Raw genomic sequence first — 109632 nt, 5'->3', positions numbered from 1 at the left:
AATATGTCGCCACTAAAAGTGATTTAGTGGCAATAGAAGCCGCCGCTAAAGCGTAAATATGTCGCCGCTAAAAGTTTGCTTTAGTGGCAACAAAAGTCGCCGCAAAAGCCTAATAATGTCGCCACTAAAAGTTTGCTTTAGTGGCAACAAAAGTCGCCGCTAAAGCCTAAATATGTCGCCAATAAATGTTTGCTTTAGTGGCAATAGAAGTCGCCGCTAAAGCCTAAATATGTTGCCACTAAAAGTTCGCTTTAGTGACAACAAAAGTCGCCACTAAAAGTCTGCTTTACTGGCAACAGAAGTCGCCGCTAAAGCCTAAATATGTCGCCAATAAATGTTTGCTTTAGTGGCAACAGAAGTCGCCGCTAAAGCCTAAAATGTCGCCACTAAAAGTTTGCTTTAGTGGCAACGAAAGTCGCCGCTAAAGCCAAATATGTCGCTACTAAAAGTTTGTTTAGTGGCAACAATAGTCGCCGCAAAAGCCTAAAATGTCGCCCTAAAAGTTTGCTTTAGTGGCAACGAAAGTCGCTGCTAAAGGCCAAATATGTTGCCACTAAAAGTTTGGTTTAGTGGCAACAAAAGTCACCGCAAAAGCCTAAAAATGTCGCCACTAACGGTTTGCTGGCAACAAAAGTCGCCGCAAAAGCCTAAAAATGTCACCACTAAAAGTTTGTTTTAGTGGCAACGAAAGTCGCACTAAAAGTATTTTAGTGGCAACTACAGTGGCCTCTAAAGCTAATAAATGTCGCCACTAAAAGTTTTTTAGTGGCAACTTTTGTCGCCGCTAAAGCTTATAAATGTCGCCACTAAAGGTTAGTGGCAATTACAGTCGCCGCTAAAGCCTAAAAATGTCGCCTTTAAAAGTGTGTTTTATTGGCAACAGAAGTCGCCACTAAACCTATAAATGTCGCCACTAAAGGTGTGTTTTTAGTGTCAACTACAATCGCTGCTAAACCTTATAAATGTCGCCACTAAAAGCATGTTTTAGTTGCAACATAATCACCGCTAAAGCCTATAAATGTTGCCACTAAAGAGTGATTCTGTGGCAATTACTTTCGCCGCGAAAGCCTATATATGTCGCCACTAAAAGATTTTTTAGTGGCAACAATAGTCACCGCTAAATTTAGCCTATGAATAGCGCGTCTCTGTCGCCGCTAAAACCTATAAAAGTCGCAATTAAAAGTATGTTTTTGTGGCAATGTCTGTCGCCGCTAAAGCCTATAAAAGTCGCCATTAAAAACATGTTTTAGTGGCAACAACTATAGTAACTATATAAGACGAAAATATTTGTATTTGTATTTGTATATACAATTTTCTCTCACTTTATACAAACACAATCACAGTTGTATAATTATAAGTGTATAGGGCGAAATATATGTATATGTATTTTTACCCCTCGAGACCAACTTACGCCATTAATAAGGTTGTAACGTACGTCTATGAAAATTGTTGGCCAAAAATAACTTAGGATTACGTATCGCCAAAAATCAATGAATTGCAGCACACTAAAATTGGTAAATTTGATTTTTCCTACATTAGGGGCTAGTTTGAACTTGAAAGTGCGTTTGTTTGCCCCTTGAAACCAATTCACACCACTAATAAGATCGTAACGGGCGTCCATGAAAAAATTACAAAAAATAAGTCAAGACCATGTATCAATAAAAATTCATGGACAATAGCATATGAAAATTGGTAAATTTTGATTTTTTCCACATTGGACATCATTTGAACTTGGAAACGTGTCTATTTTCCTTGGTATCGACTCACGTCATTAATAAGGATGTAACGATCGTTCATGAGAAATTTCGGCCAAAAACAAGTCGGAATCACGTATCACCAAAAATTCTTGAATATAGCCACGAAAATCGCTAAATTTGGTGTTTCCCATATTGGGGCTCTGAGTCTCTTTGCCCCTCGGGACCAACTCACGCCATTAATAAGGTCGTAACAGATGTCGATGAAAAATTTCAGCCAAAAACAAGTAAAGATCACGTACCACCAAAAATTCATAGACTATAACATATCAAAATTGGTAAAATTAGTTTTTCCCGCATTTGGGCTCATTTGAACTTGAAAATGTATATGTTTTTCCTGTGGAACCAACTCACGCCATTAATATAGTTCCACCATTTTTGATTTATTTTCACATTTACGAGGCAACTTTTAGGAAATAGGTGACATTCACGGTTTATTGTGTTTGGCGCCTTGTAGCATTCAAATTTTTTTGAAAAACTCTATGAGGACCCCCGTAATAAGTTGGAAGAGCATTGCATCTATAGTTCCACCATTTGAATGGCTAATATTTACATTTACGAGTCAATTTTTAGAAATTACGTAACTTTCTTGATTTTTCGTGTATATTATTAGCCCATTGATCTGTGCATTGGAAAACTAAAGGCATCAACAGGTTCCAACCTTAAAAATAAAAATACACATAATGTTAAAATGATATTTATTGGCCATTCTTTTACTTTTTTAATTGAAAAATAACTAGTCTTAAATTTTTAAACTACACATGGTGATCCATTTGAGTTTGGATTAAATTTTGAGTACGGTATCATTTAGTCTGATCAAATATAGATATTGAACATCGAATAAAAATAATAATTAAACACCATAAAGCCTTTACTCAAGGTTGTTTTCCAATCTATCCTAATTTGTGATGGTCACCCATATTAACAAGTGAAGAAGCAAAGGAAATTAAATTATTTTTCTTCTCATGATTTATGTGTCATGGTGTTACATCACATTTATTTCATATTTGTGCAAATTAAATTAGACTCTTTGTTTACAAACATGTATCACTAATTTTACTAATTATAAACAAAAAAATATTTATAACTATTTTTTAAGTAACTTGATAATGTAAAAACTATTATTAGAATGTTTATATATATAATTCAAATTTAGAGTTATTATTTTCCTTTTGACTAGAAGTATAACATGACAATTTATCATGTCATGATGACACTTAACGTCATTTAAAACTATTTTTTGTTGATAAAAAAAACTAATGTGAAATTTTTATATAAAAATATAGGAATTTCTCTTGAAAGATTTAAAACTCTATGAATTTGTTAGGAAGGTTTTCAAAACGTTTTAGTTTTATAGATCTTTTAAATATAAGAGATTTGTATAATAATTATTATTTGTATAATAAATAGGAAGACGTTCATTTATAAATACATAATATATTTATTTTTGAGAAATTCATTTTTATTTTTTATATAAAAGCTTTCAATTATAAGCACTTTTCACATAATAAAAAGTTTTACTAAACATATTATAAATACCAAATTCTAACTAGAAGCACATTATTGACTTTTGATTCTATCATAGTGATTTCAACATATATTTTTTTTATTACAATTTAATGCAATAATTGGTCAATTCTTGATTAATTAAAAAAAATAAAAGTTAGTCATACATTTGTTTCTCTTCAATTGGCTTGTTTTTCAGTTTATTATTATTTAAAAGAAGCAATTAAACTTTATCTTGGATTTTCTAAATCTTTTTTTCCCTCTCAAATTATTAAGGGAATCTTTTTCAGAAAACATGATATGTTTTAAAATACAATATATTAATAAAATTACCATGTGACAAAACAACATTTTGTTTCCCTTTTTCTTCCAAATTAAATTCCTCTACTCAATATAATTTTATATGTTCGTATATAAAAAATAGTGAAATATATATAATTTTTATTTTTATTTTTATAAATAATAATTTTTATATTTTCAATAGATCCTCGGATACGTATCTCAAAAGCATCAAGTTCGGAGGCACCACCTGTAGCGAATCCAAACATACCCAACGCCCCCTCATCTGCCGCTGAAACCCCCCACTCTGATGCTTCCGACTCCCGAGGCAAATCAGCCCTGGACGAAAGAAAGGAGAAACTTATTCTTTCAAATATAAAATGATCTCGGAATCGAGGTAACGTATAAATAAATAAATAAATTGTAATGATATTATTGGTTTTTCTGTCTCTTGGTGAACCAAAGAATCAGAAACATCCAAACCTACTTTTTCTGTTTTGATATGATTTTTTAATAAATATGAGAAAACATTCTTCTTTTTATCATTGGATCTTGGAGATGACATAAAGAAGAAGAAAAAAAGTGCATCAAAATAATTAATCATCCAATAATTCATAATAATAACAACAATAATAAATGTATGCCATACCTTGAGGATCCCACACTTGGCTTTTTTTTCTTAAAATTATTATGCTCATCATCACCAAACTTGTAAAATAATATCAATAATAGTGATATAATACATATATAGTGTACTAAGCTGTACACAAACGTGCAATTTTATCTTGAATCTTTTGTTTTTTTAAACTCTTAAACATTTCATAAGATTCTTTTTTCTAATTACTATACTTAAAGGAAAATTTCACATTGGCAAAATACAATAGTCTAATAAAATGAAAGATGAAAATCTAAAATCTAGAGATTTTTATTTGGTTTAACCATTTGGAATTCCGAACATGCGATTAGAACGAGTAATGACTATTTAAGTACGAGCAAAAACAGTTTTATTGTGGATTTCTTTTTTTGTTGTGGACAAACTCGAAACCTTTATTAGTTAAGGATTCGCATTCATCCCATCACATTTTAAAAGTGAAATTTCAAACATTTGAATTTATTCCGAAAAGGTATTATTTTTGTTTTAATCAATTTAAAAGGGCAAAATATTGAACATATATAGTTGTATTCATTAGATCATTAGTTTGTCCTCCTCCTTGATCCCAACTCTTATGACTAAACGATTAATTATACGAATCGTGGTTATTAAAGATTTGTTTCCGCTACGAAAAAACCCATAAATCTCCTAAATTAGATATTATGATTTATAATACAATACAAACAAATGAAAAGATTCATTATATTCTCAAAATCCTATATAATATAAATTATAAACCAAAAAAGAATATAGGTAACGTGTTTTAAATAATTAGGGTTCATAAGTTTCCAAATTACTACCTCAATTAGAACGACAGCAGCAGAGAGAAATATAATCATGACTCTAATAATTTAATTTTAAAATGAAATTACTCGTATAAACTAATATGACATAATAAATCGTAACAGACTGAATATATAGTATACGTACATATTTTTTTCACCTATAAAAAATATGTTGAAATTTTAGTGCATACTCACACACGTATTAGTTTGTATGTTTACTTCTTCAAATTTTAAATCTTTTTATTAAAACTTTTAACTCCGCCACTAATTACGAGTTAGGGTGCATATAATAACTAAAACTATAGTGGGGAAGAATTTGCATGGGGGAGGTTTTAATCATAAAATTCATTTTATTGTGCATATTATCCTGTCCTCTTGGAAACCCCATGTGGAGATGCACCAATTTATTTTCAAATAATTGAACATTAGAGGTATATTTTGGTACATACATATCTCAATTTTAATGGAAAACAAAATGTGTTTAATATTGTTTGGCATAAAGTAATATCATTTTATGTGATTAAAGAGTAACGTATATATATCAAAATTGACGTTTTTACTAAATTCTATTACTAGAGAATTAAGAAAATTATCGATTTTAGATGTTCTATTATATCATGTGACAACCATGACACAAGACGGACTAAGCTGGTTATAATGAAAATGACTGACAAACTTCTAAAGAAGGTGTACATATGATATTTTAGACAAATTTTATATTGAAATATATTGGAGAAATTTTTTTGATAAAATTAGCTTGTTGCGAATATATTAACAGACGTTCCTTTAATAACGAACCAATTTTTCATAGAATGTTTATCGAAAATTCGCGTAGTGATGAGGTTTAACACAAACCCCATTTTCGTGACTAATTCTTTATTCCATTTATTTTCCTCAACATACACTATGTAATTTAGCTACACTTAAACTAACGTCTCCAATAATATAAGTTGAAGTGAACCACGTTTCATTAAATCAAATATATATATTTTATAAGTTTTCAAAATCGATAAATCAAATAACTTTTTTTTATTGATAATGAGTAATTATTTTTTTTAACGACTTTGATTTTTTTGTTATCAGGTTATCGGTTCTCAACTGTTTGAGAGTTTTTTTCTTAACAGGTCAACTGATAACCCCATAGTAATTAAACAAATTATATTTATACCATTTGGTATATAAAGTCCTTGATTTAGAGTTTAGTTACATATTTTTATTTATGTCGATCTCCAAACTTTTGATTATTCTACAATGTGACGGTTTTTTCTTTTGAGCAAGATGCAATATGTAAACTCATGTGCATGGTTCATTTGGTTTATCACCTTGTTTATAAATGATTTTCAATTATTATTTTTGTGTCAAATCTTAATAGTTAAATCGATAACCAAACCAATAATGATCAATAACTAATAAGTCAATATCTTAACAATTATTTTATATCGTTTAACATGTCTACAAATCGATAACTGATCAGTTCAACTGATCAACTTCAAAACCAAATAGAATAGAATATGCTAGAAATTGTTATAAATTTGCTAATTTCCTCCATCATGGATATCACAAAAACTTTTTTTGAGGTTTTTAATAATTCCTTAAAATATTTGTTTAATTTAGTTTTTTTCTCACAATTAATGACAAGCGTTGAATATCACTTTGAATTGGTTGATATCAATGGGACACCAACTAGACCAAATGTGACTAATACAACAAACTTTATTCCCATAACAGTAGTAATTAATTATTAACAAATAGATTAAGACCTATTAACAATTTATTCCTTTTTTTAATAATTAAAATTAGACTAAACCTAGATGATCAGAAGCAACCTGTCTACATAGGACACTTAATTAATCATGTAAATGAATTTGGTCATAAATTTTGTCCCACATGAATTTATGATACATTTGATACCACCTAATAAAAAAAATATCAGCATCATAAAAATAATATATCAATTTTAAAAGAAATTGAATAAGATTAGCAGTCCTCTATTGTCTTTTTTTTTCATATAAAATGTGGTATAAAGTTATTATCGTTTAAATAATCTTAAAATTATTAATTTCATAATAAAAAAATCGAATCAACTATAAGATAAGTTAATTATGTATCTTATATACAAGAATCATAAATTCAAATTTTAAGTGTGATACTTTGTTAAGTTTTTGACAAAACAAATACTTTATTTGATAAATCATAAGGAAAAAGAAATAATTATTTTAACTCAAACTTAAACTTGTACCATTATAATTAGTAGTACTAGATTTTTTCAAGTATAATTAATGAAAAATATCAATACTAAAATAGGGTTGACTTAAGTAGTAATAAACTCTATTTAAGATTTTAGTGGATGCCCTATAATGTCATTTAGGGTCACTTATTAGAAGAAAGATTAAAAAAAGAGAGTCAAATATAATGACAACTTTTTCTTCTAGATTATTAATTTCAAAATTGCACATTTATTATTATTTTTTATTAATATAATTGACAAATTTTGTCTCTTGTGAATTATATTCTAAGTGAAGTTAGGTTAATATATGCCACAATATTGATTATTTATTTAACTTATTATATATGTGTTAAAATAAAATTAGACTACTAGACCATTAAAAAAGTTCTCAAGTTTTTTTAAAAAAAAAAAGAGAAGAAGAAGTTGGATTTTGATAGTTGAAATTAATTACTCCTTTTTGTCAATTTTAACAACTTTTAGTATTCACAATTTTATTTTTTAAGTGTTACATATGTTATGGTCGGTTTTGATGATGAAAACAATTTTAACCTTTTAGAAGTGATTATTTTAGAATTTTAAACGATAGTAACTTTATTGATAAATTAATTAATTGATAGTTCCAAATTTTATCTTCTCATATTGATATGGTCAAAAATAAAAGAATCCACAACTCCTTGAGTGCTTACCTAATAAATTTCTCAATCTCAAGTAAGTCTAAGAAACAATATGAATTTGTAGTGTTTATCTCTTAATTTTACTTTACATATGTTATTTAAGATCTAACTAATTTACAAAATATTATAAATTTTATCCCGAAGAAAATAAACTTCAAATAAAACTTTGCTTTAAAATATAATGAAAAAAATAATTATTTTCCTTCTCTTTCACTTTTACTATATACGAATCAAATTCAATATAGAAAGTCTGAAGTCAGGATTAACAAGTTCCAACTCGAAGGATTAAGATTCGATAATTCGAACTTTATTCATAAGGTTTGATAAAAATGGCTAAAGTTTAAATGTGTTGTTAATTTTTGCTATATTTTAAATAGATGTCCTTCACTTGGCTATCTATGAAACTAGCATATAATCTTTGACAAGATAAAAATTTTGACATATCATTTCTTTACGAGTATTATAATTATTTAATTCGATTAATTTAAATTTGTGATATATATATTATTTTATTATTATTCAATTAAGTAGTTAAGTTGGACAAGAAAGAAAAAAAAAAGAAAAACTTTATATTTATTGGTGGGATCAATTAGTTGAAAATTATTTTAGAGAAAAATATAATTCTACTTGTAAAATGGTGCCAAAATTGTCTATTTTGGCCGCCAAATATGAAGCATGATGTTTCATGAATGACCTCATATTTAATTTCTACTACTTTCTTGGCCTTTTCCTTTAATTTAAATCATGTCCAAAATCATAGTATTTGATATGAATTTGCAGAAAACTACAACTTCTAGGCAATTTCTGCTATTTTCATCACATGGAAAAATAATATGTTTATTAAAAAAAAATTATTGTCCAACAATATCAAGTGTTAGAAAAACTTATCTTGGGAAATTAGATTATTTTCTAAATAGATTGATATATTTAAATATAATTAGTATAATTAGATACAACATGATGAATCTTCAGCTTATCGAGAATATGAATATAGATAAAATAGTATATATAGGCTGAGAATTAAGATAAACGGTGAATTGGTAATCGTCAAGCATTTAATTACTGTGCATACTAATGATTTTACGATTTTGTTATTTTTACTATTTTATTAGTATTTTCCTTTTCGATGAAAAGTGTTCAACTAATATTATTCTGTCTGGATGGTGAAATAAACAGAGTCCATCCACTCTTAATTGGGAGATTTTGAGGGTTCAAACTTCAAGAAATGGATGATATTTCAGTACTTTTAATAGATTTAATGTATAAATTTAAATTTATCGAGATTCCTAAGCGATTATGAAGCTTCGAGAGGAAAATTGAATATTTAAAAATAAATGTATTTTCTGAAAATTATATATTTATTTTTGCTGAGAAAAATGCCAGTAGTTATTTATATTTTAAAACTAATAAAGGTGCAGTGGATCTCTCATATGCTTTGGATATTCTGCTCTATGATTTGTTATACCTTTTTTTAAGGACTATATGGTAATATATCAGATTAAAACATAAAGGTTTCTAATATTAATAATAAAGAATTTTAATTAAAGGAATAATTGCACTTTTAATTCCTCAAGTCATTAATATTTTATTGTTTTTAATCCTTGTAATAAAAAAAAATTAAATATATTGATAATTGAATAACTTGATGATTGATATTTCGTTAAATTTGTGAAGGCCATATAGTAATTATATCTCATCATGAGAAATAATTATTTTTGTAAATTAGATATTTTCTCAATTAAATAAATTAACACAAGTATGACTATGATTAGGACCATTTATAAGGTAAACAATTAAATAGTTAGGTGAGATGGTGATTTGTTTACCATATATATATATTCAAACATGTTACATTTATGTGTATATTTTATAATTTAATTATATTATAATATGATAAAAATAGTTAAAATATAACTTCTTTTTCAATTGGAAATTTATAATTAAATAGTTGCGAAAGGACATGTTTTCATTTCTTAGTTTGATAAAAGAAAAAGAAAAGTTTGATAAAAGAAAGACGAATTTCTTTATTTGACAAGTATTTATTAATAACACTATCAATGTTTTACTTATTAAACAAAAACTCTACGAAAATATTTTCGTCATTACTTTCTTAAATTTCATGCTCGATAATTCCGTTAATGGGACCCACCGGCTGAGAGAATCCACGTCAGCTTACCATCTCGTTGTCAGTCAGAATCTGTGGCTAGTATCAAAATTTTCATATATTGAAATTTGCCACCAATAATATAAAAGTACTTCAACTTTTGTCTACAAGTTTTGAAAAATTATTTTTTTTGGAAAAAAAATGAATTGCTCTTTTATACAAGATATATTTTGATAAAATATCATAAATTAAAAAGTTTTTACTGTTATTTTCTAATTATATTTGAAAGGTAGGCTAAATTATGATTACCGGCTCAAAAATTGATCAAAAGTACCCGATTTTATGTATTTGACTAAATACAAAAAAAAATTATTAATTGAGTATATGATCTTTAAAATGTTATATTTTTTTATAACTAAACTAAAAACTCATATTAAGTATAAAATGAATTATACAAATTTCCAATGGTATCAATCTTTTTGCTTACAAAGGTATGACTTTCATACTATCATATTTAGTATAATTTACGAATAAAATTTAATAATAATAATATATAGATAGATAGTATTTCTGTCTTTATGGGATAGAAAAATTATTTTTACTAAACCCCTTGATTCAAATAAAAGAAAAGGCAAGTATATTTGTAAGAAAAAATGTGAATATACACTAGCAAGATACAAAACAATCAGCATGAACGTAATTGATTTGTCTTTTAATATTTTTACGATTTCTTTCATTTTTAATTTATAAGTGAGATTCAGAAAAAAATAACGCGTACGAAATCTTATTTCTATTACAAAGAAAGACGGTTTATAAACAAACCTCTAATTCAAAGGAAAGTATTTATTGAACATACCATATAAATAAAATCAATGTTTTTGGGTATAATTTAAAGTAGATACTTGTTAATTGGATTGAATTAATATAACTTTTTGTAGAATTTCATTTACTAACATTCTAAGATGAAATTAGGCCACTAACCATATTTTGAGTGAAATATAATTTTACAACTCTACCCTTTGAATCTAAATCTCAATAATTCACTCTACATTTAGGTAAGTAATCAAAACTATTCCAAATGCGGCCCACAAAGGGTAAAACAGTCATAAAAATTAACCAAATTTTGAAGTTACCAAATTCTTCACGTCAAACCTACTAAAATCCTAGCTGTTCCTACACGTGTCACTGTTTAATTGACTAAAATATCCTAAAAGATTCCCTCTAATCCATTATGATCTCTCCACGTGTCAAAACAACAAAACCATGGTCGTTAGAGACTGTTTCACCCTTAACTACATATTCGAGCTCGAGCATAGAGAAAATCACCCCAAATAGACTTTGTAGCGATGAATTTAAATTTAATCGAGACTCGGAACATCCAAAGAATAACAAATAAAATCTAAAAAATGACCATTTTACCCTTGAACCCACTATAAATTCATGCTAATAGCCTCCATTCAGAAAGATTAGTGAAAAAAACTCATTGGTACTCTGTTTTTTTTTCTTTCAGTAAGCAAAAAAAATTCTCCATTTTTTTTTTCTTTCCAATTTTTGGAGAGAAAATCCAGCTAGGGAATGCAGAGAGATGAGAGGCTCTCGATTTTCTAACCCCCTTTTTTACTCCGGAAAAATCCAAAAATCAGTCGCCGGCGGCAGGAATTGCCACCGGAAACACGTAGAAGACGGGTGAATCACTCACCCGTTTTCGTCTTCCCCGGTTCACCAAATCCCTTTTTAATAACAGATTCAAACACCCTTTTCAATCTTTAGTCTCTTTTTTTTCAATCAATTTGGAACCAAACAAAAAAAAAAATGGCCCCTGAAGAGAAATGTGGAGCTTTGAACGGAAAATATGAACTCGGTCGACTTTTAGGCCATGGAACATTCGCGAAAGTTTATCACGCTCGAAACGTGAAGAATGGTAAAAATGTTGCCATGAAAGTAGTGGGGAAAGAAAAAGTTATTAAAGTAGGTATGATGGATCAGATCAAGCGAGAAATCTCGGTTATGAAAATGGTGAAAAACCCAAACATAGTCGAGCTCCACGAAGTCATGGCGAGTAAAACAAAGATTTACTTCGCCATGGAGTTCGTTAAAGGAGGTGAGCTTTTCGCGAAGATCGCGAAAGGCAAGGTGAGAGAGGATGTTGCTAGAGGTTACTTCCAGCAACTGATCTCAGCTATCGACTTCTGTCATAGCAGAGGAGTATTTCATCGCGATTTGAAACCTGAAAACTTATTGTTGGATGAAGAAGGAAATCTCAAAATTACTGATTTTGGGCTAAGTGCATTTACAGAACATCAAAGACAAGACGGATTGCTTCATACAACTTGTGGAACTCCGGCTTATGTTGCCCCTGAAATTATTGGTAAAAAAGGCTACGATGGTTCAAAAGCCGATATATGGTCATGTGGAGTGATTCTCTATGTTTTACTAGCTGGTTTTTTACCATTTCAAGACGAAAACATCATGGCGATGTATAAGAAGATTTACCGTGGTGATTTCAAATGCCCACCTTGGTTTTCATCTGAAGCTAGGAGATTGATCACGAAGATGTTGGATCCGAATCCTCATTCAAGAATCACTACCTCAAAGATCATGGATTCGTCATGGTTCAAGAAATCGATCCCAAAGACGTTAAGGAACAAAGATGAGGAAGAATTTGCATTTGCATTTGCATCAGATAAGTCTAGTAAACAAGTTGAGACAATGAACGCGTTTCATATCATTTCTTTATCTGAAGGATTTGATTTGTCACCGTTGTTCGAAGAGAACAAAAGGAATGAGAAAGAACAGATGAGATTCGCGACTACAATGTCAGCAAGTAGTGTGATATCTAAGCTTGAGGAGGTAGCGAAGACAACGAATTTCATCGTAAAAAAGAGTAATTCATGTGTAAAACTACAAGGACAAGTGGTAGGGAGAAAAGGGAAATTAGGAATTGCTGCTGATATATTTGCTGTGACAAATTCATTTCTAGTTGTGGAAGTGAATAAAGCAAGTGGTGATACATTGGAGTATAATCAATTCTGCAGCAAAGAGCTAAGACCAGCACTTAAGGATATTGTTTGGACATCAGCAACATAGATTACTTTGAATCATATAATAAAAATAAGGTGTAGATTTTGGGAAGTTTTCATTTTGTTGTGTTTTGTTTTCATGTTGTTAATTTACATTTTTATTAATTTAGAGGCTCAAGAAAGTTTCTTGAATGGAATGTCTTTTTGTGTTTGTTTTGCAAGTTTGCATCTACTTTTACTACTTGTTCTAAAATTATGTGTTGTGCTTTAATAATTTGTGTTGGTTGTTAAATTGTGATGTTTCGTTTGAGTCAAATTTGAGGGTTAGAATCAACTTATCTATATCTTGATGCAACTTGCAAGTAAAGATAAAGAACCACAATATATTCAGTGTAATTTTGATAAATGATGTTTGAGCTTGTTTGATTTTAAAAGGGTGGTGTGTGAGTATGTTTACTCCTATCTTCAAAAAAAAAATAGAGAGATTGTTTTCGATAAATGCTCACCTCAAAATTGAGAAATTGTTTCTGACAGACCATTAATCTGAAGATGTCCAAAAATATATACACAAATTAAATTTTAAATCTAATTATGAACACATAATATTGTTATTGTAAAATTTAGAACTCATAAATATAAATCTAAAAACTTTTGAAGAAAGTGTTTTGTTAGTTCTCATGTTTCTTTTGATTCAATTTTTGAGTGGTAGAATAAATTTTTCCATATCTTGATGCAACTTGCAAGTAGGGCTAGAGCTAGAAGGAGACGCGGATATAAAAATGATATATTTAATGTAATTTCATAAATGATGTTTAAGCTTGTTTCATCTTAAAAAGAATGGTGCGTATGCATCATTATTTTTATCTTTAAAAAATAGAGAGTTTATTATTGATAGACGCTTACTTCAAGGTTGAGATATTGTTTCTCATAGACTATCACCTTTTTTTTATGTGGTGTCTTGCTCATCGTTTGATATCTATTCTTTTTTAATATTTATTTTGAAATTTTAATAAAATTCGATCAGGTGATATAAAGATCATTTAAAAAAAAAGAGTAAAATTTAAACTATTCTTGTTAAAGAGGCGTCCATTGACATTTCTTTGTTGGTAAATAACAATATAGGGTCTGTGTGTGTTGATTGGAAACTCCAAAGTTTTTGTTTTTTAAGAAAATTATATGTTGTTATTTTAATTCATGCATTATAAATATGTTATTTTTATTTTGTGTATACATATATATTTGCAATGCTAGTCGATAAATGTTTTCATACAATTAATCAATTATTGTACGTATAACTTGCGTAAAATTTCATATTGAGATTTTCTTTTAAACCAAAACAATCGATAAAAATTAAAGTGTGAAAAACTAACTATGTTATTCGATTTTATCAACAAAAATAATTAAAATATAATACTGTATTTTTAAAAAATCCGAGCAAATATTGAAACTAGAATTGACCATCAACTTGGGTCAACGAAGACATATAAAATGTAGATTTAGATCTGCATGGAGATTAAAATTGCATAACATAATCAAGTTTAATATTAATACATTAAACATCATGTGCATGAAAAAAAATATTTCGAGACTAATAATACTTTTAATTATATATTGAACAATTTTAATCTCAAATTTTATCATGTAATAACCTCCCTAGTCCCTACAAAACTGTCTCCTAAGCCAAGAGTATGACCCAATTTTATTTTTTATTTTTTTAAAAAAAAGAGAAGAATAAAATATTCTTAAAATTATTACCATGTCCATGTTCTTATATACATGTCATTTTCTTTTTTTCATAAGCGATGTTCAATATTATTTGAAAGATTAATTAAGTTAAATTCACACGTTGGAAAACTTTATTTTCAAGAATAAAAAAATGACTATATGTTCAAGGTTGAAATGTAAAAGTTCTGATTAAAAATAAAAATATAATTATCACTTTATCGCAGCGTCATTGCTTGGATTTCTGAAATCACATATACTTTTAAAAAATTTGACTTCAAATACTTGTCTATGTGGGCTCTCAGGAGTCATTTCTTTTGTCCTTCTACTATGAAGTGCCAATTTGTTTTTTTTACTTCATTAGCTGTTTTTCTTTGGAGTGACTTGTGTGTTCTCAAGGAAAAAGATAAATATTTTACTGTTTTTTGCTTTCCCTATACATAAAATATAAATAAGTATATAAGAAAATGGTAACTACGAAAAAGCCAATTTCAAAATTATTGTCTTCCAAGAAGATGAAATGAAAATATCTCCATGTTATTTTATGAAGCATTTTGAGTGTTTAATTAATGTCTTTAATTAATTATGTCATTAGGAGGTCATATATTCGATTATAGAGATAATCTTTTGGAGATATACAACAATACTCAGTACTTAATCTTTTGGAGAAAGATCACAATTTTGATATTAATTTTATACTATATTCATTGGCTAACATATACGGAAAATTGAGAAAATCGTCTTATTCCTGTAAATTGGCTGCCAATTACCTAAAAATCACTCAAGAATTGTGAGACTAGACATATATACTACTCCCCTAACTCGCTAGGGAGTGTTCCATAAAGATATCGTAAAAATTTTATTTGGAAGTCGTACCACCAAAATATTCATGGGTTAACATACACAAAAAAAAAAATGGAAGAAATTGTTTAATTCTTGTAAATTGGTTTCTAAAATGCCCAAAAATCACTCTTAAAATGCTTAGATTGTACGTACTACGCCCAAACTACCTACAGAGGGTTCCATGAAGGTTTCGCAAAAAAGTCTTCTAAAAGTCGTATCATCAAAATATTCATAGACTAACACACACAAAAAATTGAGAAAATCATTTAATTTCTGTAAATTGGACCATAAATGCCAAAAAAATACTCTAAATAAATAGTACGACGGAACGTACTCCTCCCCCAACTCTCTATGGAGGGTTTCATAAAAATTTCACAAAAATTTTACTTGGAAGCCATCTCATTAAAACATTTATGGGCTAACACACATGAAAAACTGAGAAACTCGCTTAATTCATGTTAGTTGGCCCATAAAAGCCCAAAAATTATTCTAAACATGGTGAGATTGTACATATGTACTACTCACTCAACTCTCTACAATGAGTTCCAATAAAAGGTTCCACAAATAATTCATTCAAAAATCATATCACCAAAATATTCATGGGCTTACACACATGAAAAACTAAGAAAATCATATTATTCTTGTAATTGACCCTAAATGCCCAAAAATCGCTCTAAAAATTTTGAGACTGTGCATTGTTCTCCTAACTCGCTACAGAGGGTTCCATAAAGGGTTCAAAAAATAATTCATCTGAAATAAGCCATATCAACAATAATTAATGGACTAACATACAAAAAAAATTTGAGAAAATCGGCTATATAAATTAGCCCCTAAAACATCACTCTAAAAATGTGAGACTGTACGCACTACTACCCCAACTCCCTACTTAGGGCTCCATATAGGTCTTGCAAAAAAAATTATACGAAAGCAATGCATCAAAATATTCATGCGCTAACATACACGAAAAATTGAGTTAATTGCCTAATTGTTTTAAATTGCCCCAAATGACTAAAAATCACGCTAAAATGGTAAGACGGTACATATTTCTCCCCAACTCTTTACGGAGGATTTCATACAGGTTCTGTAAAAATTTATCTCGGAAACCATACATCATCATATTCATGGGCTAATACATTGAAAAAATTAAAAAAACTCACTTAATTCCTAGAAATTGACTCCTAAATAATCAAAAATCACTCTGAAAAATAGTGAGACTCTACGTATTGAGAAAATATCCCTCCTTCAGATTCTTCAAAAAAGGTATGACCAAATAAAACTCGAATCCAACTTTAAAATTCTAAATAAAGTGAATAATTTTAATTTGATGGATTTCGAGTCGGATTTAATTGACAATTCATTTAAAATAAATAAATATACTAAATTGATTTTGAGAATTTTCATTCAAGTATAATAACATCTACTAGGAATAAACTTAGTAATTAAAAAAAATGAAGAAATATATTTGACACAATAAAATTTTGCAATTCTCTTTTCTTCATCTCCTCATACGGGCGGCTAGGTATGTCTTGTTTTCATCAATTTTTTTCCATTTCTATGCCTTTTTTTGTTCGATCTATCGTTTAATCTAATCTGAGCTTTTGTGTAAAATTGTGTTTAGTGATTTGATAATTGTAATTTTCTAACCCAATAATTGTGAATTGTGATAGAGAGTTGTTTGTTGTTAAATTGACTCACTGTTTGTTTGTTAGGTGACTCAACAATTTGGCACTTCCAATCGAATTTCTGTTTTCATGGATTCACAGTCTGATTCGTAAGTTACTTTGATCTTTATTTGGTTAGTTTATATGCAATTGGATAAATAGGCTACTATAGTGTATTTCTTTAACTATATTGCTCCGACTCTCCAAAAATGCTATTGCACCCGTATCGGAGACCTCGAATACTACATCCGACACACCCAACAACAACATAAGTGAAATCTCATAGAGTGGTAGAATGTACGCAGTCCTTAGTCGTTACAACTACCTTGAATAGGTTATTTTTGATAGACCTCGCCTTAAGAAAATTAAATTAGTAATAAAACGAAACGAAGGTAGTGGGGGAGAAACATGACAACGAATAGCAAAGTAGTAACAACTACAATAAGGTGGGATCACCTAAACTATAGATGAAGAGTTTGAGCAAGATAGTTGTTTTATAAACTTTGTATCTCTTGTGGTTTCTTTGTGAGTTGAATTTTGAGTTTCTTTTTGTTGAAGGCAAGTTATAAGGAGGAGAAAAGGACCAGCGTTTGAATATTTGGTTCCGCTTATTTATGCACCGGCTCTTCCTCTCAGTAAGTTTTGATCCTATCCAATTCTTGCTTATTGAATTCATTATGTATCATTATTTTATAGGTTATCTTTTGTTTGTGAAATTTTAGATGGCTATGCTATTTATGTTTTATACGTTTGATGTTTTTGGGTTTTCAGTTAGGATAGCACTGAGGCACAAGCCAGTTCTTAGGGATCGTTTGTTCTATGGTGTCTTGGCTGGTGCATTTGCTCATGGAACTTATTTACTGTATCCTTTATCTCATCCATTAAACTATTGCTTATTCTTACCTGCACCCCCCCAAAATTTTGTGTAAGTTTATGTTTCAATAGAAGCCTAAGGTACATAAAATGAGTTCAAAGGTATCTGCTGCCGTTTGTGCTGTCTAACTTTCCTCTTCCCAAAGTATATTGTCAATGTCTAAACTATGTTTTTTTACCTCCGACACTGCCATGTAGATATCAATCTTAGTGTCAATAGGAACCATTTCAACCTACCAAAATCAAAGTGAAACACAAAACAGACCTTTGTTTTAAGATTATAGCTTCAAGTGTGATGAAAAACATCTCATAGGTTGGTGGTATATGATATTTACATGTAAATCTAAGCAAATTTTAGTAGAGAAAGTAATATGGGGAAGTATATAATCCTAAAAGAACTTCGCTTCCTCCTTTGAAGCAAATACTTCTAGTGAGCAAATCTTTCCATCAAGCTATGCCAACCAAACACCACAAAATGATTAGATGAAGGAGCAACTCTATAATACCAAATAGAACCTTTCACATATTTATATTTGAGAACAAAGCATCTAATAACCCCTTATACGATTATTCTAATTCCTTCGTATTTCTGTTATGGTAGTTATTACTAGAATTAGAGGAGGTGAAGGAGGATAAATAACTAAGAACAGTGGAAGGTCTGTTTCACTATGTCCTGTCATGAAGTTGATTTTCAACTTTGGAAGTTATTGAAAAAAAACATTTGTAAACAATGAAAAAAATGCTTTGTGCTTAGTATCTAAGATGTTTATTCTGATTTCGTGTTGTCCATCAATTGCAAGTATGCCTAGCACAACGAGTTCATTGCTGTTGTTGCATTGATCTGAATGCTGACACCTAAAAACTTTCTTCTGGCATATCTGGATACTTATATCTAATACTATTGCATGCTTCTGACTGTAAAATTTGTCATTAACCATGATTTGATCAGTTTAATGAACATACTGGAGAATGCTGTGAATTTGTGTATTTTAAAGCAATGGTTGCTCTAGTCTGTCTGAGAAGCAAAACAAGGTGCACAAGGATTGAGGATAATGATGTTCTCAAATTTCATTTCTCTCATTTTTTAGGATAACGAAGTTGTATTAGAGGAAGTAGAACTTTTGGTCCTTCCTTTTATTGATAGATATCTTCGAGGAAGTAGAACTCCTAGCAAACACTTGTGTAAACTCAGAGCTGTTTACTGTATGTAGCTGCTGCACTTTTGCTTACCAGAACATGCAAGTCATATCTACACAGTGAACTAAGCTTTTCATACTCCGCTATAAAGATAGTGTGGAGATCTTTTTGTTTTGTAAAGGATCGAAAGATATAATTTTGCCTGCAGATTGAGCTTTATGCATAAGTTTGCTGTGGGACTCCTGAAACTACAGCTATTTGGGATTTATTTGGCTGTTATTAGGTATTCTTTTATCAACTCTTACCACAGATAATGAGAAGTACACTTTTTTTATGCTTAGAATGCAGAGTTTTGAGAAGGTAGGCCTTTCATTTGATTATCATGTTTGTATGCTTGCTGACTGCAGCAAACAATAATCAGATTATTATTCTTTGTTTATCTAGAACTGTCGTCTCAAATAGATAGAAATGGAAAATTCCTAGAAATAGTTTGGAGTAATTCTAACATTAAAGTAGATGCATATAAAAATATTATGCATTTCTTAGTCACCCTTTTACCTAGAGGCAGAGCTAGTAAGACTAGTAAGAGGGAGGAAAGGGTCCCTCCCCTCGTAGGAAAATTATATTATGCACATAGGTTAGCGTTTGACTTGTCCACTAAATTAAGTTTTGTTAACATGAAAATAAACACCGGCTGGGTTTATCATGAGATGTACTTGTGTATTGGAACTGTATCTTGTGTTCTGTCACGACCCAAATCGGATCGCGACTGGCACCCACACTTACCCTCCTATGTGAGCGAACCAATCCATCTAAACCTTAACATTTCAATATAATATCAACAGAAAGTAATGCGGAAGACTTAACTCATTAATAAAAACCAATTCAATAACTTCTAAAATCCAACATCTATTATTCCCCAAAATCTGGAAGTCATCACCACAAAAACATCTATAAATCAAATGACTAAACTAAGAGTATTCTAAAAGCTAAAACAAGTAAAAGCTAGTCCATGCCGGAACATCAAGGCATCAAGACGTGAAGAGGAAGATCCAGTCCAAGCTAGAAGCATTAGCTCACCCTGATATCTGGAGTAATGAAGACTGGCTAGAGTTACTGTTGAGTCGAAGATGACGGCACGTTTGCTGCATTCCACAAATAAACAAGAAGAAAACGTAAAAGTAGGGGTCAGTACAAAACACGGGTACTGAGTAGATATCATCGGCCAACTCAAAATAGAAATCAATATATACCAAGTAATATCATAAATCAACTATGATACTCAACATGTAGCAACAGCAAGTACTATATCATTAACAATTACCGTCAAGTTCACACATGAGGACTCAAGCCTCAATACCATACTCATATTGGGAATTAGATTCATTAAATTGAACATATTAACATCTTTTCAGATTCATTATCTTTATTCCTCTTGTGTCGGTACGTGACACTCCGCTCCCTTACTACTATGTGTCGGAACGTGACACTCCGATCCCCTGATTCTACGTGTCGGTTCGTGACACCCGATCCCCTAAATCTACGTGTCGGTTCGTGACACCCGATCCCCTAAATCTACGTGTCGGTTCGTGACACCCGATCCCCTAAATCTACGTGTCGGTTCGTGACACCCGATCCCCTAAATCTACGTGTCGGTTCGTGACACCCGATCTCCTAAATCTACGTGTCGGTTCGTGACACCCGATCCCCTAAATCTACGTGTCGGTTCGTGACACCCGATTCCCTAAATCTACGTGTCGGTTCGTGACACCCGATCCCCTAAATCTACGTGTCGGTTCGTGACACCCGATCCCCCTAATCTCATTCTATCAATTCATCAAGCCTTCTCTTATACCAAGGCATCATCAATCTCATTACTTTAGTTCATCAAGCCTTCTTTCATACCAAGACATCATCATTAACAAGAGATTAGGTTTTTATCAAGATTTGGGATTCAATAGCTTCATCATGCTTAATTCATCACCATCATATAATCACATTCATGCATGCATACAATTAAGCACATAGAAGGGTTTACAATACTACCCAATACATATCATTCTCTATTGAGAGTTTACTATGAAAGCATAAAACCATAACCTACCTCCACCGAAGATTAGTGATCAAGCAAGAAAATTCCAAAGCTTTGTTCTTCTTTTCTCCCTGTTCGTTCGTTTTCTCCCTCTCTTGTGTTTTTCAAATTTTCTTATTCCAACCCTCTTTCTTTTACCCTAATTAGTATATAATTAAGAATAAAAGATGGCAATAATAACCCACTAATTAACTTAAGGTTACCTCTTTTAACCCCCAAGTAATTAGACTTATTAACATTAACCCTCTAACTTTATAATTAAAGCAGGAATAGTCAAAAACGTCCCTTAAAACGTATAAAGAAATCCGACCCGGACTGGGATTGCGCAGCCTGCGACGGCCCGTCGCGCCTGCGACGGTCCGTCCTGCTGCCCCGTCACAGACTTCAGAGACTCAATTTCTCTGAAGGGTCTGTGACGGTCCGTCACACCTGTGACGGTCCGTCCTGCCATTCCGTTACGAAGTTCAGAGAGTCGATTCGGTACCCAATTTGCAGATTTTCTAAGTGTTTTGAAACGAGACCCTGCGACGGTCCGTCGTGGGGCCCGTTGTCTTTGCCAGTTTTTCCAGAATCGAAGTCTGCTGCTCAAAACGACTAAACAGGTCGTTACATGTTCTTTTTCTTTGCTCTTTGGTGTGTGCTTGTGTTTTATATGGTCTGTTATTAGGCAACACAATTATATTAACGATCTACCATATGTCATATATATGCATTTTCTTTGTTCTTTCTTGAGCTGAAGGTCTACCGAAAACAACCAAGTAGGGGGTAAGGTCTGCATGCATTCGACCCTCCATAGACCTCACTCTATGGGAGTACATTGGGCATGTTGTTCTTTTTTCTTTGTTCAGGAGCTGCGATCGTTTGTTTTCCTTAACTGGCTGTTCAGTACAGATCTATATGATGCTGAGAGCAAGTGATGGATATTCTGACCTGGAGATACCTCTACTACAGCAATTTTCCCTGTGCTCAAACAAGATGCAACTTGATATTCTGATGACATTTCTTATACTACTATATTTTCATGCGATCGTGCTTCTATCCTTTGGTGAGGGGTAGACTAAATACACATTTAAACATTTTGCTCTTTTGAATCAGTACTTTGTTTGAGAATGTTTCTGAAACATATGTAGCTGTTGTAACCAAGGAATCCCCGTAGTTGCTCAAGTTTTCATCGATAGGTTCCCTTAAATTCGAATGATCTACCATATCTGTAATGCATTTCTTATTTTTTTTAAGTTTGGGTGCACATGACACACCTTAGACTTGACAAGACTCCTAGACTGGCTCGTTTGTAAAGGAGTGTACATGACATCTTAGATGAATATCACGTTGAAATGTTTGAGGAAAGTGAAGAGCTTTATAAGATATAGAATTTGATGATGGTGTAACTAGAAGACAAATATGTAAGGTCTGTTGGGCTAAAGCGGACGATATATGTCATCGGTTTGGTCAGTGATCCATGTGACTCAATATTATTGATTACTATATGCACAAAATTACTACCACAAGTTAAAAAGGAACAGGATGTGACTCATCTGTAAGTTGTGAGGCCCAAAAGTTAAGAACAGACATGAAAGGGGTCTATCACCAGCCAATAGTTATGTCAAAAGTAGTGTCATATTCACAAATCAGACCATATCAATGCTAACAGGTGGCATTTGCATTCATCACTAGCAACGAGAACGGGAATTGAACTCTATCAGATCGGTAGCTCAATAATAGAATTACTAATATTTTGTTGAAACTTTGGACTTGTTCAGTTCGATTCAAACAGGCTCTAAGTTACCCTTTCAACACAAAAATTCATTAATATTAGCTAGAAGCCTAGAATCTTGAAAATGACAACCTAATTAAGGAGACAAATAATCTCCATTATTATACTTATTACTCAATAAAACAATGATACCATGTACTTTGAAAACAAAACATGATGTTTACATTTAATCATTTTCTTAAGACTTCTAAAAATATAGAAATATTCACGAATTAAATTAATAGAGAAAGTGTATAGGTGTAAGACCAAGTGGTCAATAATAAAATTTGGTGAGATATTTAGATCAGATGTGACCATTTTTATTGGTAAAATAAATATATTATGAGCTTAAGTTTAGTATGAACAGCCCATTATTTATATTAATTAATGTTTTCTACTTTGGAGGTTTTTTAAATGAACGGTGCAGGTTCAATTCAAAGCTAATCAGAATTTTAATAACTAAGAAAGAAAATGATTGAATTATAGAATTAAGTTTGGCAATCTTCTTAAACTACTATCAATTATTATGGAACTAAACCAAGTTAGTGTTCTATTTAATTATAGAAATCTGTTTTGTTTTTTTTTAAACAGAGTTACTCGATATTTATGTTAATGAGAGGTGATAAATACCCTAAAAATTGGTCGAATTCTACTCAAATTTACAAAAATACCATGATTATATATTTTTTTAAAAATAAAAATATGCTCCAAGCTAGTATACCAAGAAGATAGAGTAGTATGAAATTTCGCTAAAATAACACTTATTTTAAGACTGAGACAGTACTTTTTTGTGTTCAAATGTTGGTAAACATTAACTTCACATATCTTTGTCATTTGACCTAATCTTCTAAGCCAAAACAAGTGTGGTTTGCTTTAGCGGTTGAGCAGCTTCACCGTCAATCGATAGATTGAGAATTCAGGTCATTGTTGAAGGATAAGTGAAATACTATTGCTTGGGTGGAGCGGGAAAAAAAATAAAAATCTTTCATACCAAAGATTCCACACCGAAAAAGTTAGCTCAACACAATCTTAAACAGAAAAAGGGATTTGTTTGAGAAAAAACTTCACCGTCAATCGATAGATTGAGAATTCAGGTCATTGTTGAAGGATAAGTGAAATACTATTGCTTGGGTGGAGCGGGAAAAAAAATAAAAATCTTTCATACCAAAGATTCCACACCGAAAAAGTTAGCTCAACACAATCTTAAACAGAAAAAGGGATTTGTTTGAGAAAAAAATTTGGACCATTTCTCGATTTGTGCGTGTCATCCTTGCGCAGGGGCCATGCTAATCTTCTCTGTATCGTTCCAATTTTATCGGATGTCCCCGAAGGGACAAACACACATGCTAATATTCAGCTATACTAAGAGAATAAAGCTTCTTTGTGCAGCCGATGAGGGAGAAATAGCTTGTTTGTTGGGCTCATGGGCCTGGACTCCTTTTATTCCATCTTAATCGAAGCCCATTTTGTTATGGGCCGGCTACTGGGGAGGATTTAGGGGGTGCTAGGGCGTTTACTCGAATTTATCCGACAATTTTGTTTTACTATATATAAGGTAAAAAGAAATCATCTTTTGTATACATTTAGAGAGATTTTGAATTTCTTAAACACAAGAATTCCTTGAGGTTTTACATTCAAGTTCCACGTATTACATTTTCATTTTTCGAACCCTATTAGTGAAAATTTTAAATCTGTTACTTCTTCTCATAAGTATTTATTGGGAATATTTTGATCTCCTTCCACATCAAGAGATATGCTTCTATTTGTTTGTTTGCTTCTTCTTTTCTTTTTCTTTTTTTGAGAAAGAGAAAAAAAATAAGTTTGCTTTATATTTTGTTTTGTTAATGCATTGAAATATATTTAATAATGTGCTTTGACACTAGATGAAATATGATGTACAAATGTGTTAATGAAATGAATTGAGAATCAAAAGATCTTAGGTTTAAACTCCAATAAAAACGGCAACATTATTAGATGACTAATTTTCATTTGTTCAACCCTTGATGAATAGAATTATCCGATACTGATGTTGGAGGAAGATAACTAATGACTCAAAGGTGCATGCAAGCGGAATCAGACACAAATATATACTTTTCTTTTTTTGGTAAATTTTGGTGTTTTAGACACAAACATATAAAATGCGAATGTTGACATTATCATATTTAATGATAAAATATGTTTCATAGGGGAAAATTTGTAAAACAAACTATATAGTACACAACGAGGCGTTTGTAGTCCAACGGTTAGGATAATTGCCTTCCAAGCAATAGACCCGGGTTCGACTCCCGGCAGACGCAACTTTATTTTTTAATTATTTATTTTTCGCACCTCTTATGTTAAGGTCTTATAACATATTTGATTGGAATTAAAAACCTATTCGAGGTCAAGGTCGATATTTAGAGGGTCATGTGTGACCTTGATCCAAAAGAAGATTGGTTGCAATGGAGAGTTTGGATCCTCGAGATTGCATACTCTACAAGCGAGCATTTCTAGGAGAAACTTCATGCATTTCAGAACTAATCTCAAAAGAAGAAATTCTTGATTTAGCTGATTATTTTGCTCGATTAGTAGAACAATGCATACATATACGAGAGTGGTTTTCTTTAGCAATTGAGTACCTGTAACTATCAACCTATAAGTTGAGGGTTTGAATCACGTTGAAGTTTAAGTAAGAACACAACTGATCGAGTGAAGTAGGAAAAAGAACATTTTTAGAGCTTGAGATTGCACACCAAAAAAAATTAGCTCATTTGAAAAGAAAAAAATTTGGACCATTTCTCGATTTGTGCGTGTCATCCTTGCGCAGGGGCCATGCTAATCTTCTCTGTATCGTTCCAATTTTATCGGATGTCCCCGAAGGGACGAACATGTGTGTTAATGTTCAGCAATATTAATAAAACAAAGATTCTTTATATAGACGATGAGGGAGAAATAGCTTATTCTGTTTCTTTTGGCATGGGCCTGGGCTGCTGTTTTCTCTTTTGGTTCCATCTGAGCAAAGCCCATCTGCTTATGGACTTCACCTAAATGGGCCGGCCTTCTTATTTCACTTAACAGAACAAACTATTATAGAATAATCGTCCATCGAAATAATAATCTTTATAGATTAGTTAGTAGTAAAATTATTTTTGGCCATGGGTCAAATTTATGAGGAATATGGTATTTAAATTGTCCTTGCTTTTGATATTTGTGTAAGAATAATTTTTTGAGTCTAGTGAAGAATATTTGTTCAATTGTTTATCGAATTTAGCAAAATTCACATAACTTTGTATTATCTAAATTCAACCTACTTTGCAATTAAAATTTAAAAATCCTACAAAATAAACATGATAATCTATGTTGTTCATCAGGTGTATTCGGTTTTTCGGTTTGGGTTTTCAATTTTTGATTTTGAAGAAGTGTAACCCAATCCAAACCAAAATAAATTTGGTTTAGTTTGGTTTGGTTTTTCTCTTTTTGGTTTGGATTTTTTCGGTTTGGTTAATCGGTTATGTCAATATTTAGAAACATATATATATATATATATATATATATATATATATATATATATATATATATATATATATATATATAAAATTTGGTTTTTTGATTTTTCGAATTTTTATTATTCTAAATCCGAAATCAAACCAAAAAACCAAACAAAGTAAATCATAAATCCAAAACCAAACCAAGAATCCAAAAAACCAATCCTTATTAGAATTTGGTATGATTTGGTTTGGTTTATTCGATTTAATTCAAATAGTGCTCACCCTTAGTTCAACAAGATGTTTTCGAAATTCTAATTTCTATTGTTCAACGTTGAGGGAGAATTCGATTTTTTTTTGTTCGTCTTGAGTATGCTTGCCTCTTTAGTTTACCTTAATCTAATTTGCAATAGACCACAACACCAATTTTCACATTTAAAAACCTACTATTCTTTTTATTTATCTTATTATACATATACTAACTTTGATACAAAGTTATCGAGTTTGACCAAACTCGTAGATTCTATTGGGCATCCGTTGTCATCTGCTTCTATTTGAATATGGTCAATAAAGAGAATATAGGTCTAGCAAGATCACAAATGGCACTCATGTATAAAAATGCAACCATTACTAGGTATCATCCAAATATGTAATTTTTCAACCCCTTACATACGTTGAAAGGCGATTGTTGCGTCCGTGCAACATTTCCACGATATCGTTATGATAAATTAATGGAACTTGGCCCAAAAGTAATGTTCTTGCCTTCTATCGTTATAAAGTTCAGGTGTTATTGTCACCTTAGCAATTCGTGTGAGGATTGGTCATTAGGGATCTCTTGAAAACCTTTTTAATGACCTAAAGAAAGACGTTATCAAAATCGAACCAATGACCATCGCATTACAAATATAATGTTCAAAGTTAAGGTTGTTAAAAAAAAAATTCTAAGAGTTCCAAGCAATGGAAGTTGGTTCAATCAACTACCACCATTACAACAACAACAATAACAATAACATAGCACTCTCATCTTTAACCAGAAGTCTCGGTAGGGTTCAAATTAGGGGAATGGAGAAAATCTTCTTTGGAGCACCACTCCAAATGAGCCCTGCAATGAGTGATCCAAATTTAGTCAGGGACTCCAATGCGGTCTCCGAGCACCAGGTGGGAATGGGGTCTCTGGAAGGTAGAGTACTACATCAAAGCTCATCCCTACTTTTCAAAGGTAGAAAGAAGAAAGACAGTTTCCGAAAGACCCCAGTCCAATCCATAATAAGGATTAACGGTTGAATATTAACCTTGTCATATTTGAATCAACGCGCAAGGAAATATATCCTTTTACTTCACCATTTGATCATCCCAAGCAAGCCATGCTAAAAACTGGATGTGGATTTGCACTCAAATTCACATTGAGATTCTGCAATGTACAAGCAAGAGAAGAGAACAACAACGTCTATGCATCAGTCTCAAACAAGTCAATTGAGGTCCCAAACAATAATAGGAGAGAAATTATATCATAACCATAAACACATAAAGTTATATTATGTACTCAAGGATAACATTAACATTATTCAGACATACAACAAATATTACTACTTCTCCATCTTCAACAACAATAATTGAACTTCAGTACCAAACAAATTGAAGTCGGCTATACATACGATCCATCAAGTTGCTATGCTAAATACACTAAGTCCTCACAAAAATGTACTCCTATAGTCCTATAGATCTAACATGTTCTCCAATAGATTGGTAGTGAATAAAAAATTTACTATCATAAGCTATAGTAACAACATTTTGCTACTGTTCGTTCTCTTTTCAATTATTTTCAGCATGACTTCTTCAGTACTACTAATATATTTCATATTCATACTTGATTTTAATATGTTTTACTTCAGTCAAGGATCTAACAAAAACAGTATCTCTACTTTCACAAGCTAGGGGTAACTGATGATTAAAAAAACTATACCACAACATCAACAATGTCTCGATCCATGCCTACATAAATTAGGATCGATTATATGAATTAGGTAATGGCTTTGTTTAAGTTAATCTTAGTCCAACATTATATAAAAAAAAAAAAAAACAAGAAGTTAATATATTTTCTACCATCATACAAATCTCTTACAAGACTAAAAGACTTCAATAAAATTAATTCCCAAACCTAATATTAACATTCTAATAGCATAACTAAAACTCAAACCATCAAGACAACTAACAAAAATGGAAAAAAAAAAATCAAAATACCTGCTGAGAAAATTAGGGATTCCTTCATACATTCATCACTCAGCACGTCGCGACATGATCCATGTGTTTGATACTGGATGCGTGGACCTGACTCTGACACCATGTTAAATAAACTAGTCCATTCATCAAAGAACAAGCTTAAGGAAAGGATTGCCCGAAAACATATAAAGAAACTAATGAATCAACTACCTATGTGGGATTCCTAGAATCAAAATAAATCAAGAAATTTTAAGAACAAAATCAAGACATAGATCAATAAAGTTAATTGTGCATGATGAAAAAGCTGTTAATTAGATATCTAGAATAGTGATTGATTTCTAGATTTTTGCAAAAAATTTACCAGATTTGTACAAAAAAGGACAGAACAGGAAGAGATGTACCTCCCAAATCTACAATTGTCCTCTAATAAGTACATGAAAAGACATGCTTAGTACAATATTTAATTACATAATTATGAGATTTATTTATTTATTTATTATCTATAAAATAAAAAAAGAAGAGTAAAACTCTTTACCTCATCTGATGATAAACTTCTTCTTCTTTTCTGTCTAATAACCAAAACCACCACCAACAACAAATATAGAATTTCATGTACAAGTTCACGTGAATTCATTAAATCTTTTGTATATATTAAGAAGTTTATTAAATATTTAATTTTGAATGTGATTTTTTTTTTTTTATAGCAATAGCTTAAGATTATTATAGAAATCTGTAAATTTCAAATTGTGAATTCCGCTTTTGAAAGTAAAAAAAAAATATCTATTATCTTTATCTATTTTGTGGGTGTGTGTGCTGAAATGTCATGTCCATCGGTCTATCTATAGATTAGATATACTAAAATAAAAACATAAATTTTAAAGATAAAATCACAAATGTCCTTACATTTATGCTGCTTCGACAAGTGTCATGATATGAAAAAAATCAACATTTGTTATATCTCAAATAGGTGGTAAAAGCGAAAAAAGAAGGAGAAGAAGAAACTTAGATTCTGACAGAATGAGAAGTGAGCACACGCAAATGACAATTGTATATATATTTATACAATTCGACATCGTGTGCTCACTCTCTTCTGTCATGATTCTCTGTGTTCCCCCTCCTCCTTCCTTTCTCTTCACTTCACACACACCAACAAGAAATTAATCAGATCTGAAATCAAAGACATAACTCTTTTTATAGAAAAGAATAAAAACACAAACCCTAGAACATCTTCCAAGAAATCAACTATAGAGTGACATAAGCATCAACTTTACGAATTCGATAAAATTCAATATTTTATCTAAATATCTTTACTTTTTTGATGATTAAAAACTCAAAAAAAATTATATTCTGATATCTATAAATTATGATGACTAATTGCCTTCAGTTTTTTCATTTTTACAAAAACAAAGGTAATGATGAAAGACGAATTTAATGCATTAATGAACTTTGACCTACATCATTTTCATATATTTTTTTCATTATATTAATATGAAAAAAATTAAATTATAGTACTTTTTATTAAAATATATTTTAAATTTAATTTTAAAAATTAATTAAATTAACTATTAATAAATAAAATATTGTAATTACTTTAGAATAAAAAGTATGATATAATAATTAATTATATAATTATATAAAAGTTATTAAATTTACGTAAATTTTCAGCTTTCATACTACATCTGCCCTGGCTAGAGCTAATGCCTGGAGAACATTTTTTGCGTAGTGGCTTTGTGGGGTAAATTGGTTGGTTGGGTTGTCCTTTTCTAATAATTGGGCTACGTGGACTAATAGTACTAAGCTTTTGTGGTTCACATAAATAATTATATTTGATTTAGGATTTTAAGAAGATAATGTATGAGTATTTAAAATTAAAATTTATAAGTACGAAATTTTTAAATTTATGTCCAAACTTAATTTAAGTATACAAATTTTACTGCACAAATTAAAATGGGAAGATAATTGTATTCATCTTTCAACTTTTTGATTGAAATGATATTTGCTCCATCTCATTTTTCATATAGATATAAAATATTTAAAGAATTTATACACAAATTTGTAATTAAAATTGAGTATTTAATGTGATTCTCGTGCTCCAAAATTCAATAACATAAATTGTAACGTAGAGAGTTAATATTTATTTATAATTTAATATGAGTATAATCTAATAATATTATATAAAACATTTTATCAACTATTATTTATTTTTCGATGCAACCAACTAAATAATTTTTTCTGATTTTTCAATATCCAATATTATATTATAATTTGATTGATTTGAATATGACCAACCAGACATACATTAGTTTTATTATTAACAATGAGTAAGTACATTCCAACCACAAAACTAGTTATTTAGATATTTTCATTTATTTTATTATTGATTTTTTAAAATTTCTTGATCCAAACAAAACCTAATCTATATAAATTGACTTGGTATTCGTTAGTTTGATTTGACTGTTGTGGATGAATCCTGACCGTTAGATCAGAAGTGGGACCACCCACATGGAAATTGTCAATGTGATTTGGACCACACCAATAGGGCTGCGTGATTCAATGGGAGACACCGTAAATATATCGCGTTTGTTAAATTGTCTAAGTGTTATCTTTTTGGTTATCGACTCAATTTTGTTATTCGTTTAAAATTTTTGACTAATTTTCCTAGTTCTTTTTGGCTCATTACTCATAAATATATCATGCTAGTCTATTATCGAGTTTAACTAATTTAAATTCACAGATTAGTTAAAGATTATTTTATCTTTTCTTTAGATTATCTGAATTAAACTTTATTGCTACCCTCTAGGTTCGATCCTCGAAGGGTTTGTTGAATATTTCTTGATTACAATTATAAATTGATATTTTCATCACGTATCGCCATATCATTAGTGTATCTACACAAGACTTATTTTATCTCATACATCTTTGATATACTATATTTTTGCACGGAGTGAACTAAAATTTCTAACTTTATGAGTTTTGAACTTTAGAATAACGACTTCAAATGTTTATAATTAAATTTCTAAAATTTACTAATGTTTTGTACTAATATGAAAATGGAGGGGGCATGCGTTTGCCTTTTCTGAATTAAAAATTGTTAAAAGTGAAAATTAACAAAACTTAATCCAAGGAAAGAGTGATTAGTGATTAATATAGGCTCCTTGAAACCAGGCTAGTGCAGTAATCAAGAGATTAGTAATTTGCTCCACCCTCGAGGAATTTTTTAAAATAAAATATTATAAGTATTTTCACACTTTTTTATTGGTAAATTGAAAGATTTGTTTAATTGTTTTTTTCTTCTAAATCTCTCGGATTGAGGTAATAATTTATATAAATAGTATACCATTATTTTGTAAATCTCCTAAACTAATTTATTCATATGAATGTATGTTTATGCGTGTATATGTATCAATGGACTATTTACATGATATATTTTAAAATTGAATCAAATATAAAAACTTTATAATTCTCTTTTAAAGAAAGTTTTTTCTTATTTTAAAAAAATTATCGTTGTCATGAGATAATTGTCAAATAATGGCCAAACAAACAAGAATTGTCTTCAAATTAGACATCATCATTCAGCAATACATTGTGGAATGAGCTTTTAGAATGTGTCAAATGCCAAATCATATCAACATTGAAAAAATTAATCAATAACCAAAAAATAAAACAAAATAAAATTGGATATGAAAGTCTATGAAGTAAAAGGTCAATGAAAACATAATTATGAAATAAAAATAATGGCTGATGTGGAGTTGTGATTTAACTTGATGACTATAGGGGAGATGTTACGAAAGATTGTGAACATTTTAAGCAAGACTTTTTGGCCAAAAAAATTATTTACGGAATTAGAATTTTCACGAAAATTTTAAAATATAAAAGGCGTGTATAAGAAAGAAAAGAAAAGGTAATTCAAGTTAGTAATGTTTTGAAGTGCATTTTTCTCGAGTTCACTAATAAAAAAATCGTTTGTAAATGATTTTAAAATAGAATACAGTATTATAAATGATAGGTCACCTTGTTATCACGATTTATTGACATTCAACATTTTACCTCTTTAAATTCTAATAATCAAAATGAAATCAATTATAGCACTCATAAAGAGTTTTGTTATCAAATAAACGTGCTTTATTATGTTTGTATATACCATTAAATTTTTTTTATAACAAACAATCTCTTTAAAATATTTTATTATAGTGATGAAATATCTCTTACTTATTTAAATTCATATGCTTCTTAAAATTAAAACGGATAATATTAAACAAAAAACTCACAAGACAAAAGAATTGTCACGACCTATTGACACATAAAAAAAACTCAACTATAGTACTAGCACCCATGAAAAGTATTATTATCAAGTCTATTACAACAAAGTGAACAAATTTTAGTGTATTTTATTATGATGATATATATACTTCCACACTGTTTTACAACAGACATTTTAAAAAATAACATTTTATAATGATAGTAATAATAATCAAATTTCTCTTACTTAAACTTTGTGTTTAAGAAATTAAAGCAATTAAAATGGATAATATTCAACCAAAGACTTAAAAGTCAAATGAACCAATGGTAACACCCACAAATCCAATCAAATGAACAAAATGTGCTTACAATTGTACGATTTTCACCAACATATTATATGGAATGAAACTTATATTAGTGAGTATATATTTAGCAGCCCATGAAAAGGATGTATGTTTTTGTCCATTTTTGGAAATGAAATAAATAAATAGATTGTCATGAAGTACTAGTGTACAACTACATATCTTTGGACTTTATTTATTTGAACTTAACCAAGATTAGAAAATTAATGATTTAAATTTTAGTTTATTAAATGTATTTATTTATATTATGTGGATAATTTTCACTATTATTATGTCCAATTATCACCATGAATTATATCTCGCAGCACAACTATCATCATTGTTGCCAACCACCAATCACCACTGTTGCTACTGTCAATCGCTACCGCATTTATCACCTCCATCATTATTACTATGTCCACCATCATCATTACTAGCCAATACAACAGTTGAAACTAATCCTTACTATCAATCATATCTACCATCATATCGAGTTCTGCCCCCAACTACCACCAACTGCATCATCAATCAATACACATTCTTCAGCCACACACTCAACTATTAACATCAATCAATTCTATCACCACGACTTGTCACGATCAGGTCAGTCAGTACCACACCATTCACTATCATTATATCGCAGTTATCACTACCGCTATTATTATCCACTAACATCAACCATCACTGCTACAATTCATCTCTTCTATCACTACTAAACATAATTTTTGTTTTCAATCAAACGTCATTTCATTTTATTAAAATTATGTATTTTGTAATATTTAATTACTTTTTTATTTGAACTATATATTTATTATGTTTAACAATAAATAACCTATACACATTTATGTTGATAAATAAGTTATCTTTATCATTTAACGTTTAAATCTGGAGACAACATCTTAACTAGTTTGCAAAAATATTCTTGATGCAAACAAATGCAAATACTAGTTTGTCTTCAATTATATGTTTGGGTCAAAGAGTTTCAACCAATTACAGCCCACCTACATAGGCCCATTAAGCTTTTAATGATCCAGCCCAGTTAATAAGCCTGTATAGCTTCTAATCCACCTTCCAGCTTGTTCTTCAAGTTAAAAAAAAAAAACAAAAACAAAAAACTTGTTCCTCAAGAAAAAAAAAAGCTCTGTATTCAATGTTAAATGGAAATTTATTATCTAGTTATTCAATATCTAAATAATAATTTCAAGTTGAAGTAATTTAGAATTTATATTTAATATTTATTTAATTTATGTTTAGTTAGGATTTGTTTTTAAAATAACAGTTTAACTTACATTAAGAGGTTTTGGGTTTAATAAAATATTTTCCTTCCTTGAAAATTTGAGTTTAACAATGGCGATGGAAGAGTATACATCACAAATCAGTGACGAAATTCACACCGATGTTCTCAGCAAAGCTCGAATCTCTTGCTACCAGGTACATTTATTTTCTCTCAAATTTTTTCATAATTTTTTAAAATTATGTAAACAACATATATATTTTTGGAATACTTATATGTGTTTGTGTATGTAATTTCAAGCTGAAATCACTAGAAATTATTCTTATCAATTTTGATACATTAAGCTAATAGAAAGTGTTAGGTTGTGGAGCCTGATTAATATTTGATGTAGTGTCGTTGAAAGTTCTTTTGTTCTTAATTCATCAAGTGTGTGTGATTCGATCCTAACAAGTTAGAAAGGTGTGTGAGTGATTTAGAGCGGGTTTTGTTGGACCTGCTGTATTAATTTTTTAGTTTTATGTTGATGTTTATATGAATTATATCAATGTTTGAGTAAGCTAAGCTAATACAAGGCTGTGAATTTTTGGTTTGAAGGCGAGAGATGCGTTCTACTCATGCCTGGTGAATAAATCAGACAAGAAGCCTACAGAAATCGGGACTGTTGGGCTGTTATACCCAGTGGATTGCAACAAAACTAGGCAGGAATATGTGAAGCAATGCAGACCTACTTGGGTGAGTTCTTTTTTATCTAATATACTTTGTTTCAATTTGTATTGGAATGAACTAGATAGATAGATATGAACAATTCAGTTAGTCTAGTCCAACTAGTTCGGGATTGAGGCGTAATGGATTGGTTGATTGAATTGTTCGGTTTTAGTATAGTTTTTTGGAAGACTTTATTTGGATGTTGATGAAGTTGATGGACATATTAACTTTCTAGGACTTACCCTGGTGTTTTGTCAATTAGTATTATGTTTTTTCTTGTATGATAGGTGAAGCATTTTGATAGGCAGTACTGTTCTAAGAAGAAAGTTCAGAGACATTTGGATGATAATGAGTCGAGGAGAGGTCCGTTGTCACTTCCACAGCCTTATACATTCAAACCCCCTTGTTCTTATTGATGACAAATTTTTGAATACTTTGGATATTCGACAAGTGGTTTCTCAGTACTAGTTTTGGTAAAGTTTGCAGTTGTAAGTGATGGGATCTTTCAATATCTTCATAAGTAGACTGTAGTTGTAAAGAGTAAAATTGGTAGTTAAGGAGCAATGAGTTGTGTATTTTGAAGTTGTAAGTTGTTTGATTAGATTATCATTCTCATCGATGTTGCATCTAATATAATTAGTGTGCACTGTGTTTTAGCTCTAAATTCCATTTAACTACAGCAATATCTCCCAAGTCCCCTTGAGTTTAAGCTTTCCAGTCATCTTAGACGGACTACATTCGTTTTGTCCATCACTCTCATTTATGTATGAGGGTGTGTTAGTATTGCCATAGTGAACAAAGGTACGATCCAGGGAGAGTACGTGACTGGAACATATGAACTGTTAAGAGAGTTACATGAGTGCTGTGTGGCTTGTTGAAACAGGGGGACGCTTCAACAGAAATCAAATGTTAACATTGAAAACCAGAAACTAACTAGAATTTGGTATGCTTAGCTAGTTACAATAACAACATACACAGAGTGTAGTCCAACTAGTGGGAAACACGGGAGCAATGAGATGTATGCAGACCTTACCCCTGCCTTTGTGAGGTAGAGAGGTTGTTTCCGATATATGTCTAGCTAGTTCTAGAATAACTTTCAGATTCCCATGCAGTATTGATAAAAACATTAAGTAATTTAGCTGTTTCTGTTTGAATTGTGGATTATGGTATGGCCCAGACACCATGATTAAAAAAAAACTACAAATCTTATTAAATTAGTTAAACCTTGCATTGGCAAATCTTTGTTTAGTGAATTTGATTACAGCGGTATAATTTCAATTAAATTGGTGCAAAAATGTAAAATCTAAAAAATAAGTCAATGATTCATTTAAGTACAAAGGATGGAAAGTTATTTAATTTAGGGAAGAGTCCTTTGTTAATACTTAATTGGAATTTTAATTAGTTGCCTGTCTTTTTTGACTTAACAAGAAAGGTTAAAACAAAAGTTGGTATATGTACTAGTCAACTTTTTTCTTAAATTTTTGGTTGTGTTAGTAATTTATTCAGTCAAGTTGGAATAAAAATTACACATTAAATTGTAATATAATTAGTTTTTTTGGTTAGTGGCTTTCCCTTTCCATCCAGTAACATAACACCAAATATTTACCCTTAAAATATTTAGCCTAAACACAATGCTTAACCCACAGATTAAGACAGTTTTACTTTAAAATAAGTATACTATTTAGATAAAAAAAATCTATCTTTGATGTTGAAATTTTGGACTTGGTTTTTTTCTTGAGAATAATTGTAACAAAAACAAAGGTCAAAACCGCGTCTACACTGAATTGTCAACAACTAAAACATGATGGCAATAGTCCAAATAAGTCATATTTGCTTAGTTAGCCAAAGACTCGATGATGCAATTACCAAAAATTATACAACAACTACAACAACAATCGTAATTTCATGAGTGGGATTTGGAAAGAATAGTATATACACATGTCTTACGCCTATAAGATGAAATCTATTTTTGATAAATACTCAGGTTAAAAAGAAATATTACAAAGCAGTTTAATCATATTCTAGCTCATAAATTATAGTAATTACATTTTTCTTGGTGAGGTTTGGGGTCGGAGTTTTAAAAGTAAAAATAGTGGTTATTGATCACTTTTTGATTTTATTTTTTAAAATAGTCACAATCTTAAAATTGTAAAAACTCGTAAAGTATCTATGGAGGTTAATTTCCATTATGGATTCTGAAATTTCGTGATAGTGACCATTTTTTGATTGTAGAGACTAAAAATACCTATTTGTGAATTTTTCCACCTCAAAGATACAAGTTGAATAATCTTTACATTGAATTTTATTTGACTTCTACCATTTTAAGAGTCAATGACACTTCCCTTTGTTGGTTTTACATTACTTTGTCAAAGCAAATTTCTAGCTCAAAAATTGATGGCTAGTGCCATAAATTTTTGGAAAAGTTATATCATTGACAACTCAGTCAAAAATATTTATAATTGCTAGCCAATATACATATATTATTATAAACTAGTCATGTATATTATATATCAATCGACTTTCTTTTAGACAGACGACTATTTAAGTTATATTACTTGCTACCAAATTGAGGTGCCATCGTGGCCTAGTTGACTTAATAGGAACACTAATTTGAAAATCTTTTAGGTATTAGACAAATTCAAAATTTTATATATGTTGAGTAAAATATATTTAGAATTACATAAATAGCATGTTATATATATTTTTAATGATAAAAAGTTTGTGTGTAGCATGTCATTATCCTAGTTTTGGTAACTATTACCAAACTCTTTATGTGAACGTGCATCCAAATATCTAAATTATCACATAAGGATTTCTATATAAAATAAAATGTCTTGAAACTCAAACCATTATCTTTATAACGGGAACATAAACCAAAGTCAATATCTTATAATATTTGAGGGACTAAAAAGTGTAAAATAACTTTTCATAACTTAATAAAAGAAAAAGTATGAGAAAAATGAGTGTGTTCCATATTTTCTTTAATTTAAAATTAATTAGTTGGTGAGTAGTGGAATTTTGTTTTTGTAATTTATCACCAACTACCCTAATAGAAACAAGAAAATTCAATTATGTCAAATCATATTTCTCAATTATTAGTCATTTTGAAACTAAAAGAGTGAGTAAATAAGCCAAAGACTTATTTGTTGAAGTGATTAAGTTATCATATTTGTTGACTAAAAGACTTGTTGAAATTTGACTATATATTTCTCAACTACTTTGGATCTATAATTTAGACAAAATAATAAGTCTATCATATTTGAAATCATATATTTGTCCAATTCATATTCCATTGTGGAATTAAAGTAGCGTACGTAGACAAATTTGTCTAGTTTCCAATGCCATTTTGTGGTAATTGTACAATAAAAAAAATTTTACGCTCTGGCCAATCAATCACATTTTAAAATTACACTGAACCTATTATTATTATCGTCTTATATATATTTTGAAGATCTAATTAATTTGAATTCTCTTCTTATCAAAATCCCTAAAGGAAAAAGTGAAAAAAAATCCTATTCATTTTATCTTACTTTATAATGTTAAAAAATTACTACTTTAGCTTGAAAAGAAAGTAAAGTTCCTTGACTTCTTCCCTCCAAAGGAAAAACATCAACAAATTCCAAAACTCCATATTTCTTCAATATAATATAATGGCTTTTACACAAAAACTAACTCCTCTTTTATCTTTTTGTTCCAACAAAAGCAAAAGAAGACCAGTTTAAAGTGGAATTAATTCTTTTTCTAAAGTCAAAGGAGGGCCTATTATTTAATTGAGATTTATTATTAAAAATACATATATATTATCAGAAATTATGGTAAATAATTCAATAGAATACCACAAAACAAAGCAATCTAATTCCCCCAAAAAGGTACTAAAGACAGAAAAAATTACTACTAAAATAATGAGAAGGGATAAAGCAAACACCTCAAAGCTGTCAACCCTTTTCCTTGAAATGTGAAAGAATCAAAATCCTATTTTCCCCTTCCTTTATTAATGTAAATTAACTCATCTTTTTTCAAGAATAATAACTTATCCAATTTAATTATATATGAGAAATAATAGATTCATAAATTTTATCCAGACTTTTCGTGGATAGAGAATTCAATACATCTTCAGCTCAACAAAAACTAAGATACTAGTCTTTCAATTCCACTTTATGTGATATAATTATAAAAAAAAAAAAAGTTGATCACTTTATATGCTTTTTTTTTTTTTTTCAATTTTTGTGATTAATAGCACTTTTTTTATATAATTTTTAAATATATAACGTATATTTAAATTCACAATAAGAAAATTTAAATTTAAACTGAATAATATAAATAATTCATTTTTTTTTCTTGGTTTGTATCAATTTAATTTATTCATAAACATCCACTATTATCATCAAAACATCATGATTACATATATATAATAATACTATTCCAAGTAAAAGTACTTAATTAAAATAGAAACAGTTAAAAAGAAAAAGAAAAAGATGATCATATTCACTAAGAAGTAACATGAGAGTTCCTTTTGTTAGCTTTTACTTAAAACAAATCTACCCGAAAACTGCGTCGTTTATGTTTGTGTCTTGTGAACCTTATTTTGGTAGAGTTGAGGGGAGGTGGTTTTTACCGTTAAGGTGTTAACAGATTTGAGAGTTTTAAGTTTCCGATAGAGAAGTGGCGTCTTTTCCGGCGGTGGCTGACTGCACAGTCAAAGCCGATAGGGTAGGAGAAGTTGAGCCACGGGCTTCGGGGGCAAGTAGTGGGTTGTTAGAGATTCTGGTGGTGGAAGTGGAAATGGCTGTAGCTAAGGATATAGGCATTAAGCATAAGCCTTTTCCTTGCAGATACTGCATAGCCGATCCCATATCTTCCTCCATTAATTTAGCTACTTGGTGCTCTGTTACCGTCATTGTCTCGTTGTTTGAAGAGGACGACGCCCTTCCGTTACCTCCCCTCCCAACATTTCCTTCACCTCTTCCCTGTATCCAATCGTACTTACATAATTGGCCCTTTTAATTCATAATAATGCATATATTTATCAAAATATGTACTATTAAGAATAATTCTCTTATTTATTTCACTGACTTAATTACCCATCACATAAATTATATAATTAGTTGTCTCAGTAGCATGAAACTATTCGATAAAAAATTGATAGAAGAGTTTAAAAACACTCCTAAACTTAACAATAATTTAGAGAGTAAACAAACGATTTTAGATTTATTAGTAATTTCGTATTAGTTTCACGACAACATTAAAAATATTTCTATACTTTGACCACCCTCAAAGTCTCATCTGACTTAGCTAGGTGTTTTGAAATTCTTATAAGAACATGAGATTATTAGTAAAAAAATTAAAATAAAAAAATACAAAAAGAATTTAGAAAAATATATTAAAAATAAAAAAAGTATTTTAAGGCTGTTTAATAATTGACGCAATGTTTCTCTCCAAATAAAATACTCCTGGTATAGTGGTTGAGGGAGGTGTGTTTGGGTAGGATGGGGAAAAGGGGTGAGGAAAAGGGAACATAAGTAGGCACGCGTGATACTTTATGTTTTTGTCGCATTATGCTGAGAGAGACATTTTATAGAGGATGGGCTCTCTCATTTTTTTTGGTTCAAATATTGTACCATTGCTTTTTATAACTACGACGAGTACTGCTACACTACCTTACGATCTTTTTCCTATAAATGGAAAACTCTATAGGCATTATCTACTGTCCACCATATATTGGTTTATTGTCAAAAAAACAACATGACAGGATTCTCTTTACAGTTACACACCTTTTTTATGATACCAATGTTGATGAGTTTTAATATTTCAATTGTTTGATGTGAAAGCAAATGAAAATGGAAGAAGATAGTGTACCTCAGAGGACATATCAGCAACTAAGGGAGCAACAGCTGCAGCACCACCTAATCTACTCATACTCAAAACCTGAGTTCACACACAAAAAACACCATGAGAATGACAGAGAGTAACATATTCAGCAACTAATTTTAAAAGATTATTTTGCCATCCAAAATTGTCAACAAGAAAGCATCTTTTTCCAATATAAAAATGAAGGAAAAGAGAGAGTAGGAAGGAGTAAAGTACTTTGACTTGGAGCTGTAGGAATTTGACATAGTCGATGATCTCATCCAGCATTGAAGCCTTGTCTGTCTGTCATTCCATAAAACCAACAAACACTATCACGTTACTATTCCATTTTATTTAAACACCATATTATTCATTTCATCTCTTTCACTTTCAATAATCAAAAATAATTCTAACTATTCACTATTTCACATAAACTTTCTCTCTATAAATCAATTTAAAACACAACATAGTATTTCTTATGTCAATACACAATAAGTAAACAACAATACCTTTTCTTGGTTTCCCATTTTCACTTTGAGATCGATTAATTGTCTTGAAAATAAAACTTTTCCAATCAAAAACAATTTTTACAGACTTACGTAAAGACTTCTAATTAAAAATAGAAATATATTATTTTACCTCGTCACTACAATCTTGATGGTTTTACTATCTCCCGTGTCAATTTATTTGTTTTTTAATATTTTCTGAACACTGCATTTACATATTTAAACTATAATTTATTTCAATTGAACATCTAAATGCTTTAAATTTAAATTTATAAAAACTTTTACGCATATTCTAAAATAACTTTTATATTAATAAGTTAAAGTATATAAAATATATCACCTCATTTAGTTACATGCATTAACATCAATTAGTGAAAAATCTCAAACTTATTCCTATTAAGGCTGATATACAAAGAAAAAAGAACACTTAATAGGGCTAATTTAACTAGTGTTTAATAGATTCTACAAATATGCCAAAACATTTATAATTTGAACTAGCAATATCCAATTGTAATACTTTTTCTTATGTTTCAATGTCCAATTAGAATAAGTTTGTAATTGGACTAGTTATATATAGAGTATAATAATATGTCATGTTTAATTAAAAACATTAAATATATATATAATATAATAATTTATCTCGAGATAATTTATTTTTAAAGAAATGATCCATTAAAAGGATAAATTGTGCTCAAATAATATGAATCACACATTAACAAATGTTTGAAAAATATTTAGATAAGTAACTATCAATAGGATTACGATCCCCGGGAGAATCTCTTTTCTAGTTTTCATTTTCAAGTACGCACGGAAAGAAAGAACAATACACATTCTCCTTCACACTCTCAACTATATAAATAAACATCTACTCGCCTTATTTTAGTGACACGTGTCCAATTGGAGATTAATTATATTCATCAATCACATGGGTCCAAAAGGAGTTACAATTATAAATTAATTTTCTAATTTATGAAACTAATGATAATTTAATCAAAGTTAAGATCAGATAATTAATGATTTAAATTACAATAATTACTCTAGATTTAATTAGAAGCGATAATTAATATGAATATTTAATATTATTTTAAAAATATAATGAACGAGAGCGAGTAATTTAGTGTGAAATTACCTTATTGGCATTGGGTACCAGCTCCTGTAAAGCCTTCATTCTCTCTGCAATTCTCTCTCTACGTAACTGCCCACCATTTTCATTCGCAACAGAAACGCAGAAAATTCGGAAAATCAGAAAAAGAGAAAAAAAAAAACTGAAGAAGAAGAAAGGGTGGCAAAACTGTAATTAAACGTACTCTTTCAGCGATGCTGTGAGGATCAGTAGCTTGACCTCTACGAGCTCTAACTCGTTGTTGTTTTGGTTGTGCTGCCGGCGTTGAACCTCCACCGCCACCAGCTGAACCACTTGCTGCCGGAGTTTGGTTCATCGCCGGAGCTCCGAAACTCTGCGATTGCATCGATCCTCCCTGAAAAAAATGAAAATATTGTATTAGTTATTACTTGTTTATTAACGAGTTTGTATATATATATATATATATGCATGTAAAATGTGTATGGATGAACCTGAGGATGATGAAAATGTTGAGGTTGATTGGAGGTTTGACCAAGAGATCCGGTGAATCCATTGAAAAGAGCTTGAACGGAATTGTCATTAGTCTGTATTTAATGGCGAATTAATGGTTAATAATTGTTAAATTTAGTCATAAATATGATAAAAATGAAACTCACTGGATTAGCGACGCCGTCGTTTTGGTCCCCATTACTGAGGTTTAGGGGTAGGGAAAGGAGGCCGTTATCTCCGGAAGCTCCGTTTGGGGACCTGAGTCCGTTTCCGGCGAGTGTTCTAGAGAGCAAAAGCTGTTGCTGTAGCATAAGTGCTTTAGCAGCTGCAGCGGCGCCGCCGCCGCTAGTGATCTGATGTTGACGGAGCTTTGAAGCTAGTAGAGAAGAAGCTTGGTCGTCGTAATGAAACTGTGAGTGAAATGGATTAGAAGGAGGTTGATCTTCGCCGGAGCTAGGGTTATGCGGCGGCGATGAGAGATGGTGATGTGGATCCCAGGATTTGGAAAGGTCAGGCCAAGGAGAAGAAGAAGGAACAGAAGAGAGAATCTGTTCGAGAAAATCGTCATGAGACGACGTCGGATCAAAGTGAGAGTGACCCATACTGTGTTGACTTAAACCACCAACACCACCGGTAGAACCGCCATTTCCGCCATTTTGAAGGTCTTGAAGTGATATCTGTGACTGCTGTTGTTGACTAAGAAGTGAATTCATGGCTTGCATTTTCTTCTTCTTCTGTCTAAACAAAAATGGTTCCATTAAAATCACCCAGAAAAACACAAAATCAACAGAAAATACTCAAAGAATTTAATTCACTTCTGTACCTGAGATTTTGCCGATTTCTTCAGTAGCTTTGTGTGTGAAAGTTCGGTTCTAAATGGAGAAGAGAGAAAGATAGAAGAAATGAATGAATTATAAGTTATGCTTTTGGAATGTTGTTTATATAGGTGCTTTATTTGTGTTGATCCCCAACCCCCTCACCCCCCACCCCCCACCCCCAACCCCCTTACACATTTTTCTTGCTCACACTCCAAATATAACAATAACATATTCGATATAATATTACGAATCAATTTTTTAAAAAAAGATTAATGTATAATCGTAATTCGTAATAGATCTTTCTTCGTGATCATGTTTCAATTCTCTTATTTTCAAATATCTACGTTTTGAAACAATTTTTTTAATTATAATAATAAAATATTTATAAAAAAAATTATTTACAGTATAAATAGATTAATATTTTTGTATTATCTACATTAAAATATATTTAAAGTTATTGTTATCTATTTGTTTTTACACTTGTAAAATTAAATACTAAAGTTCTGATTATTATTCAAATACTAACCTCTTATATGCTTATTTATTTTATTATGGGACGTGAATAACTTATATACTCAATTAGTATATTTTTCGCACTTATTTTTTGAATGGTAAAAATAATATTTACTTTTCATAGAAAATTGTTACATAAATTAAAAAAATAAAAATTCATGATTTTAAAAAAGAGATGAAAAAGGGTTAAATAGACGAATATTAATAAATTTATTTATAAAAAAAAGAAAAAAATATTGTTGAGGTGGCATCCACCTCATCAAAATGTCAGGCCATGTAAGATTTTAAAATGTCATGGTGGATTGCTATTAAAAATAGGGGTATATGTGATAATTAAGTTTCTTAACAACATGATTTTAAATAATCGTATGGGGGAGCGACTCTGGGATGAATTTTTAACGTGCTCGGAGAGCCTGTTGATAATTTAGGATCCGAAGATAATAAACTTAACTAAAAGCTTCTTTGTATTCGTCGATTTTGAAGTAAGTTTAATCAAATACATAGGATAAACTATATCATAAAATACATTATAAAAACAATTTAGATACACAAAATAAAAAGATCAGATAGAATTTATATCAGATTCATAAAGAATTGTTCATGTACACAAAATGAACAAATTAGATACATCTAATGAATAAATACATGAAAGATATACAGAAGAAACAATATGTGATATAAAGAAGTAGAACTTAAACATACAGAATATACATATCAGATACGTCTAATCATTAAGAATATATTAAATACATAGAAAAAGTTATGTCATATACAATAAATAAATAAAAAAAAAACAGTTTAGATACACAAAAAATTACAATCAAGAAGAAGTGTAAAGTTTATTGATACTCAAAAAAATTAAAAGGATTTCAAATTCTTACGAGTTGTGATACACTAAATATATTCCTTAATTTATGTCTTAAAAGTTACATTTCTTATTTAGATACACTTAATTATAGCTATCTTTCAGAAAAATAAGTAAGTTCCTTCGACGAGTATAGGGGTTACGATTGTAATTAACAGTGAAGATAAGGAATATCAAGGGTGAAAAGTAACTTCGATGAAAAATACGATTTATAAATTTTTATTTTTTCTGCTTTCACTAAAAAAATTTTTTTATCATTCTTCTCATTATAAATTGAGATAAAGTAAGTAATTTTTGCTAAGACAATATTATGAAAACCTAGTAATTATATAAAATGAATTTCTACGAATTCAATTACAATATAATTTAGAAAACGTAATTTCAAATTTTGATGATAACCTTGTTCATATGTCAAAACTTATATATATATAAAGATAATTATAAACAACTAATAAATCTTCTCATACATCAAGCTTTTGATATGATTCGTTTTGTCTTTGAAGATCTCAGTACACTGAACATGGCTATATAGTCTATACATGTATACAAACATCAAGTAAGGAATCGTTAACGTAATTCGATATTTGTATTGAAATTTGATTAATTAAGTTTCACATTAGAGAGCATAAGATTAGATTAGAGAGCATAGCTAGAGGCAAAATCTGACTAAAACAGAATTCATGTCCAAAAATCATACATTAAAAGGCGCAAGTCATAACATTTTCCAATAAATATAATTTTCATACTTCAATTGACTCGAACCTGAAACTGCTAGTTAATGATAATTAACAAGTCAATATTGTGTTACTAATTAAAATTACAACGTTTGTGTATTTTATAGTTAAATTATGGTTCTTTTGTCGGCCTTCCTACAAACAGATAATTTTCAATCTTATAAAAAATGGCAGCTGGAATTCCTAAACACAACATGTATATATAGGTCATAATTAATGGGGTTAGGTTGTGGGTTGGTTCAATAGAGGAAGAATTTAAAACTTATATAAGGTTCTTATTAAAGTATGGTTTATAATAAGTGTCATCTAAAAAGTTGCCAAAAGAAGTCATATAAATCTCAAATGATTAAACTTTATTTAATTAATATTTTTTGGTTTTTCATCCACTATTTGATATATATATACACATCGAGGCATGATTATATTAGAATCACACATTGTCAGATTTATTTCTGTCTCAATAAGATCTTATTTAATGCATATTTTAGTGTTACTTAAATTCTTTTGTATCATTTAAGTCTATTATTGAATAACGATAAAATTATCATGTTATTTAACAGTCTGCTTGGTACGATATCGCTGCTATCCTATTTTTTTTCCCCCACATTTTGCCCTTACTATTTAATAAACCTAGTTTACCCACTATCATGCAACAAAAAATGATGCAATTTCTTTAAATGTGTATATATCAAAATAATATTGTACAACATGATTGATTTGATACGATGCGATACGATACATCATGATATGTAATGAAACAAGTTGTCAATCACACATTAATAAGCTTGATTCTTCTTCTTCTTCTTTTTTTATGAATCAAGCACATGAAAACTTTTTTTTTTTTGACAATCAAACATGTGATCTCTATTTATTTTGATACCACGTTGATACGTTTGATCGTCGTCTCATATAAAAACTTAGCCTATTAGAAAAACATATTGTTATTATTTAATCATATCTTTTAACAATATATGATCATGATGTGATCAACAAAATTTAATATTACAATCTAGGCCCTCTACTTTAGACCTAGTAGACTTCACAATTTTATTTGGTTGATTATTACCATTATGGAGTTACAAAATGTGTGTGCATACATAAATGTAGCATTATTATAGTACTAAAAACAAATAGCAAGAATATGTTTGCAAGAATGAAGTCATTATTGGGAAGGCAAATGTTTGAGTTGGGACTAGAAAGCAAAGGGTAATATTTATTATTGTTATAATTATGTTAAAATATATTGAGGACTCCAAGATAATAAATGCTCAATGGGGAGGAGAATATATATATATGTATCCCTTTATTATTATAAGGTAACTTTTGTATATCAAAACTTAAGCATATATAAAGAAATCATTTCTTGACTTTGCGAGATTTGCGATAAAATATATATTATAATGCTAATATTACTATATATGTTCAATACTTATATTTTTCGATTTGAGTATTTATTTGTATTGAATAGATTCTTTAAGAAAGTAATTATGTCAAAAATTAAGTTCAGATTATTCAATTAGTAATTCTAAATTTGTTCACGCTTTCAATACGTAAATTAAAATGTGAAATTTCTAATTATTATGAAGAAATATGAAATGTATATCTTATCAAACCTTTGATCGTATATATGTACTACAATTAAGGACCACTTGAGGCAAAACTTAAAGATCCATATTATATGCTGATCATATATTAAGAAAAATTTGAATTAGAGTAATTTTTTAAGAAATCAAATTCTTATCTTATCTGTCAATTGGCAAATCACAAGGCATTATAATGTAATATATATCATGGGAAAGATCAACAAGAAAGTGAAAATAAATAGCCTGTAAAATAATAATGATAATAATAAACCATATTATTTATGATTAAAATTTTACTTTGCATTTTTAAAGAACATTGCATTGGTGTCTAAAGAATGTTCAATTGTTACATCTTATTGGAAACACAAAATTCAATAAAAATGTCCATGCACATCCCACGACTTTGGAGACATAATTTTCTATATGGAAGATGTTATCTTTTGACATTTTCATTTGATGCGTTTTAATTGAGTCGATGATATACCGAAACAGTATTTCTATCTTTCAAGTTAAAAATAAAATGTCATATATATCATTCTATTTTAATTTCATTATAAGATTACACTAAGGATATGTTTGGAGAATCGTCTTTAGGATTAGCGAACATCTTTATTAGACATAATCACTTCTAATATAACTTTAAAAAGTAAATGACATGAATTTGGACAAAATGGACTTTAGTTACTTGTACAAGAGGTGATTAAACTACAATAATGAAATATTTTTTTCTAATTCTAGCCAAACCAAGTAAAAAATAATGTTAGGTTCACATGTCATTTCAAAAGAAAATTTTTGAAGACATGAAATATCTTCTTTCATTAACTCTACATGTTCTAATATTACCATAATTGATTAGACGAGTATATGTAAATCAAAGTTATGCTTAGGAATCTCTACAAAGAAAAGAACCAATTGTAGTATCAATGATGTGACTAAACATTCACCAATATAAACAAAATAAAAAAGACAGTCCGATACATTAAGCACCCTCGATTTATACAAGATTGGAGAAGGGCAACATCTTTATGAGATGTGATGTAGGTGGTTATCATAATATTAACATCTATTACCGATTTTAAAACTTAATTTCGTGACTTATAAATTATTGTTCAGAGGCTTTCCTCAAAAATTAACAAAGTTGCTAGATGGAGGAATTATTCACACGTGAAATGAGAAAAATGTATTTAGTAACACATAAATATATTGGTGTATATATCAGTTCCGGATAATTTTTATCGTGATTGGTATAAGAGAAGTAAGATAGCAACAATTAACCTAAAAAGACTAGTATGCCCTTAATAGGAACATTTAGTGATTGAAGGTCAAAATAAGCTTAACCAAGATTAATCAAGAAATTAATAATTTTTTTTCTTTAATTAAACTTAAAAGCTACTTATCTGCTTAAGTTGTAGGTATCTGTCTTTGTCTTGTACCAATCAACAAATTAAATCAAACCTTATTTTTCTCTTTAATTTTTCAATTGATAGACTACTTTACACATCAACCCAATACCATTGTACACTTTAATTTTAATTAATTTTTTCCTTTTAAATTTAATTATTGCCCCTTCTAAAATTAAAATAAGGTTTTGGTAGCTACTTAAATACTTCTCACATATACTTTAATTCTTCAAAGATTCTTGATTCTCAAAATTATATGACAAAGATGGTACTAGTGATTTAAAAATTAAGAAAATTCTAGTTGAACAGTGTATTATACTTAATTCTTTTCTCTTTTGATTTTATATTATTGATGCTTTTATTTTTAATCAATATACATAATTATTTGATGCCTAAATCCAAAAGAAATCAAGACTCTTTCCTATGTATCAAATCATATAATAAATCATCAAAGAAATAATTAAGGAAAAAAAACAACTTTAAAGGTGTGTTTGGTATGGAAGGAAAATATATTATGAATAACTTTTTTAGCTTTATCATTTTTGGTTAATAGTATAATTTTTTTAAGAAAAATAAATTTAAAAAATAATTACCCTGATAGAAATAGAAAAAACAAATTTCATTACGTGAGATGCGACCGTCTTCTTTCAAACTCCAACAACCCCCTTCCCCTACCCCCACCCCCACCCCAATCATTCCATACCCCTACTTTGAGTTTCACCCACACCTCATCCACACCCTAACCCGACCCGAACCCTACCACCCCATTTTCATGGTGTTTATCTAAATTATATATATACATATTTTTCAATAAGCCCTCACCCCTACCCCAAATCCCATCCCTCCTCTACCCCCACCCTAATCATACCGCTAGGCCCATTCCACCATCCTTGAACCCCTACTCCGGGTTGAATCCACACCTCTCACTCACACCAATTTAATCTGAACCCCGATATCCCATTTTTATAATGTTAATCTAAATTATATATAAATATTTTTCAAACATTAAAAAAATTTCTAAGAATATACATTGTCCTCCATACTAAAACAAGTTGAATAATTGGTACTAGGGAATAAATAGTGTAGATCCAAATAGGGATATAACCCTAAATTAGAGGAAAAGAAACAAGAAAGATCTAAGTATGAAAAAGTTAAAAGTCTCAAATAGAAAATAATTGGGAAACAAAAATTATTCTAGAGGAATGTTGAAGATCATCACAACAAACAGTACAAGAACAATATATTATTATAGTAATAATAACTAGTGGAGTAGAATGGTAAAGTGTAAAGAAAATTTAACTTTTTTTTTTCACAATAACTAATAAAATATTTTAGTCAACTCTTATTAATTATTAATTTTACATGATAGGATGACACAAAAGATAACTAGTTAAATTAAATTATATAGTTTGCAATCCACCAAGAATTAATAATTTATATATAATCTGCATGCAGTATTAGATAAATGTATTAAATTAAATTATTAATACACTTTCTTTTTGTGTATTAAATATACATAAGATTTAATCAAATCAAACTTGAGACCAGATACATATTAATAGTAGGTAGTAGGAGATGACCCTTTATTTGCTTTATTCATTAATGTGTTATTATTGAATAAAAATACAAGGATTAAATTAAGAAAAAGAAATTGTTTCTCTTTAAACTAATAAATTGGGAGTAATATATTAGTATTACCAGGGAACCAATGGAATTAGGAGTAAGTGCACTCATGTCAGAATTATTATTCTAACAAAAAGAACTTGTTTTCAACTTGTACACCTAACAACATTTTATACCATATAAATTAGGTTTAATAAACAATCTTTTACCTCCAATGAATTTCGATTAATTGAATTTCAAAATGATTATCAAACGTCAAATGAGAAAAAAAGAAATATATACTTTTTTATAGGGATTTGGATAAAAATTTACCTTGTTAATTTTAACTTTTAAATTACTTCCGTTATGAAATCACGATTTTCACGAAGGAAAGTAGAAAAAGAAATATCCAAAGTGAAGGCAATATTTAAATACATTTCTTTCTTTATAAGTGTTCACACCAAATTAATTAAAGCAAGATATATATATATATATATATATATATATATATATATATATATTTATTTTTTATTTTAACTTTTATGATTAAATAATTTAATTTGATTTGACGTGAACACTCGAATGTATGATTAAACTTTAAAACTTTTAATGCACTTATATGAAAAGAAAACTTTATTTGCTTTGAAGGCACAAAATCAATAAGGTAGCCCAAAAACAGGCCCAAGTAAGAAGCCCAAATAGAGCAGTACGATACATGGTGGATCTATTTTAGGCCCTTTTTCGATAAATAAATAAAGAAGAGAAGCTTTATTTGCTTTGATTTCCACAGCTTCATTTGGATGTCAAAATATCTCATAATTTTCTGTGAAAATTAAAACAGTAAAATAAAGTCAAGAAACATGAAAAATATGTTCTTGAAAGTAATTTTGAAATATGACGCAAGAAATTGACTAGTGGAAGTAAGAGACTTTTCAAAAATGTCAATTTATATCGTTTTATTTGTATTAATTTGATCAGACATGAAATTTTATAATTTTGAATAATGTCATGTCATTTTTTAAAGAGCGTAACTAATTAAAAAACAGACATGCTGAAATGAAAGTAACTACAATATATTCAATATTATCCCATAAGTAGAACGTGAAAACGGTGGTGTATACGCAATCTTACCTCTACCTTGTGAAAGGGTAAAGAGAGAGTTTCTAATGGACCCCCAGTTCAAGTAAAACATAGATCATAAACTAATTTCTTGAACTAACACGTACGATATCCAAAAGCAAATATTTAACTCGATATCACTATGTTAATCACCTCGTCCACAACAACATATCATGTGTGTTTTCACAAGTGGGATGTGAAAAGGGTGAAGTGTACACCGACATTACCTCTATCTCTAGATAGATTGTTTCTAAAAGACTCTCAACTTAATAAACGCATAACATGTGTGATTTTGTAAAAGACAATACAGAGGTAAAACAAGGCATAGCAAGTAAGACATAACAAACAATAGACTATAGAGGAAGCATATTACTATGCCATAGTGGTAAACGAAGCACAAGAAACAACAAAAATAGCTAGCAACAACAATCGAAGAACAAGAAACTGCGAGAATAATGCTAAATACTAATCCACCAATATTAATCTTCATAAGGTCAAGAAATGAACAATAATTGGTGTGAACTTATTAACATCCACAACATGGATTCTTAATTATTTTTGTCAAATTTCTAAAGCAAAAAATAGTGATTAATTTACCCCATAGTATAAGAAGGGGTTGGCAAATTGATCACAGTGGTCTTCACTTTAGTCATCATGTTAATACTGTTAGTGATCCCTTGTGATCCAATTCCACTGTCCTTAATACCCTGTTAAACGAAATTAATCACCTTAATTACTATGAAATTATCGCAAAGATAATCAAGATTATGTAATTCGCGATGTTGAATTTGGAGTTTAATTACCTGGAACGGAAAATGATCCGGTCCACGAGCAGGAGCTGAGTTAATCTGAACGGTTCCGGTTTCCATTGCATCACTGATCAGTATTGCTTTGTTGATGTCTTTGGTGAACACACAACCCTGTAGTTAAGAGTCAAATGTCGAATACCACGGAATCGTTTGGTTCACGTGCTAGTTATGTCGTTTAGAAATTGTTTATGCAGGGAATAATAATAATAATAATAAAAGGACGGAATCATTATAGGGTGAATAACCTATATGCTGAATGTTATGTTATGTTCTTGTAAAACGTAATGCGAGTATTATTTACTATGGGATTATTTCTCTTATACTATGAATCAAACGTTACATTAGTTATGCGGAGATTATCTCTTTCTAATCCCTCCAGTCGAAAGACGGGTAACTTTTTTCTTGTGATAGATGGAGAGAAAGAAGTACCTGCAGACCGAAATTGCTAGCATTGCAGTGGTGAATTCCTTCTTCGACTGAGTTGATCCGAATAACGGGCAAAACTGGACCGAAGGGTTCTTCCCAAGCGATTCTCATGTCCGGCCTAACATTGTCTAACAACAAGGGCCAGATAAGGTTGCCTTCTCTCTTGTATGGCTGGCAAAATGTTGCATCTTTCTCCTTTGCGTCCATGACCAACCCCTCGATGAAATTTGCGGATGACTCGGAGACAACTGGAGTGATATCACAATTATCTTCGGGTGGACCAACGGTTAACTTTGCCACTTTGGCATTTACCTTCTCAACAAGAATGTCAGCAACAGATTCCATCACCAACACGACCTTAACAGCTGTGCATCTTTGACCACTGTGATAAACAAGGATATCGACATATTATACGTGTTAATATGAACTCTACATTGCATTCATATCTTTGATGATTAATGAATCAAAGAGAAGTTCATCGAACACACGAACAGAAATGTGATCAAGTTTAGTGATAGTAAATCAGGCAATCCATGAAGTCAGTATATCATTAGAAAAACCTACTAATATGTCGATTTCATAAAATGCATACATTCGTTTTGATTTCCTTATACAATGCAGTTCCGACAACTTGATTGTTAAGGAAAAAGCACTAGCATGTTCTGTTTTGATAACGAAAATAAAATTCACACACCTGTAAGAAAATCCTCCTTTCACAATGTTTCCAGCAGCCAAATCTAAATCAGCATCCTCGAGCACGATACAAGCATCCTTTCCTCCCAGCTCCATCTGTAGAGGGACCATTCCTGCTTTCTTCGAGATTGCAACACCAGTGTCTCCACCAGTGAAGCTGATAAAACAAGAAAGACAAGTGTATGGTTATGTGTGGACACACAAATATCAAGAACGAGACTTAGGAACTTGTTTACTCTTTTAGTATTTCGGTTGCAGTCTAAGAAAAAACATAAATCGAACAAATGAAACAATGAGATAGAATATATTCCCGATTGTTTAATTTGTTTGTCTTACATTTCTTTTTAGTCTGTTTAAAAATGAACATTTCTTTTCGTTATTGACAACTCTTTAATTCCAGCTTTCCACGTAGCATGTTTAAGACCACAAGATTAAAGAGAACTCCGTTTCAAGTCAAAATCAAACAAACAAATTGAAAAAGAGGGAGTACCTTATACAGTTTACTCCAGGATGCATAGTGAGGAAATCTCCGATTTCAGAACCTTTTCCGGTCACACAACTGATAAGGCCTTTAGGGAATCCAGCTAAGTGGAAGCAATGCACCATATGCAGGGCAGCCACAGCACCCTGGTGTGAATGATCACTCGAAGTAAGTAGACGTTTGAACATGAATTTGGTAATACTTGGGAAAAAAAAACATAGCAACTGAAGTTAAATTGAAAACAGGTATTTGGAAATTGAAGTTGTGCTTAAACGTGAATTACTTGAAAATATGTTTGATGTTTTGCAAGGGACAAAATTTAACTAATTGAGAAGTTGGTTAGTGGTAAAGAACGTCGTAACAAAAAAGGTAAAGGAGATGTATCGTTATCATATAGAATATTATTGATAAATCGATAGTAAGAATTTGATGCATTATAATATAGCTAATTTGAGATCGAATTCTAGTGAAGTAACCTGAGTTGGAGGCTTGAGGACTAAAGAGTTTCCAGCAATCAGTGCAGGAGCAATCTTGGAGACGGCAAGATTGACCGGATAGTTGAAAGGAGGAATGGCCAGAATCACACCCAACGGTATCTGTACTCCACGGACGTTTAGGTTATAATAATCAGTATATTACCGATAAACTTAATATCAACATTTTAAGTATAAAATGTGAGTTCCTATCTGTATTTTGCTACTGATAATGGAAAGTTTACAAATAATATGAGACAATGAGTGGTTATAGGCTGATGTTATGAGTTTCTACATTTTCATCTATTTATTTTTTTCGATTTATCTTTGGACTAATACAGATTCAGGGGAAAAAATGTTCTCACAACCTCGTCTGACTTGAAATCGGTTTATGTTGCCTTACTTTTAATAGACAAACAAAAAACACTTGTCTTGAGGGGGCGTCTTTATAGGTGATGTCTTTACTTTCCTTTCTAGTTTGTTCCGAAAAGAATGATACGTATTCTATATTTAATGATTATAACCACACAAATAAGTATAGTAATATTCCCTAACTATATTCTCTATAGGACAGTGGTTACATCCTGTCGATTCATAACATCTCTTTCTTGACTTCTTTATTTAATACTTAGAAAAGAAAACTCACATCGCCGTCTTGGTTATTTTCTTCTTCTTTTCGTAACTTGTAAGAGCCTAATTGGTTTTCCGGAATTACTTTATTCGCCTAAGTCAAATTAAATGTCCTGGCTATATGTAATACCACTGCAACAACATTACCGATGGGTGACACAAAGTCGTAATCCAAGCTCATCGATCCAACATTTGATATACGTATAAAGACAACATGCTTTGTCAAACAATGAAATGAAACCAGTTAAGTTGTAGACAAAGTCCTTAAAATATCTTCATCTTTTGACAATCAACGCAGACCGACGATACTTTATACTAAATGACATTATAATAGAGCGATATTAAATCGATTAGTCAAGAAATGTACCTTGGATGTTAGACAGTATTTGGTCCTTTCATTTCCAGGGAAACTATCAGATACCAAGAACTTACCCTCCCCTAGAATTCTAACTCCTTCTTCAGCAGTGTATGAAACCAAATCACCAGATCTCACAACCTTCATCAAATTCACAACGTTATCAGCCGATAAAGCAATAGTCATACAATATTTTACGAGTTTCAAGTTCTATGTACTGACAAATAATATCAGACAAACATGATTACCAACATGCTTTCACCAGTTAATACATCCAAGATTTTTACACCATCAGCATCTATGTTGCTTGGACTCTCCAAAAACGTTGTTGCACCTGCGTTAGATCCTCCAAAAATGCACTACTTTTGGAGGATTATCCGACACATATCCAGAGGTATTTTTGGAGAGTCGGAGTAACATAGGTCAACGTATTTGTTGCTCGGAGTCTCTAAAAATGCACTACTTTTGGAGGATCGGACACACACCAGGCAACATTTCTAGATTAGTCTGAGCAACATAGGACTCATTCAGCGTACCTCGGTGACAGCATCTTTAGCTGGTTTTGCAATTTCTTTAACAAGGCATTCAGCAATAGGGGCTTTGTGTTCTTTCAAAATTGCAGCTGCCTTATGAAGTAACTCTGCTCTTTTCCATAGTGGTGTTTTAGCCCATGATTTTTGTGCTGCTTTTGCTATTTCCATTACTTTGTTCACCTCTTCTTGTGTACATGCTGAACAATAAACATTCACAAATCTCGAATGTTATCAGTTCTGGTACGTAAACCAAATAATACAATACAAGCAAAAGTACCTCGATGCGAAATCAAGAAATTTTATCAATGTGTTATTAAAGAGTTTACATGACTCGGTAATTTTACATAATGACATTTACCTACGACTCAATAAAATGTTAACTAACATGTTATAATAGGTTAAACTACACTGACGATAGTGTAATTATTGTTCTAAAATACAAAATTCATAAAGTTGAAATCTTGATTCCGTCACCCGTACAACAAATTCCAGAGCACTTTGCACAAAATTCAAGGAACCTTAGAAACAAATGACAGAAAATTCATTATACATCATGACATTTTTCTATTCAGAATCCATAAAGTTAAAATCTTGTCTCCGTCCTTGTACATGAAACAGTATGATACACTAAATTCCCGCTACGCATAAGTCCAAGAAAAGACCACACTACATGAGTCTATTGTACGCAACTTGATCCATGTCACAGTTACACAGTAACAACTTTACCAGTTACGCAAACGCTCCCCCTTCAACCATTAAAATCTCAAACAAACATCAATCTTCATATATTTACTCTACACACACAATTTTCAATCTTGATAATTTTTATTTTATTTTTTTCTGAAAAAGACCATACCTTGAACTTTGTATTGTGTCTTTCTTGTAGTAGGATTAATAATAGCAACAGATTTTCCAGAAGTTGATTTTTTCCATTCTCCTTCACAATAATATTTGTACACTTCTCCATCAATTATTTCTGCAAATACTCCATTTCCAGCCATTTTTACACCAAATTTTAAAAAAAAATTCACAATAATTTAAAAAAAAAAAAGGATAAGAAGAGAAAATGATGGATTTTTTTTTTTTTTTTGGGTGAATTTAGAGTGAGTGAGAGTGTAAGTGTGAGTTCTATAAATATTGGAGAAATGTGAGCCACATTTACTAGTAGTATTGGACAATTTTGATACATGGATTTTAGTTGTGAATTTGACATTGTTTTTGGAGGGTATTTACTAGAACGCCATCGTGATCTAAGTTGTTAGAGAAATTAAAAGTTAGTTGAAAGACACGTTTCTTTTTGAACGGTCCACTTGTAAAACCCTCATACCTTTAATAATTATTTTAAATATATATTATTATTTCAATCGAAGGTATGTTAGAAACAATCGATCGATGTCTCCAACATGAAAGTTATAAAAAAAAATCTATTTATATTTTCTTTTTCTCAAATTTTATGTGTGAGATTATATAGATATATGTTAGGTTCGAAGTGATCAGGGAGTCATGTGAATTGTTGAGTTGATAAATCAAATGACAATTAATACATACTAAAAACATGTTATTAATATGATTTAACCAAATGACTTACATATGATAAAATCAATATTACAAAACATAAATATATTTTAAAAAATTTCTCCAGAAACAAAAATTTATATCGACTCCTAATATTAGCTCTAAAATTTACCATATTACGTATAAAGAAATAATTTAATTATAGCTATATAAATATTTATGACTTTTTCTACTTTATAAATTTTAAAAATATTAATTATAAGTTTTCAAAAATCATAGTTATGATCATATGTCAGCAAGGGTGGTTAGATAATAATTAAAATAAGAATGGGCTTTCCATAAACAAGTTGTTGTTTCTAGAATTGGAAAGGGATATCACATGTATATACAAAGATTCATGAGCTTCTAAAAATGTCAGCCCCCCAAGGAAGTTGGAAGTTAGAATTATGCCATAAGAATAGCAAAAATGTAATATAGTTTACGAGTTCAATCGAATTCAGTAATTTTTATTCAAATTCTATATTTATCTTTAAAAAATTTACTAAATATGCGTATATTACTTCAATAATTTAAAATAAAAAAAAATTAAATTCATATACTTCAAATTCTACCTCCGCTTCTTCAATCATTAGAACAAATCCATACCTAAGTATGGGCATTTGGTTCTATCCACAGCCTAAAGCAGCTTCCTTTTATTTATTTATTTTTCTCTCTTTGCAATATGGTGAATGAATGAACCTTCCTTAGTTGAACTTTTGTTGGAAAACTTTTAAGTCTTACGTCGTCACGATTCAAATTTAATATTTAAATCGTGATAAAATATCTTACTAGTTACTATCTATATGATGAATCCTTTTGAGTTATAATATGCATTGGGAACAATGATAGATAATAAAAGAGAAAATATTACGAATATGCTCGATACATTAACTTATAAAGTATATAAGTTGTTCATACAAGTGATATAACTCTGTAAGTGATCAAGTGCTGGAGCTACTAAATCTGAATACAAATTATATTATGAGGCTCAACTCAAAATAATATATTATACATCGTTCTACTAATTATGATTCATGCTACTGATATCAGGTCTATCAAAAGAGTTAAAACACTCTATTAAAGAAAATCTCTATTTTAAGGTTTGAATTTGATCAAATATCCAATTGCAATGGAAGGAATATTAACTATTTCATGACACTATTTTATGTTATAATTAACATGAAATTTCAAGACCACCAATGGAGTAAAAAACTATTAGACTCTATAGAATAAATTGAAATAAGGTGGTTGGCATTATTGCTAATTATAATAGTAAAACTTATTAGAACATATAGGAACTTAATGTGCTTAAAAATGAGCTGGTTGAAAGTGATGGATCAGGTAAAGAAAGGTAGGGGGCAAAAAAGGAGTGTAAATGATATAGTATCATATATATCATAACTAAGACGAGCTATGGATTCATTTATAAATTCAGAACTCATAAACTTTAAATTTTATCTTCGCATTAGATGAACTTCTTTATTTATTCTCAAATCTCACTTGTTGAATTATACGGAATATGTTGGGATTGGTATTTTTAAGTGATCTCCAAATACATCAAGGAGAGGGAAAGTTGTATACAAGAAAGGGACACATTTTGGACCATATATAGTGTTTGATGACTTTGTGGCTCATATGCTTTTGTTTTCAAATCCTAAGGCTTTGGAGAACCACAAATGTAGTTAAGGGGTAGGTGAGCCCATTACAATGATTTCAAAGAGCATGGCTAAAATTATTTTTAGGATTAGTATTTAGGACCACACAAATGAGGCCCATTCAAATTGTTGAGTTGGAACCTGTCAGTTTGGTGATAAAAACATGAGTTGGTGTGTCTATAATAAACAAGACAAAGTGACCACACCCCTTTAAAATCTATCTTACTACTTTGAGTATGAAATTGCTTCTAGTAAGGAGTTTTTACCTTTCAAGTTGAAACTTTTTAATGCAAATTTGGGTTGATTTAACGCTCAAAGCTGGTATCAGATACAAATATTGCTAAACTCTTTAATATTCATGTCGTATTTGTGTAGACCCTCTAAAAATATATTAATTTTCGAGAATTCAACACGGTCGTATCAATGTTCTTAAAAAGTCTGAGCAACATTGTCATACACCATATGAAAAATACGAAAAAAATAGCAATATGCACTAGCAGTGACTACCAAGAATTGTGATAGGACAAAGATTTCTTCACTTTGAATCAAGAAGTTCGGGTTCGAGCCTTAGAAGGTGGAATGTGTCACTTTTATGACTAATACATGACATTAAAGACAAAATATGAAATTTAAAATAGAAGATTTTTGCAATTGAAAGGTATTTTTTAAAAAAAACCAATAAAATTAAACATAGATACTTATCATATAAAATTGATATTAAATTGTTAAATACTGATTTATATGTAACTAATTAATATTAATTTGGTTATCAGCTTAACCATTAAGATTTCACATGAAAAAATTTCTTCAATGAAAATTACTTAGAAACAAAATGACAATCCAAATGAACCATTCATATTAAGAGTTGGTTGATTGCATCTTACTCAAAGATGACATTCTCACATTATAGAATTACGAAAATTTTTGATATAGCGAGAAGTAAAAGTATAGAACTACATGACTTACTAATTTACTATCAGTTTTCGGTTAATATATAAAGCAAAAATCCAAAACGTAGAACCGATACCCCAATAAAACAAAAGTACCAATACTATTATTAAAATAGTTAAACCAATAACTCATTACCGATAAATCGCAGTTCTAGTTTGTTTTTCTCCATTGAAGTCGATGAAGCAAGAGAAATAAGAAAAAGGCCGGCCCATTTAGATTGAAGATCCAGGCCCAGGCCCGTAAAAGAAACCCAACAAGCAAATTCTCCCTCATCGCTTGTACAAAGCTTCTTTGCCTCGTTTATATAGCGGAATATTAACATGTATGCTTGTCCCTTCGGGGACATCCGATAAAATTGGAACGATACAGAGAAGATTAGCATGGCCCCTGCGCAAGGATGACACGCACAAATCGAGAAATGGTCCAAATTTTTTTTGTCTAATTTTCTTCAAACATTTAATAACTTTTTTGCGCTATTTCAAACCTATCTCCTAATCGGACAACAATCGTTGAAAATTCATCTTCAGAGCTAATTCCCGAAATACCCAAAATTTGATTATATTGGATGTTGATAAACTAATGCACAATTATTTAAAATTTGAACGACATATTAATTTGTTATGTTAATTGTTATAATGAGTTCTACATGCAATTAGTCTTAGCATTTACAAAAGTTAGTATGTATTTTGAAAAAAGTATATAAGTATGTATTCAAAATTTTAAACTTTCTATCGTACCTCTAATGACATGCTCTTCTAGTTTGATATATGTCACGCTATATATGTTTAAGATCATAACTTTCAAAAAAAATTTATTTTTATTTTGAAGCTTTATTTTTAGTCAAATATCTTCACATGGAGTAATTAAGTTAAAACTTGAAAAAGGACAGAGAATTAAGAAGAAGATGATATTATTATTTTTGTGTCACATATTATGTGTGAAATGTTATGCAATATGATATACTACAACAACATACTCAGTATAATCTTACAAGTGAAGTCTGAATAGAGTAGGATTGAATTTCATAGAAATAACAATAGAAATTTGATCATCTTAATTAATTAGATGTGTGTTTATTTGTTAAATAAGTCTTGGCTGATCTGATGACAGTCTGCAATGGCTCAAACATAGTGAATGCATGATTTGCAAGTTTCACATCTTCAACTTCATAATTTACTGTAAATTTTGTGATGCATGAATTTTCATCTTTCTCATTCACTTCGAATCTAATTCCATAAAAAATATATCCAAGATCTACATATCCACCTTCAATCACTTGAGATTGCTTGTATCTTTTTTCATTGTCTACTATGTTGAATGTTTCCTTGAAATAAGGTATTCCTGGTGTACCTATTTAAAAAAAAAAACATAATTAATTATCATTTAATTAAGTTTCTTGATGGTGTTAATAAATGTTAGTGTTTATTCTTTTCTTGAGTCGGGTTTTTAGGAGAAACACGCTATCTATCTGCCAAGATAGGAGTAAGGTATGATTATACTCTACCCTACACAGACCTTACTTGTGAGATTACACTGACTATGTTGATTTTGTTGTTGTACATTTAATGAAGTAAATGATTCCCTTTTGCAACCAAATTAATGTTCATCACCAATTGAATGAAATATTTTTTTCTAAATCTCACACGCTAGCTGAGTTAATCACTAAGGTCTTATACAATCTTGTTAGATATTTTTTAGGGTGGATCGTATTACCCAAATCACTAGAGTGATCAAACAATCATGAAAGGGCGTAGTAGTGCCTACTACCGTAACATACTACACTAGGCTCATATGAAACGAGCCTCGTCAAAGAAGCAGAGCGATCTTATTTTGCTTCTGAAGCTTCTAGCTCTAATAAGCATGAGATATTTGATTTTATATCTCACTACGAGTGTGATTTAAGTTATATGACATTTATTCTACATAAGAAGAAAAAATAACACATGGGGTCTTTAAATGAAAATGCAAGATCTTCTTTGGATCATATCTTTTCTATCCAGATTTTAGTGGACATAAGATATCATTTCCTCGATAAACATCAAATTTAAAATGATTAATTAGATTGATTTTACTTACCTTCAGGAAAAGTGATTTTGAGGACAGTTCCAGTACTACCATCACCTTCAATCACATCAACTTTGTTGAGAAGAGTAGGCAACTCTTGCACAATGAACCTAGACAAATGTAATGTTCCATAGAGCTCCCATGCTACATTTGCAGGCACATTCACTTCTATCTCATCTGAAATTGTCCCCTTCATATCGACAGAACGCGGATGTAATAGATGTAGAATTTTTAGTAAGCGATGATTCGTGAAATAAATGTTATTATGTTTTAGTTTTTCTAGTGGAATTTATAGTAGTACACCATGTAAAATTTACAAAAATGTGTATATGGTTACAATTGCCAAGTTTGAATTTGGACTTAAAAGACTTCCATCTTGGCTGCTGGATACTATATATTATATCATAAAATATGTTGTGCTGTATTAATCATGTGCTATTAAGAATATATTATATATAAATGCTATTCCTAAGTCAATGTTGCTCCAATTGACTCTAGACTAGGGTAATCTACACATTTATAAGTAAACAAATGTTCAAATTAAAATACAATTAAATCAAGGAAATATCGTATGATATAGCAAATTATTAATTCAAATTAAATAATATATTCATAGTTTTTTTTATTTGTAATTCACAGCAAACATTTCATGTTTTTGGTCATCCCATTTGTATATCGATATACAATAGACCCAAATACATATTTTTCATGTATATGTATACCAAAATATGCAGATTAATAGTCATAGCAAACATATAGTTTGCTATGAAGTACAATTATACAAATTATAGTTATAAATAACAAATATGATTTTTATATTTGCTAAACCTAAAATTTATTCAATTAAGGTAATGCATTTGAGTTATGTGTATTGATATACACCATCATGTTAAGTTCATTAATAAACGGCACCAAATTGACAAATCAAGTGAAATCAACGACGAACAACAACAAAAAAATCGGCTAGTAATGCTAATTTAATTTAATATTTTAAAATTTAGACTAGAATTGATTTGATTTCACTTTACCTAAAAGAAAAAAATCAAAATTAAATCAATATTATATGTTAAAAAATTTATTTTTGTTAACTATAAAAATAGGTTGTGACGTAATTTGTGTTAATGGGCTACTTAGGATGGATTGTATAATTGGGCTCCAACTGATTCTCCTTCTAGACGAGCTTATAAGTATAAGTTTTACATATTGACAATATTAAAATAAATATTTATATAATTAGATCACTTATAATAATATAATAATATTTAAAATTCAATGAAAGATCAATGAATAGATTTCTTACACCACTTAGAATCTAATTTATGCCTAGTGGCTCATAATATCAATTTGTTATACAAGATAAGTAAAATAAAAAATAATACAAATGCCCTGCCATACAAGGAAGTCATTTCAACCAATTAAAATATGAAGACCGGCCAATTATGATTATGCACTTGTGGTTGAAAATTTATCTTTTATCAACTTATATATCATCAATATTAATTATCGTCCAGAAGCAGATACCTCTTTATTGACACGTCTGTTTCGTGTTAAGAATATTTTAAAATTTTTATATCGAAAGTATTTTTGGAATTTCAATATCTACATTCCAAAGGAGTTTTTTCAGTAATAATTTGGTTTCACATCAATAATATCAAATAAATGAAGACTCGATAATAGTATTAATCATTCGTCAAATAAGAAATATGTCTTTCTTTGGATTAACTCCAAAAAAAAAAATATATCACATAAATTGAAACAGAAAAATACGTAACGCCACTTTATTCATGGTTTGTTGGCCCCACTTTGCATGTAGTATTATATATAGATATATATATATCTACTAGATGTGTGTCTCATAGCAACTTAATTAATATATATTTGACTAATAGTCACCAGAAAAAGAAGAAGAAAAACATGTTGGGTAAATTTATAGAGCAAGTACAAATAAATGCAGCAGCAAGTGAAGTGTGGAATCTCTATGGCACTAATGAATTTCCAAAATTTGTTGTTGAAAAACTCCCACACATTGTTGAAAAAGTTGAGTTAATTGAAGGCAATGGAGGAGCTGGTACACTAGTACAAGTTAGTAAGTTACTAATCTACTACTTCAAACCTCATAGAATTTATCTACGATATTTACATCAAATCAATAAATATAAGATCTGTGTCGTGCATGAACACAATTAGCACAATTATCTCTTCCTTTTTCCTCTTCTTTCAAAGGCAATATATAAATACAAAACGCTTTATATCTATTGATTTGAGATAAACATAAAGTGTGAAATAAATGTTCGCCTATATTAGTGGAATTGTCTATTCCCTTGGCTTTTATACTTACCACAACAAATACATTGTAGTTTTTTACCCGCTATATTATACCTATTACACGATTATCTCATACCTCCTATGCTTCACTTTATTTGATACTTATTTAAATAAGAAATATTTATAGCCACACAAATGTTATGGAATATTTAATATCACAATTACTTTTTTTTTTTTTGAATTTTGTGTTAAATCAAACTACGACAGATGATTTAAGTTTGTTTGATGGCTTTTTGATACTTTATTTTTGGACAAAATTAAATGTATTAGGTTTACTTGGGAATCCTCCATATAAAGAGAAGTTTGTGTTAATGGATGATGAAAAAAGAGTGAAGGAAGTAGAGATTGTTGAAGGTGGATATCTTGATCTTGGATTTACTTTTTATGGATTCAAATTTGAAGTCATTGAAAAGGATGAAAATTCATCTTTCATCAAACTTACAATTGATTTTGAGACTAAAGATGTTGAAAATGTTCATCTTACTATTGCCAATCTCCATGCTTTTATTGCCATCATGAAAACTTCTGCTGATTATCTTGAGAAATAATCTTATTATTATTATCATTATTTGGATTTTTTTTTTCATAGTTTATGTTGTAATTTTCCATTTTACAATTTCTTATTGTTGTTATTTCCCTTTCTTGTAATGTATTGTATTATGATGGACTTACTATTTGGATGTTATTAAGTATCTGTTCATCAAGCTTCAACGTACGAGAAAGAATCACTTAATATTTTTTTGTTATCCCTAACGGTTTTATATTTAAAACTTTATGATTTTCAATCCATTTTGTTGATCGCTAAGTTAGTGGCAAAGCCCAAAATTTTGCTAAAATTATTCAATATCTACTATATGATATATGTATTGACAAATAATTTTGACCTATATAATTAGCATATATATGTAATTTCACTAAGTAATGTTTTAATGAAAGGTATTCGTCTACCTTTCATTATAATACTCTCGAAACACAATATTAAATATATTTCTATCGTATTAACAAAATTGGGCTTCATTTAGATGGGACTAAAACAAGAAATAAAAGGAGTCCAGGCCCGTTCCAACGAATATACCCAACGAGCAAGCTAATTTCCGATATCGGCTTCACAATATTCTTTATCCAAATTTTTTTTAGTAACTCTGCTCGTATCCTACTTTTATTATAGGTTTATGATTCAAATTGTTGATATAGAACATTTATATAATGACGAAGAACAATATAATCTATTTAAAAATATATATTCATTAAACAATACAATATCGCACAATACTATATATACATTATATACATTTTCCGTTCAGAATGAAGGGTAGTTGTGCCTGGACTTAACCATAATGGGCCAGCCCACTTAACCAATAATTGTGCCATCTTAATTATAAATTGATAAATAAATCTTAGAAATAAGAGATGCTAAAAGCTAAACATGTTTTAATAATTCAAAGAGAAACTTTCACATATAACCATTTTAAAATAGTCTAATTACGTTTTATAGCTATAGTTTGTTAATTCTGATTCGTAGCTATATGTTATAGGGAGGAGGGAGGAGAGAGGCGAATGAGAGGGTCGGGAATGGGAGATGTGAATTTTATAGGTATATCAATTAGATAATTTAGGCGATCGAGATTGGGAAAGGGAGGAGAGAGGCGAGCGATAGAGGATAATAATTTATATAAATTTGCATCTCCTTTCTATAATTTGCAGGTATGTTTGTATAGTTTGAGTAATATAAAGTCTAGAATTATACAATATAATAAAAATCGAAATAACGAATTGATACAAACCTAAACATATGAACTTGAATCAAATAAAAAATATATTATACAAATTACATTACATAAATTATATTATACAAAATCTAAAAACTAAATGTTTATACAAACTTTAAAAAGTTATACACAAAAAGATTGAATACATATGATGGACAAAATTGAAAAAACCAAAAGAAATCATTCTCATATACAAATACAAACCATCGTATACAAATATAAATCAAACAAAGAATTGTTAGTTGAGAACTATATAAATATGTTGAATTATACATATATATACAAACGTGACTAATTATACAAACTCGAGGTCATCCCACACAATTAATGGGCAATATTACTCTCAAGCGATAATCATAACAAATTATAACTACGCTGAATAATTAATTAATTGAAAATAAATAAAGTGTTAGTCTAACGAGCGATTCAAACTAATATCATTCATCATATATGATTTCCCCCTTTTCTGATAGAGCTCACCTTGTACAACTTATACATCTTCACACAGTGTGTGAGCTATTTTATAGGAGCGGAGTTAGGGTGCATACTAAAATGATGGTATAAAATATACCTAACCTAAAGTTAATTCTCTAAAATTTAGACAATAATTGTATAATTGTACCTAACCTAAAGTTAATTCTCCAAAAAGTATATAACTCCATTTTTACTCTCTCTTTCTTCCTTTGTTTCTTCTTGAAATCTCATTTCCTTCACCTGCACTTCACGGGTACACACGAACATGGCACTCCCCAATCAATCTCCGATTTCATCGCCATTCTTTAATCAAAATTAAATTTTTTTAATTAAAAAAAATACCCAAATCGATTCCGTTTGACCTAGAAGACAAAAAACCAGAAAAAACCCTAAGTACCATTTTTTTTTGTATCAGGAACTGTGTATTTTGATATACCCTTTATTGAATCTGAATCGATCCAAAAAACCCAAGTGTTGTTTGAGTTAATTACATGTCTTAGATGAGGTTTACTAGGAGATTTACGAGGATTTTTATTATCCTCTGTTTGATTGCTGTTTTTGTTACAACTCCAATCTTGTTGTTTTCTTCACATAGGTTGATTCATCTTGGTTCTGATGGTATGATTTTGATTTCTATGCATTTTCAAGTTGTTTGGGTTTGTGGGGTTCATTTTGTTTTTGCTAATTTGATTTGTTTGGTTGGATTTTGTTCACATTTGGGTTGTTGCAGCATCGAAGGAGTTTGTTGGAGATTTATCCATTCTTGTAAGATTTCTACTGTTACTGATTACTGTTTATTGCACTTCGGTTGTTGTATTATTTTGTGGTAGTGACTGTTCCTTTTTCAGTGTGTTGTCATGCTTTCATTAGTTTCAAACTGCTTTCCAATGCTTTACTTGAGATGAGATGTAGGGGTAAGGTTTTCTTATACAATACTCTCCCCAGACCCCACTCGTGGGATTACACCGGGTGTGTCGCTGTTGTAAGATTTCTTTTCCTTTATTCAGTTTTTGTTGCGGGTATTGCTCGTTTTGGTGTATGTTGTTGAGAGGAAGTAGATAAAGCAGCATAGATTATTTTGAACATTTGGTTTTACTATTTTACAATGCTTTTGCTAGTAATCTGTGGTAGCTTTTTGAGGGGAAGTAGATAAAGCAATATAGATTATTTTGAACATTTGATTTTTTCTATTTTACAATGTGTTTGCTAGTAATCAGTAAGAGCTTCATTTTTTTAATAAAAGAAGTTGTTTTTTTGGGACCCTTGTTGTTTGCCTATTTTCGAGCTGGTGTAAAAGATAAAGCTGTTAATGGTCCCATACTTCCATAAGTTCCATTTACACTGTCTATTTGGTTTGGTATATGCTGCTGAGGGGAAGTTGATAAAGAAGCATGGATTGTTTTGACATTTGATTTTACTCGTGTAAATTGTGTTCTCTAGTAATTTATAAGAGCTTCTTCCTTTTTAATAGCTGAAGTTAGTTCTTTGGTACCTTTGCTGCTTGTAGATCAAGCTGTTAATGGTTCCCATACTTCCATTACCCTGCCCTTTTGTTTTGGTATATGTTGCTGAGGGGAAGTTGATAAAGAAGCATAGATTGTTTTAAAACGTTTGATTTTACTCATGTAAATTTTGTTTTCTAGTAATTCGTAAGAGCTTCTTCTTTTTTTATAGCTGAAGTTAGTTTTTTGGTACCCTCGTTGTTTGCATAATTTGGACTTGGTGTAAAAGATCAAGCTTTAATGGTTCCCCTACTTCCATTACCCTGTTCCTTTGTAAAGGCTAGGATGCAGAGTTTTCTGTGAGAAGAATTATCTACTTATTGCTTATGTCAGTTTTTGACTGGACCCCGGGTTTTATGATGTTTGTTAACTCATATAGAGTCTATTTTTTTAGTAGTGGTGATGATCAAAATGTCGAAGTAGTAGCCGTTAGCAAGTTCGTTTGATAGAAAAGATCATATCAAAGTTAAAAATTTGAATGCTTTGGAAGTTCTAAAAAGATGGAAAGAGTGTCTTGTAAATTTAAACAAATGGAGTCTATTGTATGGGATCTGATTGAGATATTTCTTATTTGGGTTTTGATTGGAATTGATGGATTATATTGTTATGATATCATCTGACTGATATTTCTATTTCTCCATTTCAGAAGCACAGGATAGAGGTTCAGGCGCTTAATGCAGTCCAACAGGTGCTATAAACTCTATTTAAGTTCTTCCAACTGTAAACATCCACTTGAATTGAACTTATGTTTGCAAACCTTTTTCTGCTTTTTGGTTTAGGAAGAAGTTGAAACCCTCAAAGAACCAATCTTGGATGTCTACCGAGATGGAAACCAAATTTCTGCAGTCAGTTTGTATACCATTGATAAGAATGATAGTCTTGGTCAACCTAAGAATGTCAGTTTGGCTGGAAATAATGGTAATTTAATTATTCAGATGTTCTTTACATCCCTCCCCCCACCCCCCCAACCACCACCACAAGCATTTCTTTTCATTCAATAACTAGAAATTAATTGTACGCATTCCTACCTAATTTCAGAAACCACACATGATACGAAGAAAGTAGGTCAACAAAATTTACCAGAGGAAACACTGGGCAGACGAGAAAAGGCATCGGTATGTATGGAAGTCCAATGGACACCACATCAAAGATCTCATTCATTTAGTGTGAAATTTTCTTCATCATTCCTTTTATTTAATAAATAGATTTCAATCTTTTAATTAGTACAGTATAAATCATAGAGGTGCTGTTGGTGGAATCATTTGCAGGTAGAGCGCAATGGTTACAAATCATTCATATAGTTGATCCTGAAATTTGGCATAGTGGGCATAGTGGAACAGTTGATTAAACTTAAAAGCCACTAATGTTGTTTCTCCAGAACTTGAGACTAATAGATATACTTTTATTATTATTGTTTGGCTAAAATAGATTGATGGTGGTTATATAAAATATCACGTGTTGTTTGCAGCTTGAGAGTTGCATATGCCAGCTGGATTCCTTTGTTTGGTGGTGTTTGAATTTTGAAGGTGTTGCTTTAACGTTGCGATTGTGATAATGTGTAATAATAAACTATGTCTTCATGCTTTGGAACCTTACCAAGAAATGGTTTTCTTAGATTAAGTTAAATTAGCAAATTTAGATTTTGCATGTTCATGACGACAGGGAAGCTGTCGATTTGATGGTTCAGATGAATTTTTTTTGTTCTTTTTCTTTTTTTTCCTAAATCAAAAGAAAGTTTGACTGAACGCTTATAGGAAGGGAGTTTTCATGTGCAATGCTCATTTATGATTTTCACTTTTCAAGATTCAGCGGTTGTGTAAAATAAAATGTGATAAAGTAAATCTTAATTATTGTATTGAGGGTTTAAAGTAATATTGGTTTCTCTTTCCACTCGCCGTGGATGGTCGAATACTACTGGTCAACTCCTGGAATATGTTTTATGTATTTTGTGCATGTTAACTGCAATTAGCTCTGCATGTGATCACCTTATTTCACTTGGTTATATTGCAGGAAAAATCCAGACCAAAAGAGGTGCGTCAGAATGTACAGTCTCATCCACGGAGGGTATTGGATGAGAGGGTGAAGGAGATTAAAGATCAGCTGATAAGGGCCAAAGCATTCTTGAATTTTGCACCGGCAGGTAGTAACTCTAATTTTGTGAAAGAGATAAAGCTACGAATTAAAGACTTGGAACGAGCTGCTGGTGAAGTTTCAAAAGATTCTGATTTGTCTAGGAGGTAAGATGATAATTCTTTTATCACTTTAATTCTTCGTAATACTGTAATAGCTATGACATCATCTCTTTGTAATAGCTTTGGCATCATCTCTTATTCGGACACAAGCTCAAACCTGGACACATAATGGAACCTGGCTGATTTGATATATGTTGGTTGCTCCACTGTCGCATAAATCTGCTTGGCTTGAGTAAATGGCTCTTTTGAGCTATTTTCTGTACCTTCTTTTTTTACAAGTGTGAGTTATGTTTTGTACTTATTGTGTCTGAAAGAGTATCCGGAAGAAGGTCGAAATGGTTAAATGAAATTGACAAATAACTTGGTGCTTAAGTTTATTATGTACACAAAAAGTGACTTAACTTGTTATTGGTCTATCAGTAGTTGACGAAAATTGGTTGGTCTGGTAACTAAGTGTTGAATGTTGGCAAGTGAATATGTTTTTTCTTAGTCTTGTCATTAAGTACTTTATGTATTTATTCTCTTTATGAACTTTTCCTATTTTTTAGTTCCAGACCCTACATAGTGGGATTTCACTGGGTTTTTTGTTGTCCTGTTTTTTAGTTTACTTTTTGGGCACAGTTTTAATCTGTGAAGGGATGTTTGGATGTCTTGAGATAAAAATGGGTTGGGAAAGTGACAATAAGGCTAACTTTGTAAAAAGGGAAGTCGTCCGACTTTTTAAATGCTAAAATATGGGAAAAGTATTGAAGAGTGTAGAGGAAAGCTTTTACTTTTGGAAAGTTGATAGAATCTTTAAAATAGGGAAGTATACTATTTTGATTGGAAACTAGGGAGCAGTTAAATGATGTATGTATGATCTAAGAACAGTTATCATTTTTAGGGCCATACAGAAGATGAAGGCTATGAGTGCAACCCTGTCAAAAGCCAGTAGATTGTTCCCTGATTGCTCGGCAATGGTGAAAAAACTTCGTGCGATGACGTATAATGCTGAGGAACAACTTCGAACGCAAAAGAATCAAGCTTCCTTCCTTGAAAATCTTGCCGGAAGAACTACTCCGAAAGGCCTTCATTGCCTCTCCATGCGGTTAACCACTGAGTACTTTGCCCTACAAACCGAGGAGCAGAAACTACCTAACCAACATAAATTTCAGAATCCAGATCTCCACCACTTCGCTGTTTTCTCTGACAATGTTTTGGCATGTTCTGCAGTTGTCAACTCAACTGTATCAACTGCTAGGGTGAGCATCTCCTTAATTTTCTTATTCTTGGCTCTTAATTTTCTTTTTTTCAATTTCTTACTACTCCCTCTCTTTCAATTTATGTGTATTACTTTCCTTTAGTCTATTTTAAAAAGAAAGCAAATTTTTGTATTTAATTCTCCTCTTTAGTTCCATTATCTCACATGGCATGTTTAAGATCACAAGATTCGAAAGACATTTTTGGTGTATTACACACATCTTTAATTCAAGACCACAAGATTCAAAAATCTCTTTATTTTCTTGATCTCTGTGCCAGTCATACCATTTTAAGAAAATTAAGAGAAGGGAGTATATTTTTTATTCACGCTCTATTTTTTCCTTTTATGTTTTCTCATTGTTAATCTGCTGTTATCTTAAGATGATTAAGAATAGAACATAGGTATTTGGAGTATATGTCATTTTGCACATGGCCTTTAGAGGAAAGTTTTAACATTTAGTATCTATGTTAACTGATGCTTACTTGTAAGCAGCTTTGGCTTTAGTGCGGAACAAAGTAATTCCAATTGTGCATATAAGTCCACTATCGACTTATGAGAACACATGCTATTATTTGTTGGTGTCCTCACTTCTGCAAATAGAATTCCAAGAACTAGTATGATTGTGGTATCATTATCATTTGTAACTTATCATGCAACTGTCATGTATGGAAGGGCTAAACTCTTATGATTTTGTAACAGTAGATGCAAGGAGCAACTATTGATCACTATATATATTTTGAAGACAAATTAAATAATCATGTTTATGCACAAATTTAGACTATTGATTATTATAGATTTTACAACAACAACATTCCGAGTGTGATCCCATAGGGTGGGGTCTGGGGAGGGTCGTAAACCTTACCCCTACCTCGTTAGAAAATCGTTTTCCGACAGATCCCTGGCTCGAACAAAGCATTTGAAAAAAGGGAATACGGAAACTATTACTATATATTTTGAAGACATAAATTAAATAATGGTGGGTTATGCACAAATTTATGCGAGTGTTTATGTATTTGGCAGGCTCCAGAGAAGATTGTGTTTCATATAGTGACGGATTCTCTTAACCTACCAGCAATGACAATGTGGTTCTTGTCGAATCCTCCTGGCAAAGCAACAATTCAGATCCAGAGCATAGACATGTTTGATTGGTTACTGAACAAGGATACTCTGCAGAAGCAAGAGTCTCTTGATCCAAGATACACTTCTCCACTGAATCACCTGCGCTTCTACCTGCCTGAAATTTTTCCTTATCTCAACAAGATAGTGCTCCTTGATCATGACGTGGTTGTGAAAAGGGATCTAAGTGGACTTTGGCACATCAACATGAATGGTAAAGTGAATGGTGCGGTGGAGACTTGTCTTGAAGGCGAGCCGTCATTCCGGCGAATGGATATGCTCATCAATTTCACTGACCCCATGGTGGCAACAAAATTTGACGCGAAATCATGCACATGGGCATTTGGGATGAATTTGTTTGATCTGCAGGAGTGGAGGAAACGAAACTTGACTGGGCTCTATCACAAGTACTTGGATCTGGTATGCATCTATATCCTGTTGTTTGTTAATTACTTATGGAATTGACTAGCGATTAATCATATTCTTAGCTTCTCTATAATAATGTATGTGTATAATTTTGACTTATAGCTGTTTTATTTAACATTGTTCTCCTTGTATTTGTCACTGCCTCATTTTTAGCGCATGCATTATGCAGGGAAGTGATAGACCATTAATGAAAGCTGGTACTTTGCCCATTGGTTGGATGACCTTCTACAAACATACACGTGCTATAGATCGGAGATGGCATGTCTTGGGATTGGGGTACGACTCTGGTGTCAAATTGAATGAAATCGAGCAAGCAGCTGTGATTCATTATGATGGAGTTATGAAACCATGGTTAGAGATTGGACTCCAGAAGTTCAAGCCGTACTGGAAGAAACACGTTAGGTATGAACATCCTTTTGTGCAACAATGCAATATTCATGACTAGGAATTTTATCCTTTAGCAGTAGGCTGAGTTCCATTTCACCACAATCACGTAGTGTAGGAACCCCTCACGTTCATCTTATTCTTTCACACATTGATCCCGCAATTTTTAACTTGTAAAGTCCAACTTTTACTCCCCTCCTGTCCACGTTTATTTCCTGCTCAGTGGTCATAGAAATTTATCCCACAATAGCAATAACTTGGGACCTGATATTGGCATGTCCCTGAGATTCCTGCAATGCTTGGACTTGCATGTATATTGATCTTGTAGAATGCTAAAAATGTTCTTATAATTTACCAGTTGTAGATGAGATAAGAAATATATTTCTCTGTGACATTCTTCTTGTAGAATGTATATTGTTGGAGAGGGAGGGATTGCTTTGGAAAAAACTTATAGGGTGCACCTTATTTTAATTTTTTCAATCATCCGGTTCGGATACTCATAGACACAACTAATCTAGATTCACATTTTAGAAAGCCCATCATGGCTAGTGTTTTAACGTTCTCCAGGTTTGAACTTAAGACCTCTAGTTAAGTGTCTCCGATAACAAATTTTATTCATAGCATTAAATTTTCAAAGTCTAAAATGTAAACCAATTATTATTACTATGAATATGGCAAAGATATTTTAGATCAATTTCCTAGAATGGCTCTCTGGATTCTGTATGCTGGGTAATCAACTAATAATCATTAGGGGATGTGATTATTGATGAGTAAACCTTAACATGATCTTAAAGGAGACTCAATAATCAACAACAATTTTAGTTTCCTTCTTCCAATATCGGAATAAGACTTTTGTCGACATTGAGCCATTTTCAACCTTTTGGGAATGACATTCTGGTCTCAATGGAATCGACAAAACATGTCATTTGAGGTCGTTTTGTCAAAATGTTTATCAAAGTTGTTACTTTAATCGAAAAACACAACAAAATGCGAAGAAGTGAAATACTCACACTTGCACCTTTGGGAATCAAATCAAAAGGTTGTTCTAGACCAAAATCGACATTCTGGAGCTAGTTGCATTGATAGAATTCGATTTGAGCACGTTTATCAAAAAGTTGACCCAAGTCAAATTTTGACTGAACTTAAAAGCTAAAATGCTGCCTAATCACACTGACTCTAAATAGAAGCTTGAAAACCTGAACCAATCATCACAGTAGACAAAAAAGACTCTTTCAGAGCTTGTGGAACTGATAGAGTTTTGATCCAACGTCAGAATCTCTGAATGTTGACCGAAGTCAACTCTGTCAAGCATTAAGCTTCCAAAACTCAAAACTCGCGTCAAACTCAACGAAATCTTACCTTGTACAAAAATCATGTACTATGATATTTCTTGAGAAATCACGAGTTTCTTTCCCAACAATTTTCCACTCCGCACTACACTCTACGTTGACACAGGAGAGGAGGACCAGGCATTTTGTATCTTCGGGGGATAGGATTTGGCGCTCTTCATCAAGAGAACTTCAATCTAATACTCATAATGGATAAACTCATGTTTTACCTCTATTTTCATTATGAGGATGTATCATGTCAAGATCCGTTCAAATCGAATTATGCCAATGTTATGGAAGTTTTTGGACCGTGTAAAATAATAATAGTACCAAAAATAACACCTTTTATAATCATGATTATACTTTAATAAGTTAAATCCAATATATTTTACTTTTTCTTGCCTCTTTTTTCTCTTTCAATTATGCATGCCTCCTTGCTCCTTCTCTCCCTCTTTTGTTGCACTCCACTCTCTCTTTCTCTCTTGCTCGCCTCCCTGTATATACACACACAATATATTTCACTATGATACTCCACATAATAGGGACATTATTTATTCAACTCTATTTTGCCAAATAGAGGGAATGAATACATGGAAAAAAAGAGAAGAAACTACTTGTGTCAAGTGCAACTCTCTAGTCGTTGTTTCAACACACTGTTTTGGATCAACATGTACCTATTAATCTATATTTTTTTATTTTTGTATCGCGAATGAAAAGCAACACAAAAGTGAATACATACTAGTGATAAAATTGTATCAACTTGTATAATCTTATATGTACTAAACACGACTTGTATCGGTTTGTATGTATAGAATACAACCTATATTTTTGTATAGCGAATGAATACAATTGATACAACTGTATTAGTAGCATGTATATGTCAAATACAACTTATGTCAGTCTGTATTTCTATACCGTGAATGAATACAAGTGATACAACATGTATCAACGAGTATGTATCTGATACAATTATATCAACATGCATATATCATTGTGTATTCGTTGATACAACTTAAATTCATCAAATATAATTTGTATCTCCTCCTTCTCTCCCAATATAGCTAGCCTCTTTTCTCATGCTATAAATGGTAAATACATAAACTATAGAGATAGATTTCTCAAAACCTTTAACATCAGTCATTTCTGAATTTTTATTTAACAGTCTCAAATTAAGCATCAAGATAGTTATAGTTAAGATTAAGATACATTTCACCTTCTAAACATTTGAAAAGGAAGATACTAAATTTCAAAGGGTTTGATTGGTGGTATGATCACATCATCTTCTGGAATTGTGGTCAAAATCTCTTTGCTACTTGTTGCTCCTTTATTCTTGATCTCCGTGCTTTTCTTTTCTTTCTGTGCTACAAAAAGATTGAACAATCATATATAGTGACATCTAGGATTTAAATATCATAGTTTTAAATTTAAAATTTTCTCGCGGCCTAATTAATTTACTTGATTCAAACTATACTTATTTATTAGTGGGTTTATAACACATATAAGGTGTGAGTCAAGATTATTGTGTTAGGGTGAATTTACATACATCTTTAACTACATATGCTCCTAATCTTTAACATTATCATGTAGTTTAATTTGAAAAAAGAAAAGAAAAAAAGAAAAGAGTAATAGATTACCTTGAGTTCTCCTAAATCTTATAATTTCAAGGGCACGTTGCAAAGCTGGATTTTCTGCTGCTGATGTTATAGCTTCATTTATGCTCATGGGGCTTACAGTTCTACTAATTGATACTTCTGCCTGCTCCCCTTCCTCCATTACTTTTTTGTCCTTCATACTACTAGTGTTTTGCACTTGTAGCCTTGGCTTCTTTGATGAATTTGCTAATGGGGGCTTTGTAGAAGCCATTTGTGTTGATTGACCAACCTATATAAAAGAGAGAGAAAAATATTCTTTTACTTGCTATATATATGGATTGTTTTGATATGTATACATCTATATGTGACTTTTTAGGACAATGTTATCTAATCAATTGATCAATCGATTTTAAGCTAGATACGACATTTGACCAATAAATATCTTACGATTTTCCAGTGATGATATTGAACTGGTCTTTGATTTATATACGTTCTATAATTTTCAGGCAAAGATTGTTTAATTAATAGGTCACACTTTAGCCTAGAAACGGTATCTATATTATATGCATTCTATGACTAAAAACAAAGAGTACTCGATCAATAAGTCTTGAGTATAACAATGGTCCTTGACCTATATGCGTTGTGTGATTTTCAAGCAAAAGAAAATTGATCGTTCAGTTTTGAGCCTGATGATGATCTTTGACCTATATGTATTCTATGGTTTTAGGCAAAAAAAATGTTAAACTGATAGATTGATTGATTACTTTGTGTTTATGTGACTCAATCAGTATTTTTAGTGTATCAAATTAATAAAGAAATTGAAGAAAAAAAGAAGCAATCAACTTACCTCAATTGAAGAAAAGAAGAGAGAGAGCAACAAGTTGGTAAATTGTGAAGGGAAGAAAGAGATTAAATAGTTAAAATGAAGAAAATGATTAATTACTTATTAATTACATGTCACTAATTCAGTCAACTCTCATAAAGAGAGATTGATTGTTGTAATGTATAGGATGGTTAGATGCACCATAATTTCTTTGTTAAAAATAAATTGTGACAAAAAGTAAAGAAAATAACAATTTAAGTAAAAAAAACCTTTACTTCACATTAAATGCAAGTTTGCTCAAAAGATGATCATAATTTGACCAAACAAAACACAAAACACAAAATATATTAAGCTTGACTATTTCATAATTGCATAATAGAACTTGAGTTCATGAGGAAAATTTTCTTGTTGGCTCTTTATCAATTTCTTTGTTAGTTTGATATACTGAAATTACTGAGGAAGTCACATAAATACATAGTAATTAATCAGTTCAAAATTAATTAATCAATTTAGCATTTTTTGTTTAGAAAATCACAAAATACATATAGGTGAAAGATTGTCAGTAGGTTCAAATTGATCAATTAAATATTTTTTGCTTGAAAATCACACAGTGCATATATGTCAAAGACCTTTATTATGCTCAAGGCTAACCGATCGAATACTCTTTATTCTAGGCAGGTGTGACCTATTAATTGAACAACTTTTGTTTGAAAATTATCACACGTATATAAATCAAATCAACTCAATATCACCATGGATAAATCATAAGCAATTTACAGGTTAAATATTGTGTTTGGCTTAGAATTAATCGATCAATCGAACACCCTTAAACATTCCCCTTCCCCTCGAAAGTCATAGATGTGTCTATATATATATATATATATATATATATATATATATATATATATATATTTCGTATATATAACAAGCAAAAAAGTATTTCCCTCTCTCTTTTATTTAGGTTGATCAATCAACTCTAATGGCTTTTACAAAGCCTTTATTGGCAAAATCATCCAAAAAAAGTCAAGACTACAAGTGCAAAACACTAGTAATATCGATGACAAAAAGTAAAGAAGGAGGGGAAGGATGCAGAAGTATCAATTAGTAGAACTGTAAGTCCCATGAGAATAAATGAAGCTATAGAATCAACAACAAAATGTTCAGCTTTGTAACTTACCCTTGAAATTATAAGATGTGGCGTAACTCAAGGTCATTCAGTACTCCCTTCTTTTCTTTCTTCTTTTTTAATCAAATTAGCTTAAGGCCTTTTTATTAAAAAAAAATTATTTGTCTTAATCAAATAAATTCTCGAATTTCTACCAAAGACCATGATAACACAAAATTTTTCAAAATAACATCTTATACAAATTCTCTATGGAATCTAGAAGATTTAAATTCAAGCACAATGATCAAACTAGACAATGTACAAAAGCTATAATGATAAATCTTGATAGAAACAAATTATTTTCACCTTTGCTATGATATTCTTTCTATTTGATGGTGTTTTCAACATTATTAAAAATGTGACACTTTATGTAGGAGGGAAATGACCACTAACCCATCTAATTTGTTTGCAACATATACAATTATGATTTTTCTCATATCAAAGTAATATTTTTGTTGTTGTGCAACTTCATATAGAGTATTTATGATTTGTGCATGTGTTGTATATCAATAAAGTTTTCTCATTTGCTTTTTATCAAAAGAGACTTCATTCTTACGGTTTAATATAAAATAGTGAATAAACAATTAAATAATCATAACTCATGAATATTCCTAAATCTATACCAAAAATTATGATACACATGAAAATTTAAACTATTATTACATTAATTAGTTGTAATTTCAAATACATTGGGGTCGAAAAGGGCTATATCTTTACAAAGATTTTAAAGAACTGAAATCATTAAGTCTCCCATATCGATTGTAGGATGGATATTTGACTACTTCTTTATATGGACTCGGAAAATCTTTTCCTTTTCTTAGAAGAATTTTCTGAGGGCATTTCCGCGTTAGCCTTTCCCGCGATGTCAATTTCTAAGAATTTAATTGGTAGCATGATCTCATAATTTTCTGGAATTGTAGCCAAAATCTCTTTGCTACTTGTTGTTCCTTTACTCTTGATACCCATGTCTTTTGGAGCAATGGCTTCTAATTTGCCTTCTTCTATAGTCTTTCTTTTTCGCGCATCTAAAAGTTTGAATACATAGAGACAGATCAAACATTTAAAATTAAATGTCGAGTGAATTTCATATATAGTTATAAAAAATCACTTAACTATCTATCTATTATTAATTTTTTAAAAAAAATCATTACACTTTGTTCAAATATAAGAAGAATGAAAACAAAAAGAATTTGATTATGTTTTATATATATAAATTATTGAATCTCTTTGCATATAGAAATCTTACTTTATTTCATAGATGTGTTTGAAATCAATGTTTGTAGCCTTCATATTTTTTTAGTAGTTTGATACTCTTTATTTAGAATTCACTATTTTGAAAAGGTAGGAACCAATGATAATTAAATTCATTGCTAATTCTTTTAGTAATAAATAACTATAAAAAAAATATGTCAACTATAAGTTATTTACCAATGAAATTAATAGCTAATTTTTAACTTTTTTTTAAATAATGTATAAATATAACATATATACCCAAAAAAATAATTAAAGGAGAAGTGTGTAGATTAGAAAGAGTTAGTGAAACTCACTTTTACCCCCTTAATATTTGGATTTGAGAAACAAGATTTTCTTTACATTTTTGAATGAGACAATAAAAATCAATGACTAAAAATACATTGAATTTTTGCCTAGAAAGAATCAAAATAATGAGATATATCAAGAAATTGTTAAAATTTGAGCTCTAAAAATAATGTATACCATGAAGTCTAATGGCCAGATTTTAAAAACCAGAAATAAAGAAGAATTTTTTATTACAAATTACCATTACTGAAAAATTTAAATTACTGAAAAAATATCACAAATAGTAATGAGGGTTGGTTATAGTATTTTTAAATTTATTTTCAGACTAATTTATGATTAAAGAAGAATTTATAATCCCGATTAAAATATAAGGGTGGTGTTATTTTTCGAAATTAAGGTACTAAAGGTGTAAAGTGAGATTTCTATGTAAAAAAAAAATACAATAAATAACCTCTATTTCTAGCAGATCTTAGAAGTTCAAGGCCACGTCGTAAAGCTGGACTCTCCGCTGCTGATGTTATAGCTTCATTTGTAATCATAGGGCTTACATTTTTACTAACCGGTGATTCTCCCCCTTGTTCCATTACCTCTTGTTCTTGATACTTGTGTTTTACACTTATAGCCCTGAATTTTTTTGACGATTTTGCAAATGGAAAGTTTGTAGGAGTCAATTGATCAACCTAAAAAAAGAGAGACGTATATATTTTTGCTTGTTATAAGTAACCGATTAGAATACAAAATGCATTATATATATGTACAAAAATGATATGTGACTTATACATTACATTTTTTATGTTTTCTAGCAAAGGGTGTTTAAGTGATGGATTACTTTTCAGCTCAACAATAATCTCTATATACTTGATGATATTCAGGCAAAAAATGTTAATTAAATGGTTGAAATAAAGAAAAAGGATTACTAATAAATTATGTATAAATTATAATCCACATTTAAGAGACAACTAGTTTTTTTTTTCTTTTTAATTTTATACTTATCGTTCATAATTCACAAACTAATTAGAGTGTTAGTAGTGCAAAATGCAAAATTTAACAAATGAAGAAGAATTAAGGAAGTACTCCATCCGTCTCAAACTATTTTTGTGATTTATAAATATAATTTTCTCAGTCTTAAATTATTTTTGTGATTTATAAATATAGTTTTCTCCGTTTCAAACTATTTTTGTGATTTATAAATATAATTTTCTCAATAAGTTGTTATCTTAAAAATTCAAGAGAACACCAATATCTTATTTCATTCAATTCTTATTAATAATTGTTCTTGAAAACTATAAAAACATCTCAACAGAGTGAAAAAATAGTAAAAAAAACTCTTTTTTTATAAGAAAAAGTGAATAAAAGAAAAACACGATACATAATTGAATGAAAAAAGTAAAAGATTTTGTTGGAGGAAACATGACGATACTTACCTTAGCTTCCCTAGCGACATTAGTTTTCAGATTCACTCAGTGACGATCTTAAGATATGTTACTCCTTAAACATGTTTTACATATATATATATATAAATTTCCTCCAAGAGGTTGATTTGACCAAATAGCACAAAGAAATGTTTAAGCATGCATGCAATTACATTTGTCAATCAATAAAATAATAAGATTGACATATTTTTAAAAGGTGTTGAAGAGACCTTATTTTCTTTCTATTGTGATGACTATATTTAGTGTGTTTGGTGTTTGTTTGTTTACTATTTTGTAACTGAAATTGAGTTTCTTTGTTCTTATACTCAAAAAGGAAGTTTTCTTGTTTGCTTTAAAAGAGTTGAATAATTGTAATTCATTAAAATTGTTAAGATTCTCAATCATGATAAATACCAAAATATAAAAATTTATTGAACACTTACGAAAAGATCGGGGTGGACCTAAAGGCTTAAAATGGAAATATTATATCAGATAGAAATAAGCGAGAGACATTTTTAAACTTACAAATAACAATAACAACATTAACTAGCTGTATTTCCAAATAAAAAATCGAGATCGAAAACTCATGAACGGTAATAACGAATCGTAATGATAAATAAATTGAGTTTGAGAATTATCGACAAATATTGAAAACAAATTATCTATTGTCGTCGTATACATCATAATACCCGCTTTAACTTTAATTGAAATGTTATATTAGACAGAAAACAGTTAGAGACGTATTTATAAACTCACAACCGACAATAACAAGCATTGACGAGGCATAATTTCAAACAAATTGGGGTCGAGAACTCATAACTGACAATAACTGGTTATTCTTGCAAATAAATTGAGTTTAAGAATCACCGACTGATACAGAAAAAAGTTCTTTGTTGTCGTTTACATTATGCTACCCAATTTAACTTTATCAAAATTTTATATTAGGCGGAAAACAGTAAGAGAGTTATTCTCAAACTCACAACCGACAATAACAATTATTAACTAGGCATTATTCCAAACAAATCGGGGACAAGATTCGATAAATCAAGAATGACAATATAAACTAGTCTAAAATCCAAATAAGTTAAGGTCGAGATTAAACCATGAACCTGCAAATAAAGGGAAAAAACTTTGGGGTGGCACAGTTGTTTGAGCTTCAGACTTCCATGGTTGGAGGTCTCAAATTTGAAACCCCTTGCCAATGAAAGCAAGGGGTTTGCCTTTTGGGTCGAGCTCGTTGCACCAAGCTTGTCTAGTGCAGATTACCCCTCCTATGTGATTTGCAAGCTATTGCATAAAAGCGAAGGTTTTACCCTGTGCACATCCAAAGAGTAGCGCCTACAGATTTCCCTTGTCATAAAAATATGGAAAATCTTCTTTATTGTCATATACATAATATTACAACATACCTAATATAATCCTGCAAGTAGAGTTTAAGAAGAGTAGAGTGTATGTAAATCTTATTTTTACCTTGGGACATAGAAAGATTATTTTCCATTAGAACATGTGCTTAAGAAAAAACATAATGAATAATTCGCAAACATAAAATTCATATTTGTATAGAATTATGGACAACTTTTATATGTAGCAAACATAAAATTCATATTTGTATGCTATAACAAAGTTTGCATAATTGCGCTCCATAGCAAACTTATATATGTATAATTCGCTATACATATACAATTGAAACGAATTGTATAAAATGAGAAAGAAAGAAACCATATACAATTTGAATTGTATAAAACGAGAAAGTGAGAAAGGCATAATTGAATTGTATAAAACGAGAAAGAGAGAAATTATATACAATTTGAATTTGTATAAAATGAGAAAAGAGAAAGGCAAAAAGAGACTTGTGCATGGAAGAATTGAATTGTATAAAATGAGAAAGAAAGAAATTATATACAATTTGAATTTGTGTAAAACGAGAAAGACAAAAGAGACTTGGGCAGGAAAATATTTTTGTTGTACAATTATAAGTGTAAAGGACAAAGATATATGTATCTGCATGCATTTATACAATTTTCTCTCGCTTTATACTTAGAAACACAATTTATACAATTCTTATTGTATAAAGCGAGAGAGGCGAGCAACAAGAATAAGCGAGCGAGAGAGGCGAGCGACAAGAATGAGCGAGAGAGAGGGAGAGTGGCGAGCGAGAATTTGAAGGAGAGAGGGACTGACAAACAGTTTGTTATGGAACACAAATAAATCAAAGGGTACCTACTACATTTATTTTATATTATTAGTTTGTCATTCGATACAATTATCCCTAAAATTATTGTATAATTGTGTATATATGTATAATTGGTCATTTTTAACATATTAAAACAAAATAATTATTTTTCTCATATTTTACTTTTATTACTAATTATTTATTTATTCAAATCATCGTTTTCTTAATAGACACGTAAAGTCAAATATAATAAGTGTGATGGCAAACGGAGAGTATTAAATAAGTACATCAGCCAACTACCTTTGAATCTCTTCTCATCCACTCTGTTAATATCTTCTTTAAATGCACAACTTCCTACCTTCGCTATATAAACCAAATAAAGTTCCAAAATTAGTTTTCTTTTAGCTATAAACTATTTGTTTAGTAATTTTATTACTTAAATGTAGCTAAAAGAAATAAATTTTTTTACTTTCATTTAGAAAATAATCAAATATTATATTTATATAAAACAATTCTCTTATTTATTTTAATAGAATAGAAAATTCTAAAGGGATATAATTATATATTTATCTTAAAGTCTCGATGATATATCTTTTTCACACGGTATCTCGAATGCATTTTTAAGTTAATTTACTTCAACTCCAGTTCAATATAACGTGTATTATTATTTTTAATTTCTCTATTATCTTGAATTACTTAAAACTGCCTCTATTGGATATGACTTGTACATCCATCTCCATACTTTCACATTCACTTCATGTTTTACATTATCGAACTTACACTTTAAGTGCTCAACTTTACTCATCATGTTTAACTCGAAACCTAAATAAGGTCTAACTACAAACTTTCAATATAGTTAACTTCACCCCACGTCTCATCGATTAATATTATTTTGTCTATGAAGTGTAAAAGGCGGGTGAATTTAGTTCAATAAATAAAACCTATAGTAGGAATACGTTGCTTTGTTGTAGCGACTTTTGCACCCTGTACCATCTTGAGTTATTGAAAATATTAATATCGAGAAATTAGGGATCAGACAAAACATTAGGAAATGCAAATCGGCGATCTAACAATAAAAATCGAATATTGATCTCACTTTTCTCTCTCTATATTCGATTTGACTTATGTAAAGCAATATATCGAACCAAAAAAGAAAAGACCATGACACCTCCTCTAGATATGGGCTTAGAAACATATAAGGATTTTGAGTCGGCCCAAATATAAAACCAAACGGGTCAAAACAAAATCCAGAAGAAGTATAAATACCAAGAATACGATGAAATTTTAATCTTTTTCCCCTTTCGAGAACCAGAGCTCTTCGATTCCTCTTCAATTCAGGTATTTTTTTAAAATTTCTCTTCGATTTCAATTCATAAACCCTAATAATGGAACCCCAAATGCGCAATTTCCCAGTTTTTATACAATCGCCAGAGCTTCAGATCCCTACTCATGTCCTAAATATTGAAAACCCTAATCCTAATTTCACTTTGCAAGACCTCAAATCATGTTTGCTTGAAAAAACCCAGCAATCATTAGCTGCAATTAAGGATTCTGTCTATTTTACTTTTGATGGTCGACCGATTAAGGATTCAACTCTATTATATGGTTCTGGGATTAGCCCGTTTTCCACTTTGGTACTACGTTTCCGCCTTCGTGGTGGTGGTGGTGATGGAGGTGCCACGGGAGCGGAGTCCCGAGACTGTTATCTTAAGATGTATGCTGTTAAGAAGCCGGATAAAATTGATCCAAATGAGATTAGGTTGTCTAGATGGTTGAATTGTGCGTTGTCGAACGAGTCATTAAAGCATCCTGTTGTTATTGATAAGCTTGGGAATTTGTTCAATAAGGAGACGTTAGTTGAGGCTTTATTGAAGAAAAGGGTGCCTAAGCAGTTTGGGTATATGAAGGGATTGAAAGATATGATTCCGGTTGAGCTATCGGTGATTCCGGGGAAAGAGGATAGAGGGCTTGGTGATGGTGAAGGGACTGGGTTTCAGTGCCCGGTAACAGGGTTGGAGTTCAATGGGAAGTACAAGTTCTTTGCTTTGAGGGGTTGTGGGCATGTTTTGAGTGCAAAAGCTTTGAAGGAGGTGAAATCCTCAGCTTGTTTGGTTTGCCACAAGGAGGTTGTGGAGAGTGACAAAATTGTGATCAACGGGAGTGAAGAAGAGGTTGCGGCTTTGAGGGAGAGAATGGAGGAAGAAAGGGTGAAATTGAAGGATAGTAAGAAGGTGAAGAAGGGGAGGAATGAGGATGCAGCTATGAATGGTGAAGAGGTCATTGGGGCACCACGCTTGAGCGGGATGAAACATGGGATTGAGGATAAGCTGGTAGGCAAGGATGCAAGGAAAGTGGAAGGGAATGGTAAAATTGGCATTAAAAGTAAGATTGAAGTTAAGGATGTGAAGAATAGTGCGAGCAACGGGTCAGGGAAGAGGTTTAAGGCTGTTGATGTAGCTCCAGCTCATGCTACAAAGGAAGTCTATGCCTCCATTTTCACTTCATCAAGAAAGTCTGACTTCAAGGAGACTTATTCTTGCAGATCTTTGCCCCTTGGAAGAAACTGATAGCTGTTTTTGTCGAGGTGATCTGCTAGTGTCTTGGAGTGGTTTTATTGTCTTAAAATGTTGTTTCACGATAGATAGTTACATGCTAGACCACTGAGTCGTAGATGTTGCCTCTTGCCATTTGATTCAGTCGGTACTTTATATGTATAACATACATTGTTATTGTACATTTGATATTGCTTTTCAGAGTCTGCTTGAAACACTATAGCAGCTTTTGTTCACTCGCTTATGACTGTTTTCTGCTGATTTCTTTAAATGATTTGTACTTCTAGTAGTTCTTGTCATTCTGATACCGCTCATTCAGCTTTAAGAAAATGTGATGACCCTTCTTGAAGGTAGTTGGCTTCTTCCCAGATCATTACACGCCTTATTTTAACATGTCGCACTGGTTTTCCTGGAACATGACATTCTTATTTAATTGGGTATAACGCCCAATCCTTGTGGGGGCTTTAGTGATTGATTAGCTCTCGAAGCTCGTTCTGATGCAGTGTAGTTTTCAAATGAAAACCTTTATTTCATCGTAGCACGAATTGGCAGACTATCTTCTGTTGATGAGCTCTTCTCTAATAAAGAATTTCTTCTTGTTTCCTAGTTGTTATTTGCCCTTTGTTTTCCTTTCTTTATTTCATTTGATAATTCCTTTGACTTATTCTCAACAAGGTTTATGTAGTTGTATATTAGAGTTTCTTGTTGGTTTCTGTTTGTATTGCTTTGTGGTGGTTTCATTGTTTTCTTGTATGTGGCTATGTTGTTGTGCCTCAGATTTTGGTTCGTTCCAGTACTGCTCGATTTGCCAGTACTAAAGATTGTGTTTACCCAGCCATGATATGATTTGCTCCTACCAAATTACTCGACTAACTGGACGTATAATCATCATTAACTGTTGATGATTGCGTCAACAACAATAACAAACCCAGTATAGTTTCTTAAGGGAGGGCTGGAGAGGACGAGGAGTAGGGAGGCTGTTTTGGATAGACGTTATGTTAAATAAGTGAGTTCTCTTGAAATGTATGTATATTCTGTTGAAATGATTACAGGTTTCATTTAACATCATCCTCTCCCTTATCATTCAACTAATACTACAAAGTAAGTCTATGACACTATGCCTCTACATTGATTTTGTATATTTGATGGTTTTGACTTGTATATATTGTATAATTGTTTTTAAATATTATCAGTGCATGAGATTACTTTGAGTTGAAGGTCTATATGGTTAAACATACCTCCGTTATACTTTTGATCTAAATATACTCCTATCCTTTTGACTCAGTGATTCGGGCTTTGAGACTTTTATGTTGGAGGTTTTAAGTTCGAAATTCCTTGTCAGCAAAAGTAATGTGTTTGTCTTCTAGGTTAAGCTAACGAGAGAGCTATATTTGAATTGAAAGTATTAAAAAAAATTCCAATAATATATATTTGATTCTTTTCCATTTTTATTTTACAAGATAGGAATTGAGTTATATATACATTATTCCCTCTATATGCCACTTGTGAGACTATACCAATATAATTGTTGTATTATCCGTGCATAAAAGACTATAGATTATTCATATGAATCATGATAACTTTCACTATTTAAGCCTAACTTTTGCCTAAGAAATTTTGAAATATGTATTTTAGCAAACTACCATTAAATGTTCAAATTTAACCCATTTTCACATTTCGGACATATTCATTTTCAATGACATACGCGTTATCAACATAGTCTTGTAATAATAATTATGGTATCCTTTTGACCTTTGTTGCCACGACACGTTTTTATATTATACTATATTCTATTCCTTCCTTTTAACATATGTATCAAAAATACTAAATAGCCCTCTTATTCACAAAAGAAATCTAGAGGTCTCTATTCTCTTTCCTTTTGGTCAAAATAGTCCAAATTTCAAATTGGACTATTCTTCTTCGTATATATAAATAAATCATCTATCTCTGTATCAACCATATCAACCATGATGAACCTATCAAGCAAAACTTCTTTTGTGCTATTTTTCTTTGCTATTGCTCTTTTTCTTCGTGATGTAACTTCTATAGGTGTTAATTACGGGACTCTCGGAAACAACCTCCCTCCGCCAGCTCAAGTAGCTCAGTTCATCAAGGATAAAACGGTCATAGACCGTGTAAAGATTTTCGATATCAACCCTGACATCCTCCGTGCTTTTGCAAACACGGGAATCTCGCTAACAATCACAGTACCAAATGGCGAGATCCCGAATCTACTGGATCTCGCCTATGCTCGACGATACGTCGAGCAGAATATCAAACCTCATTACCCACAGACAAAGATGGATGTTATTCTAGTGGGTAATGAGGTTCTTCACTGGGATACACCTGAGGTACAGAACAAGCTTGTTCCAGCTATGAAGGTTTTTTACCAAGCTTTGGGTTTATCTGGGTTGAAGGGTATAAAAGTCTCTTCAGCTCATTCGTTGGGTATTCTACTCCGTTCTAACCCACCCAGTGCAGCCCGGTTTCGACCCGGTTGGGATGTGGGTATTCTAGCTCCGATGCTACAATTTCTTCGTGAAACAAAAGGTCCTTTTATGGTAAATCCCTATCCCTACTTCGGATACAACAAGAAACAAGAGGATTTTCTTCTATTTAGAAAGAATAAAGGGGTTTACGATAGATTTTCGAAGAAATGGTATACGAATTCTTTTGATATGTTGTTGGATGCGGTGTATATGTCGATGGTGAGATTGAAGCATTCAGATGTGGAGATTGTTGCTGCTGAGACAGGGTGGCCTTCGCAAGGAGAAGCGTATGAACCGCAATGTACTGTGGAAAATGCAGCTTCGTATAATGGTGGATTGATGAAGAAATATAATTCCGGGATCGGTACGCCATTGATGCCGCACAGGAAGATCGAGACCTACATTTTTTCATTGTTCAATGAGAACACCAAACCCGGATCCATCGCTGAGAGGAACTTCGGGTTGTTCCGACCCGATTTCACTCCGGTTTATGATGTCGGAGTTTTGAAAAGCAACCAGGTAATTTCGAAAAATTAATTACTCCATCAGTCTCATTTGCCTTTTTAATATTTTTAAAATATTAAATTATCGATTATTGTGACTTATAATACTTTTTACGTAGTTTACAAATAGATAAACATCATTTTAAAAAATTTAAAAATTTCATACGTAATGTCAAATCAAAATTAAATTGTTTGATTCCTGAAAAACAAAAATATCACATAAAATGAGACTGGATAACAAAACAAAGTGGCTTAAACACATCTAAATTAATTGAGTACTATAGTTTTGTTTTGTTATAAGCATAATTAATTAAATTGAATCTATGAGGGGTATTTAGGTCATTTTGTTAATGTAATTATGATTATAATGGTACAGCTATATAATTACAACAAGCTTTTTGTAAATAATTTCATTTTGTCTTTTGGTTTGAAGAATCTTTTTTTTCCAGTTGAGTACAGCTAGTTGTATTGCATTTTTTTCCACTCTAGAACCTAGATACATGGAAATATGTTTTCCATGTGGAGCCGTTTTGGTACTCAAATCCAATAATTTTTTTGAGTTTCGATTTAAGTGTTTTAATTTAACGATAATATTAAACGTACACGCTTTAAAATTATTATTATCGTAATTAATATACGTGGCATGGTCGAAAAGAAAAAAGTTGACACCTGTTGTAGTGGCCACCACATGTTATTACGTAATAGATTAATAAAAATAATTTCTTCATTGGATTCTCTTGCATTAAATAATTGTCATTTTTTCAGTGAACCAAAAAAAAAGTTTAACATGTCCAACGGCTACTTAATGAAACATGTGATGTAGTATTTACAAAATGAAAAAAGAAAAAGATTTCATAAGCATCATCTTTTTTCTTTTTTTTTTTTTTAAAAAAAAAAAGATTTCATAAGCATCTTTAAATTTGAATCTTGTCTTCTTTGATTTTTGTTTTTTTACTTTATTCTCTCTTTCTTTTTAATGTATTGCTTTTTCCTTTATGGTCCCACTAATTTAAAAATAGAAGTCTGTATTAGTGACGGATTTAGAATTTTCATGATGAGTTGTTAATGGTTATGGCTTAAACATAAACACATGGCACGACCTTAGGAATTTTCGTAACCCTTTAATCGCTAGGTTGCGTAAAAAATATATGATAATTATGTTAGCATCAGTGATTGAGCCAGAAATTCATATAAAAATATTCATTATTATTGAAATTTGAACTTGTAACTTAAGCGGTGGAGAGTTTGACCGTAGGAATCAATTGATTAACAGTTTTCTTGAAGAAGAGATTTAGAATGAACACTTTTTTCATTCGCTATACGCTAATTGAAGCTACTATTGATCTCTTTACTATCCTAAGATAGATTCAAAAACTTATATATGCACCACCTTGCCTCTTACTAGAGTGTGTCACTACTTATGACCGATTAATCGATTTGACTTTGTTTAATTCATTCATTTGTCACCTCTAGTTGTTTAAGTTTTATAATTTTGATACTTACAGGCTCACCCAACACCTTCATTGCCCCCACCAAAAACCGGTGGCGGAGGCAATAAAGGTCAACCAAAAACACCAGCGGAGAACAAAAAATTCTGCATGCCAAAGGTTGAGGCAACTGATGCACAACTACAATCCAACATTAACTATGTGTGCAGTCAGGGAGTTGACTGCACACCAATTCAAGTGGGTGGTTCCTGCTTTAAACCCAACACTATCCGATCTCACGCAGCCTTTGCCATGAACTCGTACTATCAAAAGGAAGGTCGAAACAACTTCAATTGTGACTTTGCTGGTACTGGTGTAGTCGCCTTCTCCGATCCAAGTAAGGTTTTTTAAAACATGAAATTATATGATCTTTTTATGAAATTTATAGTATGATAATCTTTCTAATGATGTTATGTGTGTGTGTGTTTTCTAGGTTATGGAACATGCAAATTTGAATCTTGAATGTACGTGAAAGCTGAGGATGATAGCTAGTAATATTTATGAATGTTATGTACTTTGGTTCACATATATAATCTAATTGTATTGGTTTGGTATGTAAACGTTCTTTTTATATACTATGTCATTTAATGTGCCTCATTTATTAATTTCTCTTTTTCCATTTGTTTTCAATTTTATCAAGTCATCTTAAATGTAGAAAAAATCATTTTTAAAAATAATTATTGATTTAGCGATATTTTTTATTTATTACTACTATTTATAGCAATATTGTGATAAATCTGTAATATGTATTAAAAGTGAATTATAATTATTTTTAAAATATATTATGTTTTTTGGTAAAAAATTATCACATTGTATTATAAATGTATTAAATGTGTGATTAATTATCCATCATTTAAACTTGTATTATATTTGAATAATAAATTTAGCTTTGTAATATGTGTTAAATTTGTATTATAAATGAATTAAAAGTGGTCAAGTGAAAAAAAAATATTGTTGCTATAAATGATAAATATTTTTTTATTACAGTATATTTACTTAAGTTTCTCTTAAATTTATATACTTTTGTTGGGCTTGCTAAGGAGTGTAACAAACAAAAATGGCAAACATTATATATAAATAATTGTATTTGTATAATTGCTGATTTATTGCATAAATGTAATTAGTTTGTATATATTATTCAATGAATACAATTGTTTTATAAAAAACAATTTGTATCACTAAATAAATTGTATCATATTAATATAATTGTATTAAGGTTGTAACAAGTTCAACATTGTTATCATTTGTATCAATGTTGTACCAATGGATACATGTATATTTATATTTTGTATCACTAAAGTGTATATGCATAGTTGACACACATCATTTGTATCGATTTAGTTGATTGTTATCATTTGTAATTGTGTAATTGATTGTTCACATTTGTATTAGTATTTAGAGAAAAGAGGCATAGAGAGGGGCAGGGAGAGGAGAGAGCTAAGGGGGAGATGGTAGAGAGAAGACGGTCGAGTGTATATATACATCTCATATATTTGCTTAATTCTGTAATTTTCATATTACGCTAATATTACTTTAAGGTAATGTAAAAATTACACGATAAAAAGTAAAAGTTCAATTTGGTTAAAAATAATGTAATAAATAATAAGAATTATAGTAGGTTGAATGAATTTTCTCTATCCTTGGTTAAGAGCTTCGTGTTAAAATTCTACCTATGAAAAAAATTGTTTGAAGCGTCCTCTCTTAATTGTATTTTACTTAATTAGTCGAACCTTAAATATACACAAATTTAAATTGATCTAAGTTTAAATACAAGTATTGGACATGAAATAAAAATAGTATTCTAAGCTTCAAAGTCTTATTATATGTTATCACATAATTACATCACATTTTTTGTTTCACTTTTTTTCATTATCCCTTTGTTACTTTAAAAATCTCCAAATTCCTTATTTCTTTAATGTATATGAGCTACATATACATTATATTCGAGCTAATTTTTAATGCTGCAATTATTGTAATAGACTTAAACTTTTAAGAGATTAATTAGGGATAAATAGTAATTTATGGAATTTATGTAATTTGCACAAAATTTTACCCAAATGGATAACATAAAGAACTGAATTGGGTCCCCTATGGGCTTTTGGTTCCTCAAGGTTTAGGCCAATTTCAAAAATAAAAATGTTTTGGGCCCAAGTAGGCCCAAGTACCAGCCAACAAATCCATGACGATATTTATTTATTGAGTGCAATTCAATTATTACTTCAAAATCCTTGCAAGTTGCGACCTTCGAAGTCTACCAAGTGATGGAGTGATAAGTATTCTTTCATCTTTTACCATAACAATTTATAATTGAACTCTAGTCTTATTAATATAGTTAAGAACGGTTACATAGATTTGAGAGTTCATTTTTTACATAAAACTTAAGGTTTTATATAAGTTAAATGCAATTAAAAATTAATTAGCAACTTTGGCTTCATATTAAGGTAATTCAATTTCTAATATAGATAATTTTATATCTAAATCTACAGATGAATATCTCACCATCTCTAAAATTCATGTATTTATTATAAGTATTCACAAAGTACAAATAATCTATATAAAAAATAATAATCTACTTCAAAAAATTAATCTTTTATGTTTTGTTGTTGAGATTCTGAGGAGTATATATAGGTTATACAAGTGTATATGCATAATTGACACTTATCATTTGTATTGAGTTAGTTGATTGTTATCATTTGTAATTGTGTAATTGATTGTTCACATTTGTATTAGTATTTAGAGAAAAGAGGCATAGAGAGGGGCAGGGAGAGGAGAGAGCTGAGGGAGAGATGTAGAGAGAAGAGAGTCGAGTATATATATATATATATCTCATATATTTGCTTAATTCTGTAATTTTCATATTACGCTAATATTACTTTAAGGTAATGTAAAAATTAAACAATAAAGAGTAAAAGTTCAATTTGGTTAAAAATAATGTAACCAATAATAAGAATTATAATAGGTTGAATGAAATTTCTCTATTCTTCGTTAGGAGTTTCGTGTTGAAATTCTATCCATGAAAAGAATTGTTTGAAGCGTTTTTTCAATTGTGTTTTATTTAATTAGTCGAACTTTAAATATATACAAATATAAATTGTTTTTAGTTTAAATGCAAGTATTGAACATAAAATAAAAATAGTATTCTATCAGTGAGCTCCAAAGTCTTATTATATGTTATCACATAATCAATAAAGATCCTACTCTAAATTACAACATAACACGTGACACGTAACAGCCTCATTTTCTATTCATTCTAATCCATATCGAATACGAATAATTATAAATCAAATATATCAATTATATTCTCAAAAATCATTTTTTGTTACTTTAACTACCTAACTAGTAATTACTTTTACAATTTTACTAAGCTCAAAATTTGTAACTTTTTTTTTCTTCTTAATAGACCCTCAAAACCAGATTTGAAGAGCACAAATTTGTACCCTTCTAAGAAGCCCTCAAAACCCTCTCTTTATTGCGTTTTTCTCCGGAAGTACTCGCAGTTCTCTCTCTAATCGATAATGGAGGACGACGATGAATTCGGAGATCTCTACACCGATGTGCTCCGCCCCTTAACGGCGTCGTTTCAGTCTCAGCAGCAGCCGGTAGCGCAAGAAGAAGCTGCGCCCAAAGCCGCCGGGGCTACGAGCCGGCCGATCGATCTGAACATCAACAGCGATGATGAGGAGATTTTATACGGAGCTCCGAATTCGAATTCGAATTCGAAACCGAATTTTGCTGGGCCGAGTGCTATTACTGGTCAGGAAAAAACCCTAGCTTCTCCGCTAGATGTTAAATCCGGGTCGAGGTTACCCGAATCCAATCTGTATTTAAAACTTGGAGCTGGAAGAATGGAGGGTTTGGGTGGAATTAATGAATCGGATTCGACAGCTAGGGTTTTGGTTAAGAGTGAGGATGTGAAATTAGCTAAAACGGAGTTTCAAGATTTGAATTTTATGGATGAAGCTAATATTGATATTGTAGTGGAAGAGACGGATGATAAAGATGATATTTTGATGGGGAATCATCAAAATGTAGGTGAAGACCATGAGAATCTGAAGGATGGGACTGGAAATGCAGGGAATTTCGTGATTGAAGCTTCTGGTGCCGAGCAGTTGATTCCTGGGCTGGCGATTCTGGGTGTTTCAGGTGGGGCGGGGAATACTGGAGAAGGTACTTTTGAGGATGATTGGGATAGTGATAGTGAGGATGATTTGCAGATTGTGTTAAATGACAACACTCATGGACCAATGGGCATGGAGAGAATGGGTATTGGTGAAGAGGACGATGAAGATGAAGATCCTTTGGTTATTGTTGCTGATAATGATGGCCCAAGCCATCCACCAATGATGGAGGAGCAAGATTGGGGTGAAGAGGGGGGTCCTGCCGCTAATGGAGAGAGAAAGGAGATATTAGATGCACTAAAAGTGAATGGAGCACCTGGAGTAGCAGGAAAGGTTGGGTACCCCAATCATGCATACAATCATCCGTATCATTCCCAGTATAAGGTCAGTGATGTTGTACCTCTGGGGGTTTGTGTTCTTCCCATATTGTTTGATCAGAACATGCAATGTAAGCTGACTTGTAATTTTCATATGGTTTTGTGGTCATTGGTGATGTTAAGGCCGATGGCTCTCATTGTATGCACAAGCTGTATAAAGAATTGTACTGATGATAATATTATTAATAAAATTTATTTCATAATTTTGCTGGAAATAATTCCTGTTTAGTCAGTCTATAGCATAGCCATGCTTTAATTTATAGGTAGAGGATGTTTGAAATGTTCCAAATACAAGGCATCTGCAAAGGCTAACAGTACTCATCCACAAATTGAATTCTCTTAGGGATATCCAAACGTACAATTGAAAATCTCCTTTTATGCGAAAAATGTGGGACACATGTGATGAACTCTAAACTATTCATAATCCTATGTGATTGCATGTTGGTTCACACTTTTATCGCCATGTGATACATTGCATGCTGTTGGCACAGTTAATCGTCTAACGTTACTCATCTAAAAGCACTTCAATTTAACTGGCTGTTGTTAGCACATTTTTTAAATAGATAAAAGCTAGTTTTTTAACAATTGGGTGTCCGGCAGTTGTTAGCACCTTTTTAAATAGATAAACACTGTTTTTGGACTATTTATCACCATCTGCAAGTTGTATCTGCTGCTATGTTAGTAGCTCCTGAGAATGTAAATGGAAAATCTCAGAAAAACTTTTGGACATTAGTTTGTTGGTGGACCATTCCTGACTTTTGATCTCTTTTCAGTTTAACTATGTTTTTGTCTCTAATCAGCACCCTCATTTTCCAGACGGACTGCACCTATGCAAGTAGATCATTAACGAATGAAGCCTATTCAAGTCAATCTGGTTGCTTAAACTGATAATGATATATACTGAAAGAAAGATCCGTTTTCTAATGCTGAGTGATGAAGTACAACATTCAATTAGTATTTGGTCAAATATGAAGAAAAGAACAGATATATAGGAATTTGTAACACTGATAACTGTTTTATTTCGGTTGCATGAAATTTATCACGATTAAGTAACATATGCAAGTCCTATTTTCAGACATCATAATATAAAGTGAAGGTTTTAGTCCATATTTCTCACTTTGCTTGCTGAATCTGTGAAAGCAATGTCTTACGTGCTTATCTGGTGACATACTTAACACATTGAACTGTTCTTTGGCCGCCGCATGTTTACTCTTAGCTTGCTTACTTGATTAAACTCCTTCAGAACTGCTATCTTATATGCCCAATTTTGTTGTCTGTTTCTTGTCAGATATTGGAAGATTTACTATTTATTTTTTACTTTTACTGTTTTAAAAAAGATTTTCTGTATATATCTGTTCTGGATTCTTTTTCTTTTTGCCATTCTGTCCTGATAGTTGTCCCTGTTGCATTATTTGGACAGCTGACATGAATCTCTTCTCTGTTTTCCTTGTATCATGTAGTATGTGAGGCCTGGTGCAGCTCCTATGCCTGGAGTTCCCCCGTCGGGTCCTGGAGGGATACCTGGTCAAGTCCGCCCCCCTGTCAATGTAGGCCCTGTAGCTGGACGTGGTAGAGGTGATTGGAGACCACCAGGAATGAAAGGTGGCTATGGTATGTCTGGCTGGGGAGGTGGTGCGTCTGGACGTGGCCTTGGGATTGGGCTGGAATTCACTCTTCCTTCACACAAGTATGTTTCCCTGATTTATAACATACTCAAATTTGCTATTCTTTCTGTTTGGTGAGGTTCGGTATTTACTGTTATGAATGAATTAAGTGTACCACCTCTTTTCTAGTTACACTACTTTGCCGTAATTTCTTTTTAATAAACATCGTGTGTTGAGTCTGTAATTTAGTTTGGTTATTGTCATTATGTGCAAATCCTCTGTTCTTGTCTCAAGCATGGGCACTTCAGTTCCTATGTCCAAATTTCTTTGGAATTTTAGAGTTATATGATTGTGTTGTATGTTCACAGAATTGAGTTTTTGGCAGTTGAGGAATAGTCTCCATCTCTCCAATCCCTTATTTATTTTGGTGCACCCGTGTAGTTCCAGGTTTTATAGAGGATTGAGTGTCTTTTATAGAGAACAATATCTTTGTGCAAGTCCTTTACTGTTTGGTATACGTCTTGAATATGAACCTTCTTTTGGCCTTGTGATTAATGAAAATATTTACTTGTTAAAAAAAAGACAGTCAATATTCAACAACTCTTCCTGCCTCTTATATTATGTCGCTATCTGTAGCTGCTATAAGGAGTGTTTGCTTCCCGTCAAATTTCCCAAGTAACTTGTTTTTATATCTCTCTTAAGACCTATTGAAGAACTTGTCCTCATGTTGTGAAACTCTTAAGGAGGGTAATTAACACATAAGCTTGTGCTAGATCTATGAGGTTAAAATTCATGCTATTTATGTGGTATTTCCTTGTAATTTCGGCTGTGTAGAATAACTGATGACATGAATATGTTGGAGTGTGGTGGAAGTATTATTGTGCACAGTATCAGATGACTACTTTTCATTTGTTATGTTTTTGGGGCAAATCATATATCTACTGGAAAGGTTCAAAGACACTCAAAATGCTTATTTACCCATGTACACTGTCAGGACTATATTTGAAGTTGACATTGACGGTTTTGAAGAGAAACCTTGGAGACTTCCAGGCATTGATGTAACAGATTTTTTTAACTTCGGTTTGAATGAGGATGGCTGGAAAGATTATTGCAAGCAGCTGGTTGGTTAACTATATTTCATGTTCTTGTATTCAGCTTCTTTGTGAATCCATGCATCAAAAAATCCTTAAAATGATTGGTAGTTTTAAACCTTGTTGGAAGTATTTTGATATTTCATGTTCTCCCTACAGATTATATTTGTATGCTAAGCTAATTGTAAAATATTCGCTCCGTTTCAATTCAAGTAGCTTACTTCCCTTTTTAGTTTGTGTAAAACAATGCTTCTTCCTATGTGTGGGAACTCTTTGATTCCAACATTCCACATCACTTGTTTAAGACCACAAGATTTCAAAAAGCATTTTGGTACATTAGACACATTTCAAAAGTCTCTCCGTTTCAATTCAAGTAAATTACTTCCCTTTTTAGTTTGTGTAAAAAAATGCTTCTTTCTATGTATGGGAACTCTCTAATTCCAATATTCCACATCACTTGTTTAAGACCACAAGATTTCAAAAAGCATTTTGGTACATTAGACACATTTCAAAAGTCTCTTTTCTATTCTTACCCTTTGCCTAATCAATGGAGGGATTATGATTTTATTAGGATGCTTTACATAAAAAATGTACAACTGGGCTCTCACCCCCCCCCCCCCCCCCTCCCCCTCTTCCTTTTAGCATGGCCCTTCTCCTTTCTTTGTTCTGGTTGTCATGGATGCTTTCCAGCCATACTCCATAATCAGTTGGTTGTGTCCCATGGCACAAGGGCTAGCCTATCAATGCCTGTACGACATTGTGCATGCACGAAGAGAGCTAGGAATGAGGACTGTTTGGAGTGCAACCACAAAATGCATGTTTAGTATGTGTGAATGCATTGGTTCCGTTGAGTGAAAATCTTGAAATATGATTATCAATCTTTGCTCCAGGAACAACTTCGACTTGAGTCAACTATGCAAGGAAGAATTCGGGTGTATGAAACTGTGAGGACAGAGCAGGTAATAGAATGCTTATGCAAATGAAGATACTATCTTCAGCAAGACGTGCATGTCTAATATGCTTATCATACTTCAAATTGTTCTTATTCTTATTTGGTATTCATTTTTTAGGAATATGATCCAGAAATGCCCCCAGAACTTGCAGCAGCAGCTGGTATGAAAGACATTCCATCGGAAAATTTGAATGGTAAAACTGATGGAACTACAAATGACCTAGGAAGAGGATCAATGCGCATGAGACCACCACTAGTATGTATTTTGAACTCAAGCCTTACGTTTAGGAACTTTATTGGTATTTTGTGGGCCTAACATTCTAACTTGGCGAGTGGGTGAAGTATGCTTACTATTTCATCTTTATTTATAATATAAGTAATGATAACAAAGTTTCGGATATTAGTTTTCGTACTATTTACTCACTGATGTGATGTTCTACTAGCCCACTGGAAGACCGATACAAGTTGAAACTGGTTCTGGTGATCGCCTACCATCAATTGATACCCGACCACCACGACAGCGTGACTCGGATGCAATTATTGAAGTGAGTGATCTGACCCTGTCTTTTTCCAAATTCGAAAAGGAGGTGTCATTTAAAATAGAAAAGAAGCATAATTCATGCTGAGATCACTCGGCATTATTGTTTCCCTAATTTTTGCATGTCCTAACAAGACTGTGCTGCTTCTTATTTTCTAGTTTTGTTTTATTTATCTTTGTTGACATTTTCTTGGGTGAACAGATTGTGTGCCAGGATGATGACCAATACACAGGGAATGACAAGAATGAAGGGCAATTGGACAATATTCCTTCAACAGAGGATTTTAGAGGTGATGCAAGAAGAGGACCCCTGCAGGAACATGTTCAAGAATCTGATGGTTTTCAGAATCCTTATAAGAGCCACAGGCGAGAGGCCAATGCTAGGAGAACACAGTTTATAAACCCTATAGGTGATCATTTAACCAAAGGAGATGGAGTGGTTCCTTTCTCCCCGGAGGCTCCTGGTCAGTTTGTTTCTGATTCTGGAGGACAGACTTCTGCATATGACAACAAGAATTGTGTTTCTAAACAAGAGGAAAGGTACTATATATGTTGCGTTATGGTTTTACCTTTCAGACCACGTGAAACTTAATCCTTTTTCCTGTTTTAGTTTGTTACTTAGATAGAAGCAGCATTAAGGTTTCACTTATTTTTTGGTGTTTGCAATATTCCACAGTCTACAATGAAAGGAATGGGAGTGTCAAATAACCCTTTAAACTATCCTTATCATTGAAACTAAGCAGCAGATATTTTAATGTAGTTGTGTCTATTGCCCATCTTCCTGATTTTCCGAGAATACTCACCCGTTTCAGCCATTGGTGGCTTTGGTTCAACTTAAAATTGCAACATGGTTGTGGCACCAATTTCGGTATTATAGTTGTGATTTGTGAAGGGTCGAGGGTCCAATTTGAGGCATAACCTCTGGCAGTAAAAGTGTTTGCCTTGGGGGTAAATTTAATTTTTGTTATTTTAAAAGTAATTTTGCTATACATCATATTTTTTACTATAGTGTAATCAGTAATTATATTTATACTTATGCTATCATGTTTTCATGTTATAGTGATTTTTGTAATATATATAAATAAAGAAAGCAACTTTCACTGTCATAAATAATACTTTTAGATGATTATGCCTGAAATTGATAGGATAAAGATTCCATGATAAGATGTTTGTGAGACAACTTTATTCATTTTTCCAATTGCTCTTACACATGTTATCTTTCTCCTTATTTGAAATATATAAAGAAAAAATCAATGCAAATATTAGTTGAAGGTGGGGAAGACTAGTAAATGTAGAGATTGATGATGCAGTAGATGATGATTTCATTTTAGAGATTATCTCCATTATTATCATTTTATGTGTAGTAACCTTCATCGAATAATAATTATAATATTTTTTTCTATATTATTGGTGATTTATTTGAATTTATTTGCAAAATTATTGAAAATTGTACTTCTGATTATTTTTCTGAGTAGTACAATTACAAAATTGAAAATATATGAGATTTATGCCCTTGAAAATTGATGGGATATTTGGAGTGGACTTGTGCCACGTGTTTCGAGGCCTAGACCTCTCGCCATGTTGCATAAAACGCTTCGTCTATATCTATAGTGACTAGAATGTTTTTTTTGGGGGGTTCCCCTACCAAAACAAACCCTAAGCATGCTGCACTTTCTAGTTGTTCGGAGATTCTAAGAAATTAGTGGTTGTGGTGCTTTATGAGAAAGTCAATATCTACCGAGGAGAATGACATGATTTATAAAAGATAAAACAGATTAAGAGTTTGTTTTGATTGGGTCTTTTACAAAATATAAGCTAAAAACCATAAGTTGGTCATACCCAACTTTTTTTTTTTTTTTTGAATTAGTACTGTTGTATTCTTCAGCATTGGGAGTGCTGGCCACCATCAGAAACAAGTTTCAAAACAAGTAGACTCTAGCTTTACAAAGCTCCTAAATTCTACTAAGTTGGTGATACCCAACTTTTAACTTATTTTTGTCCTTTTTTTTTCTTTAGAAGGTAACGATTATTTTTGTGCTTTTTGATTAAAAAACAAGTGCTAAAAACACTTTTTGTCTTTTCTAAACACCACAAAAAATAGAGAAAGAGCTTAAAAATCGGAAGCACTTAAAATAAAGTCTATCCAATCATGTCATAAATTAGATCACTAAAATGGAGACTTGATATGAGGGTGGTGCTATAGGAAGATACGTGACGAAATGAGAGGAATTTGTACAGAACTATTATGACCGCAACAATGTGAACGAGTATATATAGGCTTTAAGGCTTAGCATTTCTACACGATGATTGTACTTAAAGTAGCTGTCAAGACTTTGCTTAAGTGTTAAAGGTGGAGGAACTTTGAAAATCTGGGGATCTCTGGCTCATATCACTATTCTTATTCAGTTCTTTGAAAAGCTTTCTATTTTATTTGGATGTCTCAATGGAGTTAAGTTTAGTCACACATATGCTATCTTCCCTTTTACTCTTGCTATTGTTAAAACAGTGCTGTTGTTACCTGCTTCTTTTCTTGGAGTCTATTGTCTTGTGTTTACCTAATTTTGGCTGTCTCCCCTTCTTTTATTCCAGGGGAAAAACGGTAAGTGCACACGACAGATCACCTGACATTACTTCCAGCAATAGCAGAGATAGACTCCAAGTTGATAGTCAGAAGGAAGAATCATTTGAAAGTGTTGATCGTACACACACTCCTGTCCCTTCTTCTCCCACTGCTGATAGACCTGCTCAGGAGCAAGATATGGAAGATAGAGATGATATTCCTGATCAAGTTGTTGGAGCAGACACAAACAGTGAAGTTGACGGGGAGGAAATGACTTTGGATGCAAGAACTGATAGTGAAGCCATGAATGATGAATTTCTACATTCTGCAAAAAAGCAGAAGTTAAGTTCACGACATGAACAGTCTTCTCCTCAAGAAACTGATGATGGAGAAGACTCCAAGGCTGGAAGAAGTAGTGAGAATAGCAAAGTCCAATCTGGAAGTAGTCGAGGTTATCGCAAGTTACGGGATGATATGGATGAGGAAGTTGTTCAAGGTAGACGCTCTTTGCGCGTAGATAATGCCAAAAAAACAGTTGCCAGAGATGAGGATAGAGTTCGAAAGAAAGCCCGCTATGAGAAAGAAGCAGAAAAGCACTCTGGGGTAGTGAAAGGGAGGGAAGATTCTTATCCCCGTAAAGGCGCCGACTCTAGTTCAGCCCATTACGTTGACCGGCGAAGGGAACGCGAATATTCAGAGGGATTATGGCAAAGAAGGGATGACGATCTACAGGGAAGGAGAGCAAAAATGGAAGAACCACGAAAGAGGGAGCTTATTGATGAAATTGGAATTAGACACCGCAGCAAGGCTCGAGAATTTGAGGGAAGTGATAGAGAAGAACGCCATTTATACAGAAAACAGCTGGAGAACGTTACTTTAAGGCCTGATTATGATAAGGATATGGGAGCAAGGCATAGAGAGAGGGATGAGTTGAAGAGGTACGATACCTTGGATGATCGCCACAATAAAAGAAGGAAAGAAGAGGTGAAATTAAGTAGGGAACACATTGACAAGGAAGAAACATTCCATTCCCATGGAGAAACTATGGTTCGCAGAAAGCGAGAGAGAGATGATGCCTCAGATCACCGAAAGAGAGATGAGCTGATGAGACTACGAGAAGATGAGCAGCTCTATATCAGGCACAAAGAAGATGGAGTGTTTCAGAGGGAGAGGAATGATAGACAGCGAGAACGTGAGGAGTGGTATAGGCTCAAACAGTCACATGAAGAGACACTACCAAAAAGGGAGAGAGAAGAAATAAGGGGCGGGATGCGGGCTGGACGTGTTCCGGAAGAAAAAGCTTGGGCTGCTCAATCTAGAGGGAAAGATGAGTATAGAAACTCTGATCAGCACTCGAAGGATGTGAGGCATGCTGACCATATTAGAAGGAGGGATCGTGTTGAAAATGAAAGTCCATCGAGGCTGAGGACACGTGAGGATGAAAGAAGAGCAAGGCATGACAGGGTGAACTCACGTGAAGATCGTGCTCCTATTGCTTCAGATAACTCCAGGGTTAATGAGAAAAGACATAAAGATTATTTGAAGAAGGGTAAAGAATTTGAAAGTGATCACAACTCCCAGATGGCTTTGAACATGAACGAAGATGAACTGAATGGACAGAAAAATGAGTTGGTAAGTACCTACTTCTATTTTATATCAATAGTCTTCAAGTTTTTGTTGTCACATTGCATTAATGATGATGACTTACGACTCTTTTTCTGTGAAGACGGGGATAGCAAATTTTACTCACATAGTAACAGATGCACAGTTAAAGTTGGGATTGAAAAAACTTTCAAATAGTAAGACAACTTTGTTTGGTCTTTTCCTGAAGTAGACTCTCCTAAATCAAAATAAAAGGCTTTCAGAAATACAGTCAAAAGGGTAGGTTTTAACAAAAAAATAATGCATGATAAGTAACACCTCAATCCAAATTAGCTAGGTGGTGATATTTTACCCAAGGGAGTGCCTTAAAGTCGATGAAATAGGTTGAGAACCATGAATTTTCAGGTTTAAATCCCAGCTGAGTCTGCTAAAAACACTGGGTGATTTCTTTCCATTTGTCCGAGCGTTGGTGGACAGAGTTATCTCGTACAGTGTAAGGTGGGGGGAGGTGACATGTATTCGGAGGAATTAATCTAGGTGCACGCAAGCTGGCCCAGATATCATGGTTTTGAAAAAATGAATGCTCTTTATTCTTCTATTCTACTCAACTTCATTCATTCTAATTCAAAAGTTCTCGAAAAGGAAATTATCTTTCAAAATTAGCTAGTTCTGTAAAAGTCAGTACCAAAACATTGGGCAGAAACCCAAAAATAATCTTTCAAAATGTATCTAAGCACACCTTTTCCCATAATTGTTCTCAATTTTTTTCCAAGATCTAATTTCCCCAAAAAATTAGACCTACACAAAATCTGACTCCACGGGATAGATATTAGGTGGAGAGAGACAAAAAGATGTGATGTGATGTTAATCGGTTTCTCCTTTTCTTTTTCTGAGTTTATTTTTGGGGGTGGGGTTATGGCAATAATGGTGGTGTCTGGACCCACTTTCACACCAACAAAGATACTTAGGCAGATAGACAGAAATCTCTGAAGCCTTTGCTATGACTTTAACCTTGGTTCTCAAGGTGTTTACTTTCACTCTCGCCTGTTAAGCAACCCCTTGTAAGCTCTAACAAGTTGTTTTCTTCTAATGTTCATGAAAAGTTTTTAAAGGTGAAGACGACAAGAAACTACATGATGAACTATTTAATGGAAGTTCTAGCTATTACAAGAGGTCTGGTACTCTGATTACCCATGGTGTTGGTACTCAACAAGTATATTATTGAAGCTTTTATATTTCTTTCTAAGAGTACTAGTTGAGTTTTTTTACTTTTAAATACAACTATGGTCAGTGTTACCTATTGCCTGTTAACTATATGGCTGTATGGATGGGAAGTAGCTAATATACACACGAATAGTCGAGGTACGATGAGATGGCATGGACACCACATCATTAACAAAAGTTATATATAACGGTGGCATCTGGCTTAGCTTATGTGTTAAAAATATTAGGAGAACAAATGGATCTAAACCAAGTAAATAATCCCGTTGATGTGATAGGGAAGTCTTTACATACTACTTATAGAGCTTCTCATGATTTATATAGACAAGAACATCAGAGCTTCATAAGTTTTTAAAGAAAATGTTATCATTAATTTTGTACGAAGGGAATTGTCAATTTCTTCAGAGACACTCTTTTGTTCCTTTACTCCTTAGGTTCTTTTCTGACAGGATTCAAAATTTCTGATGCACTCTATTATGCTATGGGTAATTTGCAGATGAGAAATAGTTATGCGGGTCATTTTGGTACTTAGTTGTAAGTTGTAACCACTTGCAGCTTGTTGTGAGCTCAAATTGGAACTTATTTCAAAATTGACTTGGATTCTTTGATATTTGTAAGCTTGTACTCTCAAACATTCTTGGTTATTACAGAAATGTCTGTTGACTAGATTGTAGGTGCACTTAATCATGAACTAATGCTGTGGGACAATTAAAAACTAATTTCTAGATGCAGAAGGTGCATTTGGATTCCAAAACATCATGATGGGTTAGTTGGAAGTATTGTTCTGAAAAACTAAGTTTAGATTGTTGTCTAAAAGATTTTATGCTTTCGAAGCACAACTATCAAACACTAAGTTGGCAAAAGAAACTTGAGAAGCACACAAGATTTAATTTGCAAAAATATCCAGCACAATCATATGTGATCCACATTACCTGAATTTCCTAGTTTAGACCATGGTGCATTTAGCGAAGCAATGTTGTCCAAAAAGAGGAATCTGGATCTATCAAAGTATGGTTGGTGTGGGGTCTAGAAACCTATTCTTTGATTTTCTAATTTAACGTACTATAAGTTACATGTTTCCTTCCTGGCTTACCTTCAGGTGAGCTCAAAGGGAAAATTTGTGCAAGGAACCAATGACAACAAGATCCACAGGAATCGCCAATCCTCCAAGAAACATCAGGAAGCAGCTTCATCAGACGATGAGCAGGAGGATTCCAGGAGGGGACGTTCCAAGTTGGAACGATGGACAAGCCACAAGGAAAGAGACTTTGGTATCAATGCTAAATCATCTTCCTTGAACATGAAAGACAACAATGTACACAAGGGCACCGGTACTTCATTAGCTAACAAAAATCAAGATGAAGCTTTAAAGATGGTCGAAGAAAATCAACCACCTGCAGCTAATAATAAAAATGGAGGTGCCCCTGAGATTAATAGCCTAGAAACAAAGCCTGTGGAGGATAAACATTTGGAGACAGTTGAGAAGTTGAAGAAGCGTAGTGAGCGCTTCAAGCTTCCAATGCCAAGTGAGAAAGAAGCTCCAGTAAGTAAAAAGGTGGAAGGTGATCCATTATCCTCAGTTCAAAGCGAAACCCCTCCAGATTCAGAGGTGAAGCCAGAGCGTCCAGCACGCAGGAGGAGATGGACAAGCAGTTAAATGAGGAATTCAAGGAACATCTTTGTTTGATGGCTTATTTCCTACTCATGGAGTATATGCCCTCCTTGGCTAATGTTTTACCAATGTGCTTGTCAACTTAAGGAAGCCTGTACTGCTGTTGTCTATTCTGGATCTGAGGTTTGTGTAGACCTCCCATAGTAGATTTGGGTATCTGTAACCATGTTCAGATTATCTATTTGGTTTTCTTATTTCTGTAATACATGTATATACCAGTAAGCCTAACATCATAGTGGCCCATTGTTGGGGTGCCAGAATTGCATTTTTGGGTATTAAATGACATTGCATTATAGTGTATGAGTAGTAGTAGTAAACACTGTATTCGAGAACCATAGTTAGCGACTATGGCTGATAGCTATGCCCTCCATGTTCTTCTTCCTTGAAGGCCAATCCCTGCAAGGAGTCTTGTGTGTTTGCTGTCACTTTTTTTGGACTATGAACTTCAGGAATCAAAACTCGAAGATGAAGGGAACATGGAAGAGAAGCAAATTTCAGGAGAATCTGGAACTAGGAAACAGGGACCGTGTAGTACATATCGCGGTAAACTGCTTTGTCTCTTGGAAAATTTATATGTTTTGCTGGAGCACAAAGTCAGAACGCGATTTTTGTATGTTGTGCTAGAGAAAAATATCTGAATTACAGAAATTACAACAGAGGAGAAGATCTCTTTACCACGCAGATGTTCTCTATTCTCTTGTAGCTTTTTCGTTTTTTTTTTTAATAATAGTTTCCTGTGGTTAACATCGTCGATAAATCGTCGTCGATCAGCGATCAAGCATTGCATAAATGTTGTCTGGAAGGGTGGTGTCTGAAAGTGAACATGAGGTTTGGAGAGGCTACTTGCTGCAAGTGTTACCTTGCAGAAAGTGAACTTCGAAAGAAGTTTGATGAAACTGATTATGATAGAATTGAACATTGAAAAGAGCAGGATGCAACAATAACGACATTGTGCAAGTGATTTTCATTTCGTCAAATTAGAGAGGTTGTTTTTGATAAAGCATATCAACACAGATTTAAAAAGGGAATACGATAGTGAGACGATTGAATTTATCCAAAAGGAAATGTTATAGAGCTATATACATTTTTGGTGTCTTAATTATCGATAAAATTTATTTTTCTTATGTGATGTTCGATTAAGCGAATTTAACCATGAGGGTTGTATCGAATAAAAAAAAATAAGCTATTGATTTATTGGCAATAGATAGATTATTGGTTAGCAATTTCGGTAATGATTTTATTTTTTTAATAATCAAGTTATCGATTTTTAATAATTCGAGGTTTTTACTCGACGTGTTTGTTCATAACCTTAATAGCAAATTACTTAATAAATTCTATTTATATCATTCGTTATATGAAGTTTTTAACTAAGAGTTCAATTTAACACATGTATTTTTGACTCTCTCAAATTTTCAGTTATTCTATAATGTATTGGTGTTTGCTTTTGAATGTGATGAAATTTGTCAATTTATATGTATGATTTATTTGATTTGTCACCTTGTTTCTATGTGATTTTTAACGATTTTTTTTTGTCAAATCTTAGCAATTAAAATGGTTCGAGCTCTGTTAAAAGTTTTTTTTTTTCAAAACCTTATAAGACATTCCTTGCGTTTCAATTTAGCGGTTAAAGTGGTTGCCGAACCAATAACTTGATATAAGTAATTATTTTAACAAATAGAACATATAAACTTCAAAATCGAACCGATAGTTATTTGAAATTTTGAGATTGCAAATAATGAGTACATGCAAGGATAGAAACGTAAAATGAGGAGAGTATAGAGTACTATAAAGTGGTGTCTTTCTGCATAATCTCATTTCTATGAACTCTAGACAGAAAAAAAGTGAGGCTAACAGAGAGGTATTTGGGGAGTTTTAATGGTGGTTGCCCTCTCTCTGTTTGCCGGTGATTTTTCCATTTTCGCGAAGCAAACTTCAAACAAACCATCATTTATGTTTAAGGGTCCTTTGGTTTTGCTGCTGTATTGAAACTTCCGATGAAAAATCGCAAGTTTTTGCAGTGTGTATGTGTACACACATGTACATCTATGTATCTATATATATATATATATTCTCATACTTGAAGGAAGGTTTAGGGTTTAAGATTTGACCCTTTTACTGTTTCTTCTTCTTCTTCTTTTTCCTCATCATCATCATCATCATCTGTGAATCCTTGAAAAGGGTTTTCGCGATGGTTGAAGTTGTTGTTGTTATTATTATTATTATTATTATTATTATTTTTGTTGTTGTAATGGAAGGGAAGATAGGCTATGATGATTAAGGTGTCTAGAGTTCATAGGGTAAAAGGAGCAGGGTCCGTATCTTGGCGGGGCGACCCGGTAGACATTATGGTAGTGAAACCGAGGTCTGCAGCCATGGCGGGTGCATTGTCTCCTTTGCTCTGATTATACAGATCTGAGCCTTAAAATCGGAAGTTTCTGCAGTATGTGTATATACACACATTAATTGTTCATCTCTCTCTATATACAATATACAGGAAGAAGGGTTCAGGTTTAAGATCTGACTCTTTTGGTTCTTCGTTTTACTCATCGTCATTCATCGTCGTCGTCATTTTCACCTTCTCCAACCCTACCACTTTGTTACGGATGAGAGGCTGTGATGATTAAGATTAAGGTGTTTAGAGTTGATGGGGCAAGGGAGCTGGACCTGTATCTTGGCCTGGCAACCCGGTGGGCCTATGTGTAGTGCAACTGAGGTCTGCAGCCATTGGGGGTGCATTGTCTTCTTCGCCTCGATTATACTTATCTGAGCCTTAATGAAGTCCAATTTGCTTTGCAGTACCTTTTTCCTCAGTCAATACTAACTTTGTTTGCAGCAAGTAAGCATCATTACTTATGTTTCTGCTTATCTGTAGGCTGTGATGATATAGAGCTTATTGAGTTAATCGGGTTTTGCTCAGCTCAAACCATAACTTGGTAA

The 109632-nt window shown here is 31.6% G+C and overlaps 10 protein-coding genes, 2 long non-coding RNA genes and 5 other non-coding genes across 23 annotated transcripts; 10 read left to right on the top strand and 7 right to left on the bottom strand.

Moving 5' to 3' along the window:
- Positions 1-11310: 11310 nt before the first annotated feature.
- On the top strand, positions 11311-13222 carry LOC101264440 (CBL-interacting serine/threonine-protein kinase 6). Its single transcript, XM_004242533.5, has one exon. The coding sequence runs from the start codon at positions 11794-11796 to the stop codon at positions 13066-13068; it is 1275 nt and encodes a 424-aa protein (XP_004242581.2). The 5' UTR covers positions 11311-11793; the 3' UTR covers positions 13069-13222.
- Positions 13223-16738: 3516 nt separating this feature from the next.
- On the top strand, positions 16739-22676 carry LOC101263916 (uncharacterized). 3 transcript variants are annotated; one of them, XM_069286881.1, is made up of 5 exons: positions 16739-16826; positions 17276-17337; positions 17786-17862; positions 17999-18089; positions 22216-22676. In XM_069286881.1, exons 2-5 carry the CDS (start codon positions 17318-17320, stop codon positions 22244-22246), a joined length of 219 nt encoding a protein of 72 aa, XP_069142982.1. In that variant the 5' UTR covers positions 16739-16826; positions 17276-17317; the 3' UTR covers positions 22247-22676. The 3 variants fall into 3 exon arrangements, with proteins under 3 accessions (XP_069142982.1, XP_004242579.2, XP_069142981.1); XM_004242531.5 differs by lacking the exon at positions 16739-16826 and adding an exon at positions 16956-17085; XM_069286880.1 differs by lacking the exon at positions 16739-16826 and adding an exon at positions 17096-17197.
- Positions 22677-24314: 1638 nt separating this feature from the next.
- LOC112939983 (U6 spliceosomal RNA) lies at positions 24315-24417 on the bottom strand. Its single transcript, XR_003247595.1, has one exon. It is a non-coding gene; the product is annotated as a U6 spliceosomal RNA (small nuclear RNA).
- An 890-nt stretch (positions 24418-25307) lies between these two features.
- On the top strand, positions 25308-25379 carry TRNAG-UCC (transfer RNA glycine (anticodon UCC)). The gene has a single exon. It is a non-coding gene; the product is annotated as a tRNA-Gly (tRNA).
- A 463-nt stretch (positions 25380-25842) lies between these two features.
- LOC112939985 (U6 spliceosomal RNA) lies at positions 25843-25945 on the bottom strand. Its single transcript, XR_003247597.2, has one exon. It is a non-coding gene; the product is annotated as a U6 spliceosomal RNA (small nuclear RNA).
- Positions 25946-27414: 1469 nt separating this feature from the next.
- LOC101263621 (uncharacterized) lies at positions 27415-30098 on the bottom strand. 5 transcript variants are annotated; one of them, XR_011210697.1, is made up of 5 exons: positions 29670-30098; positions 29302-29335; positions 28788-28880; positions 27839-27957; positions 27415-27648 (listed from the first exon to the last, which is right to left on the bottom strand). It is a non-coding gene; the product is annotated as an uncharacterized lncRNA (long non-coding RNA). The 5 variants fall into 5 exon arrangements; XR_011210699.1 differs by having other exon boundaries at positions 28788-28874; positions 29670-29998; XR_011210698.1 differs by lacking the exon at positions 29302-29335 and having other exon boundaries at positions 29670-29991.
- A 3359-nt stretch (positions 30099-33457) lies between these two features.
- Positions 33458-35916, top strand: LOC101263329 (uncharacterized). Its single transcript, XM_004242530.5, has 3 exons — positions 33458-34777; positions 35175-35312; positions 35573-35916. The coding sequence occupies exons 1-3, from the start codon at positions 34694-34696 to the stop codon at positions 35699-35701; spliced, it is 351 nt and encodes a 116-aa protein (XP_004242578.2). The 5' UTR covers positions 33458-34693; the 3' UTR covers positions 35702-35916.
- A 3697-nt stretch (positions 35917-39613) lies between these two features.
- On the bottom strand, positions 39614-44130 carry LOC101263038 (bHLH transcription factor RHL1-like). The gene is made up of 8 exons (XM_004242529.5): positions 44035-44130; positions 43379-43945; positions 43214-43306; positions 42946-43116; positions 42768-42833; positions 41370-41435; positions 41142-41210; positions 39614-40252 (listed from the first exon to the last, which is right to left on the bottom strand). Exons 2-8 carry the CDS (start codon positions 43931-43933, stop codon positions 39929-39931), a joined length of 1344 nt encoding a protein of 447 aa, XP_004242577.2. The 5' UTR covers positions 43934-43945; positions 44035-44130; the 3' UTR covers positions 39614-39928.
- An 8115-nt stretch (positions 44131-52245) lies between these two features.
- Positions 52246-57354, bottom strand: ALDH11A3A (NADP-dependent glyceraldehyde-3-phosphate dehydrogenase). The gene is given in 9 exon segments (NM_001346681.1): positions 52246-52552; positions 52649-52765; positions 53084-53462; positions 53775-53930; positions 54264-54400; positions 54731-54850; positions 55725-55853; positions 56249-56442; positions 57102-57354. Coding segments are annotated over 9 exon segments (1491 nt in total). The 5' UTR covers positions 57247-57354; the 3' UTR covers positions 52246-52438.
- A 3381-nt stretch (positions 57355-60735) lies between these two features.
- Positions 60736-60838, top strand: LOC112939982 (U6 spliceosomal RNA). Its single transcript, XR_003247594.1, has one exon. It is a non-coding gene; the product is annotated as a U6 spliceosomal RNA (small nuclear RNA).
- A 460-nt stretch (positions 60839-61298) lies between these two features.
- Positions 61299-62892, bottom strand: LOC101262431 (norbelladine synthase-like). The gene is made up of 2 exons (XM_004242527.5): positions 62482-62892; positions 61299-61755 (listed from the first exon to the last, which is right to left on the bottom strand). The coding sequence occupies exons 1-2, from the start codon at positions 62663-62665 to the stop codon at positions 61463-61465; spliced, it is 477 nt and encodes a 158-aa protein (XP_004242575.2). The 5' UTR covers positions 62666-62892; the 3' UTR covers positions 61299-61462.
- A 1087-nt stretch (positions 62893-63979) lies between these two features.
- Positions 63980-65498, top strand: LOC101262127 (uncharacterized). The gene is made up of 2 exons (XR_011210701.1): positions 63980-64555; positions 65065-65498. It is a non-coding gene; the product is annotated as an uncharacterized protein (transcript).
- Positions 65499-67162: 1664 nt separating this feature from the next.
- On the top strand, positions 67163-74289 carry LOC101261832 (probable galacturonosyltransferase 6). The gene is made up of 9 exons (XM_004242525.5): positions 67163-67655; positions 67768-67802; positions 69186-69227; positions 69319-69457; positions 69578-69654; positions 70550-70776; positions 71615-71972; positions 72992-73507; positions 73683-74289. The coding sequence occupies exons 1-9, from the start codon at positions 67538-67540 to the stop codon at positions 73956-73958; spliced, it is 1788 nt and encodes a 595-aa protein (XP_004242573.2). The 5' UTR covers positions 67163-67537; the 3' UTR covers positions 73959-74289.
- Positions 74290-79423: 5134 nt separating this feature from the next.
- Positions 79424-81024, bottom strand: LOC104648138 (uncharacterized). The gene is made up of 2 exons (XR_003247385.2): positions 80796-81024; positions 79424-79830 (listed from the first exon to the last, which is right to left on the bottom strand). It is a non-coding gene; the product is annotated as an uncharacterized lncRNA (long non-coding RNA).
- A 4188-nt stretch (positions 81025-85212) lies between these two features.
- Positions 85213-86717, top strand: LOC101261532 (uncharacterized). The gene has a single exon (XM_004242524.5). The coding sequence runs from the start codon at positions 85315-85317 to the stop codon at positions 86494-86496; it is 1182 nt and encodes a 393-aa protein (XP_004242572.2). The 5' UTR covers positions 85213-85314; the 3' UTR covers positions 86497-86717.
- A 1745-nt stretch (positions 86718-88462) lies between these two features.
- On the top strand, positions 88463-91422 carry LOC100191128 (beta-glucosidase 08; the record flags this gene model as incomplete). The annotated part of the gene is given in 3 exon segments (NM_001247487.1): positions 88463-89489; positions 90979-91297; positions 91394-91422. Coding segments are annotated over 3 exon segments (1375 nt in total), but the record flags the coding sequence as incomplete, so codon positions are not given.
- A 2897-nt stretch (positions 91423-94319) lies between these two features.
- LOC101261244 (FIP1[V]-like protein) lies at positions 94320-106995 on the top strand. The gene is made up of 9 exons (XM_004242523.5): positions 94320-95462; positions 96916-97142; positions 98054-98180; positions 99041-99109; positions 99221-99358; positions 99546-99647; positions 99843-100180; positions 102230-103832; positions 106123-106995. Exons 1-9 carry the CDS (start codon positions 94476-94478, stop codon positions 106678-106680), a joined length of 4149 nt encoding a protein of 1382 aa, XP_004242571.2. The 5' UTR covers positions 94320-94475; the 3' UTR covers positions 106681-106995.
- Positions 106996-109632: the final 2637 nt, after the last annotated feature.

The sequence above is a fragment of the Solanum lycopersicum genome, chromosome 7 (genome assembly GCF_036512215.1).
Source record: "Solanum lycopersicum chromosome 7, SLM_r2.1".
Classification (NCBI taxonomy): Eukaryota; Viridiplantae; Streptophyta; class Magnoliopsida; order Solanales; family Solanaceae; genus Solanum; species Solanum lycopersicum.
This window is presented reverse-complemented; position numbering and strand designations above follow the sequence as displayed.

Coding starts and splice junctions, on each gene's coding strand:
- LOC101264440 (XM_004242533.5), top strand. CDS start 11,794: ATGGCCCCTGAAGAGAAATGTGGAGCTTTGAACGGAAAATATGAACTC.
- LOC101263916 (XM_069286881.1), top strand. CDS start 17,318: ATGGATTCACAGTCTGATTC. Junction 17,338..17,785: donor ATGGATTCACAGTCTGATTC/GTAAGTTACTTT, acceptor TTTTTGTTGAAG/GCAAGTTATAAGGAGGAGAA. Junction 18,090..22,215: donor GCTCATGGAACTTATTTACT/GTATCCTTTATC, acceptor CTGGCTGTTCAG/TACAGATCTATATGATGCTG.
- LOC101263329 (XM_004242530.5), top strand. CDS start 34,694: ATGGCGATGGAAGAGTATACATCACAAATCAGTGACGAAATTCACACC. Junction 34,778..35,174: donor CTCGAATCTCTTGCTACCAG/GTACATTTATTT, acceptor TTTGGTTTGAAG/GCGAGAGATGCGTTCTACTC. Junction 35,313..35,572: donor AGCAATGCAGACCTACTTGG/GTGAGTTCTTTT, acceptor CTTGTATGATAG/GTGAAGCATTTTGATAGGCA.
- LOC101263038 (XM_004242529.5), bottom strand. CDS start 43,933: ATGCAAGCCATGAATTCACTTCTTAGTCAACAACAGCAGTCACAGATA. Junction 43,307..43,378: donor ACGACGGCGTCGCTAATCCA/GTGAGTTTCATT, acceptor CATTAAATACAG/ACTAATGACAATTCCGTTCA. Junction 41,211..41,369: donor TCCTACAGCTCCAAGTCAAA/GTACTTTACTCC, acceptor GTGTGAACTCAG/GTTTTGAGTATGAGTAGATT.
- LOC101262431 (XM_004242527.5), bottom strand. CDS start 62,665: ATGAAGGGGACAATTTCAGATGAGATAGAAGTGAATGTGCCTGCAAAT. Junction 61,756..62,481: donor CAAAATCACTTTTCCTGAAG/GTAAGTAAAATC, acceptor TTTTTTAAATAG/GTACACCAGGAATACCTTAT.
- LOC101261832 (XM_004242525.5), top strand. CDS start 67,538: ATGAGGTTTACTAGGAGATTTACGAGGATTTTTATTATCCTCTGTTTG. Junction 67,656..67,767: donor GATTCATCTTGGTTCTGATG/GTATGATTTTGA, acceptor GGGTTGTTGCAG/CATCGAAGGAGTTTGTTGGA. Junction 69,228..69,318: donor CGCTTAATGCAGTCCAACAG/GTGCTATAAACT, acceptor TTTTTGGTTTAG/GAAGAAGTTGAAACCCTCAA.
- LOC101261532 (XM_004242524.5), top strand. CDS start 85,315: ATGGAACCCCAAATGCGCAATTTCCCAGTTTTTATACAATCGCCAGAG.
- LOC101261244 (XM_004242523.5), top strand. CDS start 94,476: ATGGAGGACGACGATGAATTCGGAGATCTCTACACCGATGTGCTCCGC. Junction 99,110..99,220: donor AAACTGTGAGGACAGAGCAG/GTAATAGAATGC, acceptor TTCATTTTTTAG/GAATATGATCCAGAAATGCC. Junction 100,181..102,229: donor GTTTCTAAACAAGAGGAAAG/GTACTATATATG, acceptor CTTTTATTCCAG/GGGAAAAACGGTAAGTGCAC.